The following is a 138,668-nucleotide window of genomic DNA, read 5'->3' on the forward strand; positions in this document are numbered from 1 at the left end:
AGAGTTTCTTCTGCTATTGTTTTCTTTCCTGCCTTCCTGGATTGTAAATCATTACTCTCCCCCCATTGTTTACTTTTTTTAATTGTGGTAAGAAATACATAAAATTTACCGTAGTAACCATTTCTAAGCATACAGGTCACTGGTGTTAAGTATATTCACATGGGTGTGCAACCATCAGCACCATCTTGCAAAACTGAGACTTTTTCAGGCTTTTCATCTTGCAAAATTGAGACTCTGTCCCCATTAGACACTAACTCAGAAACCACCGTACAACCGAGGTCAGAGAACGTGGGATTTGCTAGAATGGCCCTGGCTCATGGAAACATGGGGGTTGGGAAGAGAAAGGATGAAAGTTGTGGGGGGTGAGGAACCTTGGATTCTTGGGTGAATGTCAGCTTAGCCGCCATCAGTTAAAGATAAAATTTACCATTGAAATGTAGAGCTGGATCCAACTCCACTGGTGCTTAGGGAAATGCAAATAAACAGGAAAAATGGTGAAGTCTAACCTCTTGCTATTGTTAGGAGCAGTAGCTCTAATGAAAGTAAAGAGAATGTGGGGTCACACCTTCCTGCCAGGGCAAGGTCAGATTTCTATAGATCTGAGCTTTGGCCACCAGCCCACGAAGGGAAAAGCTATGTGGGGACAACAGAGTGCCTCTGAGGCCTCTGGTCACCGGGAAGGTAATCCACATGACAGGCGGGCAGGCGAACCAAGAAACTACTGATAGTGGGATGGGGTGTAGTGTCAAAAAGTTGCTTGTAGATGGGAACTGGTAGATATCAACAGAGGCATGCTCCACGGGAACCAGGAAGACTGCCAGGGCCCACGTGGTGTAGACAGAAGCCCAAGCGTGGGCTGGACCGATCCTCTGTGCCACAGTCCCGGGTGGAGTGTAGATCGCAGCTATGGCAAAACCGCGTAGGCGTCCCCCAAGGATGGCCACTGGAACTTTGGACTGGACGGGGAATTTCCATTTGAGGGCCAACTCTGAACGTGCGGTGGGTTATTGAACAGAACTGCCCTGTGACTGAAGGACATGAAATCATCTTGAAAGTGAAATACAGTTTACCCTTGAACAACACGGGGTTAGGGGCTGTGCAGTCGAAAATCTGCGTAGAACTTATAGTCTGCCCTCCGTATCCGCAGTTATAAATCGTGGATTCAACCAACCACGGATCGTGTCGTGCTACAGTATTTACTACTCAAAAAGATCCACATGTAAGTGGACCTGCAATTCAAACCCAGTGTCCAAGGGTCAACTGGACTCATAATGTCTGTGGGGTTCTGAGGCTCAGGACCAGCTCTTTGGAATAAGTTGGGACAACACGCGCCTTCCACTGCCCCTTACAGAGAAACCAAGGCTCAACTGCAAAACGGTTTTATTTATTAAATTATCAAACGAGATTATCATACAAAACAATAACTATATGGCTAGGCTAAGTGTATAAAGTGCTCAATTTTCCAGAACATCATATGTGGGTCGCTGCAGGTCCACCCCCTCTCCCCACCCCAAACAAGGGGCACAGGACGTGCTTCCTTCCCCATGGTGTGCAGGAAGGTCCCCACTCCAGTTGGGGACACAGCCTGTGTGTGGGTTCACAGCTCATCGTGGCCCGAAAGGAGCAGGCTCCTTAGCTCTCCCTGAGTTTCCCCACCAGTGGCCTCCTCAGGATTGAAATACCACTGGCTGGGGGCCTTGGGACCCTGGGCCTTTTCCCAGGCCTCCTGGTTGATTAAGGCCGCCTCTTTACTCGCCTCGGCGGAGAGTTCCTGAACCTGGGTAAAGCTCCTGTGGAAACAAGACGATGATGAAAGCTTTTCACCCTCCGTGCCCGAGCACCTTCGCAGCTGCCATGTCGGGGGGCGGGGTGGGGGCGGGGGCGGGTTCAGGCTGACCCTCCTCGGGCTCGTGGGAAAGCGGCGGTGAATCAGTTTTATCTGAACAGAACTCAAACAGGGAAGCCCTGAGAGCAGGACCGGGCAGGTGTGAAAGAAAAGAGTTATTTACTCGACAAATATTTAGGGAGTATCAACACTTGACAGGAACCATCCTAAGAGCGGGAGGCAGAGCCATCGATGGGGAACTGTCCCGGCAACCACACAAAATAAACGGCAGTGGGGAAATCAGCACAAAACGAGTGTGTCTCCCCATTCACTCCTGTGACCCTGGCCATCTAGAACACTTTGGTGTGTCTTATTTCATCCCGGGGCACACAGTAATGAAGGAGATGCCACAGCAGGTGGTGTTTATCATGAGTACCTTTCAAACCTCTCAGGCACCTCGGGAAGTACATTATGCACCGTAAAGGAGAAGAAAACTAGATTCTTTTTTGGAAGAGGTGGAAGAAAGCCTCATGGTTAGAAATGTTCTGGAGGAGACAGAGAAGGGGACCGGGTGGCTTTCAGGGGCTGGACATGGGCTGAAGGGACCTTGGCACTGGTTACACAACGGTGCCCGGTAGTGAAAGCCACTAGCTGTACTGTTACAATCTGTGGCTTTTCCATATGTACCTATACATCAATAAGAAGTTCCTGAGAATTCCCTGGCGGTCCAGTGGTTAGGACTCTGTGCTTTCACTGCCGTGGCCTGGGTTTGATCCCTAGCTGGGGAACTAAGACCTCACGAGCCACACAGAGCATCACAACACTATCTGAGGGCCCCTGAACTGCTGTGTCACCCCAAGGAAGTGATCGTCCCTTTCTATTTTGGCTGCACAAGAACGAGCACAGGAGTTTTGGTTGGGTTGAAGGCATCTTGCCCATTCCCTTCTCCCTGCCTCACTGGACTCTCGTACCTTCGGCCCCTGCAAACAACAGGGCTGCTCACCCTCCGGAACACAGCACACCTTCCACAGGGCAGCCGCCAACAGCCCATCTCTGCCCGACGAGGAGATGTGGGGAGAGGGCCACTATCTTTTTTTTTTTTTTTTTTTTTTTTTGCGCGGTACGCGGGCCTCTCACTGTTGTGGCCTCTCCCGTTGCGGAGCACAGGCTCCAGACGCGCAGGCTCAGCGGCCATGGCTCACGGGCCCAGCCGCTCCGCGGCATGTGGGATTTTCCCAGACCGGGGCACGAACCCGTGTCCTCTGCATCAGCAGGCGGACTCTCAACCACTGCGCCACCAGGGAAGCCCACCACTATCTTTTTAAAAAAATATTTTCTGTAATACCTTTGGAGCTCCAGATCCTTCTTTTGGATCATTTCCTTGAGTTCCCTCAGTAGGTCCAAGGCCTTCACATTTTCTTCTGAGCTGCTGATGCCAAGTTCTCCCAGCAGATGGCATGTGGTCATCAATTCCTCCTGCAACTTGTCTGGAGGGGAAAAGGGGTTGTCAGCCATGGTTTCAAGGTGCCCCAAGCAATGGATGCACGAGCTGGCTGGCTGACTATATTTTTCTCCTTTTGCTGGAATGCTCTCATGTTATGCAGGAATCGTGATGAGCTCGAAGGCAGAAAGGGTCGTGAAGGAAGATATTCGTGCACTGGTACTGCCTCTGTGCCCCTTTGCCTGAGATCACGGGGCTCTGAGATGGCGGGCCATGTGTGTCTGCCATCCAGGCAGTCATCGGAACACACCTGGAATTGTGTGCACTGGTGTCCTCAACAGAAGCAAATCCAAAAGACAGAGAAGATCTGGGCTAGGAGTAACTTAAGAACAAACCCATGGTTCCCACTCCCAGTTCCCAGCACTTCTGCCCCCAACGCCCCCCCACCCAGCAGAGAGCCGCCTGCAACAGCGCTGGGTGCCCCCTGCTCTAACAAAACCAGCATCTCTCCGAGTCCAGCACATGTCCCAGCTGTAAATTATAACACTTGGGGGAACCTTATAAGCGTTCTTACAAACACATATCTTCTTTGCCAGGGGACTGAACTGTGTCTTCCCAAAAAGACATGTTCAGGTCCTAATCTCAAGTACCTGTGAACGTGACCTAACTGGAAATGAGGCTTTTGTAGATGTAAAGGAGTTAGAATGAGGTCATTAGGGAGAGGCCTAATCCAATAACTGGTGTCCTTCTAAGAAAAGGGCAGTTTAGACACAGAGGCGCTCAGAAACAAGGCCATGTGAAGACAGAGGCAGCAGCACAACACTGTAATACTGCAATAAAAATTTTAAAAAACAAAAAACAATACCAAAATAAAATAAAGCTTGGTGACTTCCCTGGTGGTCCAGTGGTTAAGAATGCTCCTTCTAATGAAGGGAACGCAGATTCGATCCCTGGATCCCACGTGCTGCAGGGCAACTAAGCCTGCACGCCACAGCTACGGAGCACACAAGCCACGATTAGAGAGCTACAACTACAGAGCCCACACACTCTGGAGCCTGCACACTGCAATGAAGAGCCCACGTGCTGCTACGAAAAGATCCCACGTGCCACAACTAAGACCCGACGCAGTCAAAAATAAATAAATAAATATTTTTTTAAAAAGCTTAATAAAAAGAAAAAAAAGACAGAGGCAGAGTTTGAAGTAATGCTCCATGAGCCAAGATTGCCAGAACACTAAAAGCCAGGAGAGAGGCAGGGGATACATCCTCCCCTAAAGCCTCCAGAAGAATCCAACCCCAATGACACCTTGATTTTGGACCTTTAGCCCCCTAAACTGGGAGGGAATAAATTTCTGTTGTTTTAAGCCACTTGGTTTGTGGTATTTTGTTTCAGAAACCCTAGGAAACGCAAACAGTCCCCAATCCCAACTCCTGGCAACTATCTAGGGCATTTATCAGAGATGGACACCAAGAGATATAGACGTGCAGTTGGTTGCCATAATTATAAAATTAGAAACCTGGACACAGATGATGGTTCAACATGGCTCATTTTTCAAGGTCCCGTTTCATACATATGCTATTTCACGTTGGAAAAGGCTTGATTTTTACATCAGTAAAATCAAGCTAAACATGTTCAGGTGGCTCAAACTCTATATCATATGATCGAGCAATCCCAATCCTGGGCATATAACTGGACAAAACTATAATTCAAAAGGATACATGCACCCCTATCTTCATAGCAGCACTATTTACAATAGCCAAGACATGGAAGCAACCTAAATGTCCATGGACAGATGAATGGATAAAGAAGATGTGGTATGTATATACAATGGAAAACTACTCAGCCATAAGAAAGAATGAAATAATGCCATTTGCAGCAACACGGATGGACCTAGAGATGATCATAGTAAGTGCGGTAAGCCGGACAAAGACAAATATCATATGACATCACTTATATGTGGAATCTAAAATATGACATAAATGAACTTATCTACGAAACAGAAACAGACTCGCAGACAGAGAACAGACCTGTGGTTGCCAAGGGGCAGCGGGAGGGATGGAGTGGGAGGTTGGGGTTAGCAGATGCAAACTAGTATATATAGGATGGATAAACAAGGACCCACTATGTAGCACAGGGAACTATATTCAATATCTTGTGATAAACCATAATGGAAAAGAATACAAAAGAAAGAGAATGTCTATATGTGTATAACTAAGTCACTTTGCAGTACAGCAGAAACTACCACCACATTGTATTGATAAATCAACTATAGTTCAGAGAAAGAAAGGGAGGAAGGGAGGGTGGGGTGCGGGAGACAGGGAGGGCGTAGAGGGAGGGAGGACCAAACTGTAGGGCAGCTGAAAACTTGTTTGGGGAAGATACTTGTTCTGAAGAGAATTTCAGGATAGAGGATGGCACTCTTCACACTTGCCGCCTTCAAGTGAAGTATCAGGCGGGAACGCTATACAGGAAAGGGACCCTCTCAGCTCTGCTTAGAAGGCAGGACAGGGTTAGGGTTGGTGGCCCTGTTGTTCCCCAGCCGACAAAGCGCCTTTGTAGAGACTGCAGGCTCCCCAGGACGCCTTTCAGCAGGACGGGAAATCACTGCGGGGGTCCAGGGGTCCTACAGACCTAGGTTCAAATCCCAACACAGTCCTTACTCAGGGCATGACCCCACACAAACCGCAGTCTTGCTGGCCTCCTGCGTCCTCTGCCATTTGATGGGGTACGCGCCGTCTACCTGAGAGGAGGCCTATGACCTGACACGAACAGATAAAGGTGCCCAGGACACAGGAGATGCCAACACGCACTGGGAGGTTCGTCTCACCCCTTGCCGGGCAGTTGCCCCATTTCCTACCTAAGAAGCACTGCCTGCCTCCGTCCAGGTGGACCGATCTCACGGGCAGTTCATGCCTCGTGGTGTCCAGGGCCGTCGCAAACGTCTTGTATCGTTCCTTAAAGCAGCTGGCTGTGGCCTCACAGGGGCTCAGCATCTCGATCTGCAGGCAGAAGGGGAAGGAGCCTGTGGGTCGAGGCCCTGCACTCACCTGCCCAGAAGTTTACCAGATGCCACCTGTGAGGTTAAGACACAGCACTGTTCTGCCAGGTCTCCCAGAGAAACTTCCACGGGTGCAGTGGGCTCTCCCCTCACTCCCAGGTTTCTCGAAGATGGCCTGGCCAGTAGCAAGGTGGCCTGGGCCTCCTCACCAGGAACATGTGTCTGCTTTCCAGCTTGTTCCAGGGCTGGGCCCTCAACTGGGATCACGGTGAGGAGGGCCCGGAAGGCTGGGCCCTCCTGCTTCAGAGCACTGAGCTGACATGCCTGCCCCCCACCAAGGTCATGCCCAGCAACCACCTTTTCCCTTGTACACGCCGTCTGGGGGTTGTAAGGATTCATTTGTTTGACTGTCTTTCCTTTCCCTTCTATTGTGAGTTCCACGAGGACAGGGACCCTGTCTCAGCTCAGGGCCGGGCCGCTGGGCACACTCATGTGTACATGCTGGGTGTTACAGGCTGAATTGTGTCCCCACAAATTCCTCTGTTGACATCCCAACCCCCAGCACCTCAGAATGTGACCTGATTTGGAGACTTTACAGAGGTAATTCAGTTAAGGTGGGGTCATTAAGCTGGGCCTTGATCAGTATGACAGGTGTCCTTACAAAAGGGGGAAATGTGGAGACAGACACTCAGAGGGAGAGAGCCAGGTGGCGAGACACAGGGAGAAGATGCCATCGACAAGCCGAGGAGAGAAGCTGAGACACATCCTTCTCTCGTGGCCCTCGGAAGGAACCAACCCTGCAGACACCTTGATCTCAGACTCACAGCCTCCAGAACTGAGAGAGAATACATGTCAATTGTTTAAGCCGCCGCGCACTCTGTGGTCCTTTGTTATGGCGGCCCCAGGATACATACTTACTGGGTGAGGAGCCCCATTCCCTGATCGGCCCTTTCTAGGTTCCCAGGGTTCGCTGTGACCTTCCCTGGCGTGGACATTCCGGTCCCAGCACTGACCACACAGCACCAAGCCCAAGTCTCCCACCAGCACCCTGGCCCAACTGGGCAGGTCTAGAGTACATCTGTGTCACTGGGCACAAGTCTCAGGAAACAAGTCACAAGAATACATGCCATGTGTGTTGAAGGGACAGAGCCCTCTTGCTGGTTGGTTCTGACATTACATCCTTGTCCTCCAATAAACGGTCACGTAGCAACACCCAGTGGTGTCAAAGGCCTGGCACAGAGTCAGAGCCAGGCGAGGAGCGACGCTCACAATGAAGGCTCCCTCCAACCACACCCCCGCCACCCCCGTGGGACAATGCTGCCGGGACGCGCCTCTTGGAGGCTGCGGTCACCTCTGACCTGCGCGTCCAGGACATCTGCCAGCTCCCGCTTCCTCTGAGAGAGGAGAAATTGGCGCTTCAGCTCGTGGGCTTTTTTCTGGAGCTTCTCCTTCTCTTTGCACATTATTAATAAATTCTTTTCTGCCTTTTCTTCGAATGCAGAAAGACCGCTTTCCATCTGGGAAATGCAAAACAAAAGCTCAAGCCAGAGGCGACCTCACCTCCGCAGCTGACGGTGGTCACCCTTCCAACCATGACATGTGTGCAGGAGGCTCTGTCCTCACCTTCAAGGTCAGCAGAGTCAGGAGTAGTGTTTGGGATTCCATCATTTCCATCGCTTCGGAGAGATCCTTGAGGAGAAGAAAAAGATACTGCTGGTTCCCCGTGAACTGCTTTAAAGCCAGCTCTCTTCCCCGGGGAGGGGCAGAATCCTAACCCGTCTGTACTTGTTTTCAATCAGTAATTCAACAATTCTAGACTGTGTATTGACTCATTTCTATTTTCTCATTTAGTCTTTCGAGTCCTCTGTGAAAAGGAAGGTGGTTCGGTCCCATCCTGCAAGCTGGGCCGTCAAGCGCAAGCTGAAGGGTATCCATCAACTTGTTGCCTTGCCAGAACCAGGACTTGGGGTTCCCACCTGGCTGAGACCACAGTCTGGCCACCCTCCCTGCCATGAACAGGGCCTGGCCTAGTGCCTTCCCTAGCGTGGCAAAAAAGGCCTCAATCTCATTTTTCACATGATCCTGCATTTGTATCCCCTCCTGTACATGTAGCTGGGGAAACTGAAACTCTGCAAATCCTCTAAGGATGGGTGAGGTTTTTGTTCTAAAAGGCACAGCTGGCTTGTTCATTCTTGGAGCCCCTGGGTTTCGAGGGGCACGTGGCACAGGGCAGATTTAGCCAACCTGCTATAGTGGCTTCCCTCTCATTTCAGAGACTTACTGGGCTCTTTTTCCTCGAGGCAGAAAATGATGATGACTCAGCTTTCTTTGACATCGTTTTTTCTAACTGTGGAGTCTTTCGGACCACACTTTTGTCTAAGATCAAGAAAAGGGTTTTATCCATAATTTGAAAAGATACATGCACCCCAGTGTTCATAGCAGCACTATTTACAATACCCAAGACATGGAAGCAACCTAAATGTCCATCAACAGATGAACGGATAAAGATGATGTGGTATATATACACAACAGAATATTACTCAGCCATATAAAAGAAGGAGGGCTTCCCTGGTGGCGCAGTGGTTGAGAGTCCGCCTGCCGATGCAGGGGACACGGGTTCATGCCCCGGTCCGGGAAGATCCCACGTGCCGCGGAGCGGCTGGGCCCGTGAGCCATGGCCACTGCGCCTGCGCTTCCGGAGCCTGTGCTCCGCAACGGGAGAGGCCATGACAGTGAGAGGCCCGCGTACCGCAAAAAAAAAAAAAAAAAAAAAAAAAGAAGGAAATAATGCCATTTGCAGCAACATGGATGGACCTAGAGATTATCATACTAAGTGAAATAAACAAGATAGAGAAAGACAAATATCATATGATATCACTTATATGCGGAATCTTAAAAAATAATGATACAAATGAACTTATACAAAACAGAAACAGACCTACAGACACAGAAAACAAACTTATGGTTACCAAAGGGGGGGGGGATAAATTAGGAGGTTGGGATTAACATATACACACTACTATATATAAAATAGATAACCAACAAGGACCTACTGTATAGCACAGGGAACTACACTCAATATTTTGTAATAACCTATAAGGGAAAAGAATCTGAAAAAGAATAGATATATATATGTATAACTGAATCAATTTGCTGTACACCTGAAACTAAATACAACATTGTAAATCAACTATGCTTCAATTTAAAAAAAAGAGAAAAAAAAAGAAAAGTGTTTTTAAGGTGAGAAGAGCATATTTTGGGAGCCCTCAGACACGCACGGCAACCCCCAGCTGGGGAAAGGACAGGTACAGCCAATGACTTACCATTAATGGCCGAGAGATCCAGGTCAGGTGGGGCAGTGCCGTGCCCTTCCAGCAAGGTAGACTGCAGGTCGCCTTTGCCAATTCCACTGCTGTCTGTGGGCCCAATGAGAATCCCCAGAAGTCAGCACAGTCAGCAAGATACTCTATACTTAAGCCCGGGAGCAGGTAACTTTTCTGTACAATATCACCTGCTTCCAAAAACTCAGTTTCTTACAAGGGAGCAGTGGAGAAGGCTGAAAAACCTGTGGAAATTCCCACCCATCAACTTGAATATATTTTAAAGTAGAACTAGAAAAGAGATGCAGTCTTTATAACTGAAAGATACAAATAAGCCTTTCTGCTTAGTTTAAGTACAAGATGCTGTGTACAAATGAACTTATTTACAAAACAGAAATAGACCCAGAGACATAGAAAACAAATTTATGGTTACCAAAGGGGAAGGGGGAGATAAATTAGGAGTTTGGGATTAACATATACACACCACTATGTATAAAACAGGTAAACAAGGACCACTCTACTCAATGTTTTGTAATAACCCATAAGGGAAAAGAATCTGAAAAATATATGTATGTGTGTGTGTGTGTGTGTGTGTGTGTGTGCGCGCGCATGTGTGTGTATATATATAAAATATATATATGTATGTATAATTGAACCACTCTGCTGTACACCTGAAACTAACACAACACTGTAAATCAACTATACTTCAATTAAAAAATAAAAATAAAAAAATAAAAGATGCTGTGTTCAGGATATAAGAATCTAATAACACATGATATATACTTGTTCTGCCCTCTGCTCTTTTTTCCTTCTCCTGTAGCTTCTGGACTGTTCGTCTTCCCTGGGAGTTCCCTTCATCTTTTAGCTTCTATTTACAAATGTGAAATTATTCCTTATATCATCTAAAATGGGCACTTAGTGTACTCCACGCTTCAATTAAACAAGGGTTCCACAAGGCTGCAGAAAGAGCAAATGGTATGTAAAACGCACTGTTGTGTTAGCAAGTAAACAGAAGACTATTTAATGAACAACTATGCAGTTGAGGAAACGAATATGTGGAAATGAAAAGAGTGAAGTCATAATATGTATAAGTTATGGTACCATTTGTGTTAGAATTTTTTAAAAATTCTAGGTAGATAAATAAAAATCTATCAAGAGTGGTTGCCTCCTAGGTGAGAAATAGGAACTAGAGGTGGGAGATGATGACTTTTTATTGCGTTTCTACTGGTTTGAATGTTCTGTCATCTCCATGTATAACATTTCCATTAAGAAAAGTAATTTCCTATCAAACCATACAATGGAATTCAAACAAGCAGTCCCTCTAAATTATCATGACTATGTTTAAATTATGGTTTCTCAGCCTTGGTACTATTGACATCAGGGACCAGATCATTCTTTGCTGTGGGGCAGTCCTGTGCACTGTTGGGTGTCAAGCAGTATCCCATACCTCACCCCTCAATAACCCACAGCTGAGAACCCAGATTTTTATTTATTTATTTATTTTTGGCTGCGTTGGGTCTTTGTTGCTACACGTGGACTTTCTCTAGTTGCAGCAAGCAGGGGCTACTCCTTTGTGGTGCGCAGGCTTCTCACTGTGGTGGCTTCTCTTCCTGCAGAGCATGGGCTCTAGGTGCGCGGGGCTCAGTAGTTGCAGCACATGGGCTCAGTACTTGTGGCTCATGGGCTCTAGAGAACAGGCTCAGTACTTGGGGCACACGGGCTTATTTGCTCTGTAGCATGTGGGATCTTCCCGGACCAGGGATCAAACCCGTGTCCCCTGCATTGGCAGGCGGACTCTTAACCACTGTGCCACCAGGGAAGTCCTGAGAACCCTGATTTTTAAATGTGGCAGGCCCAGTTTTTGACCCCTCTGGCCATGCCAGCTTTCCCAGCTTCACCCATGGCCTTCAACCCAAATGCATGAGAAAAGACTGGAAGGCTGGCTCTAGCTCCATGTGCTTGCTTCTCAGTCATGCCTGGGTCAAGGAACAGCACAATTTCTGACAAACATCCAAGCCAAGATCAGCAAGCTCTAGCATGCAGGCCAGATCCGGCCCACTTCCTGTGTTTGTAAATAACTGGGACACAGACACGCCCATTTGTGTACACATTGCCTGTGGCTGCTTTCACCCTGCGATAAGGCAGAGTTAAGTTTCTATGACAGAGACCGCCTGGCCTGCAAAGCCTAAAATATTAACCACTGGCTCAGAAAAGTTTTGCTGACCCTTGGTCTGAACAATAAAGCAGGAAATCTAAGCTGTAAAAGAACATACTTAGTATTCTACTATGGGACTCAAAGTTGTCACCATTTTGAATGAGGGTTTGCAGGCCGAGAAACAGTTTTGCTTTTTGTGACTTGCTCTTACGCAAAAGAAGAGCTGCCCACCACTGCTGGTGAAGCAGGCACCGGAGGAGTTGGATGAAGTACTACTCTGGAGAGGAGGCTTCCCAGATTTCTAGAATGAGCACACTGACTAGGACTGAAGAGCAAATATACCAACAGCGATGGTCTGAGTGTTAGATCATAAGTGAGTTTCCGCCCTTCTGGGCTACATTCTCCAATTTTGTTTTATAACAAACATGTATCATGTCTACAACCAGAAAAACTGAAAGTTTTTCATATCACTTTGGTGAAAGCTTCTAGTAGAAGGGGTATGGGGAAACCATTATGAGGAAGACCCAGCCCAAGGTAGTGAGAGGCAGGAAAATGAGTTCTCATACCCTCTCTGAAAGTCCTGCTCTCAGAGCACTGGTGGGGAAACAGTCACATGATCAAGGAACTGGTGCCCCAAGGGAGCACCATGATGGCAATGGGGCTCTCCTCCGGGGTCATACAGAAAGGAAATGACTCCTCACCATTCCCCTGCCATCGCCCTTCAGTTCTTCATATGCCGCAAATCTATCTTTATGCTGAAACTCTCTGCCAAGATCCTTTTCCTCATACTTTCCAGAAAGGAAAGGGAGTTTTAAACTTGCATACTTAAAAACAAAATTCACCACCATGCTCATCACTTCCTAAGCCTCAGTGCTGTTTCACACCCTCCTTCCATCTTTACGCACCTTTGCTCTTCTGGAGTGGGTTGGGTTTTCTTCCACCTTCAGGCATCTTCCCACTGGCCTTTAATGCATCTGCTGCAGGAACCTGTTAGGGGAATACATGACATTCAGGGGACAAGACACTTTCCTTCCACGAGAAGGGGCCCCTCTGCAGTTTGCAAGGTCTGCATCTGCTCTTACCTTGAGGCAGGGGATAGATTCAAGGAGTTCTGACATTTAATTGCATACATACAGGATGAACTAGTTTTGTCAAAAGGATACCCTCACATGCATAGAACATAGGAAACCACCAAAATGTTTGCTGGTGATGATCTCTGACATGGCAGATTACAGATGACTGATTTTCTGTATATTTTTTAGTACTGGCCAGTTTAGGAAAGAGAACATATTACTTCGGTTGTCAGAAAAAACAAAGCTTTTGTACAGGTATTAATCTTCAAAACTTATTAAAAAAGCAACCAATGCATGGAGCTAGCAAGCTATTATAACAATATAAAAGCAAAAAGAGGGAATTCCCTGGTGGTCCAGTGGTTAGGACTTGGCACTCACTGTCAAGGCCCAGGTTCAATCCCCGGTCAGGGAACTATGATCCTACCACAAGCCACGTGGCGTGGCCAAAAAATAAAGTAAAATAAAGCAAGGGCTTCCCTGGTGGCACAGTGGTTGAGAGTCCGCCTGCCAATGCAGAGGACACGGGTTCGTGCCCCGGTCCGGGAAGATCCCACATGCCGCGGAGCGGCTGGGCCTGTTAGCCATGGCCGCTGATCCTGCGCGTCCAGAGCCTGTGCTCCTCAACGGGAGAGGCCACAACAGTGAGAGGCCTGCGTACAGCAAAAAAAAAAAAAAAAAAAAAATAGCAAAAAGAAGACCTTATAAAGAGTGAGAATATTTTGATGTACCGACACCACTCCTATTCAATCTCCCATTGAAAGTCCAGGAATAAGAAATGAAAGGCAAACAGGTTACAAAAGAAGAAATAAAACTCTCTTCTTGCAGACATGACTCTTCACATAGAAAATCTCAAAACATACTAAAAAACACTACTAAAACTAACAAGTTTAGCAAGGTTGCAAGATACAGGGTCAATATAAAAAGATATTTCTAGCAATGAACAACTTTGGAAATTGAAATTAAAAGACAGCACCATGGGACTTCCCTGGTGGTCCAGTGGGTAAGTCTCTGAGCTCCCAATGCAGGGGACCCAGGTTCGAACCCTGGTTGGGGAACTAGATCCCCCACGCATGCCGCAACTAAGAGTTCGCATGCTGCACCTAAGAAGTCTGCATGCTACAAGTAAGAAATCTGCACGCCGCAACTAAGAGTCTGCATGCTACAGCTAAAGATCCCACGTGCCACACAAAGTTCCTGCATGCCACAACTAGGACCTGGAGCAGCCTAAATAAATAAATATTTAAATAAAAAAAAAAAAAAAGGCAGTACCATGTAAAAGTTCTGAGCAAAGAAAAAAATTTTGTAACTATGTGTGGTGATGGATGTTAACTAGACTTACTGTGATGAACATTTTGCAATATTTGCAAAGATTGAATCATTATGTTGTACCTCTAAAACTAATATCGGGACTTCCCTGGTGGTATAGTGGTTAAGAATCCACCTGCCAATGCAGGGGACATGGGTTTGATCCCTGGTCTGGGAAGATCCCACATGCTGCAGAGCAACTAAGCCCGTGTGCCACAACTACTGAGCCTGTGCTCTAGAGCTCGTGAGCCACAACTACTGAAGCCCGAGTGCCTAGAGCCAGCACTTGGTAACAAGAGAAGCCAACGTAATGAGAAGCTCAAGCACCACATCAGAGTGTAGTCCACACTCCCCACAACTACAGAAAGCCTGCACACAGCAACAAAGACCCAATGCAGCCAAAAATAAAACATAAATAAATAAAATTAAAACTAATATAATGTTATATGTGAATTATTTCTAAACAAACAAATAAAATTTCTTCAAGAAAGAAAGAAAGAAAAGACAAGATAGTACCTTGCATAATAGCAATAAAAAACCACCAAATACTTAGGCGTAAACCTAAGCAAACATGGGGAAGGTCTTTATGCTGGAAATTACAAAAACACTGATGAAAAAAATCTAAGAGCAAATAAAGGGAGAGGTATACCATGTTCATGGATTGAAAGACTTGGGTGTTTTTAGGATGTTATTCTCCCTGAACTAATGCATAGATTCAATACAACTAAAATCCCTAAAGTTTTGGTAGGAAATGGCAAGCTAAGGCTAAAATTCATATGGAAAGGCAAAGGAACTAGAAGAGTCAGTTTTGGAAAAGAACAGAGTGGGAAAATTCACACAACCCAATTTTAAGACTTACTATAATACAAAGCTACAGTAACCTGGGCAGTATGGAAATGGACTAAAGATAGACATGTAGAACAATGGAAAAGAGTAGAGTCCAGAAATGATGCATACATATACAGTCAATTGCTTTCCAACAGAGGTGATGAGACAATACAACAGGGAAAGGAAAGTCATTTCAACAAATGTTGTTGGAACAAGAGGACATCCATACACTTAAAAATGAACTTTAATTCCATCATCACACCAGATAAAAAGATTAATTCAAAATGGACCACAGACCTAAACTCATATAGAAGAGAACATGGGAGAAAATCTTTATGGTCTTGGGTAAGGCAAAGATTTCTTAGAGAAGACACCAAAAGCACATTTCATAAAAGCAGAAATCGATAAATTGGACATCATCAAAATCAAGAACTTCTGCTCCACACCAGACACTTAAGAGAATGGAAAGCCAAGCCACACACGGGGAGAAAATATTTGCAAATCACCATAAAGAGTTGGTATCTAAGATATAGACAGAGCCCTCAAAACTCAATAATGATAAAACAAACAACCTCATTTTTTTTTAATGCGCAAAATATTTGAAAGGACACATCACCAAAGATATAGTACTGGCCAATAAGCATATGAAAAGATGCTCAATATCATTAGTTGTTATGGAAATGCAGTTTAAAACCACAATGAGATACCACTTCATACCCACTAGAATGGTTTCAGTCCTAAAGTACTGACTCTCCTCTGTGGCTCATAGGAATGTAAAAAGGGGCAGCCACTTTGGATAACAGCTGGGCAGTTACTTACAAAGTCAAACAGACATTTACCCTACAATTCCCCTCCTGGTAGAAATGAAAACACATCCACACAGAATTCTGCACAGGAATGTTTAAGGTGGCTTTACTCATAATTGCCAAAATCGGGAAGCAAACCAAATGTCCTTTGCCAGGGAATGGCTGTGCACACTGTGGTCCATCCATACAGTGGAATATTCTTCAGCCATCAGAAGGAACTAGCACTAACTGTAAAAGGCACCGACAGGGAGGGACCTTTATATGAAAGCAACCAGACTGCAAGAGTCTGCATCCTGGGTGGCACCTTTTAAATGAGGCTACTGCAAAGGCAAAGCTACAGGGACAGAAAACAGATCATGGTTGCCTGGGGTGGGGAGGGGCTGGTTCCATGGGAGCACAAGGGGACTTTGCGGGGGGAGGGGGGTGACAGATTGTTCTCTATCTTGACTGTGGTGGGTTTGTGACTGGATGTGTTTGTCAAAACTCAGAGAACTGTACGCTGAAGAGTGACACTTCCTCTATGTAAATTACACCTTAATTTAAAAGATGAAAAAAAAAAAGAAAACGGAGAAGTTCTTAAAGATCTAAAATACCAGAATATGCAAACACATGGGGGTGCTGTAACCAAGTTTGCCAGGCAACGTTAAAATTATGAAGTGTGGACTAGTATTCTCTGTTGAAAATCATTTCAATACTGTAAACCACGGACTCTGGGTAAGGATGTGTCAGTGTAGGTTCATCGATTGTAAATATGCCCCACTCTGGTGCGGGATGTTGACAACAGAGAAGCTACGCATGTGAGGGGGCAGGCGGGGAGTGTATGAGAAATCTCTGTACTTTCCACTCAATTTTGCTTTGAACCTAAAACTGCTCTAAAAAAATTAAGTCCATTTAAAAAAAAAATCACTCCAAGAAGCATATCAGTTTGCGTAAAGGTATCCTTTTTCTTCAAGCCAAATCTTAAGCCACATTAACCTGCCATCCACCCTACCAGAGTAAAAGAAAGGCAGCAGAAATTAATATTTAACTAAACTTTATCATAAACAAAGATTTGGAAAATGGAATAACACAACCTTCACCACGCTATCAGTACGTACACACTGAAACAAAATATGTCATTGGGTAATCTAATGATTATTTTCATTAAACGTCACACAAAGCAGGTTCCCAAGGTGTTAAGTGTTTCATGCCATCATTTGCAATGGTTTCATCATTTTTGTGGTGTGGCTAGTTCACTGAACTCTTCCTGTAACACTGGGTGATTCAGCCATGTCTTTTTTCCCCTAAAACCCTTTCTCTAAAACCCTACGGGTATTTTTTCAATACCAGCCAAGGCCGGGTAACCACGTGCCAGGCATTAGGCAGAATTGTTTCAGGACAGAATCCAGAAAGGCATTACCGGGTTGAGAGACAGGAATAATTTTAAGATTCACTAGAGATCATGGCTTTGCCAAATAGATTCTCAAAGTGATCAGCCACCCATGACAGAGATCCCTGCCTTGGCACAAAGGGCATGACAGCCCCAAAGGCAACTGGACCAAGTCTCCAAAATGCTTCTTTCAGGACCAGGCTGTGCCTGGCCGGCGTGACTTGTCTCAGAATTCCAAGTTCATCAGAACTCTGTTCAGAACTGTTTCAAATGTACATTGTATGTTACCTTTTTGGTGGTTTTCTTCTCATACTGCAAGTACCGAGACTCAACCACTCTTCCACCTGCGGGGGACACACTGTTGGTTTATAATAAAACTATGACATGGACTGTGAGGACCCACCATGCACCTAGGATGCCCAACCCCCACCCCGAGAGCTGGCTGCTATCAGCCCTCCCCGCTCAGCCTCAAGCATGTATGGGACACCTACTGTATGCAAGGACATATATGGAAGGAGTTCCCTGGTGGTGCAGCAGTTAAGAATCTGCCTGCCAATGCAGGGGACACAGGTTCGATCCCTCGTCCAGGAAGATCCCACATGCCGCGGAGCAACTAAGCCCGTGCGCCACAACTACTGAGCCTGCACTCTAGAGCCCGTGAGCCACAACTACTGAGCCCTCATGCCACAACTACTGAAGCCCGTGCACCTAGAGCCCGTGCTCCGCAACAAGAGAAGCCACTGCAATGAGAAGCCCACGCACCAGAACAAAAAGTAGCCCCCACTCGCCACAACTAGAGAAAGCCCACGTGCAGCAACAAAGACCAGCACAGCCAAAAGTAAATTAAAATAAGTAAATAATAAATTCTCTTTTAAAAGCTTTTTAAAAAGAACATATATGGAACACCTACTGTATGCAAGAACATTTATAGGATACCTGCTGTATAAAAGCACCAGGGCTAGAAGCGGAGACACAGAGACCCACAGGAGCTATGATCAAGGAAGATCAGGAATATGTGCCAAAGGTCAAAACAGAAAGTGGACTCGGGGGCAGGGCAGGGAAAAGAAGAAAGATCTTCCAAAGATGGCCACCTGCTCTCCTCCTCTTCCCTCCCTGTGGTCATGACCCCAACTGCCCTTCTCCCACCCAAGCCCATCTATGACCCACTCATGGTACTGCCTTTCACATCCCCCACCCCCCTCACCTAGCTCAGGACCGCTCTCCTGAGACACATTAGGCACCGATGCTCATCTCGGATACGGCTGTATCCCTTGGTGACAGCCCAGCCCCAGGTGCCCTTCCATCCTGACCCTGGGGCGCTGAAGGTGTGTGAAGGAAACCCATGTGTCCCCCCAACCTCCAGGGGCTCTCGCTGCAGCCCCTGTGACCATCCACAGTCCTCTGTTCTGATCCCCCACCCCCTCTCCCAGACCCTCCTGCCCACTTCCTACACCGGGCCATCCCTCTGGTCAGCTGGTAACCTGTTTCCTACTTCACTGGGAAGACAAAAGCAGCCCCAGGAGATCCTCCCACCTGGGCATCTAGCTGCCTCCCAACCTCAGGGCCATATCCTGGGCCCCCCATGTGGAGCGACCTCTGTGCTTTGGGGTAAAACCAACCCCCCACTCTGGGTGCTAGAGCCTAGCCCTCACTCCGTTAGGAAACTGCCCTGGCAGCCCCTCTCCCCCTGCCCCACCCTGTATCACCCCACTTCCTCTCTCCAATGGTCACACTGCTCATCCCCCCACACACACTTCTCTGCTCCCCTTTGCCACGCCGGATCCTCTTCTTCTCCTCTCTCCTTCCCTTGAATCCCCCCGCACCCCAGCCTGGCTCTCACAGTCACCACAGCACCAAAGAAACGCCTTTCACCCAGACCACGGACATCTCCCTGCTCTGATGCCCACCCGCCCCTCCTCAGTCCTCGTTCTGAGCCAGAGGCAGCGCTGCACACAGCCCTCACTTACACCCTCCTTTTTTTTTTTTTCCTTTTAAATTTATTTTATTTATTTATTTTTGGCTGCACTGGGTCTTTGTTGCTGCATGCAGGCCCTCTCTAGTTGCAGGGAGCGGGGGCCACTCCTCGATGCGGTGTGCGGTCTTCGCATTGCAGTGGCTTCTCCTGTTGCGGAGCACGGGCTCTAGGCACGCGGGCTCAGTAGCTGTGGCTCGTGGGCTCTAGAGCGCAGGCTCAGTAGTTGTGGCTCATGGGCTTAGCTGCTCCGCGGCATGTGGGCTTTTCCCGGACCAGGGCTCGAACCCATGTTGACTGCATTGACAGGCGGATTCTCAACCACTGCGCCACCAGGGAAGCCCTGCACCCTCCCTCTTGAGACACTCTGTCCTCTAGGCTGATTGGCCCTCTGGCAGCTGCAGCAGGCTGTCTTCCAGGTCCATTAGCTGGTGAAGGGTGAGTGCCTCCAGACACCTTGCAGGTCCCGTGTCACCTGTTCCTCCAGCCAGTGGGCACATGCCACCCCTGCCTTCACGACTCTGCTCGGCCCAGCCACTCCCTTAGGCCAGAAGCTACCCCCATCCTGCTGTTTTATCCACAGCAACTGTCTCTGTCCAATACACCCTGTGTCTCCTTATGTCTCCTGATTCACCGCCTGTGTTCAGGGTGGCAAGCCCCCTGAGGGTAGGGATTCTTGTCTGTTTTGCTTGCTGCCACGTTCCACCACCTCGCAGGGAGGAGGCGCTCAGCAATGTGTCAAATACATGATTCTGCACTTTTCCTAGGTGCCCGCAGAGCTCAGGGCTCTCACTTTTTACTAGGGAGAGTGATGAGGTCAGTGTCACCTGCCTTGACAGTTCAGTCCCAAGACTGGGATTTCAACTACATTATCTTCATGCCCGAATTTGCATCTTTCTTTAGATGGGGGTTGCAGCCGCAAGCTCGAGTGGAAAAGAGGTACAACCACAGTTAACAGGCTGCCTGGAGCTGGACACAGAGGTGCTGGTTGCCCCGGGCATGCCCCAGGCAGGGATGAGCCGTGCCTGCAGGGCAAGTGGCTCAGACATTCAGGCAGGAGGCACCTAAGGGTTGAGGCCAGGACCAGGTGGGGTCCAGGTGAGAGAATCGAGCCACACCTAGGGTCTGCCACTGGATGTCCAGTGAAGGATTAGGGCAAAGGACACCCCCAGTTCCAAGAGGGGGAGACCATCTTGCATTGGGTCTTTCTAATACCATCAGCAAATGGTAGGAAGGAGGCTCTGGGTTCCATGCACGTTGAAAAGCAGTTTCATGTTTCTGGAAAACTAGAATGCACCTGTTTGTTTTCGACAGTGGTGGATTTTCCACAGAAGCAATGTTACAATGAAGGATATAATTTGCATCCAAGAACTAGACCCTGTGTAAATATAACAGATGTTACAGACCAGATCATCCAGCGATGCTGTGATGCTATAACATATAAACCTCTAGTCATTTGGAACTGGAATTCTGTTCCAAGTTCTCTGAGACCCGCACTAGTGCACAGGCATAAAAAATACTTCATCATTAACAGAGGCTTGAGATACAACGTGGGAGATCCTTGGGTCAACAGCCCCAAACTGGGCACTGCCAAGAGTCGAGGGGGGCGGTTGACAGTGAACCTGGACCCACAGGTAGACATCAGATATGTGGGCACCCCCAAGGGTCGGACGCGCTTACTGAGAAGAAACAGACTTCGATGTTTCCTAACGAATTCAGCTCACACTCCCCTCACCCACACTTCCAAGTGATGAGTCCTGGGTACAACCCGTGACCCCCACAGCCGGAAGGGCCCACTTCCCTAGATGATCCCCACCAGGTCCTGCCACACCCCTGGCTGCAGGGCTGGGTAACCAGACTTGGGGTCCCCAAAGTTGTGACTAGAAGGGGGTAAAGCCCCAGCTACCTGCTCTGGCCTGTTTTTCTCTTTCCCCAAAGCACTTACTGGGGGGGAAGAAAAAATCAGTTTTTATTCCAGTGGATTCCATTTCAAAAAGTAGATTCCAATTTTACTCACCTTGTATTCTTCTTCCTCTCGTCTTAGCGCCGCTAGGAGTACTGGGACCCCCTGCAGAAGGCTTCCTAAAAGAGGGAAACAGGGGTCTTGTTAATGCAGTTGGACAGAAAGCTCAGGGAAGCCAGCCAGGAACCTGGGCTTCCTCGGGACAGCCCAGTCCCAGCACCCACCACCCACCACCCATGCCCATCTCTGCGAGGTGGGGCCACATCCATGGCAGGAGGAAAACGGAGCCCCAGCCCCGTCACCTGGAGACAACACCTACGTGAGAAGAGCGAGCATTTTTGCCGAACCTCAAAGGTCTCGATCTCATTAATTCGTCAGGCGTTTGTGTGTCAGCTGTATACCACTGAGGATACAAGGTGAACAGCAGACAAAGCTCCTTCCCTGAGAGGGATGACCAGGCAAGCGTGAAGAGGGAGCACTCCAGACAGGTAAAGGGGTGGGGATTGGGGGTGAGTGACAAAGAACCATTTGTTCAGGTACATGAGGAAGGATCTTCCCAGACAGGGATCACCAAGACCAAGGGCACAGGCGCAGAGGAGAATGATGCGGAAATTGGAACTGATCAGCCCTATGGCTTAGCTGGAGAAGACTGAATTTGAGGAGGGGGTGAGGGATGATACAAACATTCAGTCCCTAACAGCCTGGCAGACAGGAGGCACTTGATAAATATTTGTCAGACAAATAAGTCAGGGGTGCTCACTTGAGGGCAATTCTGACTCTTAGGAGACATTTGGCGACATGTGAAGACACCTGTGATTGTCACAACAGGGGAGGCTGCTATCGGCTCAGTGGGTAGAGAACAGGGATGCTGCTCAACACCCTAAAGGCACAGGACGGCCCCCATCACAGAGATGATTGCACCCCAGATGTCAACACTGTCAAGGTTGGGGGACGCCTGGCATGGTGAAAGAGTGATCGGGAGCGTGGGATGGAAGTCTGCTGCAAAACTCCTGTCAAGAAATAATGAACCCTGGGGCTTCCCTGGTGGTGCAGTGGTTGGGAATCCGCCTGCCAATGCAAGGGACATGGACAGGTTCGAGCCCTGGTCCGGGAAGATCCCACGTGTCACGGAGCAACGAAGCCCGTGTGCCACAACTAACTAAGCCTGCGCTCTAGAGCCCGTGAGCCACAACTACTGAAGCCAGCGCGCCTGCAGTCCGTGCTCCACAACAAGAGAAGCCACCACAATGAGAAGCCTGCACACTACAACAAAGAGTAGCCCCTGCTAGCTTCAACTAGAGAAAGCCCGTGCCCGGCACTGAAGACCCAATGCAGCCAAAAATAAATAAATAAATAGATAAAAAGGAAATAATGACCCTGGATATTATTAAGTTCTAAAAAGGAATGAAATGGGGAGGGGGAGGGGTGGGCTGTGACAAAGTGGGGGAGTGGCAGGGACATATATACACTATCAAATGTAAATTAGATAGCTGGTGGGAAGCTGCTGCATAGCACAGGGAGATCACCTCTGTGCTGTGTGACCGCCTGGGGGGGTGGGATAGGGAGGGTGGGAGAGAGGGTGATGCAAGAGGGAGGAGATGTGGGAGCATGTGTGTATGTATAACTGATTTAGTTTGTTGTAGAGGGAAAACTAACACACTATTGTAAAACAATTATACTCCAATAAAGATGTTAAAAAAAATAAATAAATAAATAAATAAAAAATAAATAAATAAAATAAAATAAAAAGGAATGAAGTACTGATAATGCTGAAACGAATTAATCTCAAAAATGTTATCCTGAGTCAAACAAGCCAGGCACTAAGGCCACGTGGTGTATGATTCCATGGATATGAAATGTCCAGAACAGGCAAATCCACAGAGACAGAAAGCAGACTGGTGGTTGCCAGGAGCAGACTGAGGAGCATGAAGGATGGAGGGTGACTGCAAATGGACACAGGGTTTCCTTCTGGGCTGATGAAAATGTTCTAGAACTAGGTAGAGGTGGTGACTGCACAACGTTGTGAATGTCTTGTTGCCGTCGAATTGCTCGCTTTACAATGGTTAATTTGACGTCATGTGCATTTTGCCTCAATTTAAAAAAAGAATGAAGCCTGACATGATAGAGGAGAGGGTCCCATGAAGTAGGGACCACTGACTGACTAGCCAGCTGGTGGGTGCGGGAGAGTCGGGGATGCCTCCCAGGTGTCTAGTCTGGGCAAGTGGGATGCCAGGCAGGGGTCTGGGTGCTGTAAATCCTGCTGTCGTCACAAGATGAGCTCCACTGGTGACAGCAGTGGTGGTCCCCTTGCTCAGCTCACTGCAGGCACCTTCTGTGTAGTGGGCTCTGGGGACTCCAACGTGAGACCCAGGCCATGCTAGGGGGCACCTCCAAGCCACAGTGGGGAGAGGCAACTTAACAAATGCTGGCTGCGTGCCAGCTGCTCTGCTCCTTCATGGAATCCTCCCCACCCTACAAATACCTAACTGCTCGCCTGCTTTATCTTTGTTTTCCAGACAAGGACCCAAGGCTTATACAGATCACCCCTGGGGAGTCTCAAAGCTGGAAACCGACAGAGCAACGATTCCCTCTGGGGTCTGAGCCAGGGCTCTGGAGCCAAACCAAATGGAGTTAGGCCAAACCTGCAGGGACACGGGGTAGGGATTGGGGTGTCACTACATATATTCCAGCCTCAAGTACTTCCCCTGAACCTCGGAGAAGTTAACGTCAATCTCACAGTTAGGACAAGGGGCTGTGGAGTAAACAAGTGATTTCAGATGGCCCACTAAATTTTAATTCGCACAGGCACAATAAACATCGGCAGAATGAACAAAGCCCAGGAATCACGCCCGGCACCAGGTCATTGTTCGACCTTCCCTCCCTAAGCCTCCATCATCTCATTTGTAAATGGGGAGAATAGAAAAAAGCGTGTGGGAGAATGAAAGGAGATACTTCAGTGGTCCAGCAGTTATCCACTACAAAGCGGTAATCGTAATAGCGACGGATCACACTTAGGGGCCAGACACTATTCTAAACTCTCTTAAGCCCCACACTAGGCCTACAAAACTGAACGGCGGCGTCATCAGCCCGGTTTCGCGACGGAGGAAAGCGAGGCACAGAGAGGTTAAGCCACTCGCCGTAGATCGCCCCGTATCGAAACAGCTGACCAGGGACCCGAACTCGCCCTAAGGTCCTGAGCCCACGCTCCCGAGCATGCGCAAGGCCTCATCCCACCTCCCAGAACTTGCGCATCCTCGGTGGTTCTTGGAGGAGTCAGATCCGGACTCACCCCAAGGACACTCCCTCCCTAACTCTGCTGCCCCTCTGTCCTCAGCCCTCGACCAGGGCCCTTCAGCTGGCACCCGTAAATCCAGACCCACGGCGCCTCGACTCACCCAGCACCACGCCCCGAGGTATCCGCCATTTTCCCGCCTTCAAATCAAAGGCCGGCTCTTCAAGTCGAACCCCCCCGCCCCCGCCCCCGCCCCCGCCCCCGCCCCGACCAGGCCATATTGCGAAGCTATAAGAGGGGTGGCCGCGGGCCGTGTAGAGCGTGGCTGTGGGCGGAGCGGGCGCCTCCTGCGCGCGCGTCTCTCTGTCCTCCCCTCACACTTGTTTTCTCCCAGCAGCGGCAAGGGGCGGTGACGGGGACGGGTCGGAAGTGATGGGCGGGGATTCGTGTTTCTCCGCCCCCTTGGAGCCCTGGAGTCACGCCCCCGGACCCGCCCCTCCGGAACCCGGAAGCGGGAGCGCGCGGGGGAGCGGCGGGAGCGGCGGGCGCGGTGGGGCGGAGCGCCCGAAGAGCAGCGGGCTGGCTGCCGGGCGGGGACCCGGGCCGGGACCGGCGGCGCGCGGCGGCCAAGGCCCAGGTGAGTGCCGGGCGGCCGCGGGTCGAGTGTTTGATCTCGAAGCTCGCATCGGCGGGCTGCCTTGTAGAGGGACGGGGCTAAGGGTTAGTTGGGGGGGGGCGCGAAAGCAGGGGTCGAGGAGGCGGGAACGAGCTTGGGGGTCGTGGAGAGTTTGCAGGAGACGGAGTGGGAACGGGACGATGAAGGAGAAAGTTGATGTGATGGGCCTGGTGAGGGAGTTTTTGGGCGGTGTGGAGGCAGATCTTGTGGCTTTGAGCAGCTTCTCTGAAGAGGACGTGGCTTAAGTGGTAGTTGGGGGGTCGCAGGAAACGGGGCTGGGAGGGGGAGAAGCAAGGAGGCGGGGTTGAGAGGCCCAGGCTGGGGGCTGAGAGGAGCAAGGCCGGTGGGGGAACAGCTGGGGTGCGACTGGGGGGGAACGGTGCAGGACGGCCTGGGGGGCATCTGCCTACGGTGAAGAGGTAGGGGAATGGTGCCTGAGGGAGGGCAGCGCCTGGGACTCAGTGAGTACTCGATAAATGTGAGGGGCTCTGAATCCACTGGTGCGGTGGCCGGCCGAATTGGTAAGAGGGGAAATGGGGGATGGGAGGGGAGGCAGAAGGGGGGTAGAAGCCATGGCAAGAAGTGAAGTCTGGTCCAGGGATAGCCTGGGGAGGAGGGGAGGAAAGGAAAGGATTAGAATGGCCCCGTTCAGACATTGGGGTGCAGACCGTGGAGATTTGGGGGCCCGTCTTACCCTCTTGGTTCATCTTATCCCTGACTTCACCCCCAACTGCTGGGTGACCCAGGCTAGTTTCAGCGCCTTCTGGGCGGTATTCAGGACTTGAAAACCCAGCACTGTCCTCCTAAGAGCGGACTGGCTAGAGTCTGGGGGTTCTAGGGAGCAAGGAAGGAGCTCTTGGGCACCCCCCACCCCAGCTATGGGGCCGGAACTGGGTTTCAGAGGGGGCGGGGGTGGGTACGCACACAGCCGCATGTGCTGGGCTGTCACCACCTCCTCCGAGTTGCATCCTTGGACTTAAATGGGTAAAACGACATACAGGAAATCTGTCCCCCGGTGGCTGTGAGCTCAGCCTGGGAGAGGCACGGTAGCCGCAGGCAGGCGCCTTGTAGGCCAGGAGTCTTTAAGGGAAAGCCTCTCCCACACCTCTTTGTCTGAGGTGGGAGCTGGTGGGGATATTGCGCCTTACAGTTGGAGGGTCCCAGCTCCTACCTTCCTGAGGTATGTTCTGGTCTTGGAGTCTCCTAACGCTCAAGGCATCCAGGAGCAGTGGGAGGTGACATGGGCAGCTGGAAAGTTGTCTGATGGGCCTGGCTCTGGGGAGGGCCTTGCTCTCAACCGTTTTGATCAGCATTAATTTCTCTTCTTTCCTGACCCTGGGGATCCTTGTCTGGGACCTGCTAGAAGGGCCAGGGAGCCTGGGTTTATAGTGCGTTCAGGACACGAGTCTGGATAGCTTGAATGTAAAGAGGGCCACAGAAAGATAACCACCCCTTTCACTTCCAGAATGTTCTGGCCCTTATGGAAGCTTCCGTAAGTGAGACTCTCAGCCTCACTTGCCCCAGAACACATGATTAGAGCCCACAGTCATGCCTCGTGCAGGTTCTGAGTATGGGTCTGCCCTGGCTGGGACACTCCCCCCCTCCCCCCCCCCCACCATGAACTGGACCAGAATATTCTGGTTCCACAGCCCTGCTGTTGTCTCCTTCCTCCAGGAGCGTGGCCAGGCAGGCTGTCTTGGAAGGTCTTGTGTTGGAGGTCCTAACCTCCATCAAGTCTCTTTGTCTGTTTCTTTACTTGCAAAATGAATGGATTGGCCTAATCAGTGTTCTGCAACTTTGAAACCCAACCTTGGGGTCTCTAGCACACAGCCCTCTCTAGTTTTATGCAGCCCCCAACAGGTGAATCCCTACCACGGTGATCCACTTTTGGGCTTTCCGTCCTACATTTTATATCCAAATATGATTATCTTACTGCTTCCTTATCTTTCACGTGGGAAATTGCAGTGCCAAATGTGCTTTTGCACATCATACCTGTTCCCAGGGTTTCAGCTGCATCCTTCTGGCTGGAAATCCCTGGGTGAGACCCTCCCTCAGGTCCAGGCCTGTGACTTGGTGAAGCAGGTGGGGACTTGGGAATCTCCCCATTCTGTTTCACTGCAGGATCCGTCTTCTATCCCCAACAGAGGCTTATTAACCTGCCGCTTCCCTTTCCTTGTCTCCCTGAAGTTGTGTGTCTTGGGTGGACCCAGAATTCAGTGAAGCAAGGGCTGATCATGCAAGGTGCTGTGGGCTGGGTCCCAGGGGCAGAGATGAGCCCTTGTGCCCTGGGAGAGGGACATTCTAAGTGGGCCGCCCGCCGCAACAGGAATAATGGAGTTCAGAGTAGTTGGTCAGTGCAGCAACAGAGGTGGCACAAGAAGTTGTGGGGACAGAATCAGGAACGACCAGCACAAGCTTCAGGGCATGGGGGTTTCCAGCAAGTTTCCTCAGGAGAGGTGGCTGGCCCTATGCCAAACCTTGAAGGATATAGAGGTGTTAAACCAAGTGGGGAAGAGGGAACCACATAAGCACGTCCATGTGCAGCACTTTATTGAGCATCTTCTGTGATAGACGCTTTTATACCCAACTCTTTTATTCTGCCAACCAGCAGCAAGGGGATTGCAGTTCCTATTTTCTTGATATAGAAACTAGGCTCACGCAGGTGACGACTTCAGAGATGTCTCCCTGTGCTTTCTAGAAGTACAAAGGATCATTAGTAACCTCACTTTGGCGAAGACCAAATTGTTAGAGCAGTTTCTCAGCTGCAGCACCATTGACATCTGGGGCCGGGTCATTCTTTGCTGTGGGGCCACCCTGTGCATTATAGGATGTCGAGCAGCATCCCTGGCCTTCACACACGAGATGCCAATAGTACAACCCACCCCAAGTTGTGACAACCAAAAATGTCCCCAGACATGGCTGTGTGTCCCCTGGGGGACAGGAGCACTGCTCTGTAGTAAAATCTGGTTCCCGCTCCAGGCCCACCATTGCCTCAGTGGGTCTTTGGTGTTTGTTGGGCTCCCAGCAAATTGCTGCCAAGGGTAGGCGTGGGGAAAAGAGGCCAGCAATTGAATTCTGCCATCCACTCGGTTCTTAATCTGGAGTCCTGATAAAAAGGAGACACCACTGGGAATTGACTGAGGGGGAGTTAGAGAACATGCCCCGAGAATGTTCAGCAGAGGAGGAAGAGGAGGTGAGCTGGGGCCGTCATCACTCACTGGCACAGCAGATGCCATTGTCTGTCTCTTCTTTGTCTTCCCACTGACCTGGATTTCTGCAGGAACCGTCCTTGTCTCGGAACAAATTGTTGCTTTTCTTCCGAGATTAGAGGTATCAGATTCTCCTCTCAAAGAGCTACTTTGGAGGTAGCCCCAGATCACTGTGGCTCTTGAAGCCACGTTATCTTCTCCTGTTTGCCCTCTTGGCTACAGACGCCAGTCCGTCCTCAAGCACAGACTAAGTTTTGCTGTTCATGTGTCCTCCTCTGCTTGTTCCCCGACCATGACATTGCTGCTTTAACTCCAGGGGAGGAAACCGCACATTCTGGGGCCGTCTGACCCCTTCTGGATGCTGCCCTCCCCCCAGTCCCCATCCACCAGCCCTTTGTGCACCCAGCATCCCCAACCAACTGTGCCAGGCAGCCCCTGCTCGGCCTCCCCGCCGAGCAAGACAGGCCCTTCTCTCTGCCCTCGTCCCGGAGTCGGAGGGACAGAACAAAGGGCTCTGTCTGAGCACCGCCGGGCCCCCAACGAGCCAGCGCACTGCCAGCCGAGGTGCAGAGCCCATCACTTCACCTCTTTGCTTTTTTTCATGTTGGCCCAGAAAGGGCCTTGGAGATTAGGCATGTCTCAAAAACTCAGCCAATGAGTTTGGGTTCTACTCATTTCCTCATTGAGACTCTGAGCCCGAGCCCCGATGATAAATAAAGTAGTGATTCAAGGGTTCGGCCTGTGGCTTAGTCGGAGCAATGAATAAGCTGTCCTGGTCTGACTCATTCGTTTACATCCCAGCTCTGCCCCGTTTCTTAGGGTTGTGTGTGCAAGAGGGAAGACAGCTCCAAGCATTTCATGACTGTCACTGCTGCGTGTGCAAGTTTCCTGGGGCTGCCGTAGCAAAGTACCACAGGCTAGGTGGCTTAAGCAGCAGAAATGTATTGTCTCATGGATCTGGGGGCCAGAAGTCCAAATCAGGGTGTGGGCAGGGTTGGTTCCTTCCAAAGGCCACAGGGGAAGGATGCATTCAGGCCTCCCGCCTTGGCTTGTCAATGGCTGTCTTCTCCCTGAGTCTTCACCTCTGTGTGAGTCTTCACCTTACTTCTGTGTGAGTCCGTGTACGATTGTCCCTTTGGATCAGGACCCACCCTAATGACCTCCTTTTAACCGAATCACCTCTTTAAAGGCCCTGTCTCCAAATACAGTCACATTCTCAGGTCCTGGAAAGTAGGACTTCAACATAATGAATTGGGGGGGTAGGGGGCGGGCACACAATTCAGGCTGTAACACTGGGTAAGAGACAGATTTCATTTTTATTTAGTGAGGGAATTTTCAATAAATAATGGTACTTATAGAGAATAAGTTCATTTAGTTTTGTCTCATTCATTTAAATAAACATTTTAGGGTAGATAGGCAGGTTGGAAGTGCCCTGTTAGGGAATTTTCCAGATCTTGCATAGGTCCTTATACTTGGGATGACAGTAGAGAGGCAAGAACAGGACTCAGGAGAAGCAGACCTCATGGGACTTCACAAGGGGTGTGTTTAGAGCCAGGCCTGGGAGACAGTGTGTGCCCACCCAGGGGCCGGCCAATGTTTATAATTGGGGTGTACGGGGGTCCGTGTCCTCAGTATTGCCAGGGTCAAGAGGGGAGTCCAAAAACAACCCATTCATGGAACAAAGTGACTTTGGGACCGGCTGCTGCCACAGTTGATGAGACAAAAGAAGTTTCTGGAAGATCTGAAAGTCATTCCGCAAAAAGCGTTAACAAGCCAGGTGCAGATTTGGCTCTCAGGGATACTGAGGGAGCGGGAATAGCCCTTGTCTCTCCTCTCAGAGCACAGATGTCCGGCCAGCAGTCATGTCCACGGAAGTCAGTTTACCAGCCTGGGGAGGGCCATGAAGTACCTGGCACCAGCGAGCTTGCGATGGGAGCCTGGGCCTGGCTTGAGCTGGCTGATGGAGGAAGAGGAAGGCCCAAGAGCCCTGGCATGGTCATCTGCCTCCAAGGCCATTGCTACTGCTGCTGCTTTCTCGCAAACGAAAGCAGGACAGTGTCAGCATCAGGACCGTCTGGGGCTTTGCCACGATCTTCCTACTCATCTCTCAGAGCCTCTCCATCCCATTCGAGGGTGGACGGAACCTGGTGAGCCCAGAGGAGACTTTGAGATTTTGCTTCTCAGATCCTGGGGACACACCTGGGGCTTTCATTTCCTGGCACGCATGCCAGGGTCCAAGGTCACTGCTTGGGAAGATCCCCGGAGTCCTTGGCTGTCACGTGGAGATGCTGTTTATCAGAACGCATGACACAAAGAAAGTGTAAGAGTGTAGGCTGGCCCACAGACCCTCAGGGGGCTGGTCCCTTTCCTCCTGGTGGTCTCAAGGGAGTCTGTCCCCTGGTTTAGCAGGGTGAGGAGAGGATGAAGGTGGGGAAGCTAAGGAACAGGGTATCTGGAGTGGAGAAAGTGACCTGAACGGGGGCAGATGGCCCTAGGCCCCAACAGCTGGGGCAGTCACCCCACAAGGCCAGCGCCCTCTCTTGATCCCTCCTTCTAAATATTGTGTAGTCAGGTGAACATGGGCTTGGAATCATGCTAACACCGTGTGTGCCTCTGAGGCCCTGGGGAGACCCTGAAGTGTGCAAACATTTTTCTTATTTATTTAAAGCGTGCTTTCTCAGCCTTGGCATTGGTGACATCTGGGGATGGATCGTGCTCTGTGGTGGGGACCATCCTGTGCATTGTAGGGTGTTGAGTAGCGTCCCTGGCCTCCACCCACCAGATGCCAGTAGCACCTGCCCCCCACGTTGTCACAACCAAAACTCTCTCCAGACATTGCCAGGTGTCCCCTAGGAGAAGCGTCACACCCAGCCCCCGGTGACCGGGCTGGCACAGCAGCCTCCAGAGCCCTACCCGGGGATCTGAACTGCCTTTAAAAGCCAAGCAGTGTCCCCTTGTTCTCCGGGAGCTGTTCAATCTGGTCTCAGGCAGGGCTTTTTTGTGTTGTCACCGCAGCTCTGCCCGTGTAAGCTTCTCAAGGTGGCTTTCCACCAGGGCATGATGACAGGTGGACCGTGTCATTGGAGAGGAGGGTCCCAGAGGGTTCTCTGCCCGCCCAGATCCACTTCCCAGGCTACTTTCCATGTCTTTATGAGCCTAATGGTCAACAGGGAAGGACCCGGAGCCCAGCCCCCCACAGGGCCTTGCGGCTCTGCCTTCCCCTTGTAACCAGAACCTACCTGTGTCCCATGGGCCTGACCCGAACCACCATCAGTCCCCCCAACCCACACCTGCAGGAGCCGCCGAATACCTGCCCCCCGTCCCGGTCTGCCTGCCCTTCCTGATGTCACTCATGTCTCGGTCCTCCCTGTCTCCAACTAGCCAGGGCTCCCCATCAGACTTGCATGAAAATCCGGACTCCTTCCCATGTTCACAAGGCCCTGTGGGATCTGACCTTCCTGACCTCGGCCCTTCCCCCTCCTGCCGGCCACACTGGTCCCCTTGTTCTGAGGCCAGCCCCAGCTGCCCCTGCCCATGGCGCTCACCGCCCTCGCCTGGGCCGCCATCTCCAAGCTCAGCCCATCCATCCTGTCTCACTGCGAAGGCCTCGGCAGCTATCTCCTCTCAGCACCTCCCTGCCTCCTGTTTAATCCAAAGTGACCACCCTGCTCTGGTCAGTTTCTGTCCCCATGACGGCACTGCTGACGTCCAGGGCCAGATCATTCTCTGCTGTGGGGGCCTGTCCTGCACATTGTAGGGTGTTGAGCAGCATCCCTGGCCTCCACCCACCAGATGCCAGAAGTACCTCCCCTCCCCCCCGCAGTGGTGACAACCAAATATGTCTCCAGCCATTGCCTACTGTCCCATGGGGTAGGGCAGAATTGCCCCCCCCCAATCCCCACCCCATTGAGAACTGCTGCATGAACACACTGCATTTTTCCTGTCCAAAGCACTATTGCTGTTGGAAATGCCTCTTCTCTGGTGGGTTGATTTGTCAAGTTCCCCAAAGGCCAGACACTGCCACATTCTTACTCTATTTTGCTGCCAGCCTGGCCTGGCCCGGGGTGGGGTGTGGGCAGTGGAGAAACATTTGTTGACTGGACAGACTTTGAAAGAAGACAGCCTCGTTGGGGACATAGCCGCAGACCCCAAGGAGAGGGATCAGCCTCAGGGACAGGTGAATGGACCAGGCTGCCCCAGCACTTGCCTGGAGGAAGAGCTTTCTCTGGGACTCAGACCGGTTGGGCCAGACTGGAAGGCCTAGGGGGACGAATTAGGGAAGTAAGGGACAGTCATGAGAGGGTGTTTGGGATGGGCTTCTCCAGGGATATTTAAGTAAGGCAAAAGAGAGGTGGTGACCGTTCCTGACCATGGCCTCAATCAGAGCATCCAGTATCTTCTGCACCAGACCCCTGGATTCGTGTCCTGGGGCTGCCGTAAATTGGTACCACAAACTGAGTGGCTTAAACAATAGAAATTGATTCCCTTGCAGCTCTGGAGGCCAGAAGTCCAAAACCAAGGCATCAGCAGGGCCGTGACTCTCCAGAGACTCCGGGGAGAGACCCTTCCTTGCCCCTTCCATCTTCTGGGGGCTCCGGACGTTCCGTGGCCTGTGGCCGCATCCCCCCCTCACCCAACCTAAACCCTAAGCTGTTCTCCAGCTCTGAACTGCCAAGACTGAGAAACATACTTCTTTTGTAGCTATTTCTCAGCATGTCCATCTTTCCAATAACTTCATGTGATCATTTCCTAAAAAAATCCCAGCAGGCTCAAGGAAACACGTGTGGAAAAGTGGAAACGTGCTGACTTCTAAACGGTGTTTCCTAACTGATTCTGCTGTAACGCCGGCCTTCTCCTTTTAACTTGAGGATGATTTCATCCAATAAACATGTGGCTTCAAATTATGGCCTTATATAAACGAAGCGGCTATGCTACACTTTTTGGAGGCCCGCGTCCTCCTTATTTTCCAGTCAATTCCAAATCATTCGCCAAGCTGATCGGCAGAACCTCACTTTTTCACGCATGAGACCTTGGCCAGGCCTTGAGAGCGGCTCATTCACATTTGTCCACTCACCCCAAGGGGCCGAATTTTTGGTTGCCTCCCCCTCTTCCCTGTGCCTCCTTTCTCTGAGAGCATGAGATAAAGGCCCTGAACTGAGGCTCACATCCCCTCCAAGCGCTGAAAGGACACCAGTATGGCGTTTGCAAAAGCCTTTTTAATTTTTCAATGTTCAGGTTTTTCAGCGGGAATTCATTTTATCGTGCACAGAAGATTGGCCATTAGTAACATTTAGATTCACAGTGATGTGCAGCCACCACCTCTATCTAGTTCCAGAACATTTCCATCACCCCAAAAGGAAACCCTGTCCCCATCAGCAGTCTCTCCCATTCCCCCTCCCCCAGCCCCTGGCAACCACTAATCTACCTTCTGTCTCTGTGGATTTGCCTATTCTGGACGTTTCACGTCAACGGGATCATACTTGGTATCTGGCTTCTTTCACTCAGCATGACGTTTTGGAGGTTCATCCACGTTGTAGGGTGTGTCAGCACTTCATTCCTTTTTATGGCTGAGTAATATTCCACTGGGTGGGTGGACCATATTTTGTTTATCCACTCATCCTTTTTTTTTTTTTTTTTTTTTGGCTACTCCAGGTCTTAGTGGTGGCACTTGGGATCTTTGTTGCCACGTGCAGGATCTTCTTTGTGACATGTGGGATCTCTTAGTTGCACCATGCGAACTCTTAGTTGCAGCATGCATGTGGGATCTAGCTCCCTGACCAGGGATCAAACCCGGGCCCGCTGCATTGGGAGCTCGGAGTCTTAACCACTGGACCATCAGGGAAGTCCCATATCCACTCATCCTTTGATGGGCATTTTCTTTCTACCTTTCTGGCTCTTTCATACAGGAATTTTATAGACTGCCAGATTGGTTTCCATTTTGTGATGAGGGCATAGTTCTCCAATGAGTTCCAGGTAGACATATCCTATCAGTTTAGGGACAGGTTTTGCTTCCTGATCACATTGCGTGTGCTTCCGTGAGCATCAGTCAGAAGGCAGAACAGGCATTTTAACTTCGGAGCATTTGAAGAGACTGTTTGGCTCAAAGACGGACACACGGGTTTTCAGGACCTGCTGCCCCCAACACGCGGCTACAGCATGCAATTGCCACTTCGCCGAACTATCCCCCTTGGGAACCCAGGGCCCCCAGTTCCTCAGTCCCAGACCTGCTTCCTTTCATTCCAGACACAGTCTGGGGATTCTTGGGGTGCAGGTTTCACATCCACTTGTGGAAAGGACCTTAAGCCACAACATGACTGGCTTCCAGGTCTCAGGCTCTGTTAAGACTCCATGAGGAAGGCGTGCTTAGAAGCCAGAGAAAACATCTGACCTCCTCCAAGAGAGATGTCATTGTTTAAGGACATCCCCTGAAGCTGTAGTAATCACAGTATGGCACCACGCAGTTATCAACAGCCCAGAGGCAGACCCGCTTGTGTAACATAACTTAACGTATGATCTTTAACAAAGGAGCGTCCCTGATCTGGGGAGAGACAGATTCTTTAAGAAAAAGCATTAAAACAGTTGCTTCACTCTTTGGAGACCATCTGGATTCTCCTTGCACTTCCCATACTGTACCGGGTTGACTGGTGTACCCCAAAATTCATTCCACCCGGAACCTCAGAATGTGACCTTGATTAGAAATAAGGTGTCTGCGGATATAAAGATCTCAGGGTGGCTTCATCCTGAATCCAATAACTGGTGTCTTTATAAAAAGAGGGGAGGACCCAGAGACAGAGAAGGCCTCCATGTGATGTTGGGCCAGGAAATCGGAGTGATGCACCTACAAGCCAAGGGTCACCGGAAGCCAGGAGAGTCATAGGACGGTTTCATCCTCAGAGCCTCCAGAAGGAGCCAGCCCTGCCCACACCTTGATTTTGGACTCATCCAGAAATGCAAGACAGTATATTTCTCTTGTTTTAAGCCACCTGGTTTATAGTACTCTGTCACAGCAGCCCTAGGAAACTCACACCCTCCAGTATAATTTCCAGATGGATAAAGACTGAAATGTAAAGAGTAAGTCCAGGGAGGGAGGGGAATACAGAGTGTGGTTCCATGTTCATCAGCTCTAAGAGGGGAATGTGCGATAGACATCACGAAAGAAATGACCCACAGATATGACTGCCTGGAAAATGTAGTATTTGTATCAAAAAACACCATACGCAAGAGTAAATCTGTATGAATTAGATTCATCGGACGTCACAGAGTTAATACCCTTCCTATACAAAGAGTGCCTCCAAATCAATGAGATAGGTAGGCATGGTTCAGTGGGAAAAAGAGGGCAACTGACATGAACAGCTTCCAGAAACAGAAAAATCATTACTGAATACAGTGAATTCTCAAAAAACCCAGGCTGACAGAGGATTGTAAGTGACAAAATGCTCTTTTGTGCCCACTGATGGCCATGGGTTGAGAAAAATTGATCCTCGGTGCCAGTGAGGATGCTTTGAGGCAGCACTTCTCAGGCTACTCCGGGCAGACCTCTCACTTGGGTGGGCCTCTCCGGAAGTCACTTTGGCAGAAGGGGTCAGGGGCCTTCATAGTGAGGATGTAGAGCGGATCAGATCAGCCCAGTGTGTAGGTTCAAGTGGTGCCACCTGTAGAATGAGGAGTCTCTGGGTCTAAGAGGGTACATCCGCATTGGGAACAGAGCTGCCTGGGATCTGGTGGAGGGGTCCGAGGGGCATTCCAACCTGAGGACGAGGACAGGGGACACGGATGGCACCGGAAGGAGGCAGCAGTTGGGGCCGGCCCCCGTCTGAGATGCAGGGGAGGGAAGGGGGGAGGGCAGGGTGCCAGGCCCGTGGTGATGGCCTGGTCAGTGTCTCATGGGGATGCAGCCCGGGCTGGGGGAAGCAGACTTCCCCCTGTGGGTTGGGGGCTTTGGGCAGCTTCTCCGTGACTGGAGGGGGCCTGCGAGCCTGGGCCTGGCTGGGTGGGGAACAGCCAGCGTATGTCCAAGAACTGCTCCCTGCAACAGCCAATCTACCAGAGAGGGGCTGTGCTGTATGGGCCTTGATGGCCAGGGGCTGAGGGCTGGCCAGAGGGGGTCCCCGAGGGGCTCTGTGTTGGGACACCCACACCTAGAGCAATGCTTCCAGGCGCTGCCCTGCAGTGGCCCAGAGGATGGAGACGGGGGTCTCTCGGGGGCCCTCCTGACCTCCTGGTGAGAAGAGAAGGCTGTTTTGGGGACAGCAGACAGGATGTGGTCAGTGGGAGGAGCAGGGAACAAACACCCTGGGTGTTTGGGGCTGGAGGTGGGGTGGGCGTCCCTGGGCGCGAGCTTAGCCCCTGATGGGGGAGTGCAACAGAGTGGATGGGCTCCAGGGGCAGGTCCAGGTGACACCTTATCCCCACGGCTGCAGAGCAAGTGAGCAGGACCAGGAAAGGCATGATTGGCAGGAGCTTGGTGGCATCTTTGGAGAGGGGAGCAGTGGTTTCTACTGCATGCAGGCGTAGCGGACCGAGGGACGGGTGGGAGCAGGAAGGGCCAGCTCCAGGCTGCGTGGAAGCCAGGAGGGAACTCGACCCTGGACTGGAGAAGGATTTACTAGTGTCTCCGGTTTTCAGGCCCATGAGCTATTTCAGTGGGAGGGTCCTGCCCCTGGAAGGGGGAAAAGGGAGCCACTCTGAGAAGAGAGTGCAGGCTCCCTGGGGAGCAGGACCAGGTGAGGCCGGCTGGGCGTGGGGAGGGCCCCACAGGCAGGTGCAGGGTGGAGTTTCCCAGGATGCAAATGTGGTGGGCCTGGGTGGGCTATGATGACTGGAGGGCCAGCTGCTGCAGGGTGGGTCAGGTGGGCCCTGCGGGGACTCCTGTGAGGGCCCCCAGCTGGTGTCCACCCTGCCCCACCCCTTCTCTTTGGCGGGCTGTTCCCTGCCGCTCCAGTGGTCAACAGGCCCCTTGAGCAAGACTTATCTATTAGTACTTCCTCCTGGCCTGGGGGTGGGGTGTGCATTGGCTGGACCTGTGACTGCCCCCATGACCCCCTGTCTCAAGAGTATGGAGTCACCTGCTCCTCCCACCAAGGGGCCCAGAGCTGCAGAAGTCCCCCATGGGCTCCGAGGGTGCCTCATGATCAGCAAGCCCTGGAGGATGTGGGGCAGTACAGAGCTCAGCGGGCCACACAGGCTTCAGCCTGTCCAAGCGTCAACCAGACCCTTGTCAGGGCAGGTAACAGAGGCCCCGTGAGCAAGATCACGTGGTTGGGCCCCGATGGCTTCTCGCTCAGCCCAGCTAGGTGTCCGCTGGGCGGAGAAAGCAGGTGCATCCCTGTGACCTTTCTGGCGCCTGCATCCAGGCAGCTTGGGCGTGAGACCATCCAAAGCCCCTGGTCCTTGAGCTGGAACGTGCCCCCAGAAGTTGTGGCTCTCATGAGCCGTGTCTCCACGAGTGCATGTCACAGAGGTTCAGGCTCTGCCCGAAGCCCTGGGTCTGCGCGCGTGTGTGTGTTCATGCACGTGAGTGTGGGTGTGTTCAAATGAAATTCTGTTTGTGCATGTGTGTCCACGTTTGTGTCCGTGCATGTGTGAGCACGGTCGTATGAGAGTGTATTCAATCACGCGTGTCCGTGTCTGCACGTGTGCTCACATTTGTACACGTATGTTCACAAGCACACACGTGCGTTCATGTGGCCGTGATTCAGGTGCAGATCTACAGTTTGGGCTCCTGCCTCTCTCACTAGGCTTGGAAGCGCATAAACTACCCACCCTCCACAGCCTTGTGGGGCTGCCCAGGAACATCCTGCAGTTACCTCTCATAGTTTCCGGGGGACGATCAGGTGGGCGGCACCACCTGGCACCTCTGAACACAGACAAGTTCATAGATTCCCAGCCATCTCCTTGCAGTGGCATCCGAGGAACTTGGTGGCTGGACTTGAGGACTGGGCATTTTGAAAAGAAAGCAAGAGGTTTTTAAAAGTTGTGCTCCTGGGGAATTGAGTCCTTTCATAATCCACATGCTTTGTTTTAAACAGCTTTATTGGGTGTAATCAATACACTATAAATGGCACTTATTTGAAGTGTGTGATTGGATGAGTTGTGACACATGCAAGCACCCAGGAGCCCATGACCACGATCAAGATAGCACATCCATCACCCCAAAAATCTCCCTGGCTCCTTTGTCCTCCTGCCCTGTTCCCCTCTAAGCAGCCAACAATCAGTTTTCTGTCTCTATAATTAGTTTACACTTTTTAGAAATTTACGTTCAGTTGACCCTTGAACAACACAGGGGTTAAGGACGCTGACCTTCATATACACAAGCAGTCAAAAATCCATGTATAAGGACTTCCCTGGTGGTCCAGCGGTTAAGACTCCATGCTCCCATTGCAGGGGGCCCGGGATCAATCCCTGGTCAAGGAACTAGATCCTGCATGCCCGCTAAGAGCCCGCATGCCGCAATTGGAAAGAAAAAAAAAAAAAAAAAAAGATCCTGTGTGCTGGCAGGTAAGACCAGTCGCAGCCAAATAAATATTTTTTTTTAATTAAAAAGAAAATCCGTGTATAACTTTACAGTTGGCTCTCCATATCTGTGGCTCTCCATCCTGGAGTCCAACCAACCACAGATTATGTAGTACTAAAGTACATTATTTAGTGAAAAAAATCTGCATATAAGTGAGCCCACGGAGTTCAAACCCATGTTGTTTAAGGGTCACCTGTATATATGGAATCATATAATATGTACTCTTGAAAATTTTATTGAGATGAAATTAGTATAACATTAAATTAACCACTTAAAGTGAACAATTCAATGGTATTTAGCATATTTGTAATGTTTTGCGACCATCACCTCTTATCTAGCTCCAGAACTTTTCCATCACCCCAAAAGGAAACCCTGTGTCCATCAGGAGTCTCTCCCCATTCCCCTGCCTCTTCACTTCCCAGACCCTGGGAACCACTGGTCTACTTTCTATTTCTATGGCTTTGCCTGTTCTGGACATTTCATATAAATGGGCTCATACAAGACGTGGCCTTTGGTCTCTGTCTTCTTTCATTCAGCATAATGTTTTCAGAGTTCATCCACATTGTAGCATGAATCAGTATCATTCCATTGTGTAAATGGACCACATTCTGTTCATCCATTCATCAGCTGATGGAAATTTGGGTTGTTTCCACCTTTTGGCTATTGTGAATAGGGTTGCTGTGAACGTGTGTGTCCAAGTATCTGTTTGAATCCCTGTCTTTAAGACTTTTGTGGGTCCATACCTAGGAGTGGAATTGCTGGGTCTGTAGGTACTCTTTTTCATCTTCTGTCTTTCACTCAGCACACAGATTCTGAGATTGTTCCATGTTGTTCCATGCTGTTGTGAGGACTGTTGTGTCCCTTCTCACAGCTGAGTCATGTTCCATTGTGTGGCTGGTTTATTCCTCCATTCACCGGTTTGTGTACGTTCAGGTTGTTTCTAGTCTGGGACTTTTAGAAACAATGCCATTAAGAACATTCATGTAGGGACTTCCCTGGTGGTGCAGTGGTTAAGAATACGCCTGCCAATGCAGGGGACACGGGTTCAAGCCCTGGTCCAGGAAGATCCCAGGTGCCGCAGAGCAGCTAAGCCTGTGCTCCATAACTACTGAGCCTGCGCTCTAGAGCCCATGAGCCACAACTACTGAAGCCCGCGTGCCTAGAGCCCACGCTCCACAGCAAGAGAAGCCACCACAATGAGAAGCCCACGCACCGCAACGAAGAGTAGCCCCCGCTCACCGCAACTAGAGAAAGCCCGCGTGCAACAACAAAGACCGAACGCAGCCATAAATTAATTAATTAATTAATTTTAGAAAAAAAGAACATTCATGTACAATCTCTGTATGAATATCTGCTTCATTTCTCTTAAGTCCTAGGAGTGGCTCCTAGGAGTGGGTCACATGCTAGGCATATAATTAACTTTTAAAGAAACTGCCAAAGTGTTTCCAGAGTAGATGAGCCCCACCATTTCATAGAATTTTTCTGCAGGATACTGTGGCTTTTTGAATAAAGACACTTGTCAATGTTCACATCCATTTGTCTGCTAATTCTACATGAGTGAACTGATCCCAAGGAAATGCTCAGACTTAGATATGAAGATGTGTGTCCAAGGACTCAGAAATCATGTTTCAAAGCATATTTCATGTCACGGAGAAATGTTCATCTGTACCAACATACCACATTAAGAGCAATTCAGGTTTTATTAAAACATGTAACATCTATTAAACTGGAAGGAAATATACCAAAGTTACTTAATAATTTGGAGGAAAGTTTAGAAAATTAAATACTCCCATCTCCCCCAACCTTCCTACCTGTTGCCACTACCTACCTACCTGTTTGTAGCAGCTTCATAATGTCTGGTTTTGTTCAGCCTCCCCCACCCCCCACCCTCCTAACACTGCTGTGGGACTCACTTTCCCAGAACCCAGATCATCTCAGCCTCTGAGTCATGCTTCTGTCCAGGGCAGAGGTCTGCATACTGTTTCTATAAAAGACTGGAAAATAAGTATGTTCAACTGTCCGGGTCTTAAGGTTACTAATCTGTGTCATGACTATTCACTTAAGCTGACATAACAAAGGCAGCTGTGGACAATATGTACACGAATGGGCAGAGCTTCGTTATGAACTCCTCTTCATCCTTCAGAACCCCTCTTAGATGTTACCATTCCCCTAAAGCCTTCTCTGGCTCTTGGGAACAGTAACTTCTCACGCTCATGGTTGATATTCTCTCACATTTGTTTGCATATTAGCTTCTCCCGCTGGGCTTTGAGCCAAGGTCTGCTTCATCTTTGTATCTTCTGCCACGCTTGGGTGGCACACAGTGGGCTCCCACATGACCCACACTGCCTTTCTGCCTTTTGCTCCAAGACACAAAATGAGCTGTGGCCAGCATTGGCTGCCTTTTCTCTCTTTCCCGAAATGTCTTTAGGAGCAAATGCATTTCATCCAGGGAACCCTGTTACATTAAGTCATCATGTCTCCCCAGTTTCCTCTGCCTGGGATGACTCCTTGGTCTTTCCTTGTTGCTCATGACCTTCACAGTCTTGGGGAGGACTGCCAGGCGTCCCACAGGATGCCCCCAATTTGGGGCTGATGTTCTTGTCATGATTGGAATGGCGTTGTGGGTTCTAGAAGTAAATGCACTCTGAGCAGTTCTCTCGAGCGAGTTTTGGGGGGCCCTCCCTGACTTCATCATCCTCAGTGGGGTTTCGGGCACCCGGGGGTTTCAAGGTCCCTGAGTTTCAGGGCAGGTTCAGTCTTGCTCATCCCAACCTTCTTCTTGCAACCTTCCTCATGCATTTTGGGGACATAACCAAGGCCCATGGGGCCGCATCTTCATCCACTTAGGGATCTGCCAGGGGCGGTTTTGTCAGAGAGGAGACTTCAGGAAGGGCTGAGCTCTGAGATGGTTGTGGCCATTGGACTTGAGGGTTGAGAGGCTGGTGGGGAGGGACGGGGCCTGGGATGGAGCAGACTCCAGGGGAAGGGTTTGATCTTGGCAGGAGGGGCCTGGTGGTGTCGCTCTGCAGGAGCCACAAACCTTAGGTGAGTGCCACATTAAGGACAGATAAGGCTCTTTGGCCCTTCTGGCTTTTCAGGAGAGCCCACGGATTCAGGCCATGGGTCTGAGGCTGTCTGTCCAGAGGTGAATGTTAGCGTCCCCCCACCACCACCTTCGCCCTTCTGATTTTGCCACCCCCCTCCCTTCCAGCTCCAGGACGCGCGCCCCGAGCCCGGGAGGCATGCTGAGGCCAGGCCGCCGGCAGGATGAGTGTGAAAGAGGCAGGCAGCTCCGGCCACCGGGGGCAGGCGGCCTACCACCTGCACATCTACCCGCAGCTGACCACCAGCGAGAGCCAGACCCCGTGCCAGGCCTCGTGTCGCGTGACGGCCACCAAGGACAGCACCACGTCCGACGTCATCCAGGACGCCATCACCAGCCTGCAGCTGGACGGCAGCAAGCGCTACGTGCTGGTGGAGGTCAAGGAGACGGGCGGGGAGGAGTGGGTGCTGGATGCCAACGACTCGCCTGTGCACCGTGTGCTGCTGTGGCCACGGCGGGCGCAGGACGAGCACCCCCAGGAGGACGGCTACTACTTCCTGCTGCAGGAGCGCAACGCAGACGGGACCATCAAGTATGTGCACATGCAGCTCATGTCCCAGGCCACGGCCACCCGGCGCCTGGTGGAGCGTGGCCTCCTGCCCCGGCCGCAGGCGGACTTTGATGACCTGTGCAACCTCCCCGAACTGACCGAGGAGAACCTCCTGAAGAACCTCAAACACCGCTTCCTGCAGCAGAAGATCTACACGTATGCCGGGAGCATCCTCGTGGCCGTCAACCCCTTCAAGTTCCTCCCCATCTACAACCCCAAGTACGTGAAGATGTACGAGAACCAGCAGCTGGGCAAGCTGGAGCCGCACGTGTTCGCGCTGGCCGACGTCACCTACTACGCCATGCTCCGGAAGCACGTCAACCAGTGCATCGTCATCTCAGGCGAGAGCGGCTCCGGCAAGACACAGAGCACCAACTTCCTGATCCACTGCCTCACTGCCCTGAGCCAGAAGGGCTACGCCAGCGGCGTCGAGAGGACCATCCTCGGTGCTGGTCCGGTGCTGGAGGTGAGTGGGACCGCTCGGCGGGAGGGGGCTTACCACGTGGGTTTGGTTATCGTTCGGATGACGGCCATGGAGGAAACAGTTATACTCACATTTTCCGGAAACAGGAGGCTTGGCACGCCGTGCAGGGCCCCACAGGGAGGCACCAGGGTTCATCGGGAGGCAGCAGGAGCCAGGGGAGCGTGTAGGCAGGAGTCTGTCGTGGTTTTCACCGGAAGGGTCCGGTAAGGCAGGGTAAGCAGGCTTAGGGTGGCTAGTTTGAATAATTTCAGAGTTTGGGAGCATAAGGGCTGCCCTGGTTGTCTGGTACTTGGTCCTGGGGTGATCAGAGCAGGGAGAGAGTAGCCCTGAGTGTGAGAACGTGATAATGGTGGGGGGCGGGTGTAGGCTCTGAAATGGTTGGTTTGTATTTGGAAGGCGTGTTTGCAGGAGAGTCCCTTGCTCTCTCGAGGACTCGGCCAGCCCTGGCGGGGGCAGTCCCTCCGGGATCAGCCAGGCCCCAGGTTTCAAAGCATCAGAATAGAGAAAATAACAAGACCTGATCAATGCCTTGATGTCCTCTTAAAGTACTCCCAATGTCTGGAGGGGCAGCAGTCTGCACTCGGGGTCCCAGAAAGAAAAGGATGGTGTGTCCAAACTGAACAGTTCATGGCGGGGTGTTTCTGGCAGGGGGTGGGACTGGGGTAGAAGGAAGCCAGCAAGGTGAGTTCAGGCCTGGGGGCTGGGGACGGGCTAGAGGAGGGGCTGCTTGGCAGTGCCAAAGAGTCAGCGGGGGAGGAAATGCCCCAGCTTCCTGCGCCCTCTCCAGTGTTCCCATTGGCCAGACCCCACAGGGGTCACGGATGTGTCACTGCGGGTGAGCCTTCTGGACACGGGGGCAGTGGAAGTGATCGCAGTGATCACTCACTCTCAGGGTCTCAGGACGAGATGCATCCACGTCTCAGAACATAACGTAACCGTCGTCACCTGGTCAGGGCCAGGGCCGCATATGGGCCCGGGGTGTGCACCTCTGGGTTTGGGGTATAAGACTCTGCTTGCTTTCTTTCTGCTTTTAATAAGATTTTGCAGTGATTAAATGATTTTAAGCATGTAACTTAAATAGTTAAATTTTATTAAATATAATGACAGAAATCACTCTTATTTCTTCGAGCAGTTTTAGGTTTATAGAAATACTGAACAGACAGTACAGAAAGTTCCCGTATTCTCCTGCCACTTCTGCTCTTCCCCCTGTCATTAACATGTTGTATTTGTTAACAATTGGTGAGCCAGTATTGACACATCATTATTAACTGAAGTCCACGGCATACATTAAGATTCACTCAGTGTTGCACCTGCTATGGGTTTGGACAAATGCACAATGTCACGTATCCACCATGAGTATCACACAGAATCGTTCCACTGCCCTGAAAATCTCCTGTGTTCTGCCTGTTCATCCTCCTCCCTCCCTCCAGCTCCTGGAAACCACAGATCCTTTTACTGTCTCCATAGTTTTGCCTCTTCCAGGATGCTGGATGGCTGGAATCAGACATCTGTAGTCTTTTCAGACCGGCTTCTTTCACTTAGTACTAAATACTAGTACTAAGGTTCCTCTGCGTCTTTTCTCGGCTCGACACCTCATATCTTCATGTTGCTGAGTAACACCCACTGGATGTGCTGCAGTCTGTCCATCCGCAGGACCCCAGACCCTCTGTCCGAGGAGTAGGCTCGGTGTGGGGTGGGGGCAGGGGTAGGTTCAGGGGTCCCACCCGCCCTGAAGCACTGACCTCCAGCTTCTTACTGAAATTCACTGAAATCCCATGTGGGCTGTGCCGGCTGAATACGCTTCAGTTCCTCTTCCTCTCTGACGACCTCTGAGATCATGAGCAAGAAATTAGCTGGGGCTGTACAGCCTGGCCCCGTGCCAGCACGCATGGCCTACATCTGTCTTCTCCTTACACGTAATGTAAAGATTGATTGTCATTTCTTGCACAAGCATTTCAAAGACTACCTAGTGATCCGGCCGCAGAACGGACGCTTTTCTCTTCAGTGCTGTGTACCCTGCATGCGTTCCCTCCTCTAATCGTCCGTTCATTCTGCAAATATTCCGCGTGCAGGCACCGTTCTTGGCACTGGGCTATGCAGTGGCCAAAATCGACACAGAGGCCTGCCCACAGGGAGCTGCTGCCTGGTGACAAGGAGGCAGGCAGCGAGAGAAACAGCAGCCTCACGTGTGAGCTAAGAGCCGATAAGAACAGTGGGCGGGCTCGCGGAAGAAGGGGTAAGGGGGCAAGAGGCGAGAAGGTGACGCCGAGCCGGGCCTGGAAGCGGGTCGGGTGAGCGACGCGGCACGTGGGAGGGGGACACGGCCAGTGCAAAAAGCCGGGAGGCTGGACCGTGCCTGGCGTGTTGAAGAAAGTCAGGAGCCCTGGAGGGCACGGGAAGGAGCCAGAGTGGGGCGAGCCAGAGGCAGAGCAGGAGGCGATGGGGACAGGGAGGTGACAGCAGATCGTTCAGGGCCTTGCAGCATCACGGGGTGGGCACTGTGTGATATGGGAGCTACGGAGGGTGCCCCAGGTTCAATCTGGCTCCATCCCAGCTCTGGAACTCAGCTGCCGTGAAACCACCAATGGCCCCACTGTCCTCCCAGCAATGGCCGGGGCCCATAACAGGTGCTCTAGGACGGGATAAAACAATGCAGGCACTGAGTGACTTTAGAGATCGGGGACAGGAACAAGAGGATGGACCCAACATTTACCGACTGGGGCATTTTGCCAAGTGGGCCCTTCACCCCTCACAGAACCGGTCAGGCTGGTGGGTGTGACAAGGTTTGATGAGGATGCCGAGCCCCAGGGTTTCAGTGCAACACAGCGAGGAGGCAGGTTTGGCCCCACGGTGCAGCTTCCTTTTCTAGCTGAGGACCATCCAGGGCACCAGGATGAGGTTCCTGGCGCTGCCCTAACAAAGTACCACAGACTGGGTGGCGTCAAAGAGAGGAATTTACTCTCTCTCAGTGTTCTGGAGGCCTGAAGTCTGAAGTCTAGGTGTGGGCAGGGCCACACTCCCTCCGAAGGCTCTAGGGGCAGATGCTTCCTTGCCTCTTCCCACTTCTGGGGGCCCCAGGCGGGCGCTCCTTGGCTTGTGTTGCTCCAATCCCAGCCTGTCATCACATTGCCTTCTCTTCCTATAAAGACACCAGTCATCATTGGGTTTAGCGGCCGCCCCAATCCAGGATGACCTCATCCCAACTGATTACATCAGCAAAGACCCATTTCCACATCAGGCCACGTTCACAGGTTCCAGCGTCAGGACAATATAGAGGAGCCTTTTGCTGGGGGGGACACAGGTCAGCCCGCAGCCGTCCCCCGCCGAGTGACAGCTGCGTGCGTCTTGTGCCTTCTTCCCCAAGGGCCGCCACTGGTGATCCTGGGCACCCATCCGTCCTCCTGCCGGCCTCCATGCTCCTCCCCTGCCGTGGCCCCAAAGGATTCTGGCACATTCGATGAGGGCCGTTAGTCACCTCCGTGACGGGCGTCTGCACCCCGTGAGTCAGATGCCTCTGACCTTGCCCGGCTGCCTCCCTCGAGCCTCAGCAATGTGAGCCGGCAAGGCCAAATTTCCCCAGGGGTTAGGAGCTGCTGGAGGGCGGTGCTCATGCCAGCTTCCAAAACAGGCTTGAGCCAGATCCACGTCACAGCCGTAAATGTGCTTCCTGAGGCGACCGTTTGGAAAAGGGAGAAGGTTGTTTTAGTTTAGAGCCAGGCTTTGCAGCCAGAGCACCACTGACGTCTGGGGCCGGGTCAGTCTCTGAGCTGGGGGCCATCGTGTACGCTGTGGGGTTTTGAGCAGCACCCCTGGCCTCCACCCACCCGATGCCAGTAGCATCCCCTCCCCCCAGTGGCAACAACCGAAAAATGTCCCCAGACATCACCAAATGTCCCCTGGGAGCAGAATCTCCCCTGGATGAGAACAGCTGCCTTAGTCACAGCTTGTAATCCCACAAGACCCAGTCACCGTTTCTTTCAAGTGTTGATGGTTTAGAAATTGTCCATAAGTAAGTCCCAACCATTCTGAGCTAACTTGAGAGTTACTTTCTAATAACAGGAATAATTAGCTACCATGCCTTTGGGCCCACTGTCTGTCAGGCTTTGGGTGCCACAGTCTTCATCCATCATCTCTCTGAGGACTTACAATAGCTCTGCTCATTTTAAAGATGAGAAAACAGAGCCCCAGAGAGGTGTGCTGGTGTGCAAATGTCCTGGGGCTGCCATCACAGAGTACTATAAATGGGAGAGAGTGGAGGTGGAGGGCTTAAAACAACAGGAATTTATTCTCTCACAGTTCTGGGGGCCAGAAGTCTGAAATCAAGGTGTAGGCAGGGCTGGCTCCTTCTGGAGGCTCCGATGGAGAATCCATCCCGTGTCTCTCTCCTGGTTTCTGGTGGCTGCCAGCAACCCTTTGGCATTCCTTGGCTTGTGGCCTCATCACTCCAGGCTCTGTCTCTGTGTCCATATGGCCTTCTCCCCGTTTGCCTCTGTATCTCGAATCTCCTTTCTCTTACAAGAACACCGTCATTGGATTTAGGGCCTACCCTAAATCCAAGATGATCTCACCTCAAGATCCTTACTTTAATTCCCTCTGCAAAGACCCTATTTCCAAAGAAGGTCCCACTCACAGGTTCCAGAGATCAGGACTTGGACATATCTTTTTGAGGGGCACAAGTCGACCCAGTACAGTCTGGGTACCCAAGGTCACACTGCAGGCAGCCACAGCCAGACCACCGTTAGAACCCAGCCTGAGCCTAAGTTCACGGTACCCCTCTGCACCTTTGTGAAAGATTTCTTCTCTCAGCTCGTCTGGGGCCGCAGGAAGCCTATCGGGACTTTTTCTCAGCTCCCTGAAAGGAGAAGTTGAGTTGTTTTGAGGTTTGGGTGTCGCCGGGCGCCCCCCCAGGCAGGGGTTGCAAACTTGCTGTGCAATTCTGACCAGAAAACAGGAAGGCGGCACTGTGGAAAGCCGGTTCCAATCAGCTGATCTGCCTGCCTGCTGCAGTTAACTGTTACTGTCACTGTTTCACACGATGTCGCTCGGCCACCTTGCAGCCTGCCCCCTGAACCGCCCCCAGAAACACGACGTTTGTGCAGGAGGGTTGCCTTAGGTCAGAAATATTGAAGGTGCGGAAGGCAGGCTCACCAGGGCAGTGCAGTCTGGGGTCCGTTACCCATGCCGGGCGCCCTCTGAGGACCTGGCGACATTGTGATGCAGCTGCCCCAGCATCAGCCACCGGGCTGGCCACAAAGCCCACACAGGACGTGCCCCTCTGCCTCGGCATCAGGGCTGAGGTTGGAGGATGCTTAGGCCGGGGTTCTCTTTGTCCTTCCTGAACTGTAACACACACCACTGACATTTGCCAACGCGCACAGGGTTTTAATTTCGAAAGCAGAAATGAAACGAGGATCCTTGCTGGCTGGGCCATTTTCCCAAGCGGCCAGAGGCCGAGGTTTCGGGACCTCCATGTAGCTACTGTGGCCTGGCCCATGCAGAGAGAGAAGGCTGGGAGATGGTGGCACCCCGAGCTGCCTGGCACACCCACAGGAGGCTGGTGACCAGGACAGCAAGGCATGGGACCTAGGGTGTCCTGGAGCTCTCTGCTGTCTCTGACCCACCTCGGGGGCCCTGAAGGAGCCTGTCCTGGGACTGGGATGTGTGCCGGCCTTGGTCCTGAGCACCAGTCCCCACTGAGGGCCCCACAGGCCCAGTGTCTCATGACTCCCAGACTCCCCCAGTCTCCGCCCACCCCCTCAGGCCACTGGGTCTGTTCCCACTACCTTCTGTCAGCACTGGCCAGCCTACCCGAGCAGGTCATCCTGAACCAACATGCCATCATTCACGTTGACCTTTACCCGCAGGGACACCTGCCCAGAACATGTCTTTCCCTCCCACAGGGTGAGGATGGGCCAGTCTCTGCCCATCACTGGGGACACACGGGCAAAGCCACTCAACCGGTGTGACACAAGGTTCCAGAACCAGGGGTGTGCCTCTGCAGTTAGGTTTTCTGTTTAAGAGCTTTGTTGAGGTATAATTCACCCATTTCGAATGAGCAATTCAGTATTTTTTAGCAGATTCACAATGTTGTGCAACCTTCACCTCTATCTAGTACTAGAACATTTTCATCACCCTCAAAAGGAGACCCCATTAACAGTCACTCCCCGTCGCCCTTCCCCCAGCCCCTGACAACCAGTGATCTGCTTTCTGCCGCTGTGGGTTTGCCTGTTCTGGACATTTCATGGGATCACACAAGATGTGGCCTTTTTTTTTGCGGTACGCGGGCCTCTCACTGTTGTGGCCTCTCCCGTTGCGGAGCACAGGCCCCGGACGCGCAGGCCCAGCGGCCATGGCTCACGGGCCCAGCCGCTCCGCGGCATGTGGGATCTTCCCGGACCGGGGGCACGGACCCGTGTCCCCTGCATCGGCAGGCGGACTCTCAACCACTGCGCCACCAGGGAAGCCCCCAAGATGTGGCCTTTTGTGTCTGGCTCCTGGCACTCAGCTTGGTTTTTTCCAGGTTTATGCACCTTGTAGCATGTGTCAATGCTTCATTCCTTCTTCTGGCTAATAGTCCACTGTATGGATAAGACCACATTTTTTTTTACCTCTCGCCAGTTTTCTCAGGATTTCAATCCTTTGCATGGCTGACTCTGCAGTTGAGTTTTCTCCTCAGTCCTGAGCCCCTCCCTGCCCCAGCCAGGCCAGCGTCCCCCCATCAGTGTCCCTCTCCGTCAGCAACGGGAGGGTGGAGGGTGTGGGGCAGAAGTGGAGGTGATCCCACTGGAGACTCTTGGGATGAACTGAGCCAAGCCGGGGAGGAGAGCGGAGCCCTGGCCAGCGGCCTGCTCCAGGTGTGCGGGCCTCCCGGGCGTGCCGAGGGCTGGCGGGGGGCGGGCAGACACACCTAGGTCCGTCCATCTGTGTCATCCGTCTACATGGGCCTGCCACAGCTGCGAAGAGGCTGGTGGCCAGAAGGGGGCTGGCATTCGGGAGCAGGGAGAAGTGAATGTGTGGCGCAAGCCACCCGAAGCCTCGGAAAGAAGCTCAGAGTGGGCTCCCTGAGCCGAGGCGTCAGATCAGGGCAGACAGAGTCCACGGGGGAGGAGGAGGCGGGCTCAGAGGTGGCTGCACAGCGCTGTCGGGATCTGCTCCCCGGACGCCTGCGTGGACTGCAGTCTGGGGTGCTTCATCCAAGGGATGCGCCGGCAGCACAGAGACCCCCTTGACCCCAGCCTTGTCAGGCCTTAGAGGTTGTCCAGTCACTCAGGAGCAAGCAGCAAGCTGGGGCACCTCCCGGCCTTGCTCATTAGCTACAGGAGGAGGTAAGTTTGCCAGGAGGAGTGAATGTTGAGAAAAGGGCATGGGGCCACAGACAGGCCTCTGGGGACCATTTTGGGGGCATGGGCCCCGGCAGGGAAGAGGCTCAGGATCAGGTCAGAAGGAGGGAAGTTACTGATGTCGCACCCCTACCCCCACACCCAACCCGCAAAGGAGGCCGGGGCATTCACAGCAAGAGGGGTGGGAGCCTTTATCTGGGGCTTGTCTGTCTGTCTCCAGGATCCTAGGGCCCCAGAGGCCCAGATTGTGTCTGCTTTGCATTTTGGGGTGTTTCTCTCATTTGTTGATGGGCAAGTCGGGCGTCAGCAGGCGGCTGGGTGGGGAGGCAGCGTGATTAGGCTCGGGAGAGTCTGCGGCGGCAGCTTGGGGCGCTCCAGGGAGAGATGTGCCAGCCAGACATCCCCCGACCCCCAGCCAGTGGTCAAGGCTCAGCTGGACCTGGGCTGTCCTCGAGGCTGGGTGGCTGGAAGGTCGGCACGGTGAACATCGGAGTCAACAATCTGTGCAGGGGAAGGAGGGGAGTGAGAGCCAGGCCAGGGTGGGCTCCCGGAGGAATGAGCATTACAGGGAGACAGGCAAGGATGGAGGAGGGGATGCCGTGGGGCCTGGAGGCCGATCACTGAGAGCCTTGGAGGGCTGTCCCACCAGGGCAGCTGCAGGGAGGGAGGAATCGAATTTCTGGCTGCTTCTGTGACCCGAGTGGCTTCCCCAGGATGTTTGGGGAAGTCGTTGGGGGCCCTGGATTGGCAGAGCAGCCTGAGGGAGGGCAGGAGCTGAGGCTGGAATCCAGGGTAGGAGGGGGACAGCAGGAGGGCCGATCCCACAGAGGATGACAGGGTGAATGAGGCCTTGTGTGGGGTCAGCTTCAGGCCTTGCAGACAGAAACACAGAGGGGCCAAGGCTATGCTTCTGCGCTGCTGACACCTGGAGCCAGATCCTTCTCTGGGGTGGGGACCATCCCGTGTACTGTGGGGCGTTAAGCAGCATCCCTGGCCTCCACCCACCAGATGCCAGTAGCACCCCCTCTCTCAGTCAGGGCAATTATAAATGTCCCCAGACATCACCAAGTGTCCCCTAAGGGGCAGAATCACCCCAGTTGAGGAGAATTTTTAGGCTGACTGCAGGCAAAGAATGATTTCAGTGTTACAGATGTCCTGTACCCAAATAGGTTCAAATTTGGGGGTTAACATCGTGCTGTTGTACTTACACGTCAGCCCAGCTGTGCTCAGTTCTGTCTCACCAGCTTAACAAGGGGTGGCTGGCGGGTGGGGATGCAGTTTCTGTCTGGCAATCTGCCTCATTTCCGGGAACGGGTGGCTGGTGCTTTTTCCTGCCCCGTGGCCAACCACAGCCAGGAGAATGGCCACTGCCCACCCACCACCAGAAACCTCACGTCTTTCTCACCAACAACAAAGCATGTTCGGAGGCAAGGGTCAGGTTTTCCATCCAAGTTTGGTCTTCTGAGCGCACCTGGGGCAAAGTCTTCAAGTGTTATTCGAAAAGCTGTTCATCAATACAAAAAAAAAAAAAAAATGCAGTCACTCACGTGGTGACTGAGAAGTCACGCACTCCCTGCGGGTTTTCTTGCAGGCGAATGTCATGAAAGAGCTTTAGTGGCTTTTGGGTGCGTTCGTGCTGGTTCCTATGCACTGGAATTTTGTCATCCTCTCCACCCCTGTCCTCCTGCGGGGTGAGTTTCTGAAACTCACGCCAGGTGCTGACTGTAGTTCAGCTCTTCTTTAAGTGTCTCCCCAACAGGAAACAAACCAGGGCTGCCATGGTGGTTTTTGCTGCCGGGGAGCACGCGTGGTTATCCACCCCACTTTGGTAAAATTGTGACATTATTTTGTTATAGCTTTTGGTTGCGCCTTGGTGCTTTGCTTTGCTTTGTTCAGATAACGGTTCATTTTTTAGTATCTTTCCCCCTATTTGAGGTATAATTTCTTTTTGCAAGTACCAAGGATTGGCCCACTACAGCCCACAGGTTAAATCTTCTTGTTTCTACACATAAAGTTTTATTAGTACTCAGCCACGCCTGTTCATTTACATATTGTCTGTGGTGGCTTTCAAGGCAGAGTGGGGCAGTTGTGACAGAGACACTGTATGGCCCCCAGAGCCAAAAATATTGAACCCCTGGCCCATTACAGGAAAGGTTTGCCGACCCCTTGTACTTTGTGCACATGGAACATGCTAGAACATTCCAGTTACTTTCTCTGTGCACACTTCTGTCTTCTGCTCTGCTCTCCCTTCCCAAACATAAGGAAACCAGGTTCCCACCCTCGTTCCAGATGACTCCTGTCACCAGCTCAAATTTTCTGCCTTGGTCTGTGCCACATGTGTATTCATATATTCATAAATATACAGCTATCTACAGGGGACTCTGAAAGCAGTCTTGAGGGGTCAGAAAAGAAGGACTTGGATGTAGATGTCCCAGAAGTTCATCTCATAAGTTCACCTTTCAGCTCTCCCTCTTCTGCTCTACTGCTCTGTGTTCCACAGGCAGCTGGGAGCACTTGTGTAGCCAGGGTGTTTGAGCTCTGGCTGGGGGTAGTGGGAGCTGTGTGTGGGCCCCTCCCAATCTCGCATATCCAGGAGGGGCCCTCGGAGGGTTTCCAGCCACACCCTGGGCCCTAAGACCACCTGCATCCTGCCTGCAAGGCAGCACGGTCTGCCGGGGCACAGCAGGACGAGGACACCAAGCAAGACCCCAATGCCTCCTGGACCCACCCTCCCCCCCGCCCCAAACCCTGGACCCTCGCTCCACAAGCTGCCAGGAGAGGCAGCATGAACTCGCTGGGGCTGATGGAGCCAGGCCAGAGGTGCACACTCAGGGCCACAGCACCCCTGGAGGAAGCTACCGTCTGGAGCGCCAGATGTGTGCCCAGGAGGATGCGCTGGAGCTCACAGCAGAGGGATAATTCAGCCAGAGAGATGAGCATTAGGACAAGCTTCTCGTAGCCTGGGGTTGGGGTGGCTATGTTGCCAGCCCTGGTGCTTAGTACGTATTAGCAGGCATGGGTGTTCCCAGCTCACCACAAGGATGTTACAAGATGTGGAAAATGGTGGGAGCTGCTACAAGGAGCCACGTGGATCGGAATGAGGGAACGGGGGCAGAGTGACAGACAGCCCAGAGACTTGCCCAGCTGAGAAGTAGGGCCACACCAGAGCAGGATGGGGGTACAGAAGGGTAAGAGGTTGTCTTTGGGGGTGTGGAGAGGATCGGGGTGCCCTACAGCCGTGAGTGCCTAGGCCTTTGATCAAGGGGACCCTGGGAGCTTTAGGGAGGGGACGGCCACCTGGAAGCCGTGGCCCACCGGCATTCTCTGCCCGTCCCGTGCCCCGCAGACCCGCGAGGCTGCCTTTCTGGCCCGCTGCCAAAAAGGGCAGAGCCCTGACACATTGCAGTAATCTAAGGCTATTTTAGACCAAAGTGGAAGCTATATTTTTGGGAACATTGCATCTAAGAGAAGAGTGAAATTATGGGTGTATTTTAAGCAACCACAAAGGCTTCCTTGGAATTTGCCAAAAAGTTGATTAAAAGGCAAAGCATAGCTCTGGGCCCAGGACACCCCTGCCATGGCCACCACCCTTTCAGAATATTCTGGGCACTTGGCTGCACCAGGGCTGGGTGGTGGGTAGGGATATCCGTCCATCATCTATCAGGTACATCTGCCTCGCTGTTTGGGGCAGGGATGTAGCCGGGCGTCGTGTGACCACAGGGCCTGGCAGCCTATTTGTTTCCTAGCGATTATCCAGGATGGAGTGGCTTCAGGGCCCTGTCCCCAGCATCACTGGGGAGTTTTCCTCTGGAAGTTTCCTTCTGTGTCATTCAGCCGCTGCTGGCCGCAGCCAGTTCCCAAGGCCAGGCCCAGCCAGACCTCAGTTACCTGAGGCCCAGAAGTAATCTGTCTTTTGGAAAGGCCGAGGGGTCAAGCCCAAGGCTCTCAGTCAACCGCCCAGCCACTGACCAGCCCTGTGACCCCAGCTCACGGCTGTAGACCGGCTCCTCCTGGGTGGAGGGGAAAATGGCCACCTGCTGGCAGTGGTCAGGCGCCCAGACCCAAAGCCTTCCATGATGTAAGCTATCAGGATATGCTAGGTGGTATCCTCACCCCTTTAACAAAGAGTAAGTCACAGCAACCTGTGAGTATTTACACACTTCCACTTAGCCCTTCCTGAGGGGCCAGGGATCTCCAGGGCAGCCAATTTAAAAAAAAAAAAATTTTTAATTGAAGTATAGTTGATTTACAATGCTGTGCCAATCTCTACTGTACAGCAAAAGTGACTCAGTTATACACATACAGACGTTCTTTTTTTTTCATATTCTTTTCCATTATGGTTTATCACAGGATATTGAATATAGTCCCCTGTGCTCTACAGTAGGACCTTGTTGTTTGTTCATCCTGTATATAATAGTTTACATCTGCTAATCCCAAACTCCCAGCCTTTCCCTCCCCCACCCCCCTCGCCCTTGGCAACCACAAGTCTGTTCTTTATGTCTGTGAGTCTGTTTCTGTTTTGTAGATAGGTTCATTTGTGCTATATTTTAGATTCCACATATAAGTGATATCATATGGTATTTCTCTTTCTCTTTCTGACTTACTTCACTTAGTATGATAATCTCTAGTTGCATCCATGTTGCTGGAAATGGCATTATTTCATTCTTTTTTATGGCTGAGTAGTATTCCATTGTATATATGTACCACATCTTCTTTATCCATTCATCTGTCAGTGGACATTTAGGTTGTTTCCAGGTTTTGGCTATTGTGAATAGTGCTGCTGTGGACATAGGGGTGCGTGTACCTTTTTGAATTACGCTCGGTTCTTAGCCAGGGGTGATTCTGCCATCAGGGGACATTTGGAAACGTCTGGAGATGTTTTTTGGTTGGCCAAGGATGCTCCTCAAAATCCTACGGTGCACAGAACAGCCCCTCCACAAAGGATGGTACGTCCCCAAATGCCAGTAGTGCTGAGGCCGAGAAACCCACTCTAGTTTAGGGGCCTTTAGGATGTACAGTTGAAAATCAGGCCTGGGGCTCTGGACAGAGTCTGCTGGGAGCTGTGTGGATCCAGGAGCCACTGCAGGGACAGAGCTGCTTATGGGAGGTGTGAATATTGGTGAGATTGTGGGGAGGGGGAGAGAGAAGATTACAGGGACCTGCAGCCCCAGAGGGAAACTTTCCAGTTCTGCCAAAGTGCCTGGACCAGTTCTTTCCCCTCAGCATGTGACTTTGTCCCTCCCCTTGGAATTTACCACCTCCAGGTCCTCTGGGCCAAGAGCCATCTCTGCCAGGAAGCCCGACTCAGCAGTGCATGTGCTGTGTGACCTACAGCAAGTTGACCTCTCTGCTCTGCCTGCTGATCTCTCCTGCCCCAGGGCCTTTACACATGCTGTACCTGCCTACGTCATCATCTAAAGGCCACCCCGAAGCCTCCAGGGAGAGGCAGAGGAGAGCTCCAGAAGGTCACGAGGCCAGCAGAGTCCTAGCACAGAACCAGCACAGTGTGGCTCCCTGCCCCACACCCTGAGGCTCTGAGGGGCCCTTTGGTGTTCAGGGCGCATTTGTTTCCTGCAGGAGCTAGTCTAGCTTAGCAGCCCCAGATTTCAGCTATAAAAGAGCAAGGAGTGAGTGTGCCCTGGGATGAGGTCCTGGCAATGCTGAGGTTGGGGGGACACCTCATGGGGATCCAGCCCTCCTGTACATGGGCAGCCTTCTGCACCCATTCCAGAGCTGCCCCCATAGAGAAGATGGGAGAGGCCCCCCCACAAGAGAAGCAAAGGCTGGGGCAGGCCTGTGATGGAAGGTCGGAGGGAGGATCGCATCCACCCGAAAAAGAGGTGACTGGAAGCACTTTACGCCAGAGCACTGGGGACATCAAAGGGCCTTTGGACCCAGTGATCCTCCTGGACTCAGGTCAGCACCAGCCGTGGCTTCCCCAGACCCAAGGAAGATGGAGTAAACCACCAAGGGAGGCCTGGCCATTGCTCCTACTGCCACTTTTCAAAGAGTGGATACAATGGAGATCACTCAGCCATAGAGAGGAATGAAACACTGACACATGCTGCAACGTGGATGAACCTCGAAAATGTTATGCTGAGTGAAAGAAGCCAGACACAAAAGGCCACATATTTATGATCCCATCTACATGAAGTGTCCCGAACAGGCAAATCCAAGGAGACAGAAAGCAGATTAGTGGTTGCCAAGGGCTGGAGGAGGGGGGATGGGGAGTGGCTGCTCTCGGGGACAGCGTTTCCTTTTGGGGTGATGAAATGTTCTGGAACTTGATAGAGGTGACAGTTGCACAACATAGCGAACATGTCAAATGCCACTGAATCATACGTTAAAATGGTGAATTTTATGTTATGTGAATTTTAGCACAATTAAAACAGAAATGCAGAGCGGGCTGTACACATCCGGAACGCTCCCCGTCAGGTCCCACAACATCCACCCCTCGGATTCCTTCCCATCTATCTTGCAATGGGCAGACAGGAGCCCAGCCATACTAGAGCCGGTCCTATCAGCTCTGGCCTCTGGGGTGGCCCCAGGGGTACCTGAGCTCCATCTCCCAGGGCCTCACCCCAGCCCCTGATCCAGCAGCAGGATGTGGGACTGGCTTGAAGTCAGACCTGAGCCCCGTCCCTACGGAACAGGCCCCCTTAGGTGGAATTTCTCAAGCAAGTGTGGGAGGTGCCTCCAGAATGTTTCATCCAGCCACTTGTCTTGAACATCACCAGTTCCACCCATGAATGTTCGAAGCGGAACATTCATTATGCTAATTGGCAAAACCCTCCCCCAGGGTTGAGTGACAAGAAAATTGGCCAGAGCGGGTTTGCAGTGGCTGCTCCGTGGAGTGTATCCTGGATCAAGCAGTTTAAGCTTAAGTCCTGACATAGTAGTTTATACCAGGGGTCTGCAAACTGTTTCTGTAAAAGGCCACATTAATTAGCATTTCCAGATTTTAGTGCCATGCAGTCTGTGTCACTACTTAGCTTGCAGCTACTCACTCTGCATCGTAGAGCAAAAGCAATATGTAAACAAATGGGTGGGGTCGTTTGCCAGTAAAACTTTATTTGCAAAAACAGGCAGTGGGAGAGAAGCATCAAAGATACCCAGATTGAAGGACATTTTACAATATACTCAACCTGTCCTCCTTAAAACTGTCAAGGTCTCAAAAGACGAGTCCGAGAAACTTGGCAGGGAGCCGTCAAGGAGATGTGAGGACCAAATGTAACGTGGGATCCTGGGACAGAAAAGGGACATTAGGGGGGGAAATGAGGACATCCGAATGAAATGCTAACTTAGTTTAATAATAATATATCAGTCAATATGGTTCATTTGTTTGTTGTGACAAATGTGCCACCATAATATTAACAGTAGGGGAAATTGAGGTGGGGTACTTGGGAGTTCTCTGTAGTATTCTTAGAAGTTTCCTGTAAATCTAAAACTGTGCTAAAATTAAAAAGTTATTAAAGAAAAGAAAGGTATCAAGCAAGATTTGGCCTGTGGGCCATAGTCTGTGGACCCACCCCCCCGCCAACACAGACACAGACACACACATACACACACACAGATACACACACACATATACACACACACTTAGACAAAATCCCACCACATCCATGAGATGTGCAAAGCAAATCTCAGGTAAGGTCCTGGCAAACTGAACTTTGACCCTACACACCTCTGCCCTCTCCTACTTCTCCGTTTATTCGGTTGAGCCATCACCACTGGTCTTTGGTGCTTTCCTCTATCACCTGCATGCTCGCTATCACCATATCCTGTTGTCTCTTCCTCTGAAATAATTCCTAACACTGCCCGGGCCCCAGCTGGTGGCCCCGCTGGTGTGTACAGGTGACAGTGTCCAGCAGCCAGGGTGGTGTCCGCAGTACTGGCTTCCCAGCCGGGCCTGCATCAGAACAAAGCACAACCTCTTGTCAGGACCGGGGCCAAGCCACTGAGCCCAGTTTCCCAGATAATCCCTTGCTTCTCGGGGCTATGAGGAATCACAGCTGAGAGGTGGCTCTGGACAATGATTTTTCTTCCTGCGCCTGTTCCTTCATCATCACGGGGGCCTGATTTCTTCTCCCTCTCCCCTCCCCCTTACAGTGCCTGGCTGAACAAGGCTACCGAGTGACAGTCAGGATGTGAATTGGACCCATCTGGGGTTGGGGTACTGGTGGGGAGTGGCTGATCTCAGTGAAACCCTGGAATATGAAAGTTTCCTGTCTCTTGGGGCTAAGCATGAGGAAAGCTGTCTAAGTAAACTACGTATACTGAGCACAAAGCTCTTTGCTCTGTCCCGCCCTTGACTATCAAGACCCCTACTCCAGGTGTTCAAGAAAGAGGGAGGGGTGTAAGTAGACATCCTCTTGCTTTATTTCTCCCTAGAGATACTTCATTCTCATAATAAACCCTAGGGCAGTAGTTCTCACCCTTCCAGGAATCAGAATAGCCTCAGGCTCTGGTTTAGGAATTTTGACTCCTTAGCCTTTCCAGAAAGTCTGCAAGTCTGGGTTGAGGCCCAAGTCTGTATCTTTAACAAGTCCCCACAGCTCATACTTGGATTCTCAACCTTTTCTCTCTCTCACCGTAACCTACCAGAGCAGCAAGGTAGTGGTGACTCAGGGTGGGGGGCAGGGGAATCTTGACAATTCTGACTCTCCTTCCCCACTGTTGTAAGCAGGGGAGCCCCAGGATGACAGGTTTGCTCACCCCAGGTATGGAGGGTGGGCTCAGGGGGAGCCTGGGGCCCCAACGGGCATCCCCCTCCCCAAGAGTTTGGAGAGAGGCTACAGCACCTGCAGGGAGGGTGGAGGGAGCTCTGGAGACCACAGACTGTCCCTCCAGCCCACCCCTGGGAGCTCAACTTTCCTCACATATGCCAATGCTTAGTTTTGCTGCATGGAAAGTATCAGAAGTCCTTCCTGTTCTCATCATCAGCACCATGCAGTTTTGGATTTGTGTAGGGAAACAAACATCATCCTAAAAGGAAACCTTCCATAATGAGCCGCCCACTTATGGAACAAGCCCTCCACTCACACTCCCCACTTGGCTCAGCCTAAGTATGGCTCCTTCCGGCCCGCCAGGCCTAGTGGGTCCTCTCTCCCAGATGCATCCCACCACGCAAATGCAAACCAAATCTGTTGCAAAGTGAGGTTGAAAAATCTTGCAAAAGGTGCATGATTTCAGGAAGTCATCAAAAGTGACCTGGAGAATTGCTCTGACTTCTAGTTACTCAGCCACACTCATAAGCAGCAGATAGGGAAGAGAGCTGGTGATGGAAGCCTGAATTTCAGGAGGGAATGAGTCCATCGTGTTGCTAAATCTAAACAGGTTCATTCTGCCTAAACAGAGAGAATTTTCAGCTTGGCTCACAAAGCAAAGTTCAACTCCATGCTTTATGAACAAGACACAACTAAACCAAAGTAGTTCAGGAAGCTAAAAGTAAAGGGACAGGCACAGATGTATCAGACAGATAGAAACAGGATAGAACACAGCTGCAATTCTGACGTGTAAAAGGTAGAGCTCAGGCCTCTGAACATCGCATGATGAAGATTCATCATAATGCCAAAATCCTCAATTTACTCTCAAGGTATAATAGTTGTCAATATCTATGCATCATACAACACAGCAGCTGCTTTTACAAAGCAGAAATTATAAAAGATACTGGGAGAAATAGTTACAAACACATAACATAAGGCTTGTTGAGTGGACAGCAAATAAGCAGGAATGTAAGATGCCCAAACCACACGTTTAGGCATATCTTGTGGCCGTGTTGCAAACCCTTCACTCCAATATGAGAATAAGTCTTAAGTATTCATGGAATGTTCACAAAACTCATCCCTATATCAGGTAACAGAGAAAGCATCTAGAATTCCCAAAATGGGAAATATTACAGTCAATGCTCTTAACAACGCAATAAAACTAGAAATTAATTTTTTAAAGCCCTTCCATATGGAAAAAAAATTTTTTTTAAGAAAAAGTAGCCTTCTGTTAAGTCTTGGATGAAAGGGGAGTTATAAACCAAAATTGTGGATTTTCGGAAAATCAGTGACCAAAACTGTATATTATCAGAATCCATGAGATGTGTTTAAAGCAGTAATGAGGGCTTCCCTGGTGGCGCAGTGGTTGAGAGTCCACCTGCCGATTCAGGGGACACGGGTTCGTGCCCCGGTCTGGGAAGATCCCACATGCCGCGGAGCGGCTGGGCCCGTGAGCCATGGCTGCTGAGCCTGTGCGTCTGCAGCCTGTGATCCACAACGGGAGAGGCCACAACAGTGAGAGACCTGCGTACCGGAAAAAAAAAAAAAAAAAAAAAAAAAAGGTTAAAGCTGTAATGAGAGGACAATTCGTAGCTATAAACACTTTATATCCATAAATATGAACAAATGAAAGTAAACGAATTAACTTCCCAACTCTAAAACCTGAGAAAAAAAACATGTAAACCCCAAAGAGAATGATTTGGGTATCAAATGGATAAGATGAGCCATCAGGGATCTTGATGAATCCCTCAAATATTTTTGGTACAGTAAGAACCAAGGAAGACCCTCCCCCATCAAAGCTTAATTTGTTCTTTATTCTTTCTGTGATCTACACATGGTTTCATTTATAACCTAAACCAAAATTCAGTGAAGTATGAGATACAATAACTTGTTTCATACTTGATTTCTTTTTTCTTTTTTTTCTAAGATTTGATCACCCCACCTCCCCACCACTCACTCCACGGCACAGTTTACCATGAAACTTCAGCCCCTGGTAGGAATCTGTCCATTTCAAAGGGCCTTGTTCTGGCCACAGGAGCCCTTGTTTTCAGCGTTTCTGTCCACATCTGTGGCTGACAGTCAGTGCCCTTCCGGATAAGAGTAACAGAGCCTGTTACAAACTGGGGGCACGGAGCTGGGGTGAGTCGTATGTCCTGTCGGCACTCAGCTCTCTCTATGTGCCTCCATCCGCCCGTCTGTCCATCCATCCAGCCTGCCAGGTGTCCCAAGCCCTGTGGGCAACAGGAAGAGAACAGAACCCGGGCTAAGTCTGGATGTCAGCCAGGCCCTGGAAAGTTTCCACTTCCTCATTTGTGATTTGGGGAGCCATGAGGTTGGGGGGGATTCCTCCACTTCCTGCCCGGCACCCACAGGCCCACTGAGCCTGCAGCTATCACCTACGTGGGCTGGCAGGGGGTCGGGGGTCCCATCTTCCTCCCCACAGCCACCTCCTCTCGCCACCATCATCGCCACCCCCTTCCCACCGTCATCCTTGTCCTCACCCTCCCTGGATCCATCTGCCTCCATCTGTTCTCTGCACAGCAGCCCTGTGGAAATCACATCAGCCGTGCTTCTCCCTTCCCCACCTCCCACCCCCTGCGCTCCCAGCTCCCAGGGAGGTTTTCTGTCTCTCCACACAGCCCCTCTGAGCCTGTCACCCCACTGGCCCACTCTGCCATCCATGCTTCCTGGTCCTGCTTCTCTGTGTCCCTACTGTGCTTTGCGGGGAGACCATTCAGCCCAAGCAACACTCACACCCTGTCATGCTCACCTTGCATGTCTGAGTGTTGGAGTCTTCTCCCAGCCCCAGCACTGCCCTGGCCCCCTTTGGGAGAGGGGGAACGTTTAACCGAGAGCCTCTAGAACAGTGGCTGGCACATCTACCCTGTAAAGGGCCCAAGGGTCAGTATTGTCAGCTCTGCTGGACCAGTCTTCACCACCACGACACAACTCTGCCATAGTCCAAAACCAGACACAGACCATCCGTCAACAGACATGGCTGTGCGCCAACAGAACTTTATTCGTGGTAGCTGCAAGTTGAATTTCATATCATGTTCATGTGTTATGACATATTCTTTTGATTTTTTTTTTCAAGCGTTTAAAAATGTGACAACCATTCTTAGCTCACAGACCACACAGAAACAGGTGGCTGGCTGTAATACGCTGACCCCAGTAGAGGTCAATGTCTAAGCCTGCCACCCACCCCGCGTTCCCCCCATCCTGGGCATCACGTAGGTGTCCTCCCCATGGCCACGTCCATTCATGTACGGGTCGTCTGTGGCTGCTTCATGCTCCCACAGCAGAGTTGAGTTGTTGGAGCAGAGCCCCAAATATTTATTAGCTGGCCCTTCATGGAGCAAATTGGCCCACCCCTGGTTCACACAGATGGTCCTGTTTCGCCCTCAAACAACCTGAGAAGACAGGGGTTTACCCCTTCATTTTACAGGAGAGGAACTTGAAACTCAAGAGCAGTGAACTAATTTGTCCAAATCCCCTGCCGACGCAGAGCTGTTCTCCTGGGCTTCTCACCAGAAGTAACCCTCCACCCCGCACACCCCTGGGGGTTATTTTCTTGGCATTTCCACACAGGAAAGCCCCAGCCTGACTGGATGCCCCTGGGAATGTTTGCTCAGCAGACATAGCAGAGCAGATCTCCAGGGCGCCTCGGTCCACAGGCCATGGGACGCCTCCCAGCTCTCCTCCTGCAGGTCCAACAGTCGCCTGTGTCCCCAAATGGACATGATCTGGGCATGGGCTGAGCGCTGTTTCACATAGAAAGGTACGCCTGGAATTTGGAGAGCACTTGGGAAAATAAAATAACCCGAGTTCCAGCGGTGGGGCTGCCGTGCCAGGGCTGGTTCCCAGTCACCCTCGGGTGTTGCCTTTCTGCACCCACACCCAGGGCTGGAACAAGAGGGCTCCTGCAAGCCGGTGAGCGGGAGACAGTCTCCCTTTCAGCCCCATTTTTAGGCTTCACAGTGGCCTAATATTTGCTAGTGTTCTCTTACCATTCGCAGCCTCTCCTGGCAACAGCAGTCACTCCTCTCTGGCCCTGACTGGACACGAGATTTGGAAGTCCTGCATGGCATGGCTTGTGGTCCTGGGGTGGGGAACAGAGGCTCTGCCCAGATGTGGCATCGCAGGGGGAGGGGCAGTGTCAAGGTCATGAGAGGCAGTGGGCAGCCTCCAGGGTGTCGGGAGGTGGTGACTTCTGAGCCATGGCCAAGGTGGATGTGGAGGGGGTGTCCCTGTTGGAGCACCACCAAGGAGGGGGCTCTCTGAGGCTAGAACAATGCCAGACACCACGGCAGCCAACAAATACATTGTTGTCAAGTGAATGCGTGAAACCACATGTACAAAAGCACCACACACTTGGGAAGGGAGGTCCCTGCGGCTAGATCAGGAAAACAGAAGGCCAACCGCACAACCAAGACGAAACCACCACAGCAGCAAGTGAGGACGGCTGCAGGTGTATCTGAGGGCAAAGGAGTTATCCCAGTTCAGGCCACCTCCCCCTGGCTGAAAGGGCCACCACCCTGCAAGGTGAGGCTGAGGGACTTCTCTCCAGGGAAACGCCTACTCTGGGGTCAACTGTCAACACAGGAGATAACAAGCACGTTTGCCTTGGTGAGCTCATTCTACGGGGCTTTTCAGTTTTGAAATCGGAAAGCAAAACACTGTTTGCCTAATGCAGTCTGTCTCAAGGCTTGTCCGGTTTTCATGTGGGATGCACGAGAGACCAGGTGTGAACTCAAGGCTCGGGAATCCGCCTGCCGGGCTGCTGGGGCAGGCAGACACCCCAAAAAGTCTCAGGCCTGTTCACCTGGCTCCCAGCTCTGAGAACCAGCCTGGACCAGGGACTGAGCGGCTACGGGCATGGTGTGGGTTGGGAGTCGGGGCAGACTTCGGGGAGGTCAGTTGACCTCTCTGTCCCTAGTTTCCTCATCGGAGATGGGGAAGGCAGGTCTGTCCCTTAGAGGAATTCGAGCAAAGGAAAGAGTCACAAGCCCGCAGCACTCCTGGCGTGGGGCTGGTATACACCACAGGTCATTCTTTGATGTTATATCGCCATTCTTCCTAAAATACTTATTGCGCATTCCAACAGAGAGAAGAGCCATCCTGTTTAGATAGAAAATGCACCGTCTAGAAATTTCTGGCTATGTAGGCTGCTCAACCCTGGATGTCTTTTTTTTTTTTGGGCGGGGGGCTCTGTTGGGTCTTAGTTGCATCACGCAGAATCTTTCTTTGTGGTGGACAGGCTCTTCGCTTCATTGAGGTGCACGGGCTTCTCTCCAGTTCTGGCATGCAGGCTTAGTTGCCCTGTGGCACGTGGGATCTTAGTTCCCCAACCAGGGATTGAACCAGTGTCGTCCGCATTGGAAGACGGATTCTTAACCACTGGACCACCAGGGACGTCCCCAACCCTGGATGTCTTTGATTTTTAAAAAGCTTTTTCAGTCTCCCCAAAGAAGAACCTCGAAGACAGAGGCAGTTAGAAGACAGCCAGACATCCCCTGGCTCTTGGCATCCTTGTCGGGGGTGGGGGGGGACACCTGGAGGGGGCACACGATCTGAGGAAGTCGGGGTACAGCTGCTTCGTTCATTTTACCTAGAAACCATGCTTGGGGGTGGGGTTGAATTAATGGGTCATCTCTTTATGGTTTTTTCCTTTCGCTAGGTAAACTTTTAGCATGGTTCTATCTTTTTTTCCAAGTGTACAGCTTATATTAGAAACATGTCTTTTATAGTATAAAAGGGAAAAAAAGCATTTCAAAGAAAGTAGAGGCCTTTCTCCAATAGCGTTTTGCCAGAGCCGTGGATCGTCTGACGTGATGGGAACACAGCACGAGCATGTGGCCACGCCTGCCCCAGTGCCAGATCCCATCGCATCACTGCTGGCACCCAGGTCCCGCTTAATCCCTTCCATCCATCCCCAACCCCATATGATCGACCAGGCACACCAGCCACCCTTGTGCTTGGAGGCAGTGCACGGCCCCGGGAACAGCTACACAATAGCTCCCCTGGCTTCGGGTGCCAGGCCAGCATTTCCTCCTCCTCTAAGGGACGTATAATAGCACCAACCGGATATTTTTAGATCAGCTTTGAAAAGTCGCAGTGTGTTGAGACCGCATACCAGACGCATGAGGTCACTAGGCCCCCACGCTGGTAATCGCAGAACCAGAGAGATGGTGGGCCCTCACATCCCGAAGACATTCCTGCTTATCCCCAGGACGCCAGGCCTGGTTGTTTCCTTAGAAATCGCCACAGAGACTTGTCCCGAGTTCAGAAGGGACCACTATGGCTCTTCTGGATGCAAATGCGCATTTCTGGGCTGTCTCTGCGGAGGCCCTGAACACAGGCACTGCGGAGACTTAGGACTTGCCCCCGGAGGGAGCCCACTCGGTGTCGGGCACCCCTCTGCCATCTGTTTGAAGTTAGGACAGGCAGGACTTGGCATGCTCGCTCGTGGGAGCTCATTTTACCACAAAGCAGGTCTGTCCTCAGCTCAGACACCACCCTGCAGGGTCTGGAAGGAAAAGAGGAGACAGATCTGCTGTCTGCTTTTCTCAGAGCTGTGGCTTTACCCCATGGGCTTTACCCCTTTAAAAGCTGAACTTAGAGGGAACAGGAGGTTAAACCTGGAAAGACAGTTTTCTTCACCAGGGAGCCCATCAACGCCTGCAGTGCACGTGGGGACCCTCATGACAGGAGGGAGCCCCAGACAACCCGACCCTGCAAACCCCTTTTACCTCCATCCGTACACAGCAGTGCTTCTCAACTCGGGCAATTCAGCTCTCTCTGGGGATGTTCTACGTTGTCCCAGATGCTACCGGCATCTGGTGGGTGGACACCGGGGATGCTGCTCAACACCCTACAGCTCACAGAACAATGGCCCCACCCCAGAGAAGGAGCCCACCCCAAGTGTCAGCAGTGCTGAGGTCAGGAGAGCAGGGCAGACCGTGGCCTGGCCCCCAGCAGCTGTCCTATAGCTCGGTCACACACATCAGGGTGCTGTGCAGAAGAGGAGGGGATGTGGTCTCCGTGGCTGCCGTCGGACTCCAGAAAGCGCCTTCTCAAGCTCGGTTGTGCTCCGCCAGGCCAGGTGGAAACCCCACCTCAAAGGGCTCCCCCAACCCCACCCTGAAGGTACCCCCTTTGCAGTCGGGGCCGGGTTGCCTCTCTGGGGCCCCCACCTCCTCTGTCACTCCCCCGCTTGGCAACTTGGCGGTTGGTTTAGGTTTTACAGCGAGGCCCGTTTCTGGGGTCTGGAGCGCCAGGGGCGGCCAGGCAGGAAGTCACTCATCCTGTGACCTGGTCAGCCAAGAGCGTGACAGGCGCATGAGCCCAACCGGGGGGCCTCAGCCCTGATCGCAAGCTCTGCTGAATGGAACCATTTTCCGAGGAAGTACCCCAGGCCTTCCAGCAGATGCCTTCTTGTGGGGCTTCTGCCTTCAGGCGGTCGCACCAGAAGCTCTGATCAACGAGGGACCTGCATCCATCCCCCCCTGCAGAATGAGGGCTTCAAGAGAATCCCGGCTCCTCTCGGTGTCTCCCTGTTCCTGGCTCCCCTGAGAGCCTGGCCACCTCTCTGCACCCTGCCTTTGTCCCCTGCCCCCCACACACATATCCCATAGCAGACCTTGGCAGTGGCCTTCCCACCTCCTTCCAGCTACGGCCTTCCTCCCTCCAACCTCTGCCCGGCTCAGCCTCCTCAAACGGGAACAGTGTGAGCCTGACACCTTTTTCGTTTCTGCCAAGCTTCCCTTCTCGCGTGTGACTTCGGGGTGCCATCTCTGCCTCTTCCCTTCCTCTGCCCGGCCTCACCACCACCTCTTATACTGGCCTCTCGCTCCCCCAAAACAGGGAACCCCACTCCCCAGATACCTTTCCTGCCCTGAGTGCCCCCCAAGGCTCCGCCACACCCTTTCCCTGGCTGTTCTCCCTGTCCGGGTACCATGTGGAAAGGAGGTACCCCAGGAACCTTCGTGGGGGACAGAGGGTGTTCTCTGTTGTAATCTGGATGGTGGTCACATGGGAGACCCCATGGGGACTTCACCAAGCCACAGGCTCTGAGCACTATGCAGCCTTTCCTCTACATACTGGGAATGAAGCCCTGATTCTTACCACAGTGTGGTTGAACCCCGAAAACATCAGGCTGAGGGAAAGAAGCCAGGTGCAAAAGGCCACCTAGTGTATGCCCTCACTTAATGTGAAATGTCCAGAACAGGCAAATCCAGAGACAGAGAGAGTAGACTCGTGGTTACCAGGGGCTGGGGGAGGGAGGATGGGGAGGGACTGCCCATGGGGACGGGTCTCCTTTTGGGGTGACGGAAATGGTCTGGAACTAGATAGAGGTGATGGTTGCACAACATCGTGAATGTGCTAAATGTCACTGAAGTGTTCACTTTTTAAAACTTAGTTTTATGTTATGCCAGTTTTACCCCAATTTAAAAAAAAAAAAAAATTTGCAGTGAACCAGCTTGTCATCCCACGGAATTGCAGGACCCCTGCAGCCTGGGACCTGTCCCCACGCCTGCTCCCTCACACTACAGGTGTCCAGCCTGGAGCCCGTATCAACCCAGGGCCTAGCAAACTCCTTCTGGAAGTCAATATTCTGGATAATAAATATTTTCGGCTTTGCAGGCCAGATGGTCGCTGTCACAGCTACCCTGCCATCACGGCACAAAAGCAGTTGTGGACAATCAGTAAATGAACGGTCCTGACTGTGTGCCGACACACTTCATTTATGGATACTGACATGGGAATAGGATTTTTACATGGCAGGGAATATTACTCATCTTGGGGTTTTTTGTTTTTTGGGGTTTGGGGGGGGGGCGTTTTTTGAAACCATTTACAAATGTAATAAAGCACTCTTGGCTGTCAGGCAATACAAAGACCTGCAGTGGACTGGATTTGGCCCACAGGCCGGAGTTTGCTACGTGGACATTTATTACTGAAAAAGAATTCTGACGATTGGCATTTCTAACGTCAGGACTTAAAACTTGAACCCCTCCCACACCCCCAAACACAGAGATAAAGAGTAAGCCCGTGGGATGCACTGGGGCTACCTAGCTTTCTGTTCTGAAGTTCTCACCTGGAGTCTCCCCGTGACTTCCAGGGAGCCCCCAGGCTCCAGGCTGAGGCCTGTAGAAACTTCATCCTCACAACCTGAAAACCTGCTTTTGTTTTCCTCCCAGGCTTTCGGGAATGCTAAAACGGCTCACAACAACAATTCCAGCCGATTTGGGAAATTCATCCAGGTCAACTACCTGGAGAGCGGCATCGTGAGAGGGTGAGTCTGTAGCCACCCAGGCTGTGCACTCAGCCCTCGGCCTGAGGTCCTGAGCTTCCCTGCGGCAGGGTGCCAGGACTGAGCCAGCAGAGAGCTGGGTGCTGAAATCGTGGGCTGGCAGGCATTTGTGAATCGTACAGGGAAGCAAGTGTGATTTTCAGTCGTTGATGTGAAAGTTTGAGCTGTGGGTCGAGGTGAGGGTGTGGGTGGGTGGGGGAGGGGCGGCACCTCCGTAACCCACCCTACCTTCCCCAGGGCAACCCCGTGGGCCCAGGCACCCACGGAGTAAATATAATGAGCTAGAGGTCCTAGCATGATAGAGTTTGCCAAGAACAGGCAAGGGCACGCCACAGGTGCCCTGGTCTTGATGTTTCTAATTCAGTGGGTCTAAGGATGCCACAGGGAGAGTTGATGTGGACTCTGGCGTTTGCCAAACATGCCCCTTTAGCTAGAAGGAGATGTGATGCTGGCTAGCAAAGTGAGGCAGTTGTCCAGGGAAGTACTCAAAGCAGGTGGGTGGGTGAGAGAGAGGGTATGTAGATTGATGGATGGATTCATGGGTGGGTGGGTGGATGGATGGGTGCGTGGAAAAATGGATAGATGGATGGATGGATGGATGGATGGATGGGTGGGTAGATTCATGGATGGGTGGACGGATGAATAGATTCATGGATGGATGGATGGACTCATTGGTGGATGGGTAGATTCATGAGAGGATGGTGGGTAGACTGATGCATTTGGATGGACAGATGGATGGGTAGGTGGATGAGTCCATAGGTGGTAACTGGATTGTGAAGTTGACTGCCTGGTGGAAGTTAAAACACGTCTACATTTTGTGCCAGAAATGTGAGTTCCTTAGGTGAGGGCACAGTTAAATTCAACTAAATGTGTAATGTTGAAATTGTGTTCCAAAAAAAAAAGAAAGAAAGAAATTGTGTTCATTTACACTCTGTGCAATGGTTATACTAATGAAAATATCTGACAGCTTTATGCAATGAGTTAATGTTACAAGGAATTATCTATTTTGTCATAATGTCATTTCAGAATTTAATACTATAGGATTTTTTTTTTCTTTAAGAAAATTATATTCTGGGTAGTTTCAAGTAGTTAAAAAAATGTAATTGTGATTTAACACTGCATAGGGTTTTGGATATTTTTCTAACAGGCAAAGGTCTTATGAGCCAGGAAAACTATTTCACAGTGGGAAAAAAAAAGGCTTTTCGGCACAGTCCATTGCCTGGTGACTCGAAGGAACCCACCCCCTCCACATTCTTTTTTTTTTTTTTTTTTTTTCCCTTCCACATTCTGATGTGAGGGTCTGCAGTGGCAGTGGGATTTGCGAAGGCTCCAGGTGATGTCCTGAGCAGCAGGATAAGAAGCCTTACGTGTTAGACGTGGGGAGACCCGAGCAACAGGCTCCTGGAGGCCGTGGGAAGGCACCGGTGTTTCAGGAAGGGAGAGATCCTCCAGGACTTCAGAGTATCAGGTTCTTCTGTCCATCTAAACCTAACTGACGATTGTTTCAGTTGATGGTGCCTGTTCAAGACGAGGACAGAATTCTTATTTTCCCCAATCCTTCAGTCTCTGGCGTCTTTCCTTTTTCCCACTGCCTGGGCTCTGATGGGCAGGATTGCAGGAGAGAGACCCTCAGAGTAAACGCAGCATCTGCTCTGGCCCCTTAGCCCTCAGGGACACTTGGAAGTGGGCCTCAGCCCCCCATGAGCTGTCCAGTGGTCCCTTCCCGACTACTGCTGGGCCCAGCTTGGCATCTGCATGGGCAGAGCCACCCTCCTGTTCCCACCTGCCCCACAGGTTTCAGCCCTTTCTCCACAAAGACCCTCACTCATTTTATTTTATTTTATTCTATTCTCATCTACTGTAATCTACTCTATGCTGCGCTGCGTGGCTTGCAGGATCTTAGTTCCCCGACCAGGGGTTGAACCCGGGCCCTGGCAATGAAAGCGCTGAGTCCTGACCACTGGACCGCCAGGGAGTTCCCCCTCACTCCTTATTTTAAATCTGCTTTTCTCCCATGGGTCCATATTTTGCACAGCTGTATCTGCCACATTGCAGAGCCTCTGATCAGCAGGAAAAGCCCAGCATATCTTACTGGGTAGAGGACACAGAAGCAAACTGTTTCTTTAGTTCCAGTGGCTCCTTGGGAGCAGAGACGCCAAAAGGCTGCACATGTTTTCCTGGGTCCCAGGCTGGCTCTGCAGGCCAGAAGCCAGAGCCTTTGCTGCCAGTGGGCACCGCTCCCCGCCTTCTCCGCCCCGATCGCTCCTTCCTGCGTTCTCCATTTTCATGTCCTGTGGCTACTGAAACAAAGTACCACAAACCGATTGGCTCAAAACAATAGTTTATTCTCTCACAGTTCTGGAGGTCAGAAGTCCAAGATCAAGGTGTGGGCAGGGCCACACTCCCTCCAGAGGCTCTAGGGGTGGATGTCTCCTGGCCTCTTCCAGCTTCTGGGGGATCCAGGCATCCTTGGCTAGTGGCCACATCACCCCAATCTCTGCCGCTGTCTTCACGTGGTCTTCTCCCCTGAGTCTCTCTGTGATCTCCTCTTCTGTCTTTTGGGACACTTGTCCTTGGATTTAGGGCCCATCTGGACCATGGAGGAAGATCTGATCTCCAGATCCTTTGCTGAATTACACCTGCAAAGACCTTTTTTTCACAGTCACAGTCACATGTTCCAGGTAGACATGTCTTCTGGGGGCCACCATTCGATCCAGCACACCAGCAGGGCCGGCCCGCAGGGCTGGCCCTCAGCTAAGTGTCCAGCCTATCCCACCTCAGCTCCTGTCAGGCTCAGGGCCACTGTGGCCCTGGGTGGCTGGATCTCATAGACCAGCTTCAGAGTCCTATCTATGGCCTCAGATTCAGGAAAGGAAGTCCTGCCTCGGCCCTTGACTGTGTCCTGCCCACACTCCGAGGAGGGAGGTACACTTCCTGTCCAGGGAGCAGCTGCCGCCAGCTCATAAGGAGCAGACCCAGACCCGGTTCTGCTTTGGGGCAGGTGACACTTCTCGATGCCACTTCCTGCTGAGGCCAAGGGTCAGGGACAGTCCACATCTTCCCCCAGTTCCCCAATTTGCAAGGCCTTGTCTTCCTGTGGGCTCAAGGGCTCAGTGCCAGCGGGATCCTTGGCTCCCTCAAGACCCCTGTAGGGGCCTAGGCTCCCAGAATTATCAGCAAAGGGGAGGGGCTATGGCCAGTCAAATGACAGCTCAGTGCCCCTGAGGGGTCGCTGTCCTCCCCCATATGCCGACACAGTACAGGGAATCGGCTACAGACTGAGTTGAAAACGTGAGTCTAGGAGCAGACGCAGCCTCCTCCCCCAGGAAACCAAACTGCTGAGAACTACAAGTTACTGGCCAGTGGAAGGAATGGAAGAAAATACGGGTTTGAGAGAAGAGACAACACAGGCTGAGCCCTTGGAAACCCACCCATGCAGGTTGTGTGTGTGCATGCGTCTGTGCAAGGCTGCAGACAGAAGACTGCCGTCCGGTGAGAGAGGCGGGCAGCATCCGGCAGGCCCTGGACCAGGGGCCCGACCCTGCCACCCCTCGGGCACCAGCTTCCTCTTCTGTGTAACAAGATGGGTTCAGATGAGGGTGACCTGCAGACCTGTACAGCTCACACACGTGGTGATAGTGGATCCTGTGAGAGGCAGGGCCACTGCCAGGCTCGGGTCCCTCCTGTGGGGTCCCGAGCAATGTGTGGCCTCTCCCAATTTTTAGCACCTCATCCGGTCCATCGGTGGGAGCCACAGTGCCCAACCCGGGGGACATTTAAATCCACATCATTGAATCCCTGCAAAACAGTGCCTAGAACCTTGTAGTAGATCTCCAAGGAATGTTCGATGTCTCCGTTAGCATTGAGGATGTGGCCGCAGACAAGCCTTATTCCTGCCCCAGAGCCCACATAGCCTCGTGGACCCAGGTCCTTCAGATGTCCACCAACTGATAAACAGATAAGCAAAATGTGGTGTGCCTGTACGCTCAGACTATTATTCAGCCATAAAGAAGAATGAAGTTCTGATTCCCGCTACAGTGTGGCTGAATCTCAGAATCATTGGGCCGAGTGAAAGGAAGCAGAGACAATATTCGGTTAACCCTTCAATGCAAGGGGTTAGTCGAAAATCCAAAAGACTACTTAGAGTTGGTCCTCTGTATCTGAGGTTCCTCCAAATCCACGGTTCCTACGTACCTGTTTCCACATCCATGGATTGAACCAACCTCAGATCACGTAGGACTGTAGCATTTACTATTGAAAAAAATCCACGTATAAGCGGACCCACGGTTCAAACCTGTGTTATTCAAGTGTCAGCTGTACTGTACATACTGAATCTTTTTTTCTTATTTATTTATTTTGGCTGTGCTGGTTCTTTGTTGCGCACGCAGGCTTCTCCAGTTGCGGCACGCAGGCTCTAGAGCACACAGGCTCAGTAGTTGTGGTGCGAGGGCTTAGTTGCGGTATGTGGGATCTTAGTTCCCTGACCAGGGATCGAACCTGGGCCCCCTGCATTAGGAGCACAGAGTCCTAACCACTGGACCACCAGGGAAATACCCTATTTTTTTTTTATTTCTAGAAAATCCAAACTAATCTTTAGGGGTTGGTCAGTGGCTGCTTGGGGGTGGGTGGCAGGGAGAAATGACAAAGGGCCCACAGAGACTTCTCAGGGTGATGGATGTGTTCACTATCTTGGTCATGGTGGTGGACTCACCGGGATTTGCATGTGTCACAACTCATCCAGTCACACACTATAAGTCTATTGTGCATCAATTATGCCTAATAAAGCTATTTTTGAAAATTATGTGAAAGGACCCAGTCAAAACTCACCCCGTTGCGTGCTTTGAGTATGTACAGTTTATCGTGTATCAATCATCAATCAAGTTGTTTCAAAAAGAATAGAAAAGTGAATCCATTATCTTGTATTTCGATTTTCAATTAGAGAAACATTTCATGGCTGGGGAGATGGTGGGAGCAGGGTTCAACCTTCCAGTGTTATTAGTGGGCACATGGGTCCAATCGTTTCAATTCCTGCCACCTGTGGGGCGTCCTGCATGATGCCAGGTTGGGCTTCCATACAGCTGTCATCCCACATCTGGTCTGGAGGGCAGAAGTGGCCAGCCTAGGTTCCTTATTTTTATAGATGGTAGTCATAGGGCGAGGCACATTTATGATGATTGTATTTACCTTTAGAGTAAGATTTTCAACATTTAGGTTGCTTGTTTACCACACTCAAGGTGATTACCTTTAGATCCCTGTGTATACCGTGGGTCCAGGGATGTTAATCTTCAGCTGGCTTTTCCATGGTAACAAATCACTCTTGTTCTTCAAGGAAACAGTATTAACGTGTAACACTTGTCCTTCTTTTTCCTCTTGATGACAGAGCTGTTGTCGAAAAGTACCTGCTTGAAAAATCTCGCCTGGTCTCTCAAGAGAAGGATGAGAGGTAGGGGGATATTTCCTTGGTGATCCATCACATCTGCCTTCTTCCCTATGAAGGAGAGAAGCAGATGTCCTGAGATGGGGGAAATCTACAGGAGGCCATGGCGGATCTCCTGGGAGCGTTAGCTTTGCCACCTTCTTGTGCCTCTCCGGGGCTTTTACTGGAGTAGGTGCTCAGATGTCTGCCAGAATGTGGTTAGGTTAGAAGCATCTCTGATCCACCAGTGAGCAAGACATATGCCCACCGCCTGAGAAATCTACTCGCTGGAGAAGCTCCTGGTTTGATTTTGGGTTTTTTGTTGTTGTTTTTTTCTTAAGACTTCATAAGAATCGACTTATTGTCTCAAATTTGTACATAGTCGAGCTGCTGTTTCCTCCCTGGCCTGGTCTCCAAAGCAATATTAGTAGTGGTTTGAAGAGTAGCTGTCCCTCTGCCTCCAAAAACAACTTTTTTTCTCCTAATTTTGACCTACAGGAACTACCATGTGTTTTATTATTTGTTACTTGGCGTCAGCGAGGAAGAGCGTCAGGAATTTCAGCTCAAGCAACCTGAAGATTATTTCTACCTCAACCAGGTAAACAGCCCCAAGACCCAACCATAAACGCAGCCTCTGTTCCCCACGGGCTCTTTACGCGCTGCTGGGAGGTCAGAGGCCGTCCGCCTTGGCCCTTTCTAGCCCCCAAACCGACTCCAAGGAGGCCCAGAGGGGGGCGGCATAAAGGACCCCATTCATTCCCCACGTCCTGGGCCGTACCCCATCAGTTCCAGCCAAAATCATCCTCGCACGCCACCCTCACCAGCCCAGAAGTACCCAGAGCACTGCTGACCTTGTTTTTCAGCATAACTTGAAGATTGAAGATGGGGAGGACCTCAAGCACGACTTTGAAAGACTCAAGCAGGCCATGGAGATGGTGGGCTTCCTCCCTGCCACCAAGAAGCAGTAAGTGGGTGGGCCCAGCCACCCTGCCATCTCCCACACAGGCACCCCTGGGGCTTACCACTCACTTTGAGATGTGACCCACCCCCTCGTAGGAGCCTCACTAAGGAGAGAAGTGCAGTGACGGGATGCTCGTCATTAGCCATTGGGAGATGCCAATTAAAACCACAGGGCTTTTCATCATTTTTAAATCTTTTTTTTTTCTTTTTTTTGGCTGCATCACTTGGCTTGTGGGATCTTAGTTCCCCGACCAGGGATCGAATCCGGGCCCTCGGCGGCAGTAAAAGCACGGAGTCCTAACCACTGGACCGCCAGGGAATTCCTCCATCATTTAAAAATCTTAAGCCCCACATTAACAGACTAATTAACAGATTCCGTTAATTAGCAGAAAACTACACTATCTCAGTAGATGAAGAAAGAAATCTAATAAAATAAAATTTACTCAGGTATATTTACCCAAAAAAACAAAAAACCACAGGGCTTTTGCCCAACAGTGTGGGTATACGTCACAGTACGGAGCCGTACACTTAAAAATGGTCAAGGAAGCAAATTTTATATGATGTGTATTTGACCACAATTAAAAATTGTTTTAATTCTTCAAAACCACACAGGGTGTTCTCCACACCTGCCCGGGCGACCAGGATACCCAGAGGGAACATCTCTGCCGAGCATGGTGCTAGGGGGGCACGAATGGGGCCAATTGCTGTGGACAAGCACTTGGCAGTTTCTATTACAGATGCGTGTACACAACCAAATGCATACATTTGGTCACCCAGTGACACACACATGAAGGCACACAGCGGCCTTGTTTATAACAGCCCCCAAACCTGGAAACCCTCCCAAATGCCCACCAACCAGAGATTAAATAAATAAACACATTGTGATATATCCCTGCAGGGGTCAGCAAACTTTCTGGAGAGGGACAGATAGTAAATATTCTCAGCTTCGTGGGCCACGTGGTCTCTGTGGCATGTCCTTCTTTGCATTCTGTTTTCTTTCTTAATGACCCTTTAAAAATTGAAGAACCGTTCCTCCCCACCACCCCACCCAGCGGGATCTTAGTTCCCTGACCAGGGATTGAACCCGCGCCCTCGGCAGTGAAAGTGCAGACCACCAGGAATTCGCTTAAGCACCGTTCTTAGCTAAGGGGCTGTACAAAAATGGGACCCCAGTTTGCTGGCTACCTGGACAACCCCACACACAGCAGTGGTTCTCACTGGGGCCCCCACTTCCACCCCCAGGGGACACTTGGCCTTGCCTGGAGACATTTTGGAGTGTCACACTGCAGGGGTGGGAGGGGGGCCGGGTAGGTAGAAGCCAGGGGCCAGCAGTGCGGAGGCTGAGAAGTGCTGGTCGGCAGCATTAAGAGGGGACAGTGCTACACACGGTAACACGCGCGGCTCCCCCATCTCACACCTTTTCAGTAAGAGGCCAGATGCAGGTACACGTGATTTCACCGAAGTCAGGTTCACAGACGGTGTTAGATGTCAGGACAGTGGTTCCTCTGTGGGGCTGGTTCCAGGGCCTGAAATGTTCTATTCCTTGGTCTGAGTGCCAGTTACAGGTATCTGTACATTTTGTGACACTTCATCAAAACTCTATACTTGGGGAATTGTGTGCTTTTTTTTGTTTTGTGGGGTTTTTATTTGTATGCATGTTATGCCTCTATAACCACAACCCCAACACCACTACCACCACCAAAAAAAAAAATAGAGATATGTGCCTCCCAAGTCCTATTCCACAAAGAGAGTCCCCAGTGGAGGATTGGACATCTTTGGGATTTCATGTGTTCTGACTGGAATTGCTGGTTTTACGAATTCAGCCTCGTTCACTGGAAACTTGGGCCCAGTTCACTGGAAACTATTGCCGTCTCACGACTGGGGAAGGTGCCCCGACCTAGGTTCCTTCTCTCCCCCAGGATCTTTTCCATCCTCTCGGCCATCCTGTATCTGGGCAACGTCACTTACAAGAAGAAAGCCACGGGCCGAGACGAAGGCTTGGAGGTCGGGCCCCCCGCGGCGCTGGACACACTGTCACAGCTCCTGAAGGTACTGCCCCCTGTCCTCAGCCACAGCAGCCACCGAGGCCCAGAACTTCCTTCACTGACTGCGCTTCTGTAAACTGGGGCCTGTCTGCCTGCTTCCTCCCCCCACCATCTCTGCTGTGTCCCTAACTCATTTCCTTTTTTTTTTTTTTTTTTTAATTGGGGTATAACGAACATACGACATTATTTTAGTTTCAGGTACACAACATAATGATTCGGTATCTGTATATGTTGCAAAATGATCACCGCAGTAAGTCTAGTTACATTCGTCACCCTAGGTGGCTACAAGGTTTTCTTTTCTCTTGTGATGAGAACTTCTAAGGTCTACTCTCTTAGCAACTTTCAATTATGCAATACGGTAACGTTAGTCACAGTTGCCATGCTGTACACTACTTCCCCATGACTTATTTTATAACCAGAAGTTTGTGCCTTTTGACCACCTTCACACATTTTGCCCATCCTGCATCTCTGGCAGCCACCATTCTGTTCTCTGTATCTATGAGCTTGGGGGGGAGTTGGGGGTTGCTTTTCATTTTTTAAAATTCCATATATAAGTGAGAGATTTTTTCCATTATAGGTTATTAAAAGATATTGAGTATAGTTCCCCTTGCTATACGCTATACAGTTGGTTGTCTTTTATATATAGTAGTGTGTATACTTTATTTTTTTATTATTATTATTATTTTTTTTTTGGCTGCGTTGGGTCTTCGTTGCTGCACACGGGCTCTTCTCTGGTTGCGGCGAGCAGGGGCTACTCTTCGTTGCGGTGGCTCGGGCTTCTCATTGCGGTGGCTTCTCTTGTTGCGGAGCACGGGCTCTAGGCGTGTGGGCTTTAGTTGTGGCTCGTGGGCTCCAGAGTGCAGGCTCAGTACTTGTGGTGCACGGGCTTAGTTGCTCTGCAGCATGTGGGCTTTTCCCAGACCAGGGCTCAAACCTGTGTCCCCTGCATTGGCGGGCGAATTCTTAACCACTGCACCACCAGGGAAGCCCCATAGTGTGTATACTTTAATCCCAAACACCTAATTTATCCCTCGCCCCACCCTTTCCCCTTTGGTAACCATAAGTTTGTTTTCTGTGTCTGTGATTCTTTTCTCTCTTGTAAATAAGTTTGTATCATTTTTTTAAATTATTTTTTATTTTTTTTTTATTTTTGGTTGCATCAGTTTTTAGTTGCGGCATGTGGGATCTTCATTGTGGCATGCGGGTTCTTCCTTGTGGCGCGTGGGCTTCTCTCTAGTTGTGGAGTGTGGGTTTTCTCTCTCTAGTTGTGGCATGTGGGCTCAGTAGTTGTGGCTCATGGGCTTAGTTGCCCCATGGCACGTGGGACCTTAGTTCCCTGACCAGGGATCGAACCCGCATCTCCTGCATTGGAAGGCAGATTCTTTACCACTGGACCACCAGGGAAGGCCCTGTATCCTTTTTTTTTAGATTCCACATATAAGTGATATCATATGATATTTATCTTTCTCCGTCTGACTTACTTCACTTAGAATGATAGTCTCTAAGTCCATCCATGTTGCTGCAAATGGCATTATTTCATTCTTTTTTATGGCTGAGTAATATTCAATTCTGTATATGTGCCACATCTTCTTTATCCATTCATCTGTTGACGGACACTTGGATTGCTTCCATGTCTCGGCTATTGTAAATAGTGCTGCTGTGAACATTGGCGTATAGGTATCTTTTTGACCCTTCCTCATTTCAGAAGGACTCCCTCTGGGGCTCTCCCATCTCAGCCCCTCACTTGAAAGGCTCTTCAAAATTATCGTTTATATATATATATAAAACTGAATCACTTTGCTGTACACCTGAAACTAACATAATATTGTAAATCAACTATACTTCAATTTTTTAAAAAAATCATCTTTTGATCAGCGAGGTCATCTTGTGATTGGACCATCCCCTCATCCGCTTGTCCTCAACCCCAGGAGCACTGGGCAGTGTCTGGTGTGGTTTGGGGGGTACTACTGTCATCTGGTGGATGGAGGCCAGGGATGCTATTTGACATAATGGAATGCACAAGACAGTCCCCCTACAGCAAAGAATGATCCAGCCCCAAATACCTGTGGTGCTGAGGCTGTTTTTTTTTTTTTTTTTTTTTTTTTTTTTTTTTTTTTTTTTGTGGTACGCGGGCCTCTCACTGTTGTGGCCTCTCCCGCTGCGGAGCACAGGCTCCGGACGCGCAGGCTCGGCGGCCATGGCTCACGGGCCCAGCCGCTCAGCGGCATGTGGTGTCTTCCCGGACCGGGGCACGAACCCGCGTACCCTGCATCGGCAGGCGGACTCTCAACCACTGCGCCACCAGGGAAGCCCCCATCTATGGCTCTTAAAGTGCACCTGCGTCAGGGAGCCCCAGCTCCTGTTGTGATCATGAGGATGAGTGAGCACGTCTGCTGGGAGACCGGGGCTGCTCTGCTGCCCCAACACTTGACTTCTCATCGATGGGACTCGGCAGTCGGGGAGAGCCAGGCCCCTTGCCCAGCCCCTGCACCCAGGCCGGGACCCCAGTCCAACAGCGACAGCTTTTAACACAGGTCGCCAGGCAGCACCTGGGCCCGAGGCCCACAGTGACACCCAGGCCTGTGTGACCACACTGCCGGGGCCATCGAGCAAGCCTGTGGGTGGCGATAATTTTGAGACACACCAGGCGTAGCACACACTGTGGGTGGGCAGCCCTGAGGGTGGGCTTTGGGCCCACTTCCCGGCCCAGCTGCTGGGCGTCCTTCTCCCTCCCTTCCCACGCCTTGCCTCAGTGACACAAGGATCCAGTCCATGAGCTCTCCAACTTTCCTCCCCTTCTCTATCTCTCTTTTTTATTGATTTATTTAATTAATTAATTGATTATTTTAACTGAAGCACTGTTGGTTTACAATGCTGTGTTAGTTTCTGGTGTATAGCAAAGTGATTCATATATATATGTGTGTTTGTGTGTGCGTATGAATATATATTTAGATTCTTTTCCATTATAGGTTATTACAAGATATTGAATATAGTTCACTGTGCTATACAGTAGGACCTTGTTTATCTATTTTATATAAAAATAGTAGTGTGTATCTGTTAATCCCAAGCTTCTAATTTATGCCTCCCCACCCCCACCCCTTTACCCTGAAACAGGTGAAGCGAGAAATCTTAGTGGAAGTTCTGACCAAAAGAAAAACAGTGACCTCCAATGACAAACTCATCCTTCCCTATAGTCTCAGCGAGGTGAGTGCTGCCCTGGGCTTCCATGAGGTGCCAGGCCCGAAAACATGAGTGCTCAGGGCAGAGGGGGAGTCCTTCGGGAACAGCTGGCACGGGTAGTCTTTTTCCTGCCCCTAAAGTGACAGCGGAGAACCCAGGCGACACTCTGGTTTTCATGTGAGCTCAGGTGTGGCGCAAAGCAGCCTATACAGCTCGAAGGCCAGAGCCGGGGCCACATGTGTGGTGTCTATGTGTAGCTGCTCAGCGGGCACACTGGTTCTCACCAGCAGAGGACAGCCACCTGTGGCCCACAGGCCAGACTCAGCCCACTTCTGTCAATAAAGCTTTTTTTTTTTTTTTTTTTTTTTGCGGTACGCGGGCCTCTCACTGTTGTGGCCCCTCCCATTGCGGAGCACAGGCTCCGGACGTGCAGGCTCAGCAGCCATGGCTCACGGGCCCAGCCGCTCCGCGGCATGTTGGATCTTCCCAGACCGGGGCACGAACCTGTGTCCCCTGCATCGGCAGGCGGACTCTCAACCACTGCGCCACCAGGGAAGCCCTAAAGCTTTATTTTCATACAGCCACGCCCATTCATTCACATGCTGCTTTCCTGCTGCAGCGGCAGAGCTGGCCTGCAAAGCTGATTCTATTGACTCACCGGGCCCTTGCCCGAAAAAGCTTGCCGACCCCAGGGCTTGAGCATGACCTTAACAACCGTTGTGTGGGTCCCTAAATCTTGATAAGGCACCTCTCCCTGGCCTTTGCCCCAGCCTCGATGTTTTCTCTGTGTTGTGTTTTTCTTGTGTTTTTACACCTCTAGACTTGTAGCTTGGGGAGCAGCAGGAAAGTACCTAGCCGCGGTGGGTGGGGGGGGATTTTTAGCTGGTGGTGGAAGCTGCTCAGGCATCTGAAATGGGTACTGCAGACAGCTGGAGCCCCCGTGGGCAAAGGCACCCAGCCGTGGTACGTGAAAGGTGCCGCAGGTCACCTGAGCCTGCAGCACGGCTGCTCCCCAGAGGCGCCAAGCTGAGCAGAAAGAGACCAGGTACAGGGCTGCATCCTACACGGCTCCCATTTCCACAAAACCAGAGAGACTCGTTCTAGATCTTGATAGCAGGCCAAGTGAGTCTTGTCACAACTTAGATCTGAGAACATACAAAGAAGAAATTCCTTGTATGTAAATTAGACCCCAACAAGCCTTTTTTAAAAATGGTAAAGACCGTTGCTGCTTTTAGGCAGCCAGCGGTGTGGCCCATGATGCTCCCAGAACCGCAAGGGACCTGGCTTTGAACCCAGCCCAGCCTCCTGGTTCGTTCTCCCATGGTGCCCTCCCTGAGCCTGCGTTCCCACCCCAGCTGTCCCCAGGGTGCTCTGAGGCCAGCCGGCCCATGTGAACGACTTGGCCAAACTGCAGGCTGCCAGGTCAGGGCTTCACGCTTCATGCTTGGGTGATCCAGGGCATCCAAGCTGACGGGACAGCGTGCAAAGTGAGAAGGGGGCTTGTCAGATGAGTTGGGTGTTTCAAGTCTCACTTCAGTCTCCCTGTGCATACAGACCTCAGGGCCCGCACCTCCAAGGTGTGACACTCCCTCTGTGCCCACAGGCCATCACCGCCCGCGACTCCATGGCCAAGTCACTGTACAGCGCCCTGTTCGATTGGATCGTGCTGCGGATCAACCACGCCCTCCTCAACAAGAAGGACATGGAAGAGTCTGTCTCGGTGAGGACCACACACCCTGGGCAGGCAACCCATGACATCGGCTGCAGGCGGTCGGGCACAGGCCAGTTCCTCCCAGGGCAGGGCCAGGGAACCAACGGGATGTGATTCTCAGGGCCCAGCACAGAATGAAAACACAGGACTCCAGGCTTCCACTGCAGGGGGTGCCGGTTCAATCCCTGGTGGAGGAACTAATATCCTGCACGCCATGCAGCGCGGCCCAAGACAAAACAAAAACCAAAAATCAAAAAACCACAGGGCTCCTTGTTTAATATTACAGGTTCTAAGGCCCTCAGCACCAGACAGGTTGCTCCTGAGGGAGGGCCCACCAGTAATAACCATTTTCTCTGTCTCCCCCAGTGCTTGTCCATCGGGGTCCTTGACATCTTTGGGTTTGAAGACTTTGAGAGGAACAGTTTTGAACAGTTCTGCATCAACTATGCCAATGAGCAGCTCCAGTATTACTTCAACCAGCACATTTTCAAACTGGAGCAGGTAAGGAAACACCATCTTATTCGCCCATCCCACCCAAGGAGAAAAAGAATGAGCCAGAACCAGGATCTCCCTTGGGACTTGGTTTGTCATCAAACCCGCCCCAGAATTTTTCTCTGCAAAAAAAAGGGAGAGTCTGGGAACATTCCCACCCAGCCCAGGATGAGGCAAACGGCAGGGATATTTGGGGCCACAGCTCAATTTTGTACCTTCTCTCTGCTCAGACATGGAAGTCCTTTTGGTGGGAGAGAAACTGAGTTGCCTTGTAAGGATTTGCTTCAGTCAACAATAAAGATATCCTGTCTTACATGTCTTCTCACTGAGAAATAACCAGCCGTCTTTACCCAAGTATCATCCTTCCCATGATTGATTCTGATGGGGAAAGAAAACTGATGGGTTTATAGAGATGTTTAGCTAATTTTACTATTACGCCCTTTGGCTGAAACTCACATTTCTCACTTGAAATATGGCTGCTCCGAATTGAGTTGTGCAGGAAATGCAAAATACATAGCGGATTGCAAAGACATAGCTTGGGAGCAAAAAGGGAATGTAAAATGCCTTGTTGGTAATTTTTTATGTCAATTACGTGTTGACATACATCATACACCTTGGGTATGTTGGGTTAAATTAAGCATATTGTTAAAGCTAACTTCACCTGTTTCTTTTCACATTTTTAAACATGGCTGTTAGAAATTCGAAGTGACATGGGTCTGTCACATTATATGACTATCGGACATCGCAGTTCCAGAGCAGGGGCCGCCCAAAGTTATTGGCACGTGGCCATGCTCATTTGTTGACATAGCATCTGTGGCTGCTTTCACGCTACAACAGCAAAGCTGAGTCATCATGTAGACACCATCTAACTTGTAAATCCCAACATATTTACCATCTGGCCCTTTACAAAGAAAGCTTGACGACCCCTGGGGGGTTTTACACGTTTGCTGTGATAGGGTAAATCCCCTACATCACGAATGAGTTCCGTTCTGAGGGTGCGTTTGTAAGTACAATTTGTTCGTAAGTCCAACTAAGTTAGCCCAGGTATGCAACTAACACCATTGGCTATATAGTACTGTACTGTAATAAGTTTATAATACTTTTCACACAAATAATACATAAAAAACAAACAAACAGGGACTTCCCTGGTGGCGCAGTGGTTAAGAATCTACCTGCCAATGCAGGGGACACAGGTTCGAGCCCTGGTCTGGGAAGATTCCACATGCCGCGGAGCAGCTAAGCCTGTGCGCCACAACTATCGAGCCTGTGCTCTGGAGCCCGTGAGCCACAACTACTGAGCCCATGTGCCACAACTACTGAAGCCCATGCGCCTAGAGCCTGTGCTCCACAACGAGAGAAGCCACCACAATGAGAAGCCTGCGCACTGCACTGAAGAGTAGCCCCCGCTCACCATAACTAGAGAAAGCCTGTGCACAGCAACGAAGACCCAATGCAGCCAAAAATAAATTAATTAATTAATTAATTTTTAAAAAAACACACACAAAATAAAGAAAACATTTTTAATCTTACAGTACAGTACCTTGAAAAGTACAGTAGTACAGTACCACAGCTGGCTTACAGAGGCTGGCATCGAGTGAACAGGCAAGAAGGGTTACTGACTGCAGGAGGGAGAGGAGGTGGGAGATGGTAGAGCTGAAGGATCGTCAGCAACAGGAGACGGAGGGCAAGCTTCACAACCACTTGTAGAGGACGCACGCATGTGACACTGTACACCAGACACGTGAACTAACTTAAGTGACTGGACATGCAAATGCACGTTTGCATCTTTGCAACTTGAAGGTTCGTATGTAGGGGACTTACTGTAGATGTTTGAGAATGTGCGTTCCTGTGGCTAACTGTTCATTTATTGAATAATTTTATATTTTTATTTTTATATTCCTATTGGTACATTAATGAGCATTCTATGTTATTTGCACATTTATATTTAAATATGTAAAAGCATGCGTAAATAAAATATGTTTTTTATACGACGTGTGCTACATAAATATTAACATGTCCGTGAAATGATGAACTTACCGGATACCCCTCGAACCCTGCAGGAGGAGTACCAGAGTGAAGGGATCTCGTGGCACAACATCGACTACACAGACAACGTTGGCTGCATCCAGCTGATCAGCAAGAAGCCCACCGGCCTCTTCTATCTCCTGGATGAAGAGAGCAAGTGAGTGTCCACGGCCCAGTGCGTCCGCAGACCCGGGCACCATTCCAGCTCTGCAGCCCCAGAGCCTTACCCCAAATCCATACCATCCCAAGAACTTCCAAGTTGCTCAGACTCATGCGGCCACAAATCCTGACCCCACGTTTGCAAAATACAGTACCGTCCACCACAGAAATATTAACACTCGAGATAGCTATGAACCTGGAAACACACCCTCTTGGGAGTCCTCGGGAAATTATTGTGGGACCTGAATCTAGAAACCGGGCACGGGCTTGGTGCATCCTTGCAAAGGGCAGGGCGTGGAATCGGGCCCAGATGCGAGACTCTCCACCAAGCCTGCGGCCCCTCATCCGCGGGACACAATGAAGGCTGGAGAAGGTATTTTTTAAGGTGCTTCATGCTAGGTCACCCAGCCAGAGTTTCTGAAATCGCAGACAGCCTAAACCAACAGAAACGTATTCTCTCACAGTTCTGGAGACTAGAAGTCCAAAATCAGTATTGGTGGGCTGAAATCAAAATGTGGGAAGGACCACCCTCCCTCCAAAGGCTCTAGGGGAGGATGCTTCTTTGTATCTTCCAGCTTCTGGGGGTCCAGGTGTTCTTGGCTTGTGACTGTATCACTCCAATCAATCTCTGTCTCTGTAGTCACATCATCTTCTCTCTTTCTGTCTCATCCCCTCTTATAAGGACTCCAGTCCTATTAGATTAGTGCCAACCCTAATGACCTCCCTTTCTTTTTTTTTTTTTTTGGCCATGCCACCACGTAGCTTGTGGTATCTTAATTCCCTGACCAGGGGTTGAACCCTGGGCCCTTGGTAGTGAAAGCTCCGAGACCTAACTACTGGGCTGCCAGGGAATTGCCCCCTGATGACCTCATCTTAACTTGATTACATCTAAGGTCACATTCACAGGTTCTGGGGGTCTGGATGTGGACAGTCTTCTTATCAACCACTTTATCAGTCCCCTTGTTTGCTGCTGAAGTCCCCTCAGGGCTGGTGTGAATCAGGCGTACCTCCTGTCTCAGACCAAGTCCCGTCCGGGACAGGACACATCCATCCTGGGCCGGGATCTGGGGAGAGAATGTTCAGACAAGGGAAGAGGCAGGGTGCTAGGAAGGGCTAAATCATCACTCCCAGGAAACTCCCAATGCCGAATCTGGGGGAAATGTGCAAGACAGGGCGGGGCTGAGCAGGGTTGGATTTGTCTTTGTTGAAAACCTTGCTATTTAAAAAAAAAAAAAAAAAGGAAAGAAAAAGAAAATCTTGCTATTTTATTTCATCATGAAGTTGGGGGAATGGGGGCAGGGGTGGAGAAGGCAATGAATTGAACTTTCTAAAATAGCGTGTTAAAATGTTATTTATTCCCACAACTGAGTGAATGGATCTCTCACGCTCCACAGCCTGGCCCTGGCAATGAACGTCCCTTGTAGCTACAGAATCTCTTCCTCTGCCCCCTGTTAAGCCATGGAGCCAGGCATCGGGGATTTGGAGGCACGTCTTTCTGCCCGTGTTTTGCGGCGAGGCTGGGCAGAGGCTGGGGATGCCAAAGCTGGCTGTGGCATTTCCTTCCTGGGAGGCCAAAATAGCCAGGTACAACGGCTCCCTTATTCTGCCCCCAGCCCCCCTCCCTGCTTCATCCCGGTCTCCCGGGCCCTCCCTCTAACAGAGGAGCACGGCCAAGACCCGCTCCAAGACACAGCACCCAGGTTCAGATGGACCTGAGACCAGAAGTCACCCCGTCCTGGGATTAATCCAGGAGCTGCCCATGGTAGGCCCAGGTCCCAGTCTTGCCTGGACCGCGTGTTCGCGGGAGCGCTGGGCTGCTCTGCCTGTTCCAAGTTTGCTCCGCAGCCCCAAGTGCATCGCTTTGCTCGCGGCCTCTTCAAGCCAGGTGGCAGGTTGCCGGCCCTCGGCCCCGTGCTCAGCCGGCAGGAGCCCAAGCACCCGCCCACCTCATCCACAGAGGGCCTGCGATCTGCGACGCTGCGACCGGCCGCAGTTCCTGCAGTTAACGGTCTTACATCCTCTTCCCAGCTTTCCCCACGCCACAAGCCAGACCCTGCTGGCCAAGTTCAAACAGCAGCATGAGGACAACAGATACTTCCTTGGCACCCCCGTCATGGAGCCAGCGTTCATCATTCAGCACTTCGCAGGGAAAGTGAAATATCAGATCAAGGTACACAGCCATCCACTGCCATCATCAGTCAAGTCACGCTCTGCCTGGGAGGCGGGAAGGGGACCGCGTGGGTACCCTGGAGGCCCCTTCCCTCTGGCACTTGCTCTGTCCCTCCTCTTTATTGCTTCTGCTGGGCGAGGTTCCAGGGCTCTCGGACCCAGTGTCAAACCCCTGGCTCTACTGTCAAGGGCTCCACGGGCAGGAGCCACCTCTCTGTTGTTGAGGTGCACCGCCCAATAGCCCTTCCGTGCTGGCCCCCAGGGCCTCGGCCGGCACTGGCAAGGGACCACCCGCCCCCATCATCCCTCCTGCCGCCCCCCACCAGGACTTCCGGGAGAAGAACATGGACTACATGCGGCCGGACATAGTGGCCCTCCTGCGGGGCAGCGACAGCTCCTACGTGCGGGAGCTCATCGGCATGGACCCCGTGGCCGTGTTCCGCTGGGCGGTGCTCCGGGCTGCCATCCAGGCCATGGCCGTGCTCCGGGAGGCTGGGCGCCTGCGGGCCGAGAGGGCTGAAAAGGCTGCAGGTAGGAGGGTCCCCAGGTCACTGTTGAGAAGAGGACGCTCATAGTCCATTGCAAAGTGTAAAATTTCATTTCATTTAGCACATTCCCAGGGCTGTACAACCAGCACTTCTATCTGGCTCCCCGAACTCTTTTTTTTTTTTTTCTTTTCCAGTATAGCTTATTGCAAGATATTGGATATAGTTCCCAGTGCTATACAGTAGGACTTTGTTGTTTATTTTATATACAATAGTTTGCGTCTGCTAATCCCAAACTCCTAATTTATCCCTCCCGCCCCCCTTTTCCTTTGGTAACCATAGGTTTGTCTTCTACGTGTGTGAGTCTGTTTAGTAAATAAGTTCATTTGTACTATTTTTCAGAGGCGACATATAAGTGATAGCATATAAAATTTGTCTTTCTCTGTCTGACTGACTTCATTTAGTATGATAATTTCTAGGTCCATCCATGTTCTGCAAATGGCATCGTTTCATTCTTTTTTTATGGCTGAGTAAATATACCACACCTTCTTTATCCGTTCATCTGTTGATGGACATTTAGGTTGCTTTCATGCCTTGGCTGTTGGAAATTAGCTCCCAAGGTCTTTTACCGTCCCAGACGGAAAGTCTGTAGCGGGGTGTATAATTGAACCTCATCCGCACAAGGCAGGAAGGTGTGTCGCCACTTTTCTGTGAGGATAACCTGAGGCCCAGAAGAGCTGAGTGGCTCCCCCAGGGTCACTCAGCTCCAGATACCAGCCACGGCATGCCGTTTTAGGAAGGGTGTCAATTAAAGGAGGACCAAAAGGTTAAAGCCTTTATGAGAAGTAGGAAATAGATGGTGCTGTTTTGTGGGGAATGGAACATAACATTTCACGGTTCCCTGTTCTGCCAGAACTTGAGTGTCAGGCCCTTTTTTTTTTTTTTTTTTTTTTTTTAAACGGGCTCAAGTCAGGATCACAGCCTCCATGGAAAAGTTACAAAGCCCTTCAGCTGCAGGCGACCCCCACCCCACAAACTTTATCTGCTCTGTGTCCCCAGCAGGTCTGGGCAGCTCTGGTACCCAAGGTCACCTGGGAGAGCTGCAGAGAGGAGCCAGCACCCCATCGGAAAAACTGTACCGGTGAGCGAGACCTTGATTTATCCCAAGTGAAGCCAGTAGTCAGTGGCATTGTTTAAAATGGCGCCAGAAACCCGACACTCTGAACCCAGGTCTGGGTTGACCAGAATAAGGAACACAGCAGCCGCTTGAACCAGAAAGACCCAGAAGTAACGGCATCTGGTGGCCGCATTTCTGCGAGGCAGGCCTCGTGCATCATCTGTGTTAGGGGGATGTGGGCGGCTCGGTTTACAAAGGATCTTTTCATGGCCGGTCGTGACCGTTGGCGGGTGGGGCCAAAGGGCTGCTGGTCTCACAGAGCAACAAGCTTGATTTAAGAGCACTTCCGCCCTTAGCCTGCCTGGGGTGTCCCAAAAGCCGATCAGCTAAGTTCCTTCACTCTCAGTCAGAAACACAGATGCACCGTTGCCTATAAGGTGACACAGGGTGTCTTGTGGCCACCTAGCAATAGCCAAGGGTCCTCCACGTACCCCAGTTGCTACTGAATGTAAAAGTGAGCAGGCTTGTGCTTCCAGGATTAAAAAAGGCTACACTGGACAGACATCTGAGGCCATGACAAAGCCAGGGGAGGGACCCTTCTGGCAGCCTGAGAGAGGCAGGCTACATTGAGACTACATTGGGACCACTTGGGCCAGACAAGGCAGGCAGTGTGTGCTAGCCGTGCGGGCAGCATGTGCAAAGGCCCTGGGGCCGCTGAGTTCCCAACCTCTTTCTCAAGACTCAGTAAATTCCCCAGGAATGAGTCACTAAATTTCAAAACATGAAAAAGTCATTTTATTTTTGAACACTTTATAATAAAAACTCCCTCAGGAGATTCACAAACACATATGTGTGGAGGTAGAGCTAGCACCTAGGTAAGTGACCCCATGTCGTTTGTCTGAAAGCAGCATGTCATTTTCCTGCTTTTAAAAAGGTGCATTTTTAAATCAGCTTTTTCACCCAAAAGGAGGCAAGAGAAAAAAAAAAAAAACACTTCCCAGTATTTGAAAGTGGCCCCTGACCCACTTGGTCTCCCCAGGGCCTGGCCCCCGGGCTGTGAATCCTGCCCCAAGAGCGCATTTAGTTTATACAGATTCTCCCTTTCAGCTGCTCAATGCTAGATTTCTCATTTGACGGCTCTGAGGAGTTCGATATTAACGCTTTTGAGGACATCATTGCTTTCTATGAAAGCAAGAAGTAAGTAGAAGCAAGGGCCTTCGAACCCAAGACCAGGGAGGCACGCCCAGAGGAGCCGTCATCCAAGGTGCTCAGCGCAGCATCCAGAGCAAGAGAGGGGATCGGCGAGCCGAGGGGCACTCTCGCCAGCTTTGGCCATGTCAGGGAGGTGTGGGCTGAAGCCAAGGGCCTCGTTGTCATCAGGAGCTCTGGCCGCTGCACTGACCGCTCAGGGTGTGGAGGTGAAACGTGACCCCTCTGTTGTCTTTGCTCTGTGCCTCCCTGGAGGGTGAGGGAGCAGAGGTAAGTGTGGCCATTCCGGCCCTGGGCATGGTGCATGGAACACAGACAAGGGGCTGCCGATCGGGGTCTTCCCAGGCCAACTGCTCAGAGCTTAAACATGTATTTAAAATAACTGGAACGAGGAATTTTTACAAAAGAGAGAAAGTCCCAGCTCATCCTGCAGCCATCACTACCTCATCTCTAGAAGTTCTATCCAAAACATTTGTCGTCTAGACATTTTTCACGAATGTCCATTTTCAGAGCATTCAATTTTTGTCTCTAAGCCATTCTCATTCTCCCACCTAAAATGTATGCTCAGCCCTGAACCCACGGCGACTGAACAAAAGAAAGCTAATAAGGTTGAATTTGGGGGGGTAAGGATCTTCAACTAGGGTTTCTCACCCTTGGTGCTCTGCTGGGTCTCCTTGTGGTAGGGCCGTCCTGTGCACTGCAAGGAATTGAGAGGCATCCCTGGCCTCCGCCCTCCAGATGCCAGTAGCGCCCCCTCCCCAAGTCAGGACAGCCAAGCATGGGGGATGGGGGGCAGGGGGCGGCATTGCCCCAGGTTGATAATTCCAATTTGCTTTCCCAAGGCATTTCTTGCAGCCCACAAGGAGGCAGCCCACAGAACCATCAAGAGAAACTAACATGCTGCTTCCCACAGAGACCTCCCAGGTCTTCTGTTTTCAGTAGCCCCTTGATACTTTTTACAGACTCCAAGAGGCTCTTAAACGTGAGGCCTTTTCCAGCGATCCGAGATGCCATGTTGCAAACTCTGCTCAGCCGGAAGTGGCCCCAGCCCCCTGCCTCCCGGGAGGGCGGAGCCTCCTTGGGGTGGGCTGCTGCTCCCGGCTGAACCCCTCTTCTTGGTGCAGGAGGGAGTGGCAGCAGTGTTCAGGCTTCCCCCAGCTGCATGTTTTGGCTCCAGTGGCCTGGGGATGGTCCCGACCGTGCCAGGGACCCTGAGGTGGCGGGCCCGCTGCTCTAACTTGGTCTTCTCTCTATCACTGCACCCCTCCCCCCCACCCAGCGATTTGCATGACCAAATCATCAAGACCATCAAAGGATTGCCCTGGCAGGGTGACGACCCCCGTAGGCTTCTCCAGTCCCTCAGTCGGCTCCAGAAACCCCGCACCTTCATCCTGTGAGTCCCCCCTGAGGCTGTGGGCACCCCCCGCTCCCCCACAAGTGCAACGACCGCCTCCCCGCTCCAGACCCCCGGCCCGGCGCACGTGGGCTTCCTGTAACACTGAATCAGCCGCTCTAAACGCTCGCTGTCTTGTGGCTCTGTTCTCACACCAGCCGTCACTAAGTGGTCCTCGTAATACCCCCTCCCCGGTGTCTGCGCTGTGACCCAAATCCTTGCCAGCTCCCCAGTGCCCAGCACAGCTTCACAGGAATGCTCCCCCACGAAGCATCTGATTTTCTGCCCCCAAATGTGCAGAGGAAGGCTTGCTTCCCCTCGCCCCACCCCCGCCTTTGCCACCGTGAGCTTATAAAGAAGCCTTCAGAAGCAGGGTGTGCGATTTTGCGGGCCTCCACGCATCCCGTGACCCTGCTTTGTGGGCGCGATGTGATAAAAAGGGCCAGAAACCACACAGACTGGGTTTGGACCTCCCGCTAACTCACTGCATGACCTGAGTGCTCTGAGCATTTGGCCTCTGTCTGCAAAGCAGGGGAGGTGATTTTCATACCCACATACCAGGTGGGCAGCATCCTCAACCGATGGGAACAAGCAACCGCTCGGGGCTCAGGCCAGCAGAGAGCAAAGCTTGTGCCTGCCGTGGAGCCTGTTTGCAAAGTCATTTTTATTGTGCCTTATTCCACCCCGCCGGGATTAACATGAAACCTGACACACAGAGAACCTCACAGCCGAGCATCTTGCAAATCTGTGGGGAAGCATTTCCTCAGTGAGTCTTAAAAACAGGCCAGGGGGCTTCCCTGGTGGCGCCGTGGTTGAGAATCCGCCTGCCGATGCAGGGGACACGGGTTCGTGCCCCGGTCCGGGAAGATCCCACGTGCCGCGGAGCAGCTGGGCCCGTGAGCCACGGCCGCTGAGCCTGCGCGTCCGGAGCCTGTGCTCCGCGATGGGAGAGGCCACAGCAATGAGAGGCCCGCATACCGCAAAAAACAAACAAACAAACAAACAAAAACGAGGCCAAGCTGCAATTTTTAAAAAAATCTTTCTCTCCTCTGCAAGATTCCATAAAGTGTCTAAGAGTGTAGGGGTCATCGCCCCTCCCTTGGCCAAAAGATCAGCTTTCATTTTTAACCTCCTGCCAGTTCGAGTCCAAAGGCTCCCCTACCCAGGCCCCATCTCAGTTCTTTGCGAGACAGACCCCTGCCCTGCTGCCGGGGTGGGGGCGGAAGGATCTCTGTGGACCGGCTTGATGTTTGCCAACGTGTAGCAAATAGAGCTGGGACACTGGTAGGCGTCAGAGCCTCGCGGGATCCCCCCCTGAAGCCCCACTGGGGGCATCCCACCATCGTCCTGTGAGATCCCCGATCCCCCATTAGCCAGCCCTGTGCTCTGCCCTGTAGATGACCGGCCGCCCTTTCTGCTCACAGACGTCCAAGTGGCCCCCAGACCAGGTGCTCCTGCCACCCCGGGGGCAGCCGCTGGCCCAGTGAGGCCGGTGTGCGCAGTCACAGGAGCGACAGCCCCCCACACATGTGCAGGGGAGCCCACCAGGTCCCTGGCGAGGCGGCGGCCCCGTTGCACTTGTGCCTCTGGACTCTCTTCCTCTCTCTGTCCTCACTCCATCTAACCCGCAAGGTGTGGCTTGCTGAACTAACCCAGATCCAGACATCGTGTTCCTTCTGTTCACAAAACCATTTTTAATATTTTGACAGGAAAAGTAAAGGTATCAAACAAAAGCAGATCATTCCAAAGGTAAACACGTGCGACACCGTCTGACACTGCCTTGCAAGCGCCTGGCTCAAGTTTTTCTGGAAAACTGGGGCGGGGGGGCGGGAGGTGACTTTTAACTTCTCAAGCTTCTTTGATTCCTTCCCTTTCCTATCGTCTCCCCCCTTCCCCTCTAGAAAACAGTGTCTCCTGTTGAAGTGATACAGAGGTGTCTTTGTTTGGGTTTCCTAGAGGCAGGGCCTGTGACGGGGATCTCTGCACAAGCGGTTGTTTAAGGGGGAGCTCCCGGTTGAAACCCGAAGCGGGGGAGGGAGGGGGAAGCAGTCTGGGCAGGGTCAGGACTGAGCCAGGAGGTGGGCTCAGTCTGATCCGCCGGGGAGCCCAGGAGTGTTTACCACAGAGCTTATCTCGCCAAGAGGCGATGGGCCCCTTCTGTCATATCCCCGTATCAGGGGTCTTTAGCTGCGAGCCACTTCCAGAGGGCAGGGTGGCTGCAGCACCTCGTGGGTGTCCCGGGAGAGAAGACCCTTCAGCCAGAGGGGTCCTGTCAGGAGGGGGGCAGCTTTGCGCCGCTGGCAGCCGAGACCCCAGCAGCTGGCCTTGGGTCAAGCGCACCCAGACGCTCTGTCTAATCTCTATGTACAGCATGCAGACGGAAATATAAGGCAACCCCTCAGTCTGGCCAACAGGTGGGACAGCGCTAGTCCCCCTCGTCAGCGACAGTAAGGTTGGCCCATGAGGGAGGGCTGGCCGGACGAGCACACGTGGAAACACGAGGTGCTCGGCATCCCTTGAGCTGCGAGGAAGGAAGCCAGCACTCCGTAGCTCTTGGCTTCTGGGCCCTCGGGCCACAAGAGGCTGTAATCGGCCCTCCCGGAGGCAACGCCATCCACAGGACACAGCCCAGGCTCAGTACCCCTGTCACCGCCACCAGGCCCATCTGCCCCCACCCTGTCTCTGACAGCACAGCCCTAAGACTGAGCCTCAGAGCTGCCACCCGGGAGGGGCATTGTTGTGGCTCCGGGGACGTCCGAGAGGCCTCCCAGGGCCCGCTGGGGCTTTGGGAGGGCAGGCCGGACCCTGTGTTTCTATCCTAGAACCTGCTGGACTCCAAATCCCTGAAGCTCATCATCAGTATGACCCTGCACGACCGCACCACCAAGTCCCTGCTGCACCTGCACAAGAAGAAGAAGCCGCCCAGCATCAGCGCCCAGTTCCAGGTAGGTGGCCCGAGGGGGCGGTGCTGAACTCAGCCTGACACACACGTGGCTGGGTCAAAACAGACCCAGCACAGGCAGCCTAGTGTCATCCCGGGGCTTCCTGACCGCGCCACAGCTTGACATTTGGGGTTGGGTCATTCTCCGTGGTGGGGGCCGTCCTGTGAGTTGTGGGATGCTGGGCAGCGTCACTCGCCTCCACCCACCAGATACCAGTAGCGTTGTCCAGTCATGACAACCAGAAAGTCTCCAGATCTTGCCAAATTCCCCTGGGGTAACAGAATCACCCTTGGCTGAGAACCACCAAGTTAAAAGAGTCACGAGTCAGCATGTGAGTTGAAGTGACCACCGAACTGTGTCCTTAGGTCATGTTTCCCTTTTTTTTACCTGGTTGCCAGGAAGCTCAGGGACACTTTCTTTTTTTCAGTGGGGTCCAATGGCCGCCGGCCCTTTTTTCGTGTGTAATTACCTCATGTGGGAACTCCCACAAAATCCTTTTTGGAAGCAGCAAGCCAGAGACTAAAACCACTGCATCCATGGTCCCTTCTGAGGCTGACCCGTGTTTTAAATCCCTAGAAAGAGTCTATCTGGTTCCACCACCTTCCCCCACTTTTCGCCTGAGATAGAAGCAGGAGCTGGATGGCCCTGGGAAGATTGGTGGCTCTCAGCCATGGGGACCCCTCAGCTCCCTTGGGGGCTCCCCGGGGTAGCACAGCCTCTGGTCAGAATGTCCCGCTGCAACCTCCCATGTCCCACATCAGCACAGATGCCCCGCCGCCAATACAGGCAGGTGACCTGGCTCCCCTCCCACAGAGGAGTGTGTCCTTGTGGGTCCCAGCTCAGCACCTTCCCCCTCTCTCCCCAGACATCCCTTAACAAGCTCCTGGAGGCGCTGGGGAAGGCCGAGCCCTTCTTCATCCGCTGCATCCGCTCCAACGCCGAGAAGGTGAGGGGCTCCCACATCTCGGGGGAGCTGAAAGCCAAGCCAAGGTCTGGTGGCTCGGCAGTGGGTGTTCCTGTTGGCGCGGGGCTGCCGGGAGCGGGGAAGGTTGGTCAGGAGAGTCCTCAAGGAAGCAAGTGTCCACACAGGTTTCGGGAACTGTAAACGTGTGCTGTAGCCGGCTGGGGGTAGACGGGGGTCAGCGGGAGGCAGCAAGGGCAACCTGGTGACCAGCCAAGAATAGAGACGGGACAGGTCGGGGGTGCTCTTCAGATATATCCCAAAGGCAATCAGTGCAGAGAGTGTGCTGGAAGGGAGAGGCTGAAGTCAGGCAACTGAACTTTCTGGAAAGACAGAGCACCAGTGGGGACCAACAGTGGCGGACTCAGCCCTTGCAGCCAGGCTTCCTTCTCCCCAGGGGTCCACTGGCCACCCCATCCCCTCAGGGACTCTGCCAGAGGCCTTTTGGGACCTGGGCTCCCTCCCAGGCACAAACCGATCTCTGAGCAAGTGCCTCCTGGTGACTCTGTTCACCCATGCCCTCTGTCTCCACTCTTCCTGTTTCCCTGCCTCTCCCCTGCTCCTGGGACGCTCTGCTAACATACAGAGCCCAGCTTGGCCCCGCCAGGTGCCATGGCTTTCTGTCCCCAGGCGAGGACCTGGATTCACCCTGTCTCCCCTCCCTTCCCATTCCTGGTCCCCCAGTGGCGTCTCAGAGATTTCTGTCCCCTTCCCCACCTTCCACCAGCAGCAGAATCAGGCCTGTCTTCTCCACCAATTCGGATTTTGCCTCAGCTTTGGGCAACTCCGGAAACACTCCATTAGCACCTGCTTGGGACATGGGCCGTGCCTGCAGATCATTCTTTGCTGTAGGGGTCGCTACGCTATGCTTTTTAGTGTATTGAGTAGAATCCCTTGTCTCCAAGAGCCCACTGCATACCAGAAGCCCCCACCCCCCACCCCACAACCCAATCATGACATCCCTCCCCTCATGCCATTCCCTCCCCTCCATCCACTTAAAATAACCCCCACCAGCATGGAGTCCAGGCCCCTGAGCTCTGCGCTGGAAGCTCACTGATCCAGCCTCATTTCAGCCCCTCCTCCCCCTCACCCCCACCCCTCCAGCAGCAAGCATCTCCCTGCATCCCTGTCCACCCCTCGGCTTCCCCTTCCTCCTTCGGGCCTTCACCCAGCTGCTCCCTGCCCGCCCCCCCCGCCCGTCCTCTACTCAGCCCTCAGGACTCAGCCCAGGGTCCCCTCTCCTGTGACACCTCCCACGGCGGGGCCAGCAGTGTGTTCTGTCTGCCAAATCCCCACTACTCACTTTGATACGTGGCACAGGGTATGCGTTTAACAGGTTTGGAAAGGGGCCTTTAGGAAATAACTCTTTGCAGCAAATTATCTTGAGTGAGGCAGTGAGAAGTGGCATCTGTCTCCCGGACAACAGGGAATAGAGCAGATCAGATGACCAAGTTTTCTAGAAGAGATGGATGCCTTAGGCATCACTGCTGAGTGGCCCCATGTCTTTATTCCCAAAAAAATGTCTGGAGCAAGGAAAAAAAAACAGATCCTCCAGGTGCCCACAGCTGCCAGGTTGGGGACATTCCCAGATCAGCCCCAGCCCATGGGTGTGCCCTGACTGCATCCGTATCTGGAGTCCCGAGGGATGGCAGTCACATGAGAATAGACACCTCTTCCCAGGGATCCCGTCCCCAGCCACCTTCAGGCATCTGCCCTGACTGCTCAATCCTGTTTCAGAAAGAGCTGTGTTTCGATGATGAGCTGGTGCTGCAGCAGCTGCGCTACACAGGCATGCTGGAGACCGTGCGGATCCGGAGATCAGGCTACAGCGCCAAGTACACGTTCCAGGTAGGATGCTCTCGTGCACATGCGTGGCTGCCTGGGACACTAGCCACCTCCAGAAAGAGTGCTTCTATGGAGCATGAGCCTGGCAGGTTACTTTCCATTAGGGTTTCTCCACGCTGGCTGGCACTGTTGGCATTTGTACCAGATCATTCTTTCTCATGGTGGGGGACATAGTTCCTCGCAAGAGGTGTGTTAAACCAAGTGGGGAAGAGGGAACTGCACAAGCAGATCCCTGTGCAGCTCGGCCCTTTATTGAGCATCTTCTGTAATACACACTTTTATACCCAGCTCTTTTATTCTGTCAACCAGCAGCAAGGGGGCCCTGGTTCCTATTTTCCCAATATGGAACCTGAGGCCCAAGGAGGTGATGACTTCAGAGATGACTCCCTGGGCTTTCTAGAAACACAGAAGATCACCAGTAACCTCAAATTGGTGAAGACCAAATTACAGCAGTTTCTCAACCACGTCACCATTGACACTTGGGGCTGGGTCATTCTCTGTGGTGAGGGCCGCCCTGTGCACCATTGGGTGTTGAGCAGCATCCCTGGCCTCCACCCGCAAGATGCCAGGAACACTATTCCTCTGAGTTCTGACAACCCAAGATGTCTCCATGTATCACTGAATGTCCCCGGGGTCAACATGGCCCAGGTTGAGAACCCCTGGCTCATGCTGGGAGCTGGCAGCAGCTGTGTGGCGCTCGAGTGACCACTGGGCCTGAAACCAGAGGTGGCAGCACCTAGTCCCTGTTCAGGCTTTACCCGTATGGCCTCAGGGACATGGCTTCATTGTGGCATGCCTCCCTTTTTCATCCACAGAATGGGAATATCGTCTTTCTGATCCTGCATAAATAGGAAAGGCAAATTACCGAAAAGGGAGAAAATGTTGGTGTGTCTCATTAATGGCTTGGCTCTTAAAAATTTGGCGTAATTGTTTACTTAAAAAGGGCATACCTTGGGACTTCCCTGGTGGTGCAGTGGTTAGGATGCCGCGCTTCCACTGCAGGGGGCACGGGTTCTATCCCTGGTTGGGGAACTAAGATCCCACATGCCGTGCAATGAGGCCAGAAAAGCGAGGGCGGTGGGGGGACATGCCTCCAGCTACGGTTCAGCCCTCTAATGAGCCAGACTGTGGGCCCCCCAAGAGCATCTCCATCTCCTGGATGCCCCCCAACAACGCCAGCACCCAGCAGGTCCTCGATGGTCACTCACTGACTGACTGAAAGATCGGTGCTCTATGTGTGCGACAGTCTTTCTTAAGCTTTAGACTGTTTCAGAAAGTCGAAGATTTTAGCTTTGTCGGTACTATTCACATCAAACCAAGTTTTGCCTTCAGAAACTCGGCTTGACCAGGGAATGCTGGAGCCCCGTATTCTTGGGTGGCAGAAACACTCACGCAGATTTTCCTTTCTCGACCAAAATCACCCAGGATTTCACGGAGCAGTTCCAGGTACTGTTGCCCAAGAATGCCCAGCCCTGCAGGGAGGTTATCTCTGCCCTGCTGGAGAAGATGGACATAGACAAGAGGAGCTACCAGATCGGCAAGACCAAGGTCAGTGTTTGCACCCCTCAGGGTGGCTGCAAACTGTACCCCACTTTCTGCTACACACAGGGTCCTCCCACGGCCCAAGCCACTCACTGAAAAATAAGGGGCTCTGCTGAGGAAGTGCGTTTATTGGGGCCCAGCATGTTATTTCTTCCTGGAAGGCAGAGGGGCAGACCTAAGGTGTAGGGCTCAGGCATCAGACCATGACACCATAGCACAGGATGTTCAGGAACCAGTCAGTAACCTTTGTAATGTCTGGCAGCTCCCCAACAGGGCTCTCTACCAGATGTGAAAAGCCTCCTCACAGGGCCCCAACGAGTTAATCATATAGAGTTACCATGTGGCCTGGCAATTCCGCTCCTAGGTATCAACCCAAAAGAACTGAAAATAGATATGCAAACAAATCCTTGTACATGTATATTCATAGCAGCACTAGTCACTTGCCAAAAGGTAGAAATAATTCATATATCCATCAACAGATGATAGATAAACAAAACGTGGGCCATTCACTTAGTGGAGTATTATTCAGCCCTGATACACGCTTACGTGGATGAACCTTGAAAACATCATGCTGAGTGAAAGAAGTCAGACACAAAAGGCCACAGATTGTGTGATCTCATTAATATGAAATGTCCAGAACATGTAAATCCATAGAGACAGAAAGCAGATTAGTGGTTGCCAGGGGCTAGGGGAGGGGGATTAGGAAATGACTGCTAATGGGCACGGAGTTTCCCTTTGGGGTGACTGGAAATGTTTCAGAGCTAGATAGAGGTGATGGCTGTACAATATTGTGAATGTATTAAATGCCACTGAATTGTTCACTTTAAATGGTTAATTTTACGTTCTGGGAATTCTATCTCAATTTTTTTTTTTTTTTTTTTAACTCCCCTTGGTCAGGTCAGTCAGCACACCAGCTTGGTCTCACGCACTCCCGGGGTGGGCTGAGCAGACCTTCCGAGTACAGGGGTTCTGGAGGCCATGTTGACCCCTCCTGTGCCTACTCCCTGCTAGGTTTTCCTGAAGGAGACGGAGCGGCAGGCCCTGCAGGAGACACTGCACCGGGAGGTCGTGCGAAAGATCCTGCTCCTGCAGAGCTGGTTCCGGATGGTGCTGGAGCGCAGGCACTTCCTACAAATGAGGCGGGCGGCCGTCACCATCCAGGTCCTGAGGGGGCCCATGGGGCCGGGGGCGGGGGTGGCCAGGGTCTCACCCTCCCAGCCCCTGAATGCCCCCTCCACCCTCAGGCCTGCTGGCGGTCCTACCGCGTCCGCCGGGCACTGGAGAGGACGCAGGCAGCAGTGTACCTCCAGGCCGCGTGGAGGGGCTACCGGCAGCGGGCAGCCTACCAACTCCAGAGACAGAGCATCATCCGCCTGCAGAGCCTCTGCCGGGGGCACCTGCAGCGCAGGAGGTGAGCAGAATAGGACCAAGCCCCCTGCCCCCCCGAGAACATTCCACTCACCCAAGGGCTGCCTGAGACACCGTCTGGCCAGTGGAGCTGTGTGGACACAGGGAGGCTGAGGAGGGGCTGGCAGGCATCTAGCAGTCTGGGTACACAGGACCCTAGAGAGAGGCTCCAGGGCTGGTAGGTGGCACCTACTGGCAAAATCCCAGGTCACCATTGGCGGTACTCAGTCTCTTCCAGGGACCCCCGCACCACCACTGCACCTGCCCACCCCAGGCAGGTTGGCAGAGCACTTGGATTCAGAGCTGGAGGGTTCAGGCCACCAGGACCAGCCATCAGGGGGCTCCCCTCACCCCCGCTCACACACAAAGCCTGGGAATCTACCAGGCCAGGGACCCCAAAGGAATTCAGAGGGTTCTGAACAGATCCCTCCCACAACAGACCTAATAAAGGTCCCCCTGAACCAGCCAGGCAGAGGTGGCCATGACAACAGGAGGCCACTCCGTGTCTCCCCTTCCCTGGCTGAGGAGGTTTTGCCTTTCCAGAAGCATCTCTGAGGGCCAGGGTCTCGCCACATGCCACCTGGCCCCCCACCCCTGCACCTGCAGGTAGAAAAGGGGTCCCCAACGCCCTGGGTGGATTTGTTCCTGAAAGCACCCCCTTCACTTTCCCCCCACCAGCTTCAGCCAGATGGTGGCAGAGAGGGAGAGGGAAGCCCAGCGAGCCGCCAAACAGGAAACCGCAGAGACCGGGCCAGGCTGGGCAGCTGGGCAGGAACCCTCGCAGGGCCCAGAACCACCCAAGGACGGCGAGCATTTGGAGCTGGAGCCCGAGGTGTGGCCCAGTGACGGGTCCCCCGTGGAGAGCTCCCAACCTGAGAAGGCGCCCCCAGCCCAGAAAAACGCAGCCGAAAGTCACGAGAAAGTGCCCAGCAGCCGGGAGAAGCGCGAGTCGCGCCGGCAGAGGGGGCTGGAGCACGTGAAGCTCCAGAACAAGCACATCCAGTCCTGTAAGGAAGAGCACGCCCTCACAGAACCTTCCAGAAGGGCCGTCCCAGAGCCACAAGAGAGCCTCCCAGAAGACAGAAAGGAGGACAGAGAAGATGAAAGCCCTCGGGACGCAAGGACGGAGACAGGGATGGCTCCTCCTGAAAAACAGCCCGAGGAGCCCCTGCAGCCCACGTCAGGCAGCCCGGTCTCAGCCGAAGCCCAGGGCGGGAGCCCCAGGCCCGGCCACATGGAACGACCCACCAGCCTGGCCCTGGACAGCAAGGTCGGCGTGCTGGCCCCCGGTTCCACCCCGGAGACTCCCAAGGACAAGAGCAAGCCGGGGGTTGGCCCGAGGGCCCAGGACAGGCCCGAGAGCCCAGGAGGCTCCACCCAGATTCAGCGGTACAGGGACCCAGACGCCGAGCGGCTGGCCAGCGCCGTGGAGCTGTGGCGGGGCAAGAAGCTGATGACTGCTGGCCCCAGCACCATGCTGAGCCAGTCCCTGGACCTCAGCGGGCGGCACCGGGCCGAGGGGGTCGCCCTCACGCCCACAGAGTAAGCCCTGTACCCTCCTTTCTCCAAGGGCTGGGGTGGGCGGGCAGGGTCAGGGGATACATAGCCAAAGCCTGGAGCAGGACCGGGGCAGCACCAGGCATCCCAGAAACGCGCGAGGCTCTGTGCCTGAGAGCTGACACCAGGTGGGTGGAAGCCCCAAGGAAGAAGGGCCCAGGGGGCAGGGAAAGGCTCGGGGAAGACAAGGCACCTTCCGGGGACTCTGAAGCTCCTGCCCAAATGAGCCCAGTTCACACAGAAAGCCTCCAGCCTTGTGGAAGGTGGCTCCTTGAGTTGCGGTCCCCCCCGCTCCCCGGCCTGCCTGGACCTCAGCTTCCTCATCAACAGTGGGAGTGATTACACGCAACCAGAGGCTGAAAGAGCAGCTCTCGACACACCTGGACCCCAGTTGGCTAAATATCGGTGACTCCAAATCACCAGCCCCTTGTCCCAGAGGGCTGCCTGTCCAAAGGAAGAAAGAGATGGAGGAAGATGCAGGCCTTTTGCTAGGACAGGCTTTCTCGGCCTTGGCACAGTGGACCCCTGGGGCCGTCTCGATCTCTGTGGTGGGGGCCGTCCTGGGCACCGTGGGGGGCAGAGCAGCATCCCTGGTTTCCACCCACCAGATGCCAGTAGCACTACCCTGTCCCACTCAGTCAGGGCAACCTCAAATGTCTCCTACTCACCCTTGTCAGTAAAAGCCACATTTCTGTGATCTCACAGGGAGAGGCGCATTTCCTTATCCACGAGCGACGTCTCCAAGCTTCTCTCGTCCCTGTCCCAGACCAAGACTCAGGTAAAGCTTTAGGCGGCAGCTCTCACCCCTGAGGGTCCAAGCGCCACCAGAAGGGAATGGTGGATAGAATGCATGGCAGCACCGGGACCCACACCTTCCCTCCAGAGAGGGCGCCTGCCTTTGCTTACCCAGCCCCCCTCCCCTACAGCCTCCTGCAGAAACCACAGACGGGGAGCCCAGCACGAAGAAGCTGGCCATCCAGAAGAAGAAGTCGGGTGACGTATCCTTGGGGACAGATGCTGGGCTGTCCCCAGGCTCCGTCGATTCTAAGTAAGTGTGGGGTTTTGGGGATGGGCTCAGGCCACCAGAGGACACGCAGGGTGTCCAGGTCCTCCAGTCCCGGAGCACCCTGATCTCCTCAGCTGATCACACTTTTCTCACTTTTTTTTTTTCTTTTTTTGGCCGCACGGCTTGAAGGATCTTAGTTCCCTGACCAGGATTGAACCTGGGCCCTGGCAGTGAAAGCACAGAGTCCTAACCACTGAACCACCAGGAAATTCCCATAAGCCGGCTGCACTTATATGAAGCTCTTTTGGGGAGACGTTCGCTTAGCAGTTCTGTGAGGAGAAACACATGCAGAGCTCGGGTTGTGGCCACATTGGGGTGAAATGATTCCCATTGAAACCTAGAGCCAGTGTGGGTCACCTCCTCTGAGGCCACAGACAGACAGTGTCCATTTGGCTGTTTACGGAATGAGAACCAGCTCCCAGATCCTCCATCCCCACATCTGGGAACCCCTCCTTGGTCTTTAGATAGCAAAAACTGGGCCAAGGCTCTGTCCCCATAAAGCCTCTGCCACAGTGCTCTAGGTGGTTCACAGAGCAGAGGGGTTGGGCCCTGAGACAGGGGAGCTTTGACCTAAACTCAGGACGGGAGCCTGAGGACCGTGAGGAACGGGCTGCAGTGGGAGGAGAAAGCCCCCTACTTTCAGGAGACACTACCACCAAAACAAAGTACCACAAACAGGGTGTCTTCAAACAATAGGAGTTTACTCTCTCGTGGTTCTGGAGGCCAGAAGTGTGAAATCAAGGTGTGGGCAGGGCTGTGTCTCCCTCCAAAGGATCTCGGAGAGGATCCTTCCTTGCCTCTTCCAGCTTCTGGGGGCTCCAGGCAGTCCTGCAGGCTTGTGGCTGCATCACCCCCCCTCCAATCTCAGCCTCTGTCTTCACATGACATTCGTCTCTCCCCCGTGTCTTCTCTTTCTCTGTCTCTTATAAAGACACTTGTCATTGGCTTTAGAGCGCATCTGGGTAATCCAGGATGACTCAGAATCTTGAGATCCTTCATTTATTGTCTTAGTACATTTGGGCTGCTGTAACAAAACACCACAGACTGACCTGGAGGCTGGAAGTCTAAGATCAAGGTGCCAACAGATTTGGTATTTGATTCATAGACACCTTCTTCTTGCTGTGTCCTCACATGGCGGAAGTGGTGAGGGAGCTCTCTGGAGTCTCTTATAAGGGCATTAATCCCATTCATGATGGCTCCACCCTCATGACCTAATCAGCTCCCAAAGGCCCCACCTCCCAATACCATCACACTGAGAGTTAGGCTTCAGCATACAGATATGGGGGGACACAAATATTCAGTCCATAGCATTTAGTCACATCTGCAAAGACCGTTTTCCCAGATAAGATCATGCTTATAGGCCCCGAGGGTTAGCACATGGACATATCTTTTGGGTGGAGCCATCATTCACCCCATCACATGCCCAGTATCCATAGTATATGATTTGGTATTTATTCTTTGAGGGTTTTTTTCCCCCCTAACCTTGTGCCTGTAAAAAAAATCTTGAGGGAGGGGATGGGGGGTAATTTTTTTTAATATGAAAATGGGGTCACGCTGTGACATCTGCTCAGCATCCGGCTCTTTTGCCCGACTCCCCTGTCAGTTCACACAGATCAACTGTATTTTTAGTGGCATCCCCTTCCAATGATAACCAAGAAAAGGGCTATTTCTCATTACAGTAAGTGGACCCTTGCTTTGGCCTTACATCTGCCTTCATTTCCTGAGGCTTAAGTGGAATCCCTTACTTTGTCCTACAGATCCACGTTTAAGAGACTTTTCCTGCATAAGAACAAGGATAAGAAATACAACCTGGAGGGCACAGAGGAGACAGAGAACACAGTACCCGGGCAAGTCGTACTGGAAGCCGCCGCCATGAAGAAGAATCTAGAAGGTTGGTCTCCCGCAGCCTCAGGGACGGACAGCAGAGCCACTAGGGCCCCTGAGAACCGTCCCCAGATGGGGCCTTGAGTTAGCTGTGGGCCAAGCCCTGGTTGCGGGGCTTTGGGACTGGTCTCCATCCCTGGAGGCGCTCTCTGGCTGCAGACCTCAGTGTGTGACAGCACAGGACCCTGGTTCTCTGCACTTGTGACCATGCCCCAGAGGCCAACCTGAGTCCTCCCCAGGAACCCACTGCCCTTACCAGCCTCTCCTGCCTCCCGCCCCCCTCCCCAGCCCCCTCCAGCCACCAGCAACGCCACGCCACCGGCGAGAAGCACGCCAAGGAGCCAGGAGGCAAAGGGAAGAAGAACCGAAACCTCAAGATTGGCAAAATCACGGTGTCGGAGAAGTGGCGAGAGTCGGTGTTCCGCAAGATCACCAACGCCAACGAGCTCAAGTACCTGGATGAGTTCCTGCTCAACAAGGTGGGCCAGCTGGGGCCCCGGGCCTCCCCAGAGGGCCATCCCCACCTGGCAGTTTTGCAAACCGTCACACCAAAGCCTTTATCAGGCAGGAATGGAAAGTCCAGGTCCACGGTTCCAACACACAGAAAGTTCTGGAAACCACACGTTTGTTCCTAAGTTTGGCATCAGCTGCTTTTCTGTAAAACCTGGCAGGGGGTTCCCGAGAGATCACCTGTAGCCTACATTCATCCTGCTTGGTGGGGATGCTTACATTTTGCTACAAAATGTGTGTCTTATTATGGGGGCTGCATAGAACGTGTAGAAGCGAGTCACACCTTAATCGCCTGATTCTGGGACCCCCCGCCCCTGCCGGAATCATCTAGAGCACACGTGCATGTGCACACATGGGTTGGGCGCCCAGCAGAGGCATTCTGTCCTGCAGTTCCTGCCCGAGTTTGAGATCCGCTGTTTAAAGACACGTGGTTTGCTGTCTCAGAGCGCCCCTTGGGGGTGGTGGCCCACTTTCTCACACACGTGAGAAAAAGGAAGCACTAGCATCCAGAATAATCTTCCAGGCAAGGCACCTGACACACCCGAGTCCTGCCAGGCTGCTCCAAGATCCTGCAACCTTTCCTTGTCCTGCTGCTCAGCTGCAGCTGACCGCGAACAAATTATTTTATTTAGGACACACTTTTACAAAATGCATTCAGTTCCAGGCAATGATTGAGCACTTAGCGTGTGAGACAGAGGTGAAGAAATCACAGGCTGCACTCAGGGTATTCACGGCCCCAGCTACAGGCACTCCCACAGCAAACAGTGTGGTGTTTGAGAGCTTCAGAGGGAGACAGCGGGCTGACAGGGACAGTTCAGGGGTGGAGGCATGGTGAAATGACCAGGCCATTTGAGGCAGCCGCCGTCCTAGAGCACAGCCGGGCATTGAGCGCCGGGGTGGGGCGGCAGGAAGGGCCCCAGTTAAACCAGTGTTTCTCAACCAGGGGTGAGTCTGCCCCCAGGGGACACATGGCAACATCAGCAGATGTTTTTGGTCCTCACAAGCTACCAGCATCTGGTGGGGGAGGCCAGGGGTGCTGCTCAACACCCACAGTGAGTGATCCCCGAGACATCAGGGTTGGCAAGAGGGCCGGGATGTTTCCCTGCAAGCCCAGGGGAGCCAGGGAAGGACGTGGGACAGGGCAGAGCTATGGCCGCCCAGATGCCCGGCCTGAGGTAACATGGGGTCAGCACATCTCTCCCTTCCCCTCCAGATAAATGACCTGCGTTCCCAAAAGACTCCCATCGAGAGCTTATTCATTGAAGCCACCGAGAAGTTCCGAAGCAACCTCAAGACCATGTATTCCGTCCCTGTACGTGGAGCCCCCAGCCCCAGGGAGGGCCCCCGCAGCAAACCCCATGCCCTTCCCCGGGCACCCCCGTCTGTCTGTCTCACAGAGGGTCACACCCTGCATTGCCACAGAACGGGAAGATCCATGTCGGCTACAAGGACCTGATGGAGAACTACCAGATCGTCGTGAGCAACCTGGCGGCCGAGCGCGGCGAGAAGGACACCAACCTGGTCCTCAATCTCTTCCAGTCGCTGCTGGACGAGTTCACCCGCGGGCACACCAAGAACGACTTCGAGCCTCCCAAGGTGGGTGCTACCGCTCCAGGCGAGGGAGGGTCCCGGTGCCTGGACGTCGCTGGGGTGGGGGTGCCCCCAGGGGACCCCACACAGAGCCGGCCTTTGTGCTCTCTCACAGCAGAGCAAAGCTCAGAAGAAGAAGCGGAAGCAGGAACGTGCTGTGAGTATGTGTGTTCTCGCGTGCACGCGCACACCCGTGCGCGTGTCTGTGTGTGCGCATGTGCACGCGGGCGGGCGTGTGTTTTCCTACCCGGCCTTTAGGGCCCCCGGTCCTGAGATGCCGCAGGCAGCGTCCCCGCTGTGCGGCCCCTTGGCAACCCCGTTGGGGGTCCACCTTCCCACTCGGCCCCCCTCCCCCACTGCTCCAGGTCCAGCAGCACAATGGGCACGTGTTCGCCAGCTACCAAGTTAGCATCCCCCAGTCCTGCGAGCAGTGCCTCTCCTACATCTGGCTCATGGACAAGGCCCTGCTCTGCAGCGGTGAGTGCCCACCAATCGCCCACCGCGCCCCTGACCCCCCCCCAGGCCCCCCGACTCCCACCGCACACCCTCTGACCCCCCACCATGTCCCCAACCCCTCACGGTGCACCCGGGCCTTCACCCCAGCTACAGGGCCGATCCTCCCAGAGCACTGGCCCTCACCACAGGGGCAGTAAGGCCGCACCTCACGCACTCAAAACGCCCCGCTGTCACGCTGGGGCAGAGGCCGGTCCTCAACTGACCCCCAGGCCCCCCCCAACTCCGCAGCCTCCCCTCTGCACTCCTACCTGGGCAAGTCACCCTGGGCCCTATCTCCGGGTGTTCGTTCATGCTGCTCTCGCTGCCTGAAGTGCCGGCCCCTCCCCCATGTGCCAGGCGAGGCCAGCCAGTCCCCACAGGGACCCTGAGAGACAGGTGCAGCCCAGGGTGACCCAGCTGGCCCACAGTCGGGCAGCCAGGAGGTGGCCAAGGTCGGGTGGGAAGCCAGTCAGCCCCCAGGGGCCCAGGCTGGGTCAGGCAGGCCTCTAGCACTGCTGTTTTCCTGCCAGGACCAGTCAAGGTTGGCCTTCTTTTCGGGCCAGGGTAACCTCTCCCCTTGGCCCCTGTGTGAGGAGCAGCCCGCCACTCCGTGTCCATCGTAACGACCCTCCAGGCAGTTGTCACTGTCTTGAGACACGGGGACAGGCAGCCACGGGACCCATGGGTCCCCGATGCGCTGTCAGTGACCACCCTCTCCCCCTCCCCCACCGTGACCTACTAGTGTGCAAGATGACCTGCCACAAGAAGTGTGTGCTCAAGATTCAGACCTACTGCTCTTACACAAGTGGGAAGAAGGTGAGCCCACTGGGGCCGGGAACTTTCCAGAACACCTGGTGGAGGCCGTTCTGAGAGATGTGGAGGAGAGGGTGTGCTAGGTGCAAGGCCAAGGCTGGTGTCAGGTGGGAGCATGGAGCTGGTGGGAGGGGCTGGTCCCTAAGCAGAGCGCACCCCGGTCCTGTCAGAGCCCCCAGAGGACCCCCCTAAAGCTGGGGCCAGGCTTGTGTGTGCACCCCAGGCCTTGGCCCTGCTCTTCCCTCCTCCAGGTGGAAGGAAACCCCTACCCTGCACGAGGAAGGCGGGGTTCTATGGGCTGGCACAAGCCAGGATCAGCTGGGCAGAGGGGACTGTGGCACTTCACACAGGGACCCCCTGCCAGCAGCCATCCAGGGACCTCCACAGCCCGGCACCTCTGGCAGCCGTGCAAGAGAGGATGAGGAGCAGGGGAGGACGGCGGCCACAGAGGAAGCTGGGCTGGCGGGGGTGGTGACAGGGAGGACAACCAGCCCAGGCCTGACCCTCACCCCCATCCCTGTTGTCGCAGATCGAGCCAGGCACTGAGCCGGGCCACTTTGGCGTGTGCGTGGACAGCCTGACCGGCGACAAGGTCTCAGTGCCCATCGTGCTGGAGAAGCTTCTGGAACACGTGGAGATGCACGGCTTATACACCGAGGGCCTCTACCGCAAGTCAGGTGCCGCCAACCGCACCAGGGAGCTCCGGCAGGCGCTGCAGACAGGTGGGTGCTGTGAACAGGTAGGTGTCAAGGGCAGGAGGGCACCGCGTGGGGCTCCAGGCTCAGCCCTCCTGCCTTCCCCGAGCTCACCGGCCGCCGCGCCCTCCCCGCAGACCCCACGGCAGTCAAACTGGAGAACTTTCCCATCCACGCCATCACCGGGGTGCTCAAGCAGTGGCTACGGGAGCTGCCCGAGCCCCTTATGACCTTCGCCCAGTACGGCGACTTCCTCCGCGCTGTTGGTGAGTCCCACCGTGGCGAGAGCCAGCAGGTGGTCGAGGTCGGGGGTCAGAGCCTCGAGCATGTGCTGTGGCCGGTCAGGGAGGACGGACCCCCGTGCCCCCAGCTGAGAAACCGGGCCCCAGACAGTGGGAGGCTCCCGGCACCCTGGGGCCTGTCGGGTGGGGGCCGCAGGGAGCTGACCCCCAGGACCCTCCTAGAGCTGCCAGAGAAGCAGGAGCAGCTGGCCGCCATCTACGCCGTCCTGGAGCATCTGCCAGAAGCCAACCACAACTCCTTGGAGAGGCTCATCTTCCACCTGGTCAAGCAAGTGCCTGCCCTCCTATTGCCCCGCTCTCTGGGGGGTGGGGTCCCAGCAAGAGCCCCACCACGGCGTTCCCTGGGCTGGCGTTCTCTGGTGGCTCCACACCAGGATGTGAGCCCATACTGGGGGGTCCAGGAGGGGGCCCCCGACTTCTTCGTGGCGCCTCTCCACCGTGCAGAAGCGAGCGTTTCTCACCTCCCGGCTGCGGCAGCACTTTTCCGGGATCTGGACTCTGGTCTTGGGGCTCCCTGTGGCCACCCCCTAACTGCCACTTGCTGCACAGGGTGGCCCTGCTTGAGGACGTGAACCGAATGTCACCCAGCGCACTGGCCATCATCTTTGCGCCCTGCCTCCTGCGCTGCCCCGACAACTCGGACCCGCTGACCAGCATGAAGGATGTCCTCAAAATCACCACGTGAGTACCAGTACCGGCTGGCCGCCACCCCCCAATATATGCTCAGGGCAACCGAGCCAGGGATCCCACAACGAAAGAGGAGAGCCCTCTCCAGAATCCCGGGACTGGCCTGGCCTCGGCAGTGTGTAAATGTGCCTGCAGAGGAAAGTCTAGAAGAACACAGCCCGATCACAACGGCCCCGGGAGGTGTCCTGAGCACTGGGGTCCTGGGTAAACTTCGTTTGGTCTCTCCACCCTTCTTTCTTTTCTAATGAACACACGTGACTCTTGTACTAAAACCGAACTTCTAACGAAGTCTGCATGTGCGCTGGCTGCTGTGAGCGGCAAGCAGGGCTCTTCTGACAAATGAGGGACGAGAAGCAGCCTGGCCTCGTGGTGGCGTTGTAGGGCTCACACATGCCCAGACCCAGGTGGAGACCTGGCAGCATCTCCTCAAGCAGCAAGAGCATCACTTCTGAGTTCTCTTGAGGATGAAAAACCAAAAAAGGGGAGAAATCCCTCATCCTCTGTCCAGGGTGAGGGGCAGATGGTGAAGCCCCACATTCCCAGCCTCTGGGAGCAGTGAGAGCCTGCAGCGAACAGAAGCAGTTGTCTCAAGATTCCTTCCTCCCCGCAAACGATCTTCGAAAGTTCTCAGAAAGTGCTTCAAAAAAAAAAAAAATTCTCAGAAAGGCCCAGGTTCGATCCCTGGTCAGGGAACTAGATCCCACATGCACGCCACAACTAAGATCCCACGTGCCGCAACTGAGACCCAATGCAGCCAAATAAACAAATAAATATATTTTTTAAAAACAAACGAAAAAAAGGAAGTGCCTCAAAAGAACTCAGAAAGGGACATCCCTGGTGGTGCAGTGGTTAAGACTCTGCGCGTCCACTGCACGGGGCACGGGTTCGATCCCTGGTTGGGAAATTAAGATCCCGCATGCCTCGCAGCACAGCCAAAATATAAAAATTAATTAAGAGAAAAAAATAAAAAGAACTCAGGAGGTCAGCAGACATCCATCACTAAAAGGACTTTGTTTAGACTTTCGAATTGTAAAAATAAGCACCTGTCACCCAAGGCGGTTTCAGGAGGCAAAACACAGGAAGGCCTGAGGGCTACGCCTGACAGTGCACAGCCCACACCCTGGGCCACACTCAAGAGATCAATGAACAGCTGCTGGTAGGCAGAGCGGAGGAGAGTCCAGCGTGGCCCTGACACTACCTGGGCAGCGGTATGCTGTTGACGGATTTGCTTCCAGCATGTTCCTTGAGTTTGTTTTTTTTTTCTTAAGTGGTCATGACAATGGGAAACGTGAGTCATGACTGCCTCTCCATCCAGGCTGAGACCATCCAGTCCCACCACACCCTCCCTGCCTCGGTACTGACCACTGAGGCTGGCCCTGACCACTGAGCAGATGTGCCTTGGGTCACGGTGCAGTTTTAGAGCCCTTAGGGCCAGCTGCCTGCAGCCCCTGGGACAAATCACCCAACCTCCATGGTACTGTACTTCCTCCTTCAAACGAGGAGGCTTATTAAGACAAGGATTCAGGCTCAGAGAGGTGGGGTGAGCTACACGAGGTCACACAGTGAGTGAACTGGGGCCACGATGGAAGCCACAGCCATGTCCGTGGCCCTGCCTGGTCTCTGGGTCTCTGTCTCAGCCACCATGCCCCAGTCTCGAGCCAGCATCTCCCTAGATGCAGGCCCCCAAGTTGACCGTACCCCCCAAGGCGGTAGCTGAGTCGCCTTCTCCACAGGTGCGTGGAGATGCTGATCAAAGAACAGATGAGGAAGTACAAAGTGAAGATGGAGGAGATCACCCAGCTGGAGGCTGCGGAGAGCATCGCCTTCCGGAGGCTCTCTCTTCTGCGACAAAACGCTGTGAGCAACGCAGGGTGGGGCTTCGGTGGGGGCGGGGCCTTGTGGGAGTGGGGACCGGTGGGCGGGGTTTGGACATTGGGCGGGGTCTCGCTTATCCGTCCAGCACACTCTCCCAGCACACCCTGGGCCACCGACAGCCTGACCTGGGGTCTCGTGGCAGCATGGTTACGGGCTGATCCCTCACCTCGGCCAAAAGACCACCATCCTAGCTCAGCCTCAAGGCCAGCTGCCACTCTCAGCAGTGGGGGTCCTGTCACCTACTTGGTGGTGGTCCTGGTCCTCCTCCAGCCATGTCCCCGGCTGACCTGGGCCCCGCCCACAGGGAAACGTTGCCACAGCAGAAGTGGCCTCACAGTGGGGGGTAGAGGGATAAGGGGCGGGTCCCGGGCTCCTGTGGAAGGATCCTGTCCTTGTCTCGACAGTCAGACGTGGCCTTATGCCCATGACTAGCGCCTGTGCCCTGGTCATGGCCCTGTGTGGTCACCCACTCTTCATCTCTCCCCCAGCCCTGGCCTCTCAAACTGGGGTTTTCGTCTCCTTATGAGGGGGTCCTGGTATGTACACGTACGGTGGGTCCTCCTCGCATGTCTCCCAGTGCGGTGCATGCTGGGGTTCCTCTCAACCCCTAGGGTCCTCATAGGATAGACCAAGCATGTGCTAACCTTCTGGAAGTGCATGCTGGGGGAAACCCATTGCCTGCTGATTGCCTGTGCTGAAGATGACTAATGAGCCACGTGCCGGCCACTCGGTCCCTGCATGATCCCCGAAGAAGCCTCTCTAAGCCTCCCATCCATGTCAGAACTAACCTCCCCGGGAGCTGCTTGCACCACCCTCTCCATCCACAAGCACTGACCCCCACCCACGCAGAGGGGCTGGCCAGACCTGCCGCTTATCTTTGCAGATCAAGAACCCCAAGACCCGGATGAGCAGCAGCACTGGCCTGGAGGAGCTGGGGGTGCTGCCAGAGGAGGAAGTGGCCGGTGGTGAAGAGGATCGCGAGAAAGAGATCCTAATTGAGCGGATCCAGTCCATCAAGGAGGAGAAGCAAGTGTCTCTCTGAACCCTTGCCACACTCAGCCACCCTGTCCAGCCCCCATCCACTGGCCCCCCCCCACTATAGGGGATCTGGCTGTTAGGAAGCTAATGGGCTAGGCTTAGTCCCGCGGTCCAGTGACCACCTCACGGGGTGCTGCTGTCCTAAAACAGCCTAAGCTCGTTAAACCCCTGGCTTGACCACAGGGAATCACGGTGGCCCATAGGGAGAGAAGGGAAACAGAGGGGTGATGCCCGAACTTTGTCTTAAAGTTGGCCTTAGCTAGGGCGATCCACCAGTTTGTTGTCCGGTCAAGATGGAAGTATGAACGGAGATGCTGTTTAAAAATTATGCCAGGAGAACAGGTGTAATCGAGGCTCCCTGGGCATTCTAGTCTTAGGAATAGGGTAGGGCACTCCAGGCAGAGGGAACAACATGTGCAAAGGTCCTGAGGCAGGAGCCCCTCACTAGCTGAGTACTAGGCCAGATGCCTGGCTTCCCTCAGCAGCCTGACACCTTCCTCATATGAGCTTCACTGAGTCAGGGGCATTTTGGGCCAGGTGTGCTTTTGGGGTTGGGTTTGGGGTGCTGGGGGCAGGGAGTCCCCTCCAGGACCAGGATGACCTACTCTGTCCCCTACTGGCCTGGTACTTTTCCATGGGGCGGTCTTCCACCATGGAACAGCCTTGGACACTGTGACCCTCTCATCCCCAGGGAGGACATCACGTACCGGCTGCCAGAGCTGGACCCTCGGGGCTCTGATGAGGAGAACCTGGACTCAGAGACATCAGCTAGCACCGAGAGCCTGTTGGAAGAGCGGGCTGGGCGGGGGGCCTCGGAAGGTCAGTATTAAGGTAGCGTCTGCTTTTTTCCTTCCCATGTCCACACCCAGCAGGCCCCCGGGCGAGGGTCCGTCTGCCGGCCCTGAAGCTGCAGTAACCCTGCCATCTGTCTTTCAAAAGGGCCCCTCGCGCCTGCTCTCCCCTGCCCCAGCGCACCCACCCTGAGCCCCCTCCCTGAGGCGGCCACCCCTCCTCGACGAAGGCCGTCGTCCTTCATGACGGTTAGAGTGAAGACCCCCCGGCGGACCCCCATCATGCCCACGGCCAACATCAAGCTCCCACCCGGCCTGCCCTCCTATCTCCCTGGCCGGGCACCAGGTGCCCAGGAAGCTGCCACCCCGGTGAGGCGCCGAGAGCCACCTGCTCGCCGCCCAGACCAGGTACACTCTGTGTATGTCACACCCGGCATTCACCTGCCCACTCAGGGCCCTCAGGAGCCCCTGGACAAGGACGACCGGCCACCCGGGACCAAGCGGAGGTACTCGGACCCCCCAACCTACTGCCTGCCCCCTGCCTCGGGCCAGGCCAATGGCTGAGGGCCCACAGCTGTCAGAGTCCGCACATCCAAGGACGGCCCGGTGCCAGAGCTGGGTGCCAGAGCTCCAGAGCCAGCATTCAGTGGTCTGAGAAGGATCCGGAATGAAAAGCTCCAAGAGCGATGTGAGGTGGGCACCGACTCCAAGTGAGTGCAGGCAGGGAGAGGCCGGCTGAGGCCCAGCTGCCCTTGCTGAGCCCCTACATCACACGGAGTTGCCCGCCCAGAGCACCGCATCATGGTGGGCAGCCTGGCATCTCCCAGCTCCCCTTTTGTACGTTTTTCTGGTCACTGTTTCTTTGGGCTTGGTTTACATAACTTTAAACTGTAACAGCCTTAGCAGAAGACCAAATTGTTTTTTTATATGTGTATGTACAAACTTTTATATTAACGCCCTGCATCTCCCTTATAACCTGGACATGAGTCTTCGGAGTAAAGGCCACACAGCCACGAAGCTTTGGAGGTTCAGACCCACGCTGAGGGACAGCTCGGGGGACAGACTGAGGGCTAGGACCCTGCACGAGGGGTTTGGACACTTGTGGCCCGACTGCACCAAGTCTGTCTTGGACTTGTATTCTGGCCCAGCAGTGGCCACCTGGCCGACGTGCATTCGAGGGAACGGTGAGCCTTCCGTAGTGATCAAGACTGTTGGCTGGAGCCAGGACACGAGGTGGTAGGCAGCCTCCACTCCAGGCACCACAGACCTCACATCCCAGGGAGACTCGAAGGTGGCCATCACTCCTTGGTCCACTGTGCCCTGGACACAGGAGGCTGGAGGAGGCCACCCTTGGCACTGCCCACCCCATGTGGCAGAACAGGAGCCTGCAACTCAGGACCACTCATGGGTGGGGAGGGCAAGGCCTGGGGTTGTATGTCCCTACAAGTCTACAGTGACAGCCAGGACATCTGGCATCTCCGGAGCGGGGCTCCCCTCTTAGGCTCAGCCCACTCTCCAGACACCTGGACACATGGCCCCACGTCTGGAACAAGAGGCACCCACAGGCCATGTGAAATTAAAAAAAAAAAAAAAAAAATAGTGCTTGAGAGGTGTCTGCATGCAGTTCCTACTCAGGCCAGCTCCAGGCTGAAAGAGCAGGGGTTGGCGGGTGGGGGGTCAGCCCTGCGGCCTCAGCCAGGAGGGGTACAGGGCAGGGATTGGGCCCCTTGCCTGGAAGGGGCTGCCTTGTTCCTCCAACCGACTTTGCTGTTTGTTTGCTGGAATTTCACACATACTTTTCACACAAGGGACGTGGGCTTTGCTGGAAGTTCTTTTTATTGATCCAGAAAGCTGGGAAAGCAGGCAGCTCCTGGCAGAGCCACATTCAGTGAGGAGTCTGCTGTCCTGGGAGCTGCCTCCTGTCACACCTAGCCTCTCCCCAGCTGGGGCTTAAATGTCAACTGATGGGGCCATCCACCCTGGGTGGGGTGTGGGGAGTCAGTCCTGGTGGACCCACTACAATCAGAAGCAACACTACTACCACCACCACCCGCAACCGCCACAGAAGAGCTCCCAGGTTGCAACCAGATGGGGAGTTGTGGGAACTGGTTGGCAGGTGGGTCCCATGGGGCGGGGGAGTTGGAGACCATGACAAACCGGAGTTTCAAAGGCACATGCAAGGAAGAGTTGGCGGGCTAGTCCAAGGCCACACAGCTGGAGTGGGATGGGGCTGGGAATCAGACCCTGCCCCGTCTGCCTCTAGAGCCCCCCTTTATCAATACCCTGAGTTTGGTCTCATCCATGGTACTTTACAGGGCACCAGGCCCACCGGTGTGACCTGGACACAGGTGACCTGAAGGATGGGGAGATGATTAAGGGCTGCATGCCAGGCTTCAGTCCCTGTGAAGCCCCCATCCTCACCCTGTCCACTCCAGGAGGGGGGACTCGAACAGGGGGCCTTGGCTTCCTGGGGACGCAGGGGGGGTTCCGTCCATGGGGGTCTGGGCATTGGGGGTGACCTCTCACTCCCAGGTTTAGCCCATGTCACTGCCTCACGGCCAGTTTCCCAAGGGAGAAGACAGGTCCAGAAAAACTTAAGGAACTCACAGAAGGCCGCGGTGGGAGGTGGAGTCAGTCAGGGCTGGGACGGGATATCATAGCTGCAAAAGTTTGGAAATCATAGCCCGTTGAGTCTTGGATTCCGAAGTCCCAGGTCAGAACCTCTCCCCCAGGAGAATCTCCCCCAGGCTGCCTGGATGCGGAAGAGCTCAATGTGGGAAGAACCCAGGAAGGAGTGGGGAGCGGGGGAGGAATTTTGAGCAGGGGGGAAGTAATGAGCATGTCACGCGTTGCACGTGGGCCTGAAACGAAGGACTCGACCCTTTCAACCCGTTAAGATGCTCGCGAGGATAAGCAAGCGATTGAGTCCTTAATAAATACGGACTGGATAGCGCCTCTAATTGAAACAAGACAAGAATGAGAGAACAAACGCCCAAACAAGAACGAGAGAGCCCCAAATAAGAATGAGAGAACAAACAGGGCACTTTCCGCCCGGAAGGAGGCCAACGAAAGGCACTTCCGCCATCTCTTAAGATGGCGCCTGCGGAAGGGGCGGGGTAGCGCTGGGTGGTGATGGCAGCGTCGAGGCTGGAGCTGAACCTGGTGCGGCTGCTGTGCCGCTGCGAGGCGATGGCAGCGGAGAAGCGGGACCCGGACGAGTGGCGTCTAGAAAAGGTGAAGGAAGCCCGTGTGTCCGCGTAGAGCCCGAATCCCGGAGGGTGGTCCCCGCAGCTGGAGGCCACCGGGCCCGACTCCCCCACCCCGCTAGCCAATGAGGCCACGCCCCTGCCGGTTGGCTCCGCCACGTCCGTTTGCGCTGCTCCCCCGCCTCCTCCCTGGGGCTCAGCTGGTCCCGCCTCCTTGATACTTGGCTCCTCCCGTTCCAGCCCCGCCCCCAGCCCGGCCCCGCCCCTTGGTGGCTCTAATCCCTTTGAGCCGGACGGTGGTGGGGGCCACTGTGCTGACACCCCACTTTTCGTCCCCAGTACGTGGGAGCCCTCGAGGACATGCTGCAGGCCCTGAAGGCACAGGCGAGGTGAGTGCAGGCGGCCACAAGTGTTCAAATCCGGGGCAGGGAGTAGAGTCTGGGATCCCTGGTCTCCAGTCCCTCCCTGCTAAGACCCTTCCCTGAACTGGGGACAGTGGGCAGGTTTTCTTTTTCCTCTTCTCCCCTTCCAGCAAACCGGCCTCCGAGGTGATCAATGAATATTCTCGCAAGGTAGATTTTCTGAAGGGGATGCTGCAGGCAGAGAAGCTGGTGAGTAAGGGGCACCTCTGTCTCCTCAGCATTCATCATGCTCATCTGGGACCTGCCCCTCTGGTGACCCCTCTGCCCTCTTCTGCAGACCTCCTCCTCAGAGAAGGCACTAGCCAACCAGTTCCTGGCCCCTGGCCGAGTACCAACTACAGCCAGGGAACGGGTACCTGCCACGAAGACAGTACACCTACAGTCACGGGCACGGTACACCAGTGAGATGCGGAGTGAGCTGCTAGGAACGGTAGGGCTCCCTCCCTGGTCCCTGGGAAGCTTAGGTTGGGGACAGAAGTTCAGTGCCTGGGGGTGGCCAGAACAACAAATACTGTCAGGTGCAGGGATCCTAGGGGGCCCAACAGACTCTGCCCTGGACCATCAGAGAAAGCTTCCAACAGAGAGGCACTGCAGCCAGGGCTTTGCTAGATGAATAAGAGTTTGGGTACAAGGCAAAAATGGCACATCTCTGCTTAAGCCCCAGAGTTGGCCAGAGTAAGGTTTGGCCCCTGCCTCACCACACATAGATGAGTTTTTTCATCTGTAAAATAGGATGACAAATGTCTCTATGAGCATTTTATGTGGATCAGCTAAACCCTGCAAAATATGAGCTATTGTTTTCAGTTTAAAGATAAGAGGGCTTCCCTGGTGGCGCAGGGTTGAGAGTCCGCCTGCCGATGCAGGGGACACGGGTTCGTGCCCCGGTCCGGGAAGATCCCACATGCCACGGAATGGCTAGGCCCATGAGCCATGGCCACTGAGCCTGTGCGTCCGGAGCCTGTGCACCGCAATGGGAGAGGCCACAACAGTGAGAGGCCTGCGTACCGCAAAAAAAAAAAAAAAAAAAAAAAAAAAGATGAGAAAACTGAGGCTCAGAGGGCACAGGACTTGTCCAGGGTCCTGACTGAGGGTGGGGAGTTTCTGGGAGCAGAGAGAACAGGTCTCGGGGCATGGCAAGGTGGGTGACTTCGTGCCTCTCCTTTTTTCCCACAGGACTCTAGTGAAGGTGAGTCATCCTGAGCAGAACAGGACTCAAGGCCTGGGACAGACATGTGTCCTTGCTGCCCCACACCTCACGCCTAACCTGGTTCCCACAGGGTGTTCCACAGCCCAGGGAGAGTATGTCCAGGGGCATTACCGAGTTATGCTTGGAAGAGGTTCCAGGACAGAGGAGGGGCCCCCAGAGGAAACAGAGTTGGACATTCCCAGCCCAAGGGGCCAAGGCTGGCTAGAGGGAAGGACTTGGGACCTGGGGGAGCCCAAATGAGGAAAACTTCCTAGAAGGGAGTACTTTGAAGTCTGATCAGGAGCCCGCCCACTGGGGAGCAGACAAAATGGGAAACAGCATTATGAGTAGCAGACACATCCCAGGCAATGGTCAGGAAGCTGAAAAACGACAAACCAATTCTCTCCTTCTTCCTGCTTGTCCTGTTTTGCTTCCAGAGCCTGAACTGGATGTGAGGAAGAGAATGTGAGTATCTTCAGCCCTTGGACAGCATTGGAGGCAGGGGGGTTGGACAGACCTTGGGCCACTAAAGCGTCACCACGAAGCATCTAAACCACCAATAGGAAGTTCCCCAGCAGTCCAGTGGTTAGGACTCCGTGCTGTCACTGCCAAGGGCCCGGGTTCAGTCCCTGGTCAGGGAACTAAGATCCCACAAGATGTGCGGCGTGGCCAAAAATTAAAATTAAATTAAAATTAAAAAAATAAACCACCAATCAAAGGCCACTTCTGAGGATGCTCTTCCCAGAAACCAAAGCAAAAAAGGGGAAACAGCCCCAAGCAGGGCAGTGGCTGGAACCACAACCTCTGGGTTCCTTGAGAACATGTTAGTTTCTTCCCTCCTCCCCCACCCCCCCTCCTACCCACCTGTCTACCCATCTGTGGGGTCAGTGGGGTGGCAGGGCCCAGGCCAGGGGATGAGAAGCAGTCAGCAGCCGAGCTAGACCTCGTCCTGCAGCGACACCAGAACCTCCAGGAGAAGCTGGCGGAGGAGATGCTAGGCCTGGCACGGAGCCTCAAGACCCACACACTGGCTGCCCAGAGTGTCATCAAGAAGGACAACCAGGTATGAGGACTCTGGGAACTCTAAAGCCTCTGCCCTGGGGCATCAGAGAAGGCTTCCCAGCAGAAGGTCTCTATGGCTGGGGCTTGACTGGATGAATAGGAGTTTGGCAGAAGGCGAAAATGGCATTCCCAGCAGAGGAAACAGCACTGGCATGGGCCAAGAGGTGTAGATTTGCTCCAGCGCAGTAGAAAGAGGCCACACTTGGACCCAGTCCTGTTGACATTCTCCCCACCTCACCCGCAGACCCTGTCGCACTCACTCAAGATGGCCGACCAGAACCTGGAGAAGCTGAAGACAGAATCTGAGCGGCTGGAGCAGCACACACAGAAGTCAGTCAACTGGCTGCTCTGGGCCATGCTTATTATCGTCTGCTTCATCTTCATCAGCATGATCCTCTTCATCCGTATCATGCCCAAACTCAAATAAAGACCTGGCCTGGCCCACCTCACCTGTCCTCCCTCTGCCCTCCACCCCTGTCCAGGGGTACCTTTGGGGTGGGCAATGTGATGGGAAGGCCATTGGTGCCCCTGAGAGCCACAGAGAGCACATGAGCAGGGGAGGAAGGAGGTCAGGCTGGGGGGTGGGGGGGACAGTGACTCAGCAAACCTGCCTCCCGTTCCCCCCTGGTACCTATCTCACACTGGACAAGGCAGGGCCCCTAGAGGCCCCAGGAGCTCCCAGTCTGATAGAGTCAGAGTCAAACATACCTGTGGCGTCAGAGTAAGGTCTGGAGGGTGGGGGAGGAGTGGGGCCATGCGTGGAGGCCAGCCTGGAGGAGGGGTATCAGTGCTGGGCCTTCCTTGGGATTGAAGGTGATAATTCAGAGACAAGGCTTAGCCCACCCACTGCCACAGCCTAAGATCTTAGGACATTGCAGATGCTTCACATTGTCATTCAGCAAACACATGAGAATCAGTGGAGACCCTGCCCTGCCCAGGTCATAGTCTGATCACTTCAGACAAGAACTGGGTAGGCATTGGAGTTGGGACCCTGGAAGGGATTATTGAGCACGAGTCCAGGGGAATTGTGGGTCCTGGGCTCTGCTTACCCCCACTCCAGATGTCAGGGGCAAAGTCTGTCAGGGGGGTGACTGAGGGAGTTTGGTAAGGAAGAGTGGACAGGAGGTGTCTTCCCAAACCATGGATGCATGAGCACTGTGGGACATGCATGGAGTTGCCCATGTGGACCCCACCCCCACCCCATCAGCATGGGGCAGTTTTTAAAGCTTTTTTGAAAGCTCTAGTGGCAGCTTTTAAAAAATAGATCATAAGAAGGAGGCTCATGCTTGTGACTCAGGGATGGTTCATTATTAGGAAGCATTAGTGGCCACATTAATGCGCCAGGAAACAAAAATCATAGGGTGAAATGGTACTTTGTACTGTTCACAGCATCCATTACTCGAAGTCTCTTCATTTAAAATAAGGAATAGATGGATGTTTTCCTCACTGAACTGAAAAACCTCAAGCCAAAGGCAGTGTTGAGTTTAACGGGCAAATACTCAAAGTTTTGCCATCAAAGTGAAGAAAGTGAGGTGGGGATGGGGGATGCCCACAGTCCACCCACCCCTTCCCTTGATTTAATATTGTCTGGGGATGCTAGTCAGTGCAACTAGACAAGGAAAAGAAATGAAATTTAAAAATGAGAAAAGAGGTAAAATTATTTGTAGATGATGCAACTGTCTATATAAAATATCCAAGCAAACTAACAAAAAGCTATTTCAATAAGAGAATTTAGTAAACCAGCAAGGCACTTAATGAATATTTAAATTAGTTTACTATATGCAAAAAAAAAGCTGCAAAATATATTGGAAGATCCCATTTATAATAGTAAAAGATACACTATCTGGTTAAATTAACATCCTTGATATACAGAAAGCTCCTAAAAATCAACAAGAAAGAAAAAAAAAAAAGACTTGCAGGAAATACGAAAAGAAATATAGATGGCTTCTGAATTTTTTCACACACCATATTAGATTAGGCAAGATTTAAAACTTTGAAAGTACACTTACAGGAAACTGTGATACCATTGAGGTTGCAAAGGTTGTGGGAAAACCAGCTAATTAGGGCATCAATGGCACCTCACTGAAGAAAAACTTGACAGTATTTTTCCAAATTAAAATACACAGGTCCCTTTTGCCTGGGCAATTCTGGGCAATTCCACTTCTAGGAGTTCCACATAATCCACAGTCTGCCAAAGAAATGTGCACTTGAATCTTTTTTCTACAGTATTGTCTGTAGTGAGGAAAATGTGTCATTGAATTAGAATCTCTCTGGAAGGAGACACAATTAACTGCTGCCTCTGGCGACAAGGGTGGGTGAAAAATTCACTTTGCCCTACGCCTCTTTTCTATCTGAATTTTTTAACATGCCTCCAATAATTATTTAAAGAAATAATTTAAAAATATAACCTCTGGAAAAAATACATATAACCGCTCAGTAAATAGATAAATACAAGTTCTCCAAAACTACCAGTTTTTCAGACAAATAAACTGAGGGTCGGAAAGGGTGAGTCACCGGCCCCAAACACACAACAGGTAGAGGTCTCTGTTGGACTCCGGGCAAGGGTGCGGTTCCACTTTCAGGTTCGCTAAGCCCCGCCCCCTCGCCGCCAGCCCCGCCCTATACCGCCAGGCCCCGCCCCCAACCTGCGGGGCGACCCAGCCAGTTGAGTCCAGCCTGTAGTTAATGCACTACACGGACTCCAGCGCCTCTCTTCGAGAGCGGACCCAGACTTGGAGCCCCATACGCTGGGACAGGTGACCCCGGGAGGGAGTGGTTCGTGCGGCCCGCTGCCGGGCCGGAGATCCCGTGGGTCTTCTCGGGAGCGGTGTCCACGGGCTCCACATACCCCTGCGGCAGAGGTTGCGGCCGCGCAGGGGTTAACGCGAGCCAATCCTGGGCTGCGCGGTGACGTAACGGTTCATAGCGCTCTGTTGGGTTACGCACTGGGCGGCGGGGTCTGGGTATCTCTGAAGGCCAATGGCGTGCGTCTATGCAAATGACGGCGGAGCTGGAGAACGCGCCGCTGGTGGAGAACTGGCCGCTCCGTGAGCAGCTTCCCCGTGAGTCCTCCCACCTTACCCTCCTCCAATCGTATCCTCCTCCTGTGTCCACAGTCCGCCCGCCGACCACCCCCGCCACGCGCGGGCCACGACTCCCCCCGCAGGGCCCGCCCACCGGTGCGGGGACGCCCGAGCGGCACCACCCTGAAGCCGATGCCCACCCGAGAGGCCCCGCAGACCCGCGGCTCCCGGGGGAACTTGCAAACCCGCCCTCCTGGCCCTGGTCCCCCGGTGAGTCTGAACGGGAGGAGTGTCCCCAGGCTGAGCCTAGGCAAAGGATTCATTACCCCTTGTGTAATGGATCCCGGCTGACCCTCGTTAACTCCAAACCATGATTCCTGCGGCATCTGCAGCGACTGGTACCTGGAGGCCTCGAACCCAGCGTGGCCCACCCTCTGTGCCAGCCTCAGCCCGGAGCACATGGGACAAGGCCCAAGAAGATTGTATTTGAGGATGAGCTGCCCTCACGGACCCTCCTGGGCTCCAAGAAGTCTGTCAGAGCCGTCCCCGGGGGACATGTGCCTACGCCCCACCCTGTGCCTGACTATGAGCTGTGAGTGCCCCCCTGTTGTTCCTGACTTCTGGGAACATGGAAGGAGCACTGAGGCTGGGGCTTTGACAAGTGAATAAGAGTTTACCAAATAGTAAACAGAGAAAAAGGGCATTTGGGGCTAGGAACCCAACGTGGACAAAGAAAAATTACACTGATTGGGGAAAAGAGAGGAATTCTTTACACTCATACTCTGACCCCCTGTCAACCTGGTAGTAAGTATCCACCGGTGAGCAACGAGAAGGATCGGAGCCGCTACGCTGCAGTGTTCCAGGACCAGTACCCAGAGTTCTTGGAGCTCCTGCAGGAGGTGGGCTCTGCACAGGCAAAGCTCCAGCAGCTGGAGGCCCTGCTGAACTCACTGCCCCCACCGCGAAGCCAGGTTAGCACCCAGGTGGAAACCCCCATCCTACAACCCTTCCAGGTAGCCCAGGCCTCCGGAATCCCACTGGGTTCAGATCTCTGGGCCTCTTCCTCCTCCGGGCTGGGCAGGCACCACAGCACATGGGCCAAGATCAGCCCTTGACAAGGTCCACTTTATCTGTCTGAGCCTCAGTTTCCCCATCCCTCCTTGGGTCCTGTGCTCCCTGAGCACCCCCTTCCTTCTCCTTTGGCAGAAGGAGGCCCTTGTTGCTGCCCGTGTCTGGAGGGAATTTGAGAAGAAGCAGTTGGTGAGTCATTCCTCTTGAATCCTACAGCCTGTCCTTTGCACCCCCCTACACACACACACACACACACACACACACACACACACACACTCCCATGAGGCTGGGACACTTGTGCCTGACCAGTTTCAAGGAAAGAAAACTGAGGCTCAGAGAGGAAAATGCAAAAGGTCAAGCAGCTTGAGAGCCATAGGCCAGACTACCACAAGGACTTACCTGGATCTTGCCCTGCTCAGGACCCCAGCTTCCTGGACAAGCAGGCTCGCTGCCACTACCTGAAGGGCAAACTAAGGCACCTCAAGGCGCAGATCCAGAAATTCGATGACCAGGGAGACAGCGAGGGCTCTGTATACTTCTGAGTGTCCTGGCAAACAAGCAGAGGGAAATATTGGAGTCAGGGTGCCACCCTGCCCTTGCTTCTCTTCCTACCTCCTGGCCTTACCTCTTGCTATTGCCCCGCCTTGGGTAGCCATCCCTGATTTCAGATGCCTTTGCCCTTGAGGCTGAGATCTGATGGTCCCTCCTCCAGGAAGTCTTCCCAGGACCTCCTCCAGGACCCCCATGGAGATCCCAGATCTCAGCCCATCCCCTGGAAGAGGTCCTGCTCTTCACCCCAGTGGAATAAACACTTACTATATACCAACTGTGTACAGCTGCTTGAAACTCCTGATTTCCTCGTCACCAAAAAATTGTTCTTCCATTTTCCAGAGGAAAAAAGTTAAGGTTCTGAGAAAGGGACTTGTCTAGGATCTCTGGGTGAGCTGTGAACCCTAGTCTGTCTGTGGGGCTCCCTCTCCTCTAAGAGCCTTCAAGTGGGAAGCAGAGGGGCTGACATCTAGCATCACCTCCTTGGCCAGGAGGGTCCCCTGACGTCCACTGCATGCCAGGCCCAGGGTAGGGTGGATGGGACACAGGTAACACCAGGCTGTGTGTGGGGCCCTCTAATGGTGGCCCAGCAGCTACTCTGAGTCTTGGCCTCCCAGGGGAGCCACAGGGAGAAGGAACAGTCAGGAAGACTGTGGGCAGGGAATGCAGTGCCAGCCACTGGGTCACAGAGAGGCCTCAGTCCCAGGACTGATCCTCAAGGAACCCATGTCCTCTGGGAAGAGAGCCCAGTGTGACAGAGCAGTGACAGAGGGCTGGACCCGGACAGCAGAGTCCTACCAACCAGGGAGGCTCAAGATGTCTTCCTGCCGAAGAGGCCATATGGGTAGGGTTTTGTAGAAGTAGGAGTTCAGCAGACAGGCCTGGACAGGCATCCGTCTCTGGCCAACTGGAAGCAGGACAGACACCATGGTCTTGGTCAGTACACAGATGTTCTGTGAATCTGACAAATGGGGCATTGCTGTCCAGCCCAACTGGAATGGACAGACATTCACTTATGCACAGTACAGCTCAGAAAACACCTACCCAGACTAGAAACCAGCCCAGCCACCAATGGGAGAAGAGCCCAGTAGCCTTTCCATCCCATTCCCACCTCAGTCCCCTTCCGGGGACAGGGCATACCCAAGAGACCCTCGTTCTTTCCTCCCCATCTTCCCAGACCTCCTCCGAGACAGACATGGGGGAGACTGGGGTGCCGGTGGAGAGCATTTTGGGGGACTGGGACTGCCTTAGGGCTGAGCACTGGCCCAGCCTGCAGGGTAAGACCTGAGTTCTTTGCTCAGTTTTCAAAGGGGCATCTTTGATAAAGGGCTTGTCTTTGCCTGACAAGACCTGTCAGGATCAAGAGGTGCCACCCACCACCACGATCTGGGCCCTTTCTAGCCATCCCCTAGAGCCACAGTCCTGGCAATACATTCCATAGGTGCCTTTCCCACCACAGAGCTGAGCCACAAACTTCCGAGGACAGGGTGGCAAGCGCCCTGGTGCTGCATCACTCCACATCAACTCAAGTCCACATTTCAAAGTCTGTCCTTAGAGGTCCTCACCTTTCAAATGCCAATTTCCAAAACAGGAGTTTTTTTTAGTTACATGTGAGAAGAAACCAAATTCAAACTGGCTCAGGCACAAAAGGGGAAGTCTGGGCTAATGGAAATTAAACACCCGAGGGTTTCAGGTATGGCTTGATGCAGGGGCTCCAAAGGCATCCTGGGAAATTGGTCTTTCTCTTTTGGCTCTGCTTTGCTCTAAATGATATCCTAATTCCCAATCCTGCCATTGAATTTCACTGGCCAGCTTTGGGCCACATGCCCTCCCTTAAGTAGTCGCGGTGGCCAGGGAAATGGAGGGTTCTGTCTGGGCTGAGATCATGTGACAAAACTAGCCCCAGATGTTTCTCCCGAGGATACTGGGGCCCAGATACCATGATTAAGGGCTGACCAAAGAAAACAATAAAGGGAACTCCCTGGCAGTCCAGTGGTTAGAACTCGGCACTTTCACTGCCGTGGGTCCGGGGTTCAATACCTCCCGCAAGCCGTGTGTAGCGGCCAAGAAAAGAAAAGAAACAAGTGTTTGGTCTACGGCTTATGTTAATCTGTGAGGCTCACTCTCATAGGCCAGAATCTGAATTCAAACCTGAGCCATCTGCTAAGCTCAACTCCTAGACTCATTGGCTGACCTCGGGCCCCCTTCCTGCCCGCAGCTGCAGGTTCCCCACAAAACTGTCCAACAGAAACAGCAAGTAGGGCTCTTGTTAGGTTGTGGGTGTTCCAGATGGCTGGGAGTGGGTATCCATGGTAGGGTGCCCTCCATGCCACCCTCCCCTCACAAAGATGACAGAGGCTGTGCAGGTAGGAAACTTTATTATTGGCCTTGATTCATCCATCATGTAGTGTCCAACGTGGATTATGTGTCCAGAGGATCCGCCTGGTACACGCTACCCCTGCCCGGGTGCAGCTGCCCCTCCAGTCCAGATGCCAGGACTTTGTCCATCACACCAGAGAAGCCACTGCACCATGAGTTCACGCTTGGGGCACCAAGGGACACAGCTGTCCTGGGACTGGACCCTCAGTCTCGCCCCTCATCTTGACCAGGGCTTCTGGGGAAGACTTGGCTGGAGCCTAGACAGTCTCTTTTTGGTTTCATGATCACTTAGAAAACAAAAAAGACAAACATTTCACAGTCTTTAAAAAACAGGAGTCTGAGGAGGGAAGCCGGGTCCTCTGCCTGGGAGCCCCCACTGGAGGCTTGAACATACGTGTCCCTGGAGGTCTGCAGACCTGGCCCTGTCCAATCACTGGCCCGAGCCGTAGGGCCAGTTGAAGGTACTTCCCGACAGCAGCATGTCTCGGATCAGCGTCTCGATGGGTGTCTTGCCCACCAGGCGCATGAAGAACAGCTGGGAGATGAGGGAGGCGGGGACGGCACGCAGGGCAGGGAGCCGCAGCAGCAGGCGCCCAAAGCGCTGGGGCTGCGATGGGTACTGGGCCCGCACATACTCGGTGAGGGCCACCTGGGCCTTCTCCTGCAGGCTCTCCACATGCGCTGGGTCTGAGAGGCCACAGGCATCTGGGAGACAAGGGAAAGGTCAGAAGAGGCGGTGGTGGGAGGACACAGGACCCCAGGGCTGATGGGGGAGGGGGGGACACCACTCAGGGCTGTTGATACAAAAGAAGGGCACTCAGGAGGTAGGAGATGGGGGCCTAGGGCACAAATGGCAGTGTTGGTCCTCAATAAATATTAAGGTGGCCTCATGCAAGGACGATGACACAGGGGTGCAGGCAGTGATGTCTCAAGGGTGGAGGGGCCCTGACTAAAGCATTTAGCAGGGAGACAAATTCTAATCAAGCTCAAGGGGAAGAAGAGGCTGGGGAGGGGAGTTGGGGAGGAAAGCAAAGCCTAGAGGGGGTATTCAGACACCCCCGAGGGACCTGCGATGTGAGTGAAGATGACAGCCCCATGAATGGGGGCAGGGAAAGTCTCCTGGGGAAATAAGGAGGGGCAAATTGGATGAAAGCCACCTCCCGGAGTAGCCTGTGTCTGGTTCCCGCATCCCCGGCCCCAAGGAGACACCTAGTGGGGCCTCCTTCCAGAGTGCAGAGGCAGCTGCGCCACCACTCCCTGGAATAAAGCGGGGCTTTGGCTGCTGGACGGTTACCAAAGACACGTAAGGAAGCGCAAGGCTCCGCTCGGAGTCCCGCCCCTCGGTGGGAGGGGCTCCAAGCCACACCCCCTACCCTCTCCAGCTCAGCAAGGGGTGGCCCCTGGAGGCGGGTCAGCGGGCAGGTTGGGAGCCCTGGGTCAGAGGTCTAGGGGCCCAGGAATCAGGGAGTGGAGAGCCCAGGGGAACCCAGAACCAGGTGCCAGGGCACCCCTACCTGGCAGCCCTCCACAAGTGGTCAGTAACAAGAAGAGAACCCTGATTTGGCAGATGAGGGTAAGAGGGTCTGGGGAGGCCAGAGATCAGGGAATGAGGGCCAGAACCAGGTGGGGGGAACCTCTCCTCCCGCGTCCCCCCACCTGTCATTCTGCTGTCAGTGCCCACTGAGCACGATGAGTACCTTGATGAGGGGGTGAAGGATGGGGGATCTCAGGGAGCCTGGGAATCAGAGAGAGAGGCTGTGGGGCCGTGAGTCACGGGTCCGGACAGGGATCGAAGTTCTTAGGGAGACCTGGGATCGGGGGCGGGGCCATCAGGGTGTCACACCGCCCGCATCACCTCCTCTACTGTCCCCCATCAACGCTCAAGGCGCTTTCAGGGACGCAAGTCTGGCTAGCTGTGGATCAGGGAGTAGAGGGCTAAGGGGGCCGGGGCCAGGGTCAGGATCTAAGTCGCACCCCTCCCTCCGACCCCTCCCACGGCCTCAGAGCCCCCCATTCCAGGTCATCTCACCAGGCGTGAAGAGCGCGATGGCCTTGAGGCAGCCGTACTCCGCCGAGTCGACCTGCAGGCGGCCCAGCTTGTCCACCTGCTCCTGGAAGGCGCGCACCTGGTCCATGAAGGCCACGGCGCGCTCGGCGGCCATGGGTGCGGCGTGCAGGCCGGCGGCGGCCAGCAGCGGCGCCGTGTGCAGAGGCAGCGCCGCCTGCGCCGCGTTCAGCACGAAGAGCTCGCTCCAGCTGAGGCGCAGCAGCGCCACCTGGTCAGCCACCGGCAGCTCGGGGAAGAAGGGCGCGTGGCGCGCCCACTCCACGGTGCTGAAGAGCAGCCGCGCAGCCAGCTCGCACACGTTGTCGATGCCCAGCACCGCGCCCGCCGCGCCGCCCCCTGCGCCGAACGCGCCCGCTGCGCCCGCGCCGAAGCGCCCAGCCGCCGCAGGGTAGGGCTCGGCGCGCAGCAGCTGCGCGATCAGCTCCGACACCGGCTGCCCTGGGAAGATGTCTCCGCCGGCCGCCGCCAGCGCAGAGCCCGGGGGGCTGCCCGAGGAGGCTGCCACGGCGCCAGGCAGCGAGTGCGGAATGCGGCCGCGCTGCACCGCTGCGAGGGGGAGATGGAGATGGGGGGTGGGGGCGGGGAGGAGGGGAGATAGCCAGCCCCGCAGGAAATGGGGGAGGGACAGGAGAGGGAGGAGGGGAGAAGGGACGGGTGGAATCAGGAGATGGGAGAGAGGGAGTGACGAAAATGGGATAGGAAGGGGATTGAGGAACACGGGAAACCGGAGAGGGGTGAGTGGGGTGTGAGGAAAAGGGAGTGGGGAGGGAAGGAAGGGGGGGGAAGGTGGGTACCCGGAGAGAGTGGGCGGGGGCCAAGTAGGGAGGAATAAAGGGAGGAGATAAAGTTATCAAAGGGTCACTCAGCCCTCTCCCCTCCAAGCTCCCCAGCTCAGCCCTTCCCTGGACCCCCAATCCCCACCTCATGGGCACAAAGCTTGTTGGGATGACAGAGGCCAAGGTCTTGCATGCCCCACCCTGCTCTGCCCTGTGCCCTCAGCCTGAGTCCATGTCCAGCCACCATCCAACTCCTACTTCCTTCAGAGAAGGGCCCTGACCCTGGGAGGGGGGGAACCTTCCCAGGTAGGAAAAGGACCACTGGGTGAGGGCTAATTTAATTCACACCTGGCCCCCTCCTACTGGACTGTGTGAGCTCTCCTCCACAGCCAGGGAGACTAAACCTGTCAATCATGTCCTCATCTGTCAATCATAGGGGTCCAAGAGCTGAGAATGGGTCCAGGGAGCAATCACTGTCCTTCCTAGGACTTGGGGCACAATGGCCAGCCTACCCATAAAACAAGTGATCAGTATGGGCCGAGCACTGACCTCTCCTATGGAGGTGGAGAGATCCCTACCTCCCAGCCCCACCCTCCAGATCATGGCCCCCTAGAGCAGGTCTCATCTCTCTGGGTCGCTGCAGTGACCTCAGTGCTAAGAGTGGAGTCCTGGCCAGTAGCAAGTGCTCGGTAAGCATTTGATTCCATCAGCAGCCTTGCCTATGAGGGGGGAGGACCAATTGCTGGCCTTGGCCAGTGCCCCCAGTGATCGGGCTGGTGAGAAGAGGGAAGCTGAGGTGCAAAGAGGGGAGAGGTGGCTGCATGCCAGCCTGGCCTGTGCCACAGTGGGAGCGGCGGAGGGGCTGACTGGGCTGGGTGCCAGGCAGAGACTAATTAATGAGTTTTAATGAGGTGGAATGCCCTGTCTCACCACCTCCATGAACTTCTGGTCAACCCACCATGAAGCAGATGGGGAGGGGGATGCAAGTGGGAGCCAGGGGCTAGCAGAGCTGATCAGGGAAACAGGGGCTTGGATTCAGCCTTGCTCCATGTGATTTTGAAGTCTCAGAATCATCTGTCAAATGGGTGTAGCCAGATGAGGCCCGAGAGTGAATCCCAGTCAATCCCGGGCCCACCTGGTTCTAAACCCCACCCCCACCATTATTCCATCATCCAGCCACGTTTCCACCTTAGGGCCTCTTGCACCTGCTGTTCCCGCTTCCTGAGAACCCCTTCCCCAGCTCTTCCTCCTCATTCAGCCAGGACTGTGGGTTCAAATCCAGACCACAGTTCTATTGTTCTCTGTGCTGTCTTCCCATTTATAAAAAATGCAGTTGATAATAAAAATGGTGATGATGATGAGACCAATCACTGAATTTACATGAGAATGTATCTAATTTGCTTAGAATAGCATTTGGCACTCAGTAAGAGCTAAATGGATAGTAACTCGAGCCAAGAAACATTTATTAAGCACCTTATGTGTTTCGGGGCTGGTCTAGGCACTGGGGATATGTCAAGAACCAAGACAGACAAAAGTCTCTGACCTTGAGGAGCAGAACATCCTGATAGAGGAGCAAGTAAATTATAAAGCAAGATAGATGGCCCGAAATAAAGAGGGGGTGGCGAAGGGTCATCAGGGCTTCTCTGAGGAGGTGTTGTTTGAGCAAATCTTAAAGGAAGCAAGGGAGGAAGCCATGCAGGTGTCTGGGGCAAGCGTTCCAGGCAGAGGGAACAACCTGTGCAAAGGCCCTGAGATAGGGCTGTGCATGGGGCATGACCTGAGATTATTATTTCCACCCCAAGACTTTGGAGATCTGAAGCCCTGATACGATGTATATCAGGAGCTTAGGTCAGATCAACAAGTGGAGGTAAAATCCAGGTTGGTGGGGGGGCGGAGAGACAGTCACCCCCAAACTTAAAATGACCAAAGGGAGTAGTGACACGGTCTTAAGAGAAAGACTCGGAGCAACTGTTCCCAGCTTCTTCCACAGAGGCCCCGCAGAGAAGAAACCATCTTTAGAGCAGGAGAGACTCAGGTTAGATGCAGGGAAGAACTGCTGGCCTGGCTCATGAGAGTCCAGGCAGAGACATGAAGCCCAGCACAAGGGGCCATCACTGAAATGGGCCAGATTCTGCTCCCAAGCCCAGACATCCACATAGAAGTCTCTGGGTTCCACTTGAATTCTAAGAGTGCTTGGTGGAGTTCTAGACCCAGCTGCCCCGCATGTATCCACCCAAGTCCCCAGGGAAAGGACAAGAGATTGGGCCTTCCTCTGGCTCCCAGTGCCCCGGGTCAGGCGGTAAGGTAAGCTGCCCTTTGCCTTAGTCAGGTGAGTTCCTGCCTTGGGCAAACACAAGGCAGGGGGTGGAGGGTGGAGGGTGGAGGGAAAGCAAATCAAATTAAAAAAATACATCCTTGTTCAGAAAGCAGTAGCCTGGCTAGAGGGCAGGGGGGTCACCGGGGTATCAGGGCCAGGGAACCTGCCTCTGAGGCCAGGGGCACCTGGGGAGGAACTGGGGAGGGTGGGGGGAGAACAATTCTAAAATGGGCCAGAGTCAGGGAGTCCCTTGCATCCCAGTTCTGCAGCAGCCACCAGACAGCCACGGATAATTGGATTCCTCCAGCCCAGGGCCAAACCCAGGCCCACGGGATCTCAGGATCATTGGTGGTAACGAGGTTAGCAGGCACCAGACCCCGCCTCCATAGCTCCCAGACCCCAAAAGAAGGAGCAAAGGGCAGGCTGTTTGTTCATCCCCTGCCCGCACCACCCCAGCAGGTACTCACCCTCCTTCCTCATGCCAACCCGGAAACACTTCTTGAGACGGCAATACTGGCACTGGTTCCGGTGATGCTGGTCAATCTGGCAGTCACGGTTGGACCTGTGGGCATGCAGAGGTCACCATGGGGGTTACCGTGACACCCACATCCTGCCCCTGGAGCCACCTTGTGAGACGCCTTTGAAGGCTGTCCCTGAGAACCCCCAGCCGCCCCCCAACCTCAGCTGGGCAAGTGGCCCCAAAGTGGCACAGAGGTTAGGCCTGCAAAGAGGAAAGGACAATTCGGGTGAGTGCCACAGATGAAGAGCAATCTGTGGCAAAGGAGATGAGCACACCAGGGTGGATATGTTGGAACTGGGTTTTGTAGGATGAACAGAGAAACAGAGGCAGTTCCAGGCAGAGTGGGCAGCGAGGGCAAAAGGCTGGAAATGCCAAAATATGAAGGCCTAAACAGTTTCACTGTACTTGGTCACTGTCAGGCCAAGGGTCAGGGTCTTTGTCCCAAGGGCAATGTGAGAGCAGAGAAGGAACATGGTCAGGGAGCAAGGCTTTGTGAGTTGACTAAGAGACTAGGAGCCAGGTCAGTCCTCTGCGGGGTCGCAGGACCGTGGAGCCCCAGCACTACTGCCCTACACAAGGCCGCCATGAATGAACGATGAACGAACGAACGAACGAATGAGTGAATGAACAAATGAACTCCTGTACCCCTTTAAGATCCCAAACCCCTTATCTGGAAAGAACCTCCAATTCCTAACTGAGTCCAAGAAGCTTCCTCTGGGTGGCCCTCGGGGATTGTTGTTGCCTCTTCCAGAGTCGGGACAGGTGGCCCCGCCCTGTGAGTAATGAGTTCCCATCCAAGGTCAGTCCCTAGCCGGAAGGTTCAGGCCTTTGTTCTTCAAATGTCCCCAGCACCTTTTCCCCCTGGTCCCGGCCGGCTGTGCTCCCTCCCTATCTCTCTCCACCCTGGGCTCAGGGCCTTTTGAGGCCCAGGCCTGGGGCAGACACCCTGGAGTCCCAGCTGGGCACCAAGAGGGTACCTACAGACAGTCACAAAGTAAAACAAACACTTAATGAAGTTAAAAATCAGACACATCTCAGCTGCAGACACCCAGCCCTGATCCTTGGGCTGTGACTTCTCCACTGAGCCTTGGTTTCCTCACCTGGAAATGGGAGGCCAGAGGCCAATTCTATATGGGATGCACTCATTCTGTAGAAATTGGGGGCATGGGGGGAGGGCGTCAAGACCCAGGCCCCAGCTGCGAGTCCCAATGGCAGATTTAGGAGAGCTGAGGCTCTGCAGGGCCTCTGTGTCCTGCAGCGCCAGCCTCTGAGCCCAGGCCTCTGTGTCCCACCAGCCTGAGCCCCCAGGAAGAGGCCCTACTAGGGCAAAGGGAGCTCAGGCAGAACCAGAACAAAGCCCAGCAGGCATGCAGTGGGAGGGTCCTGGGCAGCCGCGTGGAAACAGCCAGGCCTGGGGCAGGCAGGCAGGAGCCTGGCTCAGGGCCCTCAGACCTCAGGGGAGGCCCTAAGCCTTCTGCCTCAACTTCCCCAGTTGTAGAGTCAGGACAGATCTTCTGTCCCTCCAGATGAGGAAACAATAAGTTCTACCTGTTATCCCACCTAAAGAGCACATGCTTTACCGAACCCCACAGTCCAATTCAGCCTCCTCCCTGGGCTCTGGCTTCCAGTCCAATTTGATCATAGCCCTCTCTTGCTCACACACCCTTCATGGCTCCCCACTGCCCTCAGTCCAGCATTTCAGACCCACTCACCTCTAACTTCTCTTATGCCTAGGTGGTCTCATCTTACGTCACTGTTCCCCAAACCTGCCACTGAGCGTTTGCTGGAGCTACACTCTCTGCAGGAGTGCCCTTTGCTTCCATCTGTTAAACCCCTCATGTTTCAAGGCCCACCTCTGGTGGCCTTCCTCTCTGACCCTTAGGCAGAGCCCCTTGTTCCCTTCTGGGACCCCAGACCATCCCTCCCTCTGGCCCAACCCACACCCCACAGGCTGGGGACACCTGTGTCTCCCCCAAACTGGGAGAAGGCTGGGCTTGGAGCTAGGGTCTTTTCTAGGGGGCCAGCATCAAATCACCCAGGCCAGGCCCTGAGGGGACTTTGCTGAATCAATCTGAGGCTCAGAGAGAAGCAGTGACTTCACCAGGTCACACAGCAGAGACCTTCTGAAGAACCTGCCAGCCCCAAACCATGCCCCCTCTCCCCGACCTTGGTGTTCCCTGCTCCCACTCTCAGGGAGCCTCCGGGACCCCAAAACTACCTGAGCCCTTCCTCTGCCCTCCCTAAAGACCTGGCCAGAGAGCAGGCAGTTATTCCAGCAGCAAAAATGAGGCCAAAGTCTGGTGGCCCAGTTAGCACTGGAGGAGAGAGTAAACCAGCTCCCCCCCACACACAGCCACCCCAGACAGGCTGGACCTGGGGCCAAATTCCTGCTTCAGGTGCCCGGGGCTCCGCCCAGTGGCCTTGCCAGCAAGCCCTCCACCAGCAGCTCTCGCTGGGGACACTCTGACCCAGACTCAGCTGCCCCTCCCTTCCCAACCCCACAGTTCCCCTTGCTAAGCCCCAACTGGAGCAGGGTCTCTCCCTGGGTGACCCACGGCAGGCACCAAGAGTGTTCTGGGCCTCAGTTTTGCCCATCTGGAAAATGGGACTCTCCAAACTGGCTCTACAGAGCCCAAGCATGTTCCTGGAGGATGCAGAGTAGGGGCTTGTCAATGGAGCAAAAGGAGGCTCACCAAAGAGTGGTGGGAAAGGGAGTCCTGGCCTGGACACTCAATGCCAGCAGCTTCTCCCCCCAGACCTAATGCCCCAGAACTAAGGAGAGAAGCTAGCACGGCCACACCCTGTCAGTGGGGACTCCAACCTAGGACAACCCAGGGCTTCATTTTGGAAACATTCACACCCACCCTGTCTCAGAGTGGACCAAAGTTTCAGGGATTTTCCAGGAGCCCAGCTCTGCACAAACTCCTGACTGGGGCGGCGCGGGGGGGGGTGGGGGTGGTGGCGAGCAGCCAAGATGCAGTCAAATCCCGCCACCCACCAGGACCTCGAGCAGGAGTTTCCGGTGACCCAAAGCCCAGGGTGAGCCAGGGGCGGGGGTTCCCCCGGTGAGCAGGCCCAACCCCACAGCAGGGGTCCCCACGCGAAGAAGGCTTCCCTGTGCCACCCCTGTTTCGCTCCCGCCGCAGCCTCGGTGGTCAGGGCGACTTTGGAAGTGATATTTGACCCCAAGGGCGCGCCGTATCGATCCGCGCGGCCGCAGACAATGGCCCCTGGACACTGTGAGCCCCACAGTCCAAGTTCCACGTCTGATTCCCGCGGGGTACCCCACGCGCCGAGATTCCCAAGAGAAGGGATGCCCTAGGGTCAGGGACCCACCCCTGACAGCACCCCAACCCCTCCAAGCGCGGAGCTGACCCCTGTCCGGAGAAAAGGAAGGGAGGAAGGGAGAGCAAGTAACTAGGGCGGATGCCGCAAGGGACCACCTGAAGGGGGGACCTGCATCGATACAGCGCCGACAGTATACACAATCCCAGGAATGTAATGGAGAGGGGGAAAAGGATCTGTGCCCCTATCTCAGAAGGGAAGTGGGGACCCAGGGAAGGTCAGCGCCAGGCCCAAGGTGACCGAGCAGGTCAGAGGCCCGGCCCACAGCGGGGCCGGGTGCCCGGCGGCGGTGCGCTGATAGGGGGCTCACCGGCAGGTGTAGCTTAGGTTGCGGCGGATGCTCCGCTTGAAGAAGCTCTTGCAGCCCTCGCAGGTGAAGACGCCGTAGTGCTTGCCACTCGACTTGTCCCCGCACACCACGCAGTCCACCTGCAGTCCCGGCCGCTCCTCGTCGCCTGGCTCAGCGTCGCTGGCGGCGCCGGGGGGTGAGGCCGAGTCTTCCTCCGCCGCGCGCGGGTAGCCGCCCGCCTTATCCACGCCGTTCGTGTCGCCGCCGCCTCCGCCGGGGCCGCCCCAGCCGCCGGTCACCATGGCCATAGCCCCAGGGCAGCGGGGCCGGGGCGCCCCCTCCGCGCTCTTCCCTCGGGGCACCCCTCTCGACCCGGGGGACCCTACCCGGCGCGCATCCGGCCCCGGCGCGCGGGGGGCACCCGGCTGCACCCCCAAAAAAAGTTTTGCAGCAACTTCCTGCGGCCGGTCCGCGCGCCCGGGAGGAACTGGTCGGGCCGGTTCCAGGCCAACTTTCCCACGCGAGCGCGGGGCCAGGCTCGGGGCCGGGGGGGCGTGCTAGAGGTGCTGGCCGGGGGCCCCGGGGACTCGCGCCCCGCCGCCCTGGGGCCCCGGCGGGGGAGCTCGGGCCATGGCCCGGCCCAGGCTGCGCAGGGGGCGCCCTCTGGCCTGGCCGCCGCTCGGCCGAGGGCTACGGCCAACTTAGCGGGCTGCCATCCGAGTGCGGGAGGCCGGGGGGAAAGTTTGGCCGCAAGTTGCTCGGCCGCCCGCGGCGGGGGGGAGGGGCGGCGAGCGCGCGCCGGGGCCGGTCACCGCGCCCCCTGTGTCCCCCAGGCCCCCCGGTGGCCGCTCGGGGCCTGCAGGGCCGCGGGCAGGCGCTTCCCGAGCTGCCGCCCCCGCTGCGGCCGCGCCCGCCCGGCCTGGGCCTGTGCCTGGGCCCGAGCCTCGCTCTCGCCGCCGCCGACCCCGCGCGCCGGCCTCGCGCTGCGGCCGGTTTGACACACAACGTTCCATTCGCGGGGCGGGCGGGGGGTGGGGGCGGGGGCAGGGGCGCGCGCCGCGGGCTGGGGGCGGGCGCTCGTTGCCCCGGCGACGGCCGCCCTTATAAGGACATGGGTGGCCGTGCGCTGCGCCCGGCGCCCAGGCCGGCGGGAGGGGCGAGGGCGGAGCGCGGGGCCGCACGGCCAGACCCTCCTCCCTCCTCCTCCCTCTCCCACTCCACTCCCACCCCCGCCCTCGCCCAGCTCCAGCCTTAACCCCCGCCGGGCCGCGGCGGGAGCCTGGGCCAGTGCTGCCCTCTGCCCTTCCGCAGCCTCGCCAAGATGTCTCTGTAAGGCCCTCCCCTCCACCTCCGGCCTTGGACGTTGTGTAGCTCAGCCGCCCTCGAGGCGCCCCTCTGCACCACCCCCCTGCATTCCCGGCAGAAGCAATAATGGGGGGCCGGTTGCACCCGGGGGGCACGCCCCTGCGCAATACACACACACACACACACACACACACACACACACACACGCACACACACCCTGGGGCATTTCTTTGCACAGTTGCATGATGGATTGTGTTTGCTTCCTCTTCCAGAAAGTCTCCGCGTCCGACCCCCACCCCACCCTTTCTCTGCTTGGGCTAACACCTGGTGCTCGGAATCTCCGGGGGGAAGGGATGTTGTGGTCTGCGGCCAGCGGAGGAGCGAGGTCGGGGGTAGGGGGCTGGGGGGTGGCCTTCGCCATAATTTCAGGCCTCTGGGGGCAGGGCGCCCACCCGCCCGGCGAGGCTGGAGGCGACAGGAATTCCCACCACCCTTGCGGGGCCTGCCCCTTTCCCCTTTAATTTCCTTTTCTTTCTGTGCTTCACAGAAGGGGCTTGGCCGGGGACCGGCTGGACTACAGATGTCTCTTCCAGGTTCCCCAGAGCCTCCCAGTTGCCTTTCTGCCTCCACGTCACACACACACACACACACACAGACACACAGACACACACAGACACACACACACACACCCCAAGACCCCGGGCTGGGGCAGCCAGCATATATTGCATATATTAAGCACTCTTTGTATGCCACCCCAGCTGCCCTGGGCAAAGAAGCCTGGGCCTCTGTTTCTGGGCCTGTTAACATTTAACCGGCTGGAAAAGCCCTTCCTGCAGTGACCTTTCACCTTGGAGTCCTAAAGGTCCAGGCACCTGGCCTTATCTCTTGCCCTGCCCTGGGCTGAGCTGGACACCAGGACACGTGGCAGAGCCTCTGAAGCTGTGGGCAGGAGAGCAGTGCCCTCTGCCCCAACCAGCTCCTACACCCTCGTCTCTCAGGAAGCGGCCTTGGGAAAAGCCATTCCCCTCTCCAGATGACATCTGAGGGGGCACCCTTCGTGACTAGGGCAGGAGATGCTTGGAGATCATGCAGCACTTAAGATGATACCAAGGTTCTGGAGAAGCCAGGCAATAGATGCCCAGCCCTAGGCCTCTGGGCCTTCTGGGGAGGGTCTGGCTGGATGTGAGGTGGGGGAGGTTTTAACAAGTACAGAAAGCAAGAAGGACTAGGGTTAGACACGAGCAAGGACTTTCCATGGGTCTGACTAGAGTGGAGTTCTCTGTCCTGTAAGCCGCTCTAGGGGAGGGGGCTGGATGGTTAGAGAGGACCCTTTGGTTCTGGGGGTGCCAGGGAACGTGAGGGTGTTGGCTGGGTTTTGAGGTGAGGATGGGAGTCCTAGGTCCCTGGTCTGGACTTTCTAGGATCCTTGATGGGGTGGGGGGAGACATGGAGGTGGGTGTCTCAGAGAAGAGATGAGAGAGGGAGACTTGTAAGGGAGAGAAGGCTCAAGGAAAGGAGTCAGAGAGGGTCTGGAGAAGGGAGGAGGCAAGGAACTGGGGCTTGAGGGCCACAAGTCTGGAGGAAGGGGGCTCCTAAGTGGCGGTCTGGGGACCGGTTGGAGACTGCAAGGACTGCAGCAGATCCCAGAACCTCAGATTGGTCCAACCCTTCGGCGGCCGCCCCGCCCCGTCCCAGTAGCTCCACCGCCCCCACACCCTGGGCCCTCCGGGGGAGGGTCGAAGTCCTGCCCCGCCCCCCTGACCCCTGCCCGCGGCCCCGCGGTGACATTTGACCTTGCAGCGGCCGCGGACCGGGGACAAAGAGGCCTGGGCCCATCTGCCGCGGGGGCACCCGTGGGAACCGCAAGACCCGGCTCCCGGCGGCCTGGGAACCTGCCCCCGCCCCCCAATGGCGACCTCAGCTCCTGCCTCCACCTCCAGCGCGAACTCCTTCCCCACCCTCCAACAGGTGACCTTGTCTCCTCTCGGCCCCCCCCTCCACGGGCAACCTGGTGGGACTCGGGGGCTAAGGTCACTTAGACTCTTAGGGAGGGAGAGGGACAAGAGGGGGGTAAAGTCGGCTCCTCGGTTCGGCCACTGGCGACCTTGCCTGCCTGAGTTTGCCTGCTTTCTGCAAAGCCCGCCTCGGTCTAGAGAGAGTGCGCGGGGTTCGAAGGTCACCATCCCCAGCGCTTGCCCGAGGAGTCTGTGGATCCGGAGTACCAGGTTGAGTCCCGGCGGCTTACTAGCGCCCACCTCAGGCCAGCCTTGCCCTCCCAGGGAGAGCCGGTAACGCCGCGCACACACCTGCACAGGTGCTGCCTGGAACCCCGCGCCCCGCCCCCCCCCCACCGGGCTGAGAATGAAAATCTTTCTAATCCCCGTCTTGAGTTTCAGCTACCGCCCAGGACGGGACAGCTGGCCACTAATCCGGAGCGCCAGAGTCGAGCCCAACCCCCCTTTCCCAACCCTGCCAGACCCGGGTGGAAGGGCAAGGGGTGTGGCCTACGCAAATAACATGCTAATCAGTTGCCTGCTATTAATCTGACACTA

General features: G+C 53.7%; 5 protein-coding genes and 1 non-coding gene across 8 annotated transcripts; 3 read left to right on the forward strand and 3 right to left on the reverse strand.

Moving 5' to 3' along the window:
• Nucleotides 1–1,363: 1,363 nt before the first annotated feature.
• HAUS8 (HAUS augmin like complex subunit 8) lies at nucleotides 1,364–24,712 on the reverse strand. The gene is made up of 11 exons (XM_059062727.2): nucleotides 24,451–24,712; nucleotides 21,110–21,174; nucleotides 17,409–17,464; nucleotides 12,645–12,726; nucleotides 9,588–9,680; nucleotides 8,546–8,640; nucleotides 7,888–7,953; nucleotides 7,623–7,781; nucleotides 6,124–6,265; nucleotides 3,171–3,312; nucleotides 1,364–1,790 (listed from the first exon to the last, which is right to left on the reverse strand). The coding sequence occupies exons 1-11, from the start codon at nucleotides 24,477–24,479 to the stop codon at nucleotides 1,598–1,600; spliced, it is 1,122 nt and encodes a 373-aa protein (XP_058918710.1). The 5' UTR covers nucleotides 24,480–24,712; the 3' UTR covers nucleotides 1,364–1,597.
• A 133-nt stretch (nucleotides 24,713–24,845) lies between these two features.
• On the forward strand, nucleotides 24,846–113,524 carry MYO9B (myosin IXB). 2 transcript variants are annotated; one of them, XM_067032417.1, is made up of 42 exons: nucleotides 24,846–24,924; nucleotides 41,897–42,804; nucleotides 68,125–68,219; nucleotides 73,618–73,680; nucleotides 74,152–74,251; nucleotides 74,517–74,617; nucleotides 76,533–76,662; nucleotides 79,773–79,862; nucleotides 81,442–81,558; nucleotides 81,916–82,050; nucleotides 84,102–84,223; nucleotides 86,254–86,395; nucleotides 86,721–86,925; nucleotides 87,939–88,020; nucleotides 89,104–89,193; nucleotides 90,485–90,598; nucleotides 92,308–92,347; nucleotides 93,421–93,543; nucleotides 94,406–94,486; nucleotides 96,239–96,349; nucleotides 97,772–97,894; nucleotides 98,900–99,049; nucleotides 99,133–99,299; nucleotides 99,974–100,837; nucleotides 101,558–101,630; nucleotides 101,779–101,900; nucleotides 103,676–103,809; nucleotides 104,091–104,281; nucleotides 105,526–105,624; nucleotides 105,735–105,908; nucleotides 106,018–106,059; nucleotides 106,268–106,379; nucleotides 107,140–107,213; nucleotides 107,740–107,932; nucleotides 108,043–108,171; nucleotides 108,370–108,475; nucleotides 108,757–108,888; nucleotides 110,628–110,751; nucleotides 111,258–111,305; nucleotides 111,653–111,795; nucleotides 112,499–112,626; nucleotides 112,747–113,524. In XM_067032417.1, exons 2-42 carry the CDS (start codon nucleotides 41,953–41,955, stop codon nucleotides 113,160–113,162), a joined length of 6,537 nt encoding a protein of 2,178 aa, XP_066888518.1. In that variant the 5' UTR covers nucleotides 24,846–24,924; nucleotides 41,897–41,952; the 3' UTR covers nucleotides 113,163–113,524. The 2 variants fall into 2 exon arrangements, with proteins under 2 accessions (XP_066888518.1, XP_066888519.1); XM_067032418.1 differs by lacking the exon at nucleotides 89,104–89,193 and having other exon boundaries at nucleotides 113,052–113,524.
• TRNAR-CCU (transfer RNA arginine (anticodon CCU)) lies at nucleotides 72,714–72,786 on the reverse strand. The gene has a single exon. It is a non-coding gene; the product is annotated as a tRNA-Arg (tRNA).
• A 1,781-nt stretch (nucleotides 113,525–115,305) lies between the features above and the next one.
• USE1 (unconventional SNARE in the ER 1) lies at nucleotides 115,306–118,918 on the forward strand. The gene is made up of 8 exons (XM_059062731.2): nucleotides 115,306–115,832; nucleotides 116,144–116,193; nucleotides 116,337–116,415; nucleotides 116,504–116,656; nucleotides 117,400–117,412; nucleotides 117,850–117,877; nucleotides 118,301–118,475; nucleotides 118,719–118,918. The coding sequence occupies exons 1-8, from the start codon at nucleotides 115,731–115,733 to the stop codon at nucleotides 118,899–118,901; spliced, it is 783 nt and encodes a 260-aa protein (XP_058918714.1). The 5' UTR covers nucleotides 115,306–115,730; the 3' UTR covers nucleotides 118,902–118,918.
• Nucleotides 118,919–121,159: 2,241 nt separating this feature from the next.
• Nucleotides 121,160–123,394, forward strand: OCEL1 (occludin/ELL domain containing 1). Its single transcript, XM_059062734.2, is given in 7 exon segments — nucleotides 121,160–121,189; nucleotides 121,192–121,230; nucleotides 121,591–121,767; nucleotides 121,890–122,089; nucleotides 122,303–122,468; nucleotides 122,704–122,757; nucleotides 122,988–123,394. Coding segments are annotated over 7 exon segments (789 nt in total). The 3' UTR covers nucleotides 123,111–123,394.
• Nucleotides 123,395–125,478: 2,084 nt separating this feature from the next.
• NR2F6 (nuclear receptor subfamily 2 group F member 6) lies at nucleotides 125,479–135,658 on the reverse strand. 2 transcript variants are annotated; one of them, XR_009335541.2, is made up of 5 exons: nucleotides 134,833–135,658; nucleotides 131,125–131,219; nucleotides 127,526–128,110; nucleotides 127,194–127,304; nucleotides 126,124–126,201 (listed from the first exon to the last, which is right to left on the reverse strand). XR_009335541.2 is itself a non-coding variant. In XM_059062723.2 (4 exons), the coding sequence occupies exons 1-4, from the start codon at nucleotides 135,117–135,119 to the stop codon at nucleotides 125,927–125,929; spliced, it is 1,242 nt and encodes a 413-aa protein (XP_058918706.1). In that variant the 5' UTR covers nucleotides 135,120–135,652; the 3' UTR covers nucleotides 125,479–125,926. The 2 variants fall into 2 exon arrangements, 1 of the variants encoding a protein (XP_058918706.1); XM_059062723.2 differs by lacking the exon at nucleotides 127,194–127,304 and having other exon boundaries at nucleotides 125,479–126,201; nucleotides 134,833–135,652.
• Between the last annotated feature and the right edge of the window lie 3,010 nt (nucleotides 135,659–138,668).

The sequence above is a fragment of the Kogia breviceps genome, chromosome 4 (assembly GCF_026419965.1).
Source record: "Kogia breviceps isolate mKogBre1 chromosome 4, mKogBre1 haplotype 1, whole genome shotgun sequence".
Classification (NCBI taxonomy): domain Eukaryota; kingdom Metazoa; phylum Chordata; class Mammalia; order Artiodactyla; family Physeteridae; genus Kogia; species Kogia breviceps.

Coding starts and splice junctions, on each gene's coding strand:
- HAUS8 (XM_059062727.2), bottom strand. CDS start 24,479: ATGGCGGATACCTCGGGGCGTGGTGCTGG. Junction 17,465..21,109: donor GAGAGGAAGAAGAATACAAG/GTGAGTAAAATT, acceptor TGTCCCCCGCAG/GTGGAAGAGTGGTTGAGTCT. Junction 1,791..3,170: donor AAGGATCTGGAGCTCCAAAG/GTATTACAGAAA, acceptor TTGTTTCCACAG/GAGCTTTACCCAGGTTCAGG.
- MYO9B (XM_067032417.1), top strand. CDS start 41,953: ATGAGTGTGAAAGAGGCAGGCAGCTCCGGCCACCGGGGGCAGGCGGCC. Junction 81,559..81,915: donor ACATGGAAGAGTCTGTCTCG/GTGAGGACCACA, acceptor TGTCTCCCCCAG/TGCTTGTCCATCGGGGTCCT. Junction 94,487..96,238: donor TCCGCTCCAACGCCGAGAAG/GTGAGGGGCTCC, acceptor ATCCTGTTTCAG/AAAGAGCTGTGTTTCGATGA.
- USE1 (XM_059062731.2), top strand. CDS start 115,731: ATGGCAGCGTCGAGGCTGGAGCTGAACCTGGTGCGGCTGCTGTGCCGC. Junction 116,194..116,336: donor GCCCTGAAGGCACAGGCGAG/GTGAGTGCAGGC, acceptor CTCCCCTTCCAG/CAAACCGGCCTCCGAGGTGA. Junction 117,878..118,300: donor CTGGATGTGAGGAAGAGAAT/GTGAGTATCTTC, acceptor CTGTGGGGTCAG/TGGGGTGGCAGGGCCCAGGC.
- NR2F6 (XM_059062723.2), bottom strand. CDS start 135,119: ATGGCCATGGTGACCGGCGGCTGGGGCGGCCCCGGCGGAGGCGGCGGC. Junction 128,111..131,124: donor GGTTGGCATGAGGAAGGAGG/GTGAGTACCTGC, acceptor TCCCCCTCGCAG/CGGTGCAGCGCGGCCGCATT. Junction 126,202..127,525: donor CATCGCGCTCTTCACGCCTG/GTGAGATGACCT, acceptor CTTGTCTCCCAG/ATGCCTGTGGCCTCTCAGAC.